The following is a 142254-nucleotide window of genomic DNA, read 5'->3' as shown; positions in this document are numbered from 1 at the left end:
CCAATACGTAGGTTGTAGGTCCTGCTCTGCGTCTGCGATGCCTGCTGGGTATTCTGGGCGATCATACTTTTGATCATCCTGTTGGCTCGTTCCGTCAGGTTTTGTTGTGGGGTGTAAGGCGCCGTATACTCCACTTCCGCTTGCATAACTTTCGGAAGGAATTGTGAATTGGGTCCCGTTGTCGCATACGAACTTCCGTGGGATTCCGAAGTGGCTCAGGATCCGTTCCCGGAAAGCTGTCTCCAGTAGTGCGGTGGTGGCCCTGCGGAGTGGGACCAAACTTCACCCACTTGGCGTCGAAGAACACCAGCAACATAGTGTTGCTGTGCTTGGAGCGTGGCAATGGTGCTTCGTAGTCGGCGCATACGATGTCCAGTGGTTCTTGGGCATGGCGGGTGTGCATCTTCCCTCCTGGTTTAGTTTGACTCACCTTGTACTGCCAGCATTTTGTACACTGCCGGATATTTCGGGCGACATCTCGGTGCAGTCCGAGCCAGTAGCACCTCTGGGCTATCCGTGTTCCTGTCTTCCTGATCCCGAGGTGTCCTGCTGTTGGATGGTCCTGGTTCTGCTGCTGGCTCGCTTGTATATCTAATCGCTCTCAATGATGATACTCCGGATGCCGTTCCGGCTGTCCCTGGATCCGCCTGCGGAGTCTCTGCAGGCAGAGACAGGGGCTCCGGTCTTCATCCACTCGCTGAAGGGTCTCTACTGGTTGTCGTGAGAGGGCGTCTGCCACACCGTCTTGGTTTCCTCGTCGGTGGTGTATGTCACCCATATTGGTGGAGCTCCAAGGCCCAGCGGTCGATGCGTCACGTATGATATTCGATGGAGTTTATCCACTTCAACGTGAGGTGTTCCATGATTACATCGAAGAGGTTGCCTTCCAGAAAACATCGGAGCTGTCGGATTGCCCAGACAAGGCAAGGCACTCTTTTTCTGTGGCCGAGAAGTTTTCTTCTGTCTTGAGTAGTTGACGGCTTGCAAAAGCGATGACTCTTTCTGCTCCTTCGATCTGTTGTGTCTACACTGCTCCGCGTCCATACGAACTGGCGTCCGTTTGGGGTACGAATCGCTCGCCGAAGTCGGGGCATGCCAGGACTGGTGCTTGCGTGAGTCTCTGCTTGAGCGTGTTGAATGCCTGTTGTTATTCGTCTGTCCCCTCCCACTTTTGATACATTTTGAGCAGGTTGGTCACGGGTTGGACCATCTTGTCGATACCACGATGCCATCCCGATGCAGCGTCGCAGCTGCTTCAGAGTGGTGGGTGCCGATAGTTTCTGTACTGCGCTGATCTTGTCTGAATCCGTGTGGATGCCTCGTTCGCTGATGAAATGGCCGAGATAGACTAAACTCTCCCTGAAGAAACTCTGTTTAGTCGGAGGTTCGCCTCTCGCAGCCTCCTGAAAACTTCTCTAAGGTTGCTGACGTGATCTTCTAGCGTGGCTCCGATGAAGATGATGTCGTCGCGATACGCGAACGCGTACGGCTTTATAGTAGGTGCGATGACGATGATGTCGTCGAAATACGCGAACGTGTACGGCTCCATGGCGGGTCCGATGACAATGTCCAGATATACAGCGCGCTGTAGCTCCGATGTCTCTCAAGGATTTGATTAATCCGTGGTAGCGGATAGGCGTCAAGTAGCTAACGGTCATTCAGCTGGCGATAGTCTACGCACATTCGCATCTCCCCGGTCTTCTTTCCTACCAAAACGATCAGAGCATTTTGGCGACCTATAGATGATTCGATCCTTCCATCCCGTAGCAGCTCGTCTACCTGTGCGTTGATGATTTTCTGCATGATCGGGTTCTTGGGGAAATTGCTCTGCTTCACGGGCCTGTAGTCCGGCATCATTACCGTGTGTTCGACGATGTCGGAGCATGCCCGTCGAAATTCGACAATTCCTCTTCTAGAAATTGGGATGGTTCGGGGTCTGGGTCTGGCCGCCACGGCGATATGTCCTCCAGTTCCAAGGTGGTATCGACGGATATCACATATGTAGGAAGTCGAGTTCCAAGATGAAGTCGACTAATACCGTGGGTAGTATAAGAAGAGATACCTATGTGTCCTCAGTTGGGCGGAGACCCGACCTGTTTCCCGGGTTTCCGGCAGCAGTTGATGGTGCGGACGGATCCTCAGCGGCCACATTCCCAGCAGAACTGCTTCTGTCGGTTGGTGCACGCTGGCAGGCTCGGTGTACATCGGTCGCCTGATCTTCCACCTGGCCGTTCCCCCCGTTGGCGGTCTCGGTTCCCCGGATGCCACGTGTGCGGTGCCTCGTTCCGTGGTTGTTCCATTGCCTGTGTATGTTGAGATGAGATCAGCTGGGTCAATTCCTTGAGTGAACGAAAATCCTTCCTGCTTTGTGCGTCTGATACTTCGGGCGGAGATTTTCGTAGATCCGCTCAAGTTCCTATTCCCCAGTATACCGGGATAGCTGCATCATCAGCCGTAGCTCGATCCCGAAAAGATTCTTTGGGCCGCTGCTCCCGACTTCGTATGGTGTCGTCCAGGCGCTGGAAGTAATCAGTATATATTATAGCTGTGATAGAAACCATCAGTCAAATATCGTATTTTATTTACCCGATACGCAAAAAGAGTACACGGTATTATAGAGTATTAGATTTATAGGGAAAATGCATGTGTGTAACGCTCAGAAGTAGGCGCTTTCGACCGCATTAAGTATATATATTATTGATCAGTATACGCCCTCACAAAGAACATAAATATGTGGCATCCACAATTTTGAAGACACAAAAAATACAGACTGCCGAATTTGGATCAGATCGGACCATTATTATAGCCAGATGGAACAAATTAATTTTGCAGTGGTTCGAGAGATCTTTGAGATCAAGTCTGCACCGCTAAGCGTGGTCAAATCGGGCTAAACCTTTCTTTTTATTTTTGTATAACAAAAGGTAAATTTTTAGTCCCTGAGACCCACCGTTCGCCTTGAATTTTCATAAACTAAATTGATTGCGGTTGATGAGTGGATGAAGTTGAATTTGTACTACTACTAACTAGTTACTACTGACATTTAAATTTTAGTACGCTGAGAAAATTTAAATTTAAAATGCCTATCATTTAGAATTTCTAATATAGAATTAAAAATACTTTAGTCTATTTTTAATAAATATTTTACTATATTTATATAATAACTATTATTTATTGCTTTAGAAATGAAAAGTTTTACACTTGCTGCGATGAACCTTACCTGGACATAACATTCAATATAACAATGAGAAGAAAAACTCTTTTTTACACTGTTAACATAATAATACCTTGTATGGGGATTTCATTTTTGACTGTGCTCACCTTCTACTTGCCATCTGATAGCGGAGAAAAGGTTTGTAAAATATGTCAACATTTTTATAGTATTATATATTGGAATTTATATTTCTAGGTTACGTTATCAATTTCCATTTTGATTAGTCTTCATGTGTTCTTTCTTCTGGTTGTCGAAATCATACCTCCGACATCGCTGGTTGTACCTTTGCTGGGAAAATACCTAATATTTGCTATGATACTCGTTTCAATAAGGTAATGTTGTATTTATTAAATAAATTCATGCATTTAATTCTGTTTCATCTACTTAAAGTATCTGCGTTACTGTCGTCGTTCTTAACGTTCATTTCCGTTCTCCGCAAACTCATAGAATGGCTCCATGGGTAAAACGCGTTTTTATTGATTTTCTGCCAAAATTTCTGTTTATAAAGAGACCAACGTATAATTTTGAAACAAGGTAAGAAAAAGAATGGTTAATTTAGTAAGTTTTGTTAGTGGCTGTTGTGCAATGCTTAGATTAATAAATAACATTTCGTCTTTTTTAACGCCTAGGATGAGAGAATATACATATATTGCATATAGCAACGAAATTTTGTATTCAGACTCCTGTGATATCAAAATTTTGCCAAGCCCTTTTCCGCCCCCACAAAGGACGAAAATCTGTGGCATCCACAATTTTAAAAACACTAGAAAACTAAAAATCGTAAAATCGTAGAGAATGACCATATCAAGCAGACTGCCAAGGTCCTAAATAATTTCCGTCTTATTTTTGGATAAGCAACTGAACATGCTCACATTATGCAGATACATTATTAATTAATTCTAGCTTTTTTATGAATTCTTGGGGACAAGCATAATCATAAAAACCTTTCATTTCGAGTGCACGTTTTATGAAGATCAATGAAAAGCTAAGTAGAAGATCATTGTGTCGAAAACTGGTAAAATGCGATAACAAACGAGATAACATATGAAACGGAACTTTTTTAACGCAGATTCGCCAATCTGGAATATTTGGTGATTGCGTTTTTGATTTTCTCGTAGATTCGGCAAAGTACTGACAACTTTTTGCCGTCGACATGTATAAGCTAATATTGTTGAATTAACTATTCTGCCAACGACCTATATACATATATACATACATTCCCCGTCATATGCATGAACATGCGCAAGATGCATTGACATATGTTCGTCATTACGGTCGGCCAGATCTCCTTATTACATCCAGAAATCTGGATACAAAATGTCGTTGTTCTAGCTTTTATAGTCTCTGAGCACTAGGCGCTCATAGGGACGGACAAGCGAACGGACGGACAGATGGTTAGACGGAATGGGGTCGAAAAAGCTTCCTTCAGGACGGTACACACATCCATTATCACCACAAATCTACCACTCTCGTCACTCTTGTATATATTGTATAAATAGCATTATAGATATTTTTTTACCATAAATATAATAATCTCTTTAAAAATATTCATTTTATCTTACGAATTTCAAAAATATTTATTTTTCATACTAATTAACATTTTTGTACCTCTTTCAGTAAACTGCTCCTAAAGGAAACACATGCATGCTTTTACCCATACTACTCGTCGACCAATATAGATCGTCTTGTATCCTCACGATACACCCATACACAATCTAAGGAAGAGTTGTCGCAGAGGAAAGTATTGAATCCATCACTAATATTTACGTGTTAATCATATATATCATAATGCTTTACTTGATATTTGCACAAGTATGTGATATCGAAGAGACTGACGCCTTCGTATTGACTTTGAAACTTTTCATACAGTTTCAAATCGGACAGTGTTATATTAAGTTCGTATAAATCTTCGTAACAGACAGAAGATAGCGTTTCCGACCTAATAAAGTATATACAAATATATATTCTTGATTAGCATCAATAGCATAGACCATATAGCGATGTTTGTCCGTCCGTCCATCTTGTTAAGCGCCAAGATCTGAGAGAACTTAAGCAACTGAATATTCTGTTTAGAGCACTATGAAGTCACACTATATGATGTATGTATCGTATGTTTGGCCTTCCACTAAAATCGCGAGATCCATTGTGTGTGTTTAGTTTAACATGCCCCAACATGCGATTTTGTGACTTTGTGTACTTTCATAATTTTTACTCGGCATCTGCATCAAGGAAATCCGAAAAAATGAATGAATTCAAATGGTATACCCTTTCACAGGATTTTCTATTCTATTTAAAAAAAAGATGAAGTTTTATACCATTTTAAATGTTTTTTTAACGTTAAAATATAATTTTAAAAAATGTAAATTGTATGGTTCAAAATAATAAATGTTCAAAAGATGTTAAAGGTCCACATAGTAAATCAATCAGATTTTAAATTACAATAAATACTTGTTTACTTTAAATGTAATTCCAAATCGTGTAAAAGGTCGCACAATTCTCTTTCCAATTCATTAATTTCATTATTCAATTTATTTAACACGATATTCAACTGGAACTATCTTGTCATCTCAAATAAGAATACAATATAGAATAATTGTGTGGTATTTATTAAAAATATTTTCCATTTTGAAATTATAGCTTAACTGCCAATGGCCCATTTGGGGGAAGTTGTCAAGTTCATGGCCCACTACCAACACTTACTAATTGTAGCTCTGACGATTTGTCAGCTGTTCCCGACTTGGATATTGGTTCTTCCGGGATAAAAAGTCCAATATTAAACAACCCAGCATTTTCACACTCTAAGTGTCCACCAAGAATCCACAAAAGCTGTTTCTGTGTCCGTTTTATAGCGGAGCATACCAAAATGCAAGAGGACTCAACAAAAGTAATCTAAAATAAAATGTTTAAAATAAAATTTTAACTTTTTTTTTTATTCAAAAAGGTAAAGGAAGACTGGAAGTACGTCGCAATGGTTTTGGATAGACTTTTTTTGTGGATATTTACGTTAGCAGTTCTTGTCGGGACAGCTGGGATCATATTGCAGGCACCAACATTGTACGACGACCGGATTCCTATCATAGAGCAGAAAGACTTGGACTTTTCTGGAACATCAGCTGGACGCTGTAGACCTCCACAATAACATTTAAAAAAAAAACGAGTGTTTACAAACTAAAAATGTTTCAGATAATTGAATCTGTTAATATTTATAGTTTCATTATTTTCATGCATACATATATTTTTGTGAGAACACAATATATATTCGCATTAATACTCTTTGGATACTTTAATACTATTTTGGATGTTATATGTGCTGCTTTATTTATCGGGGATTCTATGCTCTATGCGATTCGATATCACAATGTCCATCTGTCCGTGTGTCGGAGTCCACGAATCACTGATACTATAGGATTAAAGACTACCCGATTAGAAATTTTTTGGTATGCTCTTTACTTTTTGACGATATAAAGTATGCACATAATTACAGATAGAACCCTTGTGTAAAAGCATAATCCTTGAGAATTTAAGTTATTTGGCCAAATCATTGACAATTTATTTTTATGTACGTACTACATTTAAACAATCTGGTGGGCTAGTTTCGGACACTGCAGATCAATCGTTTTTCTATAATCATAGGATATTTTCATACAATTTCAATTATTTATAGCTGATGTTATATAACATGCTGCATTATTGTTTTGCTACTAAATTGCTTATCTACATATAAGACAGACTTTTCAAGTTTTTGGATAAATTATCTTCAGGAAAAAATAGCTTTTTTAACAATCAACCGGTCGTTTCTATCGCAGGTACGTCATCTTTTGAATACATAAAACTTCGAAAAAAACGATCTCTGTTCATTTTGCAGAAATAGATCTCTAGATCTTTAGATCGTTAATTCTTTAATGTACGTTGGATCTTACAAATATTCATTTAAAAACTATAAATACAGTGCCACTCAACTGAATAGGTTCAGGAGTTTAAAATTTCAAAAAGCACACCTTTGAATGTTTTTAACATACAAAAGTAATCATGAGGTATAAGTTAGTATATGGTAGTCCCACCTTGGCTTGATATTACTTCATATATTCGATCTTTTAAGGACATGTAATAATTTTCTAGAACATTGATCGATATAGTTGCCAATGCTGACTTAATGGCGTCAATTAGGTTGTCAGTGTATTGAAATTGTCTATCGCCCTCATATACTTTTCGAGACATTTTATGAGGTCGAATAATATTATTTTTCCATTTTAATTGAGAAAAATTCAATTTGGTTTTGCCATTTTCTTTATTTTAGATTTTTCTTTCTAGTGTCATACATACAAACTTACACCCATTTTTTTTAATTAAATGAATTATAGCTCAAACGCTATGAATCAGAAATTTATTGCAAATTTTCTACGATAATACTACAAAAGCTGATAACGAAATTAGGATAGCTACTGAAATGAGCCAAATCTACATTTTTTACTCGGACTTACTTTCGGACTATCCGAAACTGAACATTTTTGTGCTTGCAAAAGACAAGAGTAAAAAAAAAATGAAAAAACACCAACAACTGTTCAGTTATGTGCAATATTCTGTATACTGTTCGTATTTTTGCAGTCAAAACAAGACGGGGCTGTTCAAGTGAGCGGTTTGTTCAATGTATGTATGTATGCCAGTAGTATGGAAATAAAATGTCGAGTGCTAGAGCTATCTGAGCTTATAGTTATTAAATTTAAATACTAATGGAAATGACATTCTTAATGCTTGCGATATTTAATTCATACATATTTGCTGATGGTTTAAGTTTATATTAATTTATAGCTTTATTTTCGTATATTTGTTAAATTATTTCTCAAGTTTCTTTTTAGTACAATTTAAATTTGTAAGAGTAACTTTCCAATTGTACCCGTATCGGAAGTAACAGTGATAACTAAAACAACACCCCATTACCTATAAAAAAAAATAAACTACAACACAAGAAATTATTTTATTTCGACGAGTTTTAAAGTCAAAATTATAAAAAAATATACAGCAAACATGATCAATTTTAAATTTGAAAGCCTAATTTTTTCCGATTAATTAATTTTAAATTTGAATATTTTTTAAATCTGATGTTTGATTCAATGTTTATATTGAATGTAAGATACTCAAGTTAAGTAGAGATTAAAAAAACCTTTTTGGTTCACAGAGTCCATAAAAGTTGGCATTTTAACAGAGCTTCGTAAGGTGAACTAATTGTAAATCACGAGTCTCAACCAAAAACTTATTTTTTTCAAAATCATGTAACATCAATCCAGTAAAGCGGCGGATTAAAAAACTGGAAAGGAAGATTTTTATATTGAGGCAGGCACCGTTGTTCATTTACTTTTGCGGATTACGTTCTCAACCAAAACGTTTCGTTTTGTTTAAAGGTTCTCCAGTTTTCACATATTTTTCCTGTTTGCACCAAAACGAAAATTGTTGTTGCACTGACCAATTTTTTCCGATCCAAATTTGAGGTTGGGTTAAAATAAAATTATTTATAAAGAAAGCAAAAGTTAAATTATCCTGATATAGGTGTCAAGTTTATGTTAATGCATCAATAAGTCATCTATTTTTAAGGGGTCGCAATTAAGGGTCGCTTCATTGTATACTTTTCATTTTGTCAACGAAGATGTTTTCGTTTTGAAAACGAGTAAATCTTGTGGAATGTGAAAACGGGAGCCCCAATTTATATGTGTTCAAAAGTAATTCGGAAAAATTTTGCAAATGTGAAAAACGGAGCATTTAACAATACTGTACATTAGAAAAAAAACAAGATTATACAGGAAGCCGTAGAGTTCTAAATTTTTGTAGCTTAAGCACAAAGCCCACATTACTTATTTAAATGAGTATTTCTTCATTTCAGTAGGTTACTACTTAATGAAGCCGGTTCCGGTTTTCAATCAGTTTTGTGTGGTTACGTTTTCATCTAAAAAAACCGTATTCATTTTGGGGTGCTCCCGTTTTCGAAAATGTTTGTCATCTATATTTTTTCTTTTCTCTTGTACTTAAGCACACAATTCAGTGTGATCAGAGAACAACAATACGCACAAAAGTCTCTGTCATGTGTAACAGAGATTTTATTCCGATGTACCGATAACCAAATTGGGCTGCGACAGCTGTTAGCACGAAAAAAGTGTTATTATATTATACATAAAGTGTTATTGCCCAGACCAAATAAGTCAGGGCAAAGTTTGAGTTTGGGTAATAATAAAATTATTTATTAAAAGGCATAAGCTTAATTGCTCTAAGTCATTTAAGCCATGTAAGTCATAGGTCATCTATTTTTGTTAAAGTAAGATTCTTTTTTTTTATATGAAATGCCAAATGACATTCTTCCGGGATTGGGAAATTTAACTATGTATGTGTATTATAATTAAAATAGCTTCGGATAAAAAACACAAATTAAGATTTGAGTATATACACAAAAAAAAAGCTACATACATATATGTATGTGTCGTATGAGTACATATGCATTGAATAAGGGGCGAAATTGTGTGGATAGATGCAATATTGACAGCCGTGGTATGATGTTAGACTTTGCTAACTTTGCTGCAAAGACAGAGACAGAATGGAGACAAAGCGCAGAATAATAGGTTTATTTTTTTACGATCTGAAACTTATGTCCGCATGATATTGATTTTGCTAACTGATAGCCTTATGGGAATAGCTTACAGTGAAAGCTGAGAGTCAGTTGAGCTGTGACTAGTTGAATTTTTGGTTAATCTGGTTTCAACCCAGCGGCAGAAAGCTATACTTGTTGGTGAGCATAGTTTTGACAAAAATAGCGCCAGAACTTTTCAACTGATAGTACTGTGGAGAAGAATACCAACACTAGCAGATTTTATCGGACCTGAAGTATTATTCCCCCAGACTATAATATATTAACATATTTAAAGTTTTTGTTCAGGGTACATATGAAGACTATTAATTATTATTTTATTCTGCTTATTAGTCGAATTAGTTAATTTGTTTGTTTTGAAAATTTATAATTTAAAATTGTGTAGGCGTTGGATATTTAAAAAAAATATTGTTAGTCTCATGAAACGTCCGATTAAAAAGTATAAAATATAATAGGTAAACATGTGCCAAATATATATTGAGCAATAAAAAAAATTCATAAAAGAATAAAAGGAAGCCTACTCTCAAGATGTGTAAGCAAGAGGTATTTTCCCTTGTTGTTTACATCAAACGTCTTTGAATATTCTTTAAGGTAAAGCATAAAAAATAGCATGAAATTGTGAAATAGAAAGTTAACATTTTAGAAATTAGAAAATATTCTTAATAAAATGATGCATATATGTATAATATATGTATATACATATATACCTACGTATTTGTTAATAAATAAAGTTGAATTCAAAAGTTTGCAGCTTATTTTGAACACTGGAAACATCTAGTCAAAATCATTGTCAATATCTGTTTGTAGTGGAGCGGATCACCGGATCACGGGTATACAGCAACGAGTGGGAAAATATCCAAAAGAATAGACTTCAGGTCGTAGTTGTTCTAATAAGTTTCTATAATTTAGTTATTGTCGTATACAGATATGGAAATTGCAGGCGCGTGTATTTGCACGACGGAGCTTGTAGCGGGGTGGAATCGTAACTGATTCTAGCTTACACGCTAAGACAACGGTGAGCGATGTGCTTATCGTGAGAGTGCACAGAACCGAGAGAGCGAGAGCAACAGAGGGCGATGTAACTGGCTCTTAACTGAGTGCGGTACCCAGCAGCGATAACAGGCTGTTAGACTGGGGTGAAAAAAAGCATTTGAAGACGTTCCGTGATAAACGTTGTCTCGGACCCCTGGTAGATTAGAGGCAAATATTAATGATTGCCGTGCCCAGAAGCACAGCCCTTTGGCCGGCGGCGAAATAATTTTGAAGGCTGGGTGGCTCGTCGGAAGAACACAGATTTAGTACGACTGCCGAAGTGGATTCACTGGAAATTGGATTGCCACGGTGCAGCAGCGAAGCAGTTGAGACAAAGTGTTTAGCTGCGTGACGTCAGGATCAGCGAACAAGGCATGAGCATGAGGGCCATCATACAAGAATTGTGCTTGTTGGAAACTGCCGAGCTTTTTCAGCAACTCTGACTCCACATTTAAAAATTAAAAATTGCTGCGTTGTTAAGTTTACAATTTGGCGTTTACTTTTCGATATTGTTTGTTTGTTTTTGCTATAGGCCGTGGCAGTGGACTTCGATTTTAGGTGTTAGGCAGATGGAAGGGTCGAAGCAGTGGGTTATAAGAAGTTAGAACTTTACATAGGTGTGTGCGTGTATGCACTGAGAGCGTACATAGGATGAGCGCGATAACAGAAAACTTAAGAGAGACTTAACCTTAGAGCTATTAACGGCTGCTGCTCCGAACAGCGTGGTGTTAGAACATCCAGATTGGCAGGGTTCTGTAAAATTGAAACTAAAGGTCTTGAATTAATTACTGCAGTGATGTGGCATAACAGCGTCCGCACCTCGACAAATCCAACAACCGTGGACAACAACAATTTTATTAAGGTACAAAATCGTATGATTAGACCTAGACAAATGGGTAGCCAATTTCTAAGCTACATAAATAAATATGTATATGATAATAATAATGACCCAAATAATAAATAAATACATATGTAATCTGCATCGCTGACCTAAATAAATATGCATCGGACAGCTGGGTGCATTTGTAGATCGGGTCTGTTTGGTTCCAAAAAGATCGCCGGCGTGAGGTCTTAAGATCTTAAGGTCGTCGACCCACACGATTCTGTACCCACCGTGACATGATTTCACATTGTGAGAATGTTCTCGAAATCACCATAACTCTCACCCTACCCCATTACGTCACCATGTCACTAGGAAATTATAAGTCTATTCCATATTCATTGCTAAAATAACTTCACATAATTTGGAAAAAGAACGATATTTTACAACCCTTGATTTACTCATTTTACTCATTTTGAGTATCGGGTATAAAAATCGGACCATCCAAATTCAAGTCGAGCATCAATGTGCTGAGTCATTCCAGATGGCTTCCCGTCGTCAACGATTCAGCGACTCGACGCTGACCGAGGCATTGACGAAGCTGAGTAGCATTTCGGAGGCAAAGGTAGCGTAAAAGAGAATTTAAGTACTAGCCCCGCGCGCCCGTACCATGAAGCGTCAAACGAAAATTGAAAAAGCAGATGTTTGCAACATCTTGGTATTGTATAGTCTTTGATAATACGTAACCGACGGAATTGGTTTCACAGACGACAGCATGCTCTCTCGATTTCTTTTTGGTAGCGCTGTTCGCAAAAGTAAAATATAGAACCATGCTAGTTATGGTGTAATGATACGACATGCTCTTGCAATTTGTCTATCCCTGTTCCCCATGCCAGCCCCATGTAAACAAATAAAAGTTTTTCATTTTACATGGAAAAATATGCACCGGGAAAAAATCAAACTGTCACAACATATTTTTATTCTTCTTGAAGAAGATCTTAGCACCATACAGAACTTCCTTACATGAATGAATGGCATGAAAGTACATACATATTTACATACCTTTATTCGTTCAGAATTTGTGGTTTTTGCAGGCTGGAAAGAATTCAACTGTGCCTAGCGATAATGTATAATTCCTGCGGGGTGGTCATATTAAGTTCTTCAATCAACTGACAGCTAGCACTGGCGAGAGGTGACTAGCGATCGCGCTAGCTCAGAATTATTTCTGCATTTCCACAAAGGCGAAATTTACATATATTTGTATATAAATACATACTATATGTGTTCAATGCTTATACGTGTAGTTTTTATTAAAAGTTTTTTTGAACGGATCACGGTTTTTAAAATTTCATTCGGATAATCCATATACATATTTTTAAATTCCCTTTATAAATCAAGAAAGTTTCAAAAATGTAACCGGAATATTTTGAAACTATAAAGTTGAATCTGAAGTCAGCACATTTGCCTTCCATTGTCATAGAGCATTTGAACTAAATTTATTTATACACATATTTATGTATTTACATAAATAAATATGCTACAAAAGTCTGCCAATGTTACGGATAATTTTAAAATAAGCACATGCATGTAAGTGCATATGTATGTACATTACAAGAAGCATCGAGATAGAAATGGATTGATTTCTGAATAGCATACAAAAGCTTGTGCAGAAAGACTCCAAATAAAAATAAGTGACAAAAACGCTTTTAGTTAGCACACCGTTGATAAAGCACCCCAATGATAGCAGTTTATACCACCTTTCTGTGGTCTAGATACTAATTTCTCTTAAAATAATTAAATTAAAATTATTTTAGTAGTTTTAGTGTTATGTATCAATCCATATGTACATACATATGTACATATGCGCTCGCGTACTTTTCTAAAGTGGTTTTAACAAATAATTTTGTACCTACATACATATGTATGTAAAATTGTACATATTATATGGAAAAATGTAAATTACTGCTTTCATATTTTACTTAAATCTTGAAAGTTAATTTCTTTTATGTTTATAATCATTAATCATATAATCAATCAGACCAGGCCAATAACAGTCAACATTTTCAGGGTGTTTGAAAACAAACTTTAATTGCGAAAAGTCTGTCAAATCTAATTTTCCTCAAATCGGTCTTCGCTCAAGAAAAGCACGAATTTTACAGTTCTCTTTTGTGCCTGCTTTTCACTGAACACTTTGTCGCGAAAGAAAGTATCTTTTGCATATGTATGCATGCTTGTGAGCGTGGTGCCTATGGCAACGATTACTTGCATTTTGTTTGAGATGCCAAGCTTTTTTGGCACCTATGTGTTTCAAAAATGAAAAGAGAATTTGGTTTAATCTTTATAATTCGTATTTAATTTTGGTGGCTTAGCGGAAACCGATTGTTTGCTATGGCCAAAAAGAATTTAGGCGAGATCGATATGCAACCAATGCGCAGAGGGGTTAGCATAGAACTAAAATAGACGACGGCGCCAGATCGAAGTGATTGCCGAAGTGGCGGCGGCAGATCAAGGTAATTGCCGAAGTGGTGGCGGCAGATCAAGGTAATTGCCGAAGTGGCGGCGGCAGAGAGCCCATTTAGCGGGAGAGCGCAGCAGCTCTGCAGAAAGTCAACGTTTTACAACATAGGCGGCTCTCTCTGCTCATACAATAATAATGCTTAAAGTTACGGTTATTATTTGGCGGCTGGCCCGAACATACTCCCCCCGTTGCGAGCTAGTCTCTCAACAGATTCCTTAAGGGGCAGCAAGCATAGCCGAGTGACGGCCCTCCTGATGTTTCCTGAGGATGTCTTCAGATCAGCGACGTGACACACTCCGTCCTTGCCCATAACGACATCGACCACTCTAGCCAGTGGCCAACGCATTGGAGGAAGATTTTCGTCCTTCACCAGAACGAGATCGTTCTTGCAGATGTTTTGCGCGGAGGTACGCCACTTCGCGCGCTCTTGCAAAAGAGTTAGATACTCTTCGCGCCAACGGGTCCAAAATATTTGTTGTAGTTGGGTGACCCGCTGCCAGCCATCCAGACGATTGTAGTTCAGCTTCGTTAGGTCAGCCTCGAGCATTTGCTCATGGGGGCCGCCTAGAAGCAGATGAGCAGGAGTCAAAACGTCTAAATCATCAGGATTTTCTGAAAGCGAGAGCAAAGGGCGAGAGTTAACAATTGCAGTGATCTGAGAGATCAGAGTGCGCAGCTCGTCGAAGCTAAGCACAGATGGTCAAACTGAGCGTTACAGGTGATATTTTGCGGTCTTCACGGCCGCTTCCCACAACCCGCCAAAATGCGGAGAGCGAGGTGGGATGAAACGCTAGTCGATCGAGTCAGCCAAGCAGGATTAATATTCAAGATGCTCAGACAAAGCTTCTTTAGTTCCAAAAGCTCGTTATCGACTCCAACGAAATTTGTGGCATTGTCCGTGTCTGCATTGGGGCGGATCGCAACTCGATTATCCAACGATTAGAAGGAAAGGCCGATGGGTTTCGTTGTATATAAGTATGTGTATTTGTTTGGATGTTCGCGCGGTAGGTCGGCCGTTTGAAACGGGGGTGAAAACGTAACTAACTTTATGATTTATGCTTTACTCTGCGGTGAGCTACGTGTGGATCGTGGATTGTGGATCGTGAAGATCTTCCGAGCACCCCTCCGAGCGCGCGAGTGCCAGTTGGGACCGTAGCGCACGGAGTTGGCACACTGCGCGGCAATCATTTGCTGCTGGCCTCAACAGTCCGAACAAATTTGGCGGTGGTCATGCCCTTTACGAGCTACATGTTTATTGTCTTAGAGGTGAATGAGATGAATACACTAATGTAGCACTTGATCGGAGTCCTCGTGCGAATTTCTGATCGGTAGAAAGGAAGTAAATAGTAAACCACTCCACGAAGTTGAAAGGCTCGAGATCCATGATCCAAGCGGTGAATCCATATACAATTCTATGCAGGTAATAGCGCGCTTCGAGTGCTTGTTTAAAACGAGCACCGCCTGGTTAGTCGGCCCTTTGCTACCCTCCAGCCAGAGGTCGGTTTGTTCGGATTGCACCTCTGCAACATCTTAAGGATGCGCTCTGGCTCATTAAAGCTCTTTCTCGCTCTAGTCGAGTGCGACGAGTTTCGCTTTGTATAGCTTCATGGAGCACTTCCACTGACTCCTTGGTATCATCCCCTCTGCGCTGGCTCGACGGCAAGTCATCCCCCCCTTCACTTTACCAGAAGGTCGGGCAGCCGTAGTATTTCTTAGCTGCCTCTGTGGGCTTTGGGAGTTGTCTTGCCACCCACTCCGGATTCGGGATGGGGCTCCCTCGGGTTCGCACAGGCACCTTCCACCTTGCAAGTATTCCCTGCTGTAGAGCCAGTAGGGCCAGGCCTTTGGGCCTCTGCCTTTCTGTGCTTGGGATTGCCCCCAGTTGGCATCTGGGGAGTGCCGCACTCATTTGTGAGATCCAGAGATCCACGTTGCCCGGGTAAGGCATCATTAAAACTGGGGGCTGCCGAGTCCCTGAGCCCTCCGTTAGCGACTGGGCTAGTTTTTAGTATGTATATATCTTTCATATAGGTACGTATTTTAAATTAGAATATTCTTTCATATCAGTATATATGTATATGTATATTGTATATAAAACGGTTATACACCGTTTTTAACCGTTGTTTTAAATCTCGCCAAAAAGGTGGTTTGTTAACCCAAGCCGCGGTACACAGCACTTACAGACATACATACACACATACAAGCAGCGGTGCAATCTTTTCGTTTTTCTTTCGCTTTCGCCTCGCCGCGTTGTAGTCGTCGAAAGGATATTTTTCGGTGCCGGGCTTGATCGTAACGTAACGCCAAGTAACGCGCAACCCTGAATTTCACGGCCGCTTGCAACCGACCCTATATACACCTCGTGCCTTAATATTATTGTTCATCCTCATTTTTCTTTGTTGGTTGAACATTTCTTTATTGATCTTAGTATTTATATGTATATTTTCCGGTCACGGTCTACGATTTCCATAATATAAATACTCGCAATAAATTCCACCAAAACCACATACCCACGGATCGTAGTTCACAACTTCCACTCTGATACGCGTTGAGAAGAAATCTCACAAGATGTTTAAGCGGGTAAGTTCGCTGTGTTTGACCCATCCACCGAGCTCCAACGGCTTAGTCAATACGCCCACAACTTCCCGTCCGGACCCAACTGAGTGAGGTCCGACCATGCTAGCACACCAACCCCCTCGCTCTCCCAATTCCTGAAAAACTCGGAATCTTCCTACTCAACGATCTTGCAGAAAGTCGTTCCCCCAGTCGCCAATTTGCTTAACATTTGTTAAGTTATATATTATATTATATAAGTTATCCACCGACACTGGACGTGTGCTGACCTGACCTAGCATATTAGCGAGGTCCACGACCAGAGTCACAACTGCGGCGGATTTGTGACGACAATGTTGGCAGCTGCTGTTGCAAGCCAACACCACCGACAAGGCGCAAGTCAGCAGTTCCCACGGCTGCCGAACAGCTGCCAGCGACGTTGGAGTTCTTGGAACGGTGGCGCCTGTTCTGCGGTGGTGGCAGCGCCGCGGCAGCACTGGCCGCGAAGCTGGCTGCTATCATAGCTTTTAATTTCATAAATGATCAGTCTTATGTTCGAATCTAAATAAAGCGCAGCGTATCGCTTGCCGTTGAACAATCACTTAGCTATGAATGAACGCGTTGTGTTTTGTGTAATTAATACACTTATATTTATATTATGGAAATCCTACAATCCAAACAAATACAACGCAAGCAACATTTGGAGAAGCGAAAACGAAAAGAATTCCCCTCTGCTGCTGATTGTATATATGTAGGTATGGCTGTACGTGCTATATACCGCGGCTTGGGTTAAGGTACCACTTTATTGGCGAGTTTCACACAATGGGTAGAAGGGGGGCGACAGTGATTGCAGAAAACGGTATATTGCATCCAAAATAAAGTTTATGTTAGATATATGTATGTCAATAAGTACGTTGGTTGTGTGGTTGGATATGCATATGCCAATTTAAATATTCAGGGCGTGTACGTCGGCATATGTACTTGCAATAGACATACATACAAATGTGGCGGAGGGTCTAATTGGGTCTGGATTTTTGGCAAATAATTTATCTTTAGTCTGTTTTTAAAGTCTGTTTTAGAGTCCTTACGAAGATTTTTGGAATGACTTTCTAAATTCACTGACATAACATGCTGATGCTGATCAAGAATATATAGACTTTATGGGGTCGGAAACGCTTCCTTCTGGACGTTACACACATTCATTTTCACCAAAAATCTAATATACCCGTATACCTATATCATTTTGAGTATCAGGTATAAACACACAACGGTTGTGGTTTTATTTAAATATAATGTTTCGTAAACTGAACACATTTTAAAACTGGTAAGCTGGTCATTTTGTTCGTCTGCTAGATGCTGGATGTCTGCTACCCACAGTAGGAACCATCCTAACGTCCAATTATTCCTCGACGCTGACATTTCTAATTGTATCATGAAAACCCCAACCCCAAAATTTGTTGTGCCATCATATCTAGGAGTAGCGAATTTCAGTGTAGCTTAGCATCGATATAACCTTTTGTTGTTGGTCGACTTAACCCTTAATCAGCTAACCTTGATCTTCGAACTTCAACATGACTTGTTGGCCACCGCCGGCTGGTTTCTCTACTATCGGCCTGTAGCCTTGCACAATGAGAGACTTGTTCTCTCCTTAACAGCACTCAACTGGAGCTGCAGTTCGGCTTTCAAAACGCTCGTCGATAATCTCCTGCCCTTCTACCGCCTTTGGCGGCAACTTAATTTAGCATCAATTCTCGCTTTTCGACTGTTATCACTATACAAATTTGATACTTTTGTTTCGTCTTGACCATCGCTCAAAATCATCTTTTCATAGACGAACAGAATTTATTGTCTGTATATGTTTTCGTGACAAATCGTTGTCGTTACTTGATAGCTTATTTTGAATTATGTTAATAGCTTTGAATTCAAAAAGCAGATCAGTTTGGCCCATTGCTAAAATGCTATAGATTTGGATCCCTGTCTTTATACATTTCGGTGGTAGTCCTATATAAGTGATAGTGTTACCACACATTAATTTCTTAGCTCTTCAAGGCTACAAAGCAGGTTTGTATTTTGTGCAAATGCACTGCGAATTTCGGCACTGCTTGCGCCATCTTCTTCCACTGTCTTAACCCAAGTAATCCGGAAAAAGATTTAGCTGGTCAAACCGCAAATCTGATATTTTATGCTTCGATTTTTCTCCTAGTTTAAGCCCTAGTTGTTAAGGACTGAGAGGATAGTGATTGTACTGTCCACCCTGACTGAGAGGTTGGAGACTGGATTATCACTCCTTGTTAAGATCGATTGTTTTAATTGATCGCTATCATATCAGAGCTAAAACTCAATATGCCACGACGCGAGTTTTGCAGCAACAAACGCATATATTTTATACTGCATTGGTACTAACTTAGTAAATTATTGTTAAAGCCCCTTTAGAAATAACTCTAAATACCAAATCATACTGAAACTCGTCAAATTTATTACAATTGTAAAATACTATACAAAATTGATTAATTTAGCTTGCATATTAAGATTTACATTGCACAATCATTACCACCGGTGTATATTTTTTTTAAATACAACGTATATTGAAAAATTCGTGCAAGTCTGAAAAGAGTTCAATCATATTCAGGATGAGTAAGTATTTTAAGAAATTTTATTTTATACGTTATTCCGATACGTTTTAGTATACGTTTTTTTTTACTTTTGAGCTCCGAAGTACAGGTTTGTCTATGAGTAATGAACCAAAACAAAAAAACACTGGTCATTTTATTATTATTAAGAAATATTAAACCAATTCGGAGCATATAATAATTTAAAGAGATGTGTGCTACCCACAGTAGGAGCCATTTTAGACTGCAGAAAGGACTCGAATATATAATCATTATCAGATGACAAGCTTATAGCTGTAGCACTTGATTCTGATGATCGTCAATATGACAATCTTATGCTAAAATAAGGTGTATGCCGCCGGTTCATGTATCAGTAAGAAAATGTCGCCGCCATCGGTACTTGAACAAATTGGGCTTCGGAGAATTTTTCTTTCGTACTGATGTTATTAGAAAATATGTGAAGCTAATATAGTTTCTAGGGGTTACAATTGTTAAGTTCCCATCCTAGGCTGTTCATTTGTTTCTAGGTATAATATTGATACTGTTAAAATTAGCCGCTTCCCTTTATTTAAATATTCATTTATATCAGAAATTGGTCTATTCATATGCTCAGTATTATATTGTTCCGCATAAGCACCTATTATATACGTATAGGCGAATATTATGTATTTCTACGAGAAATTATGACGAATTTATATTTATATATATTTTTTTTTCTAATTTATAGGCCTTGACTTTCTGGAAGACTTTGCGAGTGACTATGAAAACGCATTACTTCAAACTGGATTCGGAAATTTTCAATTTCTTTTGATTACAATATGTGGTTTAATTTACATGAATACGGCCATGGGTGTGACAATTATATCTTTCGTCTTGCCGTCTGCTACATGCGATTTCACCATGACATCCACAGACAAAGGCTGGCTATCTGCTTCACCTATGCTAGGAATGTTAATTGGATCATATTTTTGGGGATGCCTTGCTGATACGAAAGGTCGACGTGTTGTTTTAATTACAACTTTATTAGCAGATGGCATATTCGGAATATTATCTTCGTTTGCACCGATTTATATAATTTTTATGTTATTCCGATTAGTAAATGGATTCAAGTAAGTAGTAGTAACTTTTTAACCTTTTTTAATAGTTTCTTAATTTAATGTATTTTAATTTTCACAACAAAATTTTTAAGCCCCCACTAAGTCTATCATAGTTTATCCTCCGGAGCATCGGCTTTTATATTGAACATTTACCTAATGACCAACAAATATTTTTTGCATGTTAATTCAGGAAAAATCGCGGTCCATCGAGCTATTTTTTTTTTGCTTTCAGATTTGTGAAGTCGTTTTGGATCGACAAAATGATTTTTGAGAGAGTTCAACAGAGAGTTACCAAAAAGTTAGCAAACTCACAACGTTCCCCCTCGTTTTTTTTGTGGGGGTTTGTTATTAATATTGACATTACAATTATTCCGATAATCAAAGCCGGAGGTCTATGTACATGATGGATCTTAACCCCCTTTACATCATCATGACTGTTTGTTGGAGGGCGGATCGAGTCGCTGATATCCGGCGACGAATGTGCAAAAGAATCACTGGCGAAGACGTTCCAATAAAAATGTTCCAGTGTATTTTCGAATATGCACACGACGGGGGTCGAATCGCGTCTAACTTAGCTTAAGCGTTACGCCTCTGTGATCGCAGTGTGGATCATGGATCTTTCGATCACCCCCCAAGCGAGTTGGACTCCTCGACAGACCCAGCAACGGTACGAGCTAGTCCCTCCAGCACGACGGCTCTCCGTGATGCGGTTGGCGTGGGGACGTGGGGCCATGTCTGTATGCAAAAACTAGGATGGAATAATATAGAAAGATGGAATAGCCGAAAAAGTATTAGTAAGGAGCTTAGAACTGGTTAAAGGCACATTTAGAACATTGGAAATTGCCACACGGTTACATGGTCTGATGAGGCCATGTTGGTCTAAGGACGGATTTACATTCAAGTTTCGTCTTGAATTTTGCACGGAGCGTTGATCTTTCATCCAGTTATTATTTTGGTCAAGCGTTGGAGACCTTTCGAGAAATTTTGCAGAGGAAGCTGGAAAACAATAACTTTCGTAGTAGGACCCAGAGTCTTCTACCACTTGATAGGTAGTCTGGAAATTCTACTTGAAAAGGATACAATTTTATTTGCCACACTAGGCACTGGGCCTTTGAGTACCCAACCCCATTTGTTGGTCTGCATGCCGCTTAGCAAGACGGATGGTAGCTCCAATAGCTCCTTCAGCACCAATCAGGACATCGATTGGAGAGCTCTTGTAGTGGCGCCTGTCCAACAAAAATATCGCGCAACCGTCCCACGGTTTCCCCTTTCCTTACACATGCAGCGTCAATTGTCAATGTGTGGTGAAAAAAGCAATAAGAGACCCAAAAGCTCAAGCGAATGGAGAGTGGCGTAGGTCGGTCTTTTTAATTGTACTCGTGATCCCAGATGGACGTCTGTAAAAACAAAAGAAATTCAGTGCAGTGAAAAGAAAGAACAATTCTAACCTCGACCGTGAATACCGCGTGTCCAGCGCGTCAAAGATGTATTAAACAGATGAGCCGACCATTTCTACCATTCCTAATCGAAGACCGAACCCATCGGGTCAGTTAAAGTGTACTCCCGGAATTATTCCCAATGGTAGAGAGCAAGCGATATCGGCCTACATTTATTGCAAAATTTGCGAACGAACATTTTAGTTTTGCTTTTCACGATTAATTTTAAGCTCCAATAGTCAAACCGCATACAATTCACAATGGCAAGTGATCGTTGCCATAGACACCTGACGTACAAAAACAGGAACAAAAGAGAAGTGAAAAAATCGGTCTTTGCGAAGAGCGAATTGAGCAAAAAAAGATTTTATCGGGTCTTTTCTGTCCCTTTTCTCCATGCGTAAGTAGATGAGAGGTTTTTACCAGACCCGCCAAAAGTGTTAACCGTTATTCGCGAGGTGTGGTAACCCCTAGTACTGTTCAATTTTTCGATCGCATATATTTCCAGAGCCGTTTTTACTAAAGATCCTTCAAAACAGAATATTTGAAATGAAAATTTTTTTCTTAGTGTTGCAGGAACTATGAGTATAATATTCCCTTATTTGGGTGAATTTCAAACTACACAGCATAGAGAAAAAATTTTATGTTGGATGGAACTTTACTGGACTTTTGGAATAATATTGCTGCCGGGTAAGTTTCACTTTTGAATCTAAAATTTTTGGTTTGGTAGTAACTTAAGTAACTTTAGTATCTGACATCTGGCTGTATTGAACTTTCTTAAGCTTAAGCTCATCGTCCAAAAAGTATTAAGATTTTAAAGCATGAACATTTTTGGTGGTATTTTTAAACGAAATTTTGACTTTGAAAGCTCGAGAAACGTCGAAACAAATGTATTCCTTGCAGTTTTGTATTTTTTTGATAATGGCACATTAATTAGGCGTCGTTTAAGGTATGTAATTCATATCTCTAGAGGTGAGAGATGGATATTAGAGAAGATGTCCGAGAAGACCCACACTGAGCGTGTTCAAACATGAACATATTATCGTCGAAACCACGCTACTTTCGGCCCCTTGCAGAATGCTCCAAACATAAACATATTATTGTACACATTCACTCATGTATCCAAAAAAATGGATATCTAAAGAAATCACATAAAGGAGATAAGTAATGAGTAAGGAGATAAGTTCGGTTGTATAGAATACAAAATTGTACCTCCTACCTCATTGTTAAATCACATATAAGGCTCTGATCTCAACTCGCAAATGTCTAAACTTTTCTTTTAAGGTCTTAACATTTTGGTCCTTCGAGCCTCTCCGTTGATTCCCTTCAAATCGTGTTTTGCTGAGAGCGAGGCTGCAGAGCGAGAGAGAGTCGTCTCGGCCGAGTGTGGCCTGGTGTTGTTGTATTTGAATTATGCCGTTTCGATAGCTCATTTTCTCTTCGAACCTCTTTACGTTTTTAAACGCTTTACATAGAAACATAGGTACAAAACAGTTATTGATACTGCTAAGTCCTATATGTCATATGTATTTTCTAGTGCAATAACAAGCACAATCGACGGGTCTGATTCAACAAAAGGAAAGAAACTTTGGTTTTTGGTTGACGTGTGTAGCTATAATACGTCAGAAAGGTTTTGGCTCTTCTCATATGCTCAGTTATTATTGGACATATATATTATATACTACCACTACTTTAGCGCTCAGCAAGTCCGCCCTTAACCAGATTGATCATTAGACAAAAACAGGAACAGTTTTGCGGTGGTAATTATGTTAAGGACAGTTTAATCTGATGTCACTCAATTTTTCCACATACTCTTCATACATTTTGAGATTTAATTTTGTATACATTTTAGGAATTGCGTGGAGTTTAATTCCTTTGAAAATCAATATTGGATCTGGAATAATTTCTTATCATAGTTGGAATCTTTTTGTTGCGCTTTGTGCCGTTCCCAGGTAAAAAAAAATGATTTTGTTTATCTATATTGCTGTCTATTTTGCTATCCACTTACATATACCACACAAAAAAAATCAATCGTATTCCTTACTCTGAAATGTTCGAAATAATTATAAAAAAACGGGTAAACTCGAAGGAACAGCCAAAACCGCAAATAAATCAGTCACGCCCATATGACATTAGACTTTGCTAAATGACTAACTACAAAAAATAATGTGAGAGCGAGCTCTGCTGGAAGCTGCGGCAGAGATCGATCGATAGTTACAATTTTGTAGTATACAATGAACTGGTTTTCGGAACAGATAGAAACTAGTCTGGAGGAGAACATAAGCGATGGCCTCGGCTTTTGTCTCTGGTTGGAGAGCTGTGGGTAACTAAGTGCCAGAATAGGGAGAGTTGAGAAACAATAGAAATGGCCTTCTTGCTACGACCTCCGCCTAGAATCCACTGCAATGGTCCGGGAGCCTGAAGCAGTAACTGATAGTGAGCATTACAGTAGACTCCACCACCCACGCGGCCGTCTAGCTTTCAGCCATCAGTGTAAAAGTGGACGCCAGGTGCAGGTCCCGGTTCTCCCATCTCCCAGTCCTCCCTAATTGGGAGTTGCGGGAGTCTCGGCAAGATTCCCGAGTGTCCAAATGTTTTGTCTGACTTCTCTCATTCTGATGCGGAAAGTGGAGGTCCGGAATTTGTACTTCCTAGTGAAGAGCTCTTGGTTTATTCCCAAGAACGGACGGGACACAACTCTACTCTAACAATCATACCATAGATACAGTAACGTTTATTAAAATTTCACGTGCAAGAGAAGTACCGGACACAAATATAAACATGAGCACACCTAACCACAATTACGGACAGGTACACAGATACAATTCGGGACACGGTGTGTTCGTGACGACAAATGCCCACACTACCATGATCACCGCTCCCGGCTCATCCGGTGATCCCTTAACGAAGGGGTTTACAACCTATACAACACCAATACCCTGCTTTGCCCAGCATGGTCCCCGCATACAAGAACTCTAGCACGAGTTCATGTTAACCACTGTATTTAGTATTAAAAAAAAAATAGAACAGCGCATCGCAATAGAAATTATTTCATAGAAAATTCAATAAGGCAAATATAATATTAACTCTTAAGATTAAAATTTGGTTAACTACTGTATATATATAACTTTTATGATAGGTAAATAGAGAAAAAAGAAAGGCTAACTAGCGAATGTCAAACTATGCGCAGCGATCGTTACGGCAGGTTAGTTGTGCTATTGCAGTAGCACAAGCAAACGCTCCCAAGTAGCTGGAAAAGAAGAAAGAGAGTCAGAGCGAACAGTCTTGCATCTTCCCTTTTACGCCTTGTTCTCGAGAGAGCTGTTTCTTATATGCGCAATATGCGCTAATGGGTGCCAGAAGGGCATAAGGGAGAGCGCACAGACCCTCTTAAGCGTAGAAGCTCTTGACTACGTGAGGTTTTCTTTCGGGCTATGCAATCGATCGTTGCTAATAGAAGAAACAAAAAAATACAATATTATCTTCGGATCGCGTACGACATTTCTTTGATTTATTTTACTGATCTCGTTGAAACAGCGAAGAAAGCGCTTCCATGGACTGCGGAAACGTTCCTATAAGAACGAGGGGGAACGTTGTGAGTTGCTGCTGATACCACAACTCTACATTTATACCCGATACTTAGACAGCATGGCTCTCCTCCTGCAGACGACGCTAATATTAATATATATTAATATTAATATTATTAATATGTATGATTCTGCGTTTTTAGTTTTCTCGTATCCTCAATATTGTGGGTGCAACAGATTTTTGTCCTTTGTGGGGGCGGAATAGGCTGGGGCGAAATTTTGAGATATTCGTTTTATAATGGATATCAAATTTGGTTACTCTATCGTGTATAGTCTCTGAGATTTGTGAATATCCCCAGATTTTCGTCCTTTGCGGGGGTGGAAGGGGGTGTGGCGAAATTTTGAAACAAACTCGTTACACACACACACATTAACATTTGACATTAACACAATCTTTCAAATCATTTTCTTTCCTTCATTTGCTGACTCATTGACTCAAGGCATAATTGTTGAGTGACTCCTGTCATTTCGTATGACTCGCACTTGCACTGCTACGAAAAACGTTGTGACAGAGAGAGAGTGCTCAGTATGTTGTGCATTGTTTTGCTCACTGCAGTGTGGAATGTGCGAGTCGATCGAATCGAAAGAAAAGAAAACGTCAAAAAGCTAACGAGAAGGACATTTTCATTTAATTTTCTGTCGGTGATTGTACTGTTTGCTAAGTACTGAAAATTATAAATTTGGTTGTGGTTCTTTTGAATATGTAAGTTTAGTAGAAAAATGTATGCGTGTGTTTCTATTCGAATATTATATGAACATTTGATTCACAGTCCTTGTCATCATCTGGCGTCGAATTACCAGCCGATATAAAAGCAAAAATAATGGGTGGCCAACACAACAAATCAATTGAGACAAGTGGATAGAACCCTCATGTGTAAGGATATGATGCTATCGTTTCTCACTGATGACAAGGAGAACATAGACCTGTCGGCAACTTTTTCAACTCAATTCGAAGAGTTTCTAGCTGATTTTATCGAACCGCTTTCAGAACAGTCAGAAGAAGAAGTCTTGGCAAGAGAAATAGTAGCTTACTCCACTAAACGAGTACCTATGAAAGCCGAATTCCATGCTTTGCATTAAACATAACACCTCACGACACAGCACTATAGCTGGTTCAATGAAAATCGCTACTGCAGCGAATTCGGCGGACAATGCGATCGTTTTGCATAGGGCAAAAACACTGGTACAATTGCTGACCATAAGAATTGCCCAATTAAACAACAGACAATAAAAGCAGATTAAGTCCATACCAACGACACATTAACTCATATTCCACTTACTCCATTCTTACGGTTTAGGTACCGTATGCAACCCAGTTTTTTTAAATTTATAATTTTTAGAAAATTTAATGTACATACATATAATTTTTTTTATTACGTACATTTTTATAATTATATAATTATAATTATTTGTATTTTAACTTGTTCTTATTTTAGTATTTTATTGGGTCTTTGGCTATTTGCGTTCCCTGAAAGTCCCAAATTTCTTCTGGAACACGGAGAATCGGAAAAGGCCTTAGAAGTTTTAGCACTTATTTATGTAAAGAATACTGGACAAAGCCGCAGCAACTATCCCGTAAGAATTAATGACTGAAAAATATATCTTCGCATTTCCTGAACAGATAAACCAAGAAATCTGAATTTAAGACCGTAGATCGTTTGCGGATGTGGAAGCGTAAATAAAATTGGAGCTACCGAATATTGAAGAACACGATATCTATCGAAGCCGCATACAAAATTTAATTAGCACGAGCACATATTTATTTCCACTGGCACTGAATGGGAATGGACCCGCTACATGTTATACTTTGACCCTATATATTATTGCGAGGTCCTCATCATCTTGCTGAACTTTACGGCCTTTGTCATCCGCCTTTTTATTCTCAAGGAAAAAATTCATAAGTTTAATGTCAATTATATTTTCCTTAACTTCAACATTGCCTTCTTTCAGAATCACAAGGACGACATGATAGTGCGGTATTTCGTATAATCGCCTTTTTCTGGGCTCAATAAGAAAGCCATTGCTTTGCAACCGCTCTATCAATCCAGCGAGCTGTCCTTCTGAAACCTTGAACTATAGAAGCCATCTAAGCGCTGCGTGATCAGTTCACAGATTAAATGGTTTCCCGTACTAATACTTCTGGAAGCGCTTGAAGCTCTCCAAGATTGCCAAAAGCTCTTCTCGTGACAGAGTAGTTTAATTCTGGCTTTGACAAAACCTTGCTATGATAGGGAATCACTCTTTCTTGCCCGTCAATCACTTTAGACAACACTCCTTCAATTCCTGTGTCACTTGCATCTGTATCCAATACGAACTTCTCTCCTTGTACCGGATAAGCCAGGATCGGCGCTGAACATAGGAGAATTTTTTTTGAAAAGTTTTTTCTAAGCTTGTGTATGTTTTATGGAAGAGGCCAATTTCGAACTGCTGCTAGTTACTTGATGACCCAAATATTTAGCTTTAGATTATATAATTTTTAAAAGATTAAGCAGTACTAATGGAGAGGAAAAAAAGCACAAGTAGCAACAGCTTATGTAGATCGTTGCCGCTGCAGCTGAATGTCGGGCTCGCTCTGCTGTCTGCTCTCCTATTTTACCTGCACTCTCACTCTTTACTTTTATTATTCGTGCACAGTGATTCTACTGCTGTCAGTAATGGCAATTGTTTTCAGTGCAAAGAAATGTGAATTCGGTGGTGTAATCATTGGTGATTTATTCCTTAGCTGCTGACTGTGCGACAATTTTGCCCACATAAAATGTGCTGTTGGCGGAAATTTTGGCCGGCTAAATGATCTGATCTCGAAACGCATGGGCCTGTCTTGGTCATGTCTGGCTGGTCGGGAGATTTCTGATTGCAGTGCAATCTGTTTTCTCATCTGAGTTAGTCCCATTCAATAACATCCATGGAATTGAATTTGTAATCCTTTTGACCCCATAAAGTATATATATTCTTGATCAGCATCAATAGCCGAGTCGATTGAGCCATGTTTGTCTGTCCGTCCGTCTGTCCGTCCCTATTAGCGCCTAGTGCTCAAAGACTATAAGAGCTAGAGCAACAACATTTTGGATCCAGACTTCTGTGATGTGTCACTGCTACAAGAATATTTCAAAACTTCGCACCGCCCACTTCCGCCCCCACAAAGAGCGAAAATCTGTGGCATCCACAATTTCGACGATACGAGAACACTAAAAACGTAGAAATCTTTTAGACTGCAGAATCTGAATGGGATCGTATTATTATTATAGCCAGCATCAAGAAAACAATTTCATTTTTTCTCGCCCTGTCTCTCTCTAACACACACAGCCGGATTTGCTTAGCGCCTAGATCTCAGAGACTATAAAAGCTAGAGCAACCAAATTTGGTATCCACACTCCTGTGATATCGGACCGAGATCAGTTTGTTTCAAAATTTCGACACACCCCCTTCCGCCCCCGCAAAGGACGAAAATCTGGGGATATTCACAAATCTCAGAGACTATTAACGCTAGAGTAACCAAATTTGGTATCCGCACTCCTGTTAGATCTCACTATAAAACGTATATTTCAAAATTTCGTCCTAACCCCTTCTGCCCCCACAAAGAACGAAAATCTGTTGCATCCACAATATTGAGGTTACGATAGAACTAAAAACGCAGAATCATACATTATTATGTATGATTAAGTGCAAGCTCAGTAAAAGTGCGGCCGTGTGAGATTCCGTTATTTTAAGCATTGAATCTCTCATTCTATGCACAGCTGCAGCCGCTCTTAGCTTTTCGTATCTTTTATTCTCGATCTCGCATTCTCGCTGAAGCGGTATTTTTAACAGGCTGAGTCCTTATAAGGTCGATTTCACAGGCTTGGTGAATCCTTCGCGGGCAATAAAATCGACAAACTGACCGCCGCGGAAATTGGGGTTCAATAAGGCCATTAATGAATTGGAAGCGCTCGATTAAGGCGAGATTGAGAGTGAACTGTGCGAAAACTTCGATACGCTGTTCATATCATTGAAAGCCGAGTTTCTGGCTACTCTCGAATTAAGCCACTCACATGCCGCTCTACCAACACAATCTGGAAATAACACCATCATCATGGCTCACAAACAACGACTGCCCGAGCTAATAGTAGTCGAATATGCGGACTTTATGACAATGTTCAAATCGATGTTCAATCGTTGGAGCTCTCCAGTGCCGATTATCATGCGGCTCTGGATTTATAAGATTCATCATCTGCTAAATGGCTTCCTGGGATTTCTGATGCTGTCATATTACATATGCGTGCGTTGCAGACATTGGGAACTGCTGAGGATATCTCAGGCAGTAGTTGGATACTACAACGCAAAACAAGTGGGACTTCGGATGCTATATCTACAGCTGAGGAGTTTTAAGAATTCTTGCAATGTTGGCAGAGGATGGAGAGGTTCGAATACGCTACAGCGACACTCGCTAGTAGCGATCATGTGGGAAAAAAATTATGAAAATCCGTCACAGTTGCTGCGCCACAAATAAGTGAAGAAGCTTTCCCCATATTTCAATTGTCTAAAAACGGGGCATCAGACTCGTGCATGCAATAGTGGAAAATGTCGAGTGTGCGGCGGTATGCATTCGATACTATCCAATCCACAACACAAAGCTATCCAGGTGTTACTGCTCCCGATCTAGGCCTTCAACCAGAAGCTTTTTCTGTTGCTCAAAATTCTGTTAGCAGCTTACCTTTACATTCGTCTACCTCTCTTGCTGCCCAAGGTCTTCACTGTGATGTTGTGCTCCTGGCTATAGCCGTGGTTCTCGTAGAGAACGTTTTTTGTTCCCTTTTAGTTCCTTGTCGTGCCATCTTAGATTCAGGATCGCAGCTGCATCTCGTCACATCCAGGTTCGCACAGCAGCTTCAGCTTAGGAAACCTCAATCGTCTGCACTTGTGTCTGGGCTGGGCGATACCTGCGTTTCTACTGAGGGATGCACCATAAGCATTTGTATGCATTCTCGCACCTCTGTTAACACAACTTCGTTTACTGCTCTCATCGCCCCCACGTTTACCGATTGTCAACCAAGTATGGCAGTAAATGTATCCGATTGGAGTATTCCATCTAACATTCAGCTTGCCGATCCTGCATTTTTTATCCTCAACGGGTTGCTCTCCTCATTGGTGCGAGCTTTTTTTATAATCTCCTCTGCGTAGGGCAAATCAAACTCACCGATGGCCTGCCTCTTCTGCAGAAGACCCGGCTTGTGTGGATCGTATCTGGCGGTGGACAGAAGGTATCAAGCTCGGCGCTTTTGGTCACGCACAATTGTCCAGATTCGATTGCTGAGATGGAAGCAAGGTTGGATAAAACTCTTCGTATGTTTTGGGAAGTCGAGAATTGTGTGGAGGCTGGGTTGAATACCAAAGAAGAAGACGATTGTGAATCCCATTTCGTAAGCCACCTTTCACGGTTGCCATCCGGGGAGTATGCAGTATACTGATCGTTTAGGAGAATCTTATGCTCAGGCTTATCGACGGTTCATCAGTCTGGAGCGAAAACTGGAGCGGAATCCTACACTCAAGGAGCCTTTATGAGGGAGTACATTGATTTGCATCATATGCACCAGGTCAACCCAGATTCCCGTAGCCTCTGCAAATATTTCTTGTCTCATCACTGTGTCCTAAAAGAGGACAGTAAGGATTTGTGGATGGACATAAGGGAGATTCGGCGCAATGGTCAAGTCATGAAATCCAGTTCTATTAGTTCGCTCAACCCGTTCATCGATCATTCTGGACTACTTAGAGTTGGAGGTCGTCTTGGCAACTCATCGCTAAGCTTTGACGCTCAGCACACGCTCATTCTGCCAAAAGGACATTCCATTACCTTTGCGCTGATATGATATTATCACGAAAGAAATTTCCATGCCGGACCTCGCACCTTGCTATCCAAAATTCGGCTGGAATATTGGCCAATTGGAGGTATTAAAGCAGTGTGAAGGGTCGTCAGCAAGTGTGTGATACGTTTCAGGACTAGGCCGCGCATGATCGAACACACGAGGCCTCCGATCAACTGCTACATTAGCGTATTCATCTGCTTCACTTCTAAGGGTATAGCCTTAGATAGAGCTCGTTAAGGATTTGACCACCTCATCGTTTCTAGGCGGACTAAAGCGCTTTACATCCACTCGAGGAAGTCCAAGTCAAATTTAGTCGGAAAATGCGACAAATTTCGTTAGGGCCAAGAACGAGCTTTTGGAGATTAAGAATCTTTGTCTGAGCGAACCGCATATGAAGGAGGTCCATGAATCCTGGTAGGCTGACTCGATCGACTGGCGTTTCATCATACCACGCTCTCCGCATTTTGGCGGGCTGTGGGAAGCGGCCGTGAAGACCGCAAAATATCACCTGTACCGCTCAGTTGGACCATCTGTGCTTAGCTTCGACAAGCTGCGCACTCTGATCTGTCAGATCACTGCAATTGTTAACTCTCGCCCTTTGCTCTCGCTTTCAGAAAATCCTGATTATTTAGACGTTTTGACTCCTGCTCATCTGCTTCTAGGCGGCCCCCATGAGCAAATCCTCTAGCCTGACCTAACGAAGCTGAACTACAATCGTCTGGATAGCTGGCAGCGGGTCACCCAACTACAACAAATATTTTGTACCCGTTGGCGCGAAGAGTATCTCACTCTTTTGCAAGAGCGCGCGAAGTGGCGTACCTCCGCGCAAAACATCTGCAAGAACGATCTCGTTCTGGTGAAGGACAAAAATCTTCCTCCAATGCGTTGGCCACTGGCTAGAGTGGTCGATGTCGTTATGGGCAAGGACGGAGTGAAGACATCCTCAGGAAACATCAGGAGGGAAGTCACTCGGCTATGCTAGCTGCCCCTTAAGGAATCTGTTGAGAGACTAGCTCGAAACGGGGGGAGTATGTTCGGGCCAGCCGCCAAATAATAACCGTAACTTTAAGCATTATTATTGTATGAGCAGAGAGAGCCGCCTATGTTGTAAAACGTTGACTTTCTGCAGAGCTGCTGCGCTCTCCCGCTAAATGGGCTCTCTGCCGCCGCCACTTCGGCAATTACCTTGATCTGCACCCACCACTTCGGCAATCACTTCGATCTGGCGCCGTCGTCTATTTTAGTTCTATGCTAACCCCTCTGCGCATTGGTTGCATATCGATCTCGCCTAAATTCTTTTTGGCCATAGCAAACAATCGGTTTCCGCTAAGCCACCAGAATTAAATACGAATTATAAAGATTAAACCAAATTCTCTTTTCATGTTTGAAACACATAGGTGCCAAAAAAGCTTGGCATCTCAAACAATAAATTATAGTAAGATTTCTATATTAACTGATTTAAAAAGTTTGACACCAGCAGCTAGCTTCACTTAGTTGTTTCTAAATCATTACATATTACTTTTTTTCAATCAGTGCACTACTCTGAGGGAGTCAATTCGACCACTTCAGAGAGATGGAGAGACGAATATTCAGAATCAACGAATAGGTAACTTTACTGAACTCAAAAATTTATCTGTGGAGATTTGGGATCAAACAAAAACTCTATACAAGCATCCGTACTTGAAGAACTCCGTTATAACATGTGCTATTCAATTCTGTCTTACCACGAGGTGAGTCAAAATAATATCATATTAATATGATAATAATAAAAATTAATATAAATTTGTTTAACAATTATTTTAATCAATGACAGCTATTATACATTGATGGTTTGGTTCCCAGAAATATTTCAAAGATATGATGATTATGAGAAAGTCCATCCTGGAATACCCGCATCTGTTTGTGATATTTCATCAATCGTTACATCAAATACGTAAGAAAATTTATAGAAGGTACAAACCCTAAATTTTTCCCCTGGTATAATTATGAAACTTATGAAAGTTATGGAACTTATTCTTATGAAATATAAGAATCTTCGTAATAAGTACTTTAAGCGATTTGGTAAGACCCGGGACCCTGTAGATTGGGCGAGGTATGTGCCACATAAGAGGGAGTTTGCCTAAAGTCAATCCCAGGTCTTTTTGGCATTTTCTAAAGTCCAAAAGCTCAACGAGCTCTCTTCCTTCCGTTATGAACCTGTTCTTAATTTTTATTAACGTCATATGTCTCAGCATTCAAGCTTCTGAGCATCTGCTTTATGCTGATGATCTTAAAATCTTCCGATCTGTCAAAACCTTAGGCGACAGTATCCTTCTGCAGCGCGACCTGGGTAGAGTTGCTCGTTGGTGCAGACTTAATTCGGTCCCACTCAACATTAGTAAATGTTACTTTGTTTCTTTCAGCAAGTGTGTCTTCAATGTGCTGGCCTCATATTCAATAGATGGCCATCCTCTCTTAAAGCAGACGGAGATACTTGACCTCGGGGTCTTATTTGATTCTAGATTTCTTTTTGCAGGGCATATGAAGGCATCCACTGTAAGTGATATTAAGAATCAGATTTCAAATATAAGACCGTTTGTACATAAAGTCAACGAAGAAAAATCCATTAGTGTTAATTTTGAATTTTCTTACTATGATTGATGAAAAAGTTCTTAACGAACTTACTAATACTAAATCGACCTTGAAATGCGAATTTTGCAAAAAAACACAGAAGGAATATCCAAATTTGGATGAATCCAAATTTTGAAGAGGAAAATTTAGAATATGCAAGAATTAGATGTATGGAGTTTATTCTAAAGCTTGCATATACCATTCCGCGAGAGGGAGAATCTTTTGACAACAGCACGCCAGCCAGCGAAATACAAAAGACTAGGAACAAAATTATTCAAGAAAAATTCTTAGACAAACTATCACTGAAGGTGGACTGCCCCAAACAAGGATTTGGAAACACAAACGATGGAAACTCATCGCGGACATTCTTCGAGAAAAACGAAACTACTGCAGAAATAACTGGGGGTGGATATTGACATTATCAAAAGATTGGGTGTCATTTTAAATATTTTAAACTGCAAAGAAAAAAGAAATACCCGCAAGTTTGGTGAATATGCCTCGAAGACTGCAGAGCTGTTACTGGAAAAATATCCTGAAAAGAAGCTAAGGTCAAATTTTAATTGAACATCAGAGCAGACCAATTAGAGAGATGTCAGAGGAAGCCCAGGAAACGAGAAACAAACATTACAAAAAATACAAGAACATGAATACGTGCCAGTCATCCCAAATTAAGCAAAACCAAGACCTTTTCAACATGTTGGCAGGCTCTTCAGATCCATATATTTCATCCATTAGATGTGTGAGATCACAAATTAAATCGGAAAGTAGTTATTCTTCAGAAATGATAAGTTTATTAGATATTCCTCCCACTAAACAGGAAGTGGAGGATTATTTTACAGAAACAAAAAAATTCAACCAACTGTCAGATTAAAAAATGTTGCTTAAGTAAACCTTAGGATCAGACCTGGGAGGAATGTAGGATCAGGTTAAATAGAAAAATGCCGACACAATACAAACTTTGACTGCAACAAATTCAATTCCATGGATCTTATTGAATGGGCAAAAATCAGATGAGAAATCAGATATGATTGCAATCAGAACCCCGTCAGCAAAAGATGGGCGGTCCATTCTATAAATAGTGTAATTGTCTATGAAAATTTCATAATCATTGAAAGAGGAGTTAAGCTAGGTTTCGATAAAAGGTTATAAGGTTATGAGGTTAAAAAAAAAACCTGACGTAATGGAGCAATTCTAACCTTTTATTCGGTTTTGGTTGACAGAGGTACAAATTTTGTTGCCTCTTGTAGTTTGGGACTATTTCGTTACATTAAAAATTGCGGTCGAGTTCTATTTCATTACAAAGGCAGGCAACATTTTCTTCAGTCAAATATTTAATTACTTTAAATTTAATAACTTTAAAATAACCTTATTAATGATTATAATCATTTCCAGACTGTGATTCTCAATTAATTAATTAAATTTATCTTCAGAACTTTTGTAGACTGCGAGTCGGAAATCGATCATACAGTGTTCTTTCACACATTTATAATTGGTTTGGCTTGCATACCAACAAGTTTCTGGCTACCACTATGTGTTCACAAATTGGGAATCAAATTCTTTTTGGGTACGTAATAAAAATACTAGAAGTTTATTATTGTAAATATAATATGAACAAACGAAATATTATTTCTTTAGTTTTCAGTTTGACGGCAGCCGGATTTGTAACTTTGGGTTTTTATTTCGCTCGAAGTTCTTTTGAAAACTTAATTTTGTCATGCATTTTTGAAGCACTGACTTCGCTTAGCATCAGTACTTTATATTGTGTCTTGGTGGATTTATTCCCAACAAATTTGAGGTAAGTTCTTGACTACACTATGCAACACAAAACCGACTTTTTAGACAGATTTGGACAAATATATATATAAAAAATAGACTATATTTTGCCGTCAGGTTGGATTTTGTAATGAATTTTTGTTTTCGTTCATATACAATCTGTGCTCCTACTACTAAGACTTTTTAATAGATATTGAGTTAGTTTTAAATAATAAGTCAAACGACTCACATTATGCAAGTAATATTCTAGAGCAATCGTGTTTTTGAATATAATTGAACTGAAGGAATAAAAGGATTACAGATGTTAAACGAATAATAAATGAACGCAAGGCTAGTACTGCACTGCACTGCCACACGGCGAATCAATAAAGTACTTTATTGCCGGCCACGAAGTTCGTCCCTGTTCAGCATGAATGCACATTCACACGCACGGAGGCAACAAACACCGGTGACCTTCCAATGACATTGCGAACACAGTTTTTCCAACTACATGGCGCTCAAGCCTGCAGGCCAAGGCAGCTGATATGATTATGCATCTGCGACCGGCACTGGACAACAGACCGGAGGGTGGAGCTTATCAGCCGCACACATAAAGCCGTCGCCAAACTTGGATTACATGACCGACAGCCGACAGCCGGCAGCGGGCGGACTTACTTACCGTCGTCGAATCTCACGCTCGAAAGGCCTCAAGTAGCCATCCGTTGAAAATAGTGTCTCGATGTCCTTAACCTTCACATTCATGGCGTCGCCCATGTAGGAAGGCGAAATCAGAAGATGAAAACGAAGAACAGAGCACAGAGAAAGTAGTTTCCACGACCGACGGCGACGAACTGTGCTGCATTATCAGCCTGCAACCCCACACAAAAGCTTTGCTTCTTTCTCGCTCGGCGAGCTTTTGTAGCGTCCAAATCAGCTGTTATTCCAAGTTTTCTTTTTCTTTTGATTCGCGCATATAAACAACAAAGCAATGCTGCACATTGCATTTTTTTCCGCCCGGCATTTTCTTACAAACGAGTATACGAGAAGTATGTTTGATAGTCAAAGGGCTTAAGCAATCGACTCAACTTTAATAAAGAAAACAAGGTCTATTCTATGCACCACCAACAAATATCTCCTTCCAGAGCCATTTAAACGTAAGTCATTATTAAATTTGGAGAAAAGCCATTCAAATGTATTGCAATGCTAGTCGAAGCTGAAAAATTAAGCAAGTGGAAGGTGTTCATCATAGTTGAACTACAAAATTCCATACTGATCATAAAGTTTTCAATTTTACTCGAAACACACAAACGCTTTGTGTGTGGCGTCCGATGCAGACTGGCATTCGCTGGTCGCGACAGCCGCGCCATTTAAGGGGAGCCTCTGCCAATTCCTATTCGTCCTTCACCTCCTCGCAATGTTTCACGTATCGGGCCGCGTCTCTGTAGAGTCCTGGACAGTAATATCGTTGGCTTACCCGAGTGGCGGTCTTCCGTATTCCTAGGTGTCCGGCGGTCGGGTGATCGTTGCATTCTTACAACATTCGGCTATGATGGTCACTGGCTTCTACTGGTGAGATTCTTCCTCGATTGGTCGGTATCCAGGCTGCCGGTAGATCTGTCCTTTCTCGATTAGGAATTCTCTACATTCCTCAGGTCGTGACTGGATACGCTTGAACAACCTTTGTATCCAGGGGGCAGGTGGGTAGGTCTACTGGAGTTCGCTGTATGGTGTCGATAGGTTGCCGGGAAAGGGCGGAGTTCCTGAGCCCAACGAGCGATGAAGCCTGCCGGATTGTTGATCGAATTTAACCACTGCAGGGCGAGATGGTGGGTGATGAAGTTGAAGTGGTAGCCCTTCAGGTAACATGGTAACTTCTTGATGGCCCAGACGATGGCTAAGCACTCCCTTTCCGTGGCCGAGTAGTTTTCTTCTGCTTTCAGGAGCCTTCGACTGACGTAGGCTATGACCCTCTCCCCTCCGTTGATCTGCTTCGTCAGGACTGCTCCTAGGCCGTAGTCGCTTGCATCAGTTTGTAGAGCAAATTTCTCCGTAACATCCGTGGGTCTCTCCTTCAGCTCCTCGAAAGCGGATTGCTGTTCGGCGCTCTAGTTCCACCTTTTCTCCTTCTTCAGGAGGCTAGTCATTGGTTGTACAATCGTCGCAAGGTTCGGGACAAACCTTCGGTACCACTATGCCATCCCTAGGCAGCGTCGAAGCTCCTTTATTGAACTTGGTGGGGCCAACTTCCGGACGTCGACGATCTTATCTGGGTCGGTGTGTATACCCTGCTCTCTTATGACGTGCCCCAGGTATACGATGGTTTTCGGGAAGAAGCTGCATTTCCTTTGGTTCAATCTTAGATTCGCTTCCCGTAGTCTTCGGAACACCTCTCGCCGATGGTCGACGTGTTCTGCCAACGTCGCTCCGATGACCATGATATCATCGAGGTAAGCGAAAGCGTTGGGTTCCATTTGTGGTCCGATGACGCTGTCCAAGGCTAAAAATGGAATACGCTTGTAAGAAACAGATCACCCAGGATCAGCCGAATGTCCCTGCTGGCTCTACGACAGCGAAGTGCACGCAAAATGCGCTGGATTTTCTGGCCTCGTGAGTGATGCTATAGCCAAACGTAATGGGTTGCATTACAGTTGCGAGGCATGCCGTGCGGTTGAGACTGACATAGTCATATTTATGAGGCAGACGCGGAAGGGCTTTAAGGAGCTGAACGTTGGCCTTAAAAATCAGTACGATCGGCTTCTAGCCATGGTCTCCTAGTCTTAATTTGGCAGTCTGCAACTGCTGAATGAGTCTCCGAGACGTAAAAGGGTCATTCCTCGGGATCTGCAAGTGCCACTCCAAGGGCAACGACAGCTGCTGGCGATGCAGATTCGGTATCCGAATTCATCGCTCCGTGTCCGTGGTGTCCGTGGTGTCCGCAAGCTCGCTAGCTGTCCCGTCTATTCCGATCCCACCACTGATCGGAAGGTCCGGACCTCCAGATATTGCCACCACAGCTATTAGGCCTGTGGTGTCTAAACCACTGGTGGGAGTCCCACCAGGACGACAAGTTTTTGTTTCACGGCTGGCCCCTGACCTCACATATAATGATGTAATTGCTTTTATTCAAAGCTAAATAAAAGCCGTGGGCTTAAAGGTGGAGAAATTTAATTTAATTTAATGATAGCCTCGTTTAAGATCTCCCCAATTCAATTTGACACCGTTTGCTCCGCCAAATTTTGGCGGAACATTTGGTGGTGAAGAAGTTTAACGCTAACAAGAAAAATAGGCCCCCCATAACTCTTACAATTCATTCAATTGTGCTACCCTCAACCTCAACTTCTCAACTCAACTCAATTTTTAAAGTACGGTCTAGGAGCGGGCTTCACTAATTACATTTTCCCTGGTCATTATACTATACAGACGAAAGAATCATTCTTACTTAATTAAATGAAACATAAATAAATCAACGAAAAATATCCAATATAGGGTAATGGCAGCGGCAATGTCCATGACTTTTGGACGCGGAGGAGCCTTATTGGGAAACCTTATATTCGGATTGCTCATTGATTTAAACTGCATAATACCAATAATCATTTTTTCGGGTATGCTGTTCGGTAAGTATTTAATTATGCCACTACCTAGCTTAAATTGACATATTAAAATGAAATCTTGTAAAAAATTACAGCAAGTGCCTTTTTATGTTGGATTTTACCCACAACTGGAGCGGATGCCTTAAACTAAGACTATCATACAGCTACTATTTGTTAATTTTATCTATTCACTTATAATATAAATGATACAAATATTATTGAATCATGTATTAAATTTCTCAAATATATGATAACATTTATTTTTGTTACAGTTAAGCAATTTTTGCGTTAGCAGCCCAATATTCGCCAATCCATATAGCATAGCCAGTTGTGCACCAGTAAAGTAAAATCCGATTATTGTTTTTTTATTTGCAATGATCACTGTACCACATTGTCATCCGGATATGTACTTATATTTATATTCTCTCTTGTCTTCATCATTATTTTTTTTTTTGTTCAATCGTGATAATTATTTAATTTTTTATTTATTCTATTATTATTTATTTATTATTATTTATTTATTTATTATTTAATTGTGGGTCGGACGGGTGTATGTCTGTGAAATGGGAGGTTGTGATGTGTTGTGAAATGAGGGTATACGTGCGTGCGTTGTGTGTGGATGAAGGTGGGTGATATGAATCGTGTGTGTGTGTGTATTTTTGTTTTGGAGTCCGGATTCCTTTCCCGGTGGGGTAGCGGCAAAGGTTTGCTCTCGGCTGTCGGTGCTCCGCTGCCTTCTCCTGTACTGGTGATTCTCTGGGGGTTCGCACCCCAGTTTTCCGGCCTGGCCAGTACCGGTCTGCTGCTGCCGACGTCCTCCGCTCCTGCTGAAGTTGATTCCTCCTATTACCGATGTCGTGGAGTGATTCTCAGCTCCACGATCACCAATTTTTCTTCCGTTTTTTTCTTTGATTTCTTTAATTTTCTACTGGAACTTTCTTCCTCCTCCTCCTCGTCACGTCTCCTTTCTTCGGGAGTACCACAGGGCAGCCATCTAGGCCCCTTACTCATTTCATTCTCGCTTGCAATCCGATCTCAATAACTGTGCAAACTTGGTAAACCTTAATGCCTCGAAATGCGAAGTAATGACATTTCATCGTTCTAGCCCCTTGTTGGCTACCTAGGTGGTGGTACCCTAGGTGGTGGTTCTCTTGAGAGAATTACCCTGGTGAATGATCTTGGTGTCTTAGTAGACGCAAAGTTAAAGTTTTCCAAACACATTTCTACCATGGTAGATAAGGCCATAGGCGTGCTGGTTTTATAAAGAGGTGGTCAAAGGAATTTGACGACCCCTATATAACAAAGACTCTCTATACCTCGCTTGTTCGTCCGATCTTAGAATACGGCTCATGTGTATGGTGCCCTAAGTACAAAGTACACCAGGACCGTATAAAATCAGTACAGAAAAACTTTTTACTCTTTGCTCGGCGGGGCCTTAACTGTTATGAATGTGTGAGATATCCATCTTACTCTAGTAGTCTGATATTAGTAAACCTCCGTAGGAAAATGCTTTGTGTGATTTTTATGCACAACTTGATCAGGGGTGACATAGACAGCCCTGATCTGTTGAGCCGCATAAACTTCACGATTCCTATTAGACTGACTAGAAATTTAATACCGTTGTTCCTTCCACTTTTTAGATCGAATTATTCCTTGCATGAACCGTTTAGGGTCTTATGCTCGGATTATAATTCCCTGTACTATATTATATTCACCACTAATTCTCTTCCTCTTATTAAATTACTGATCCTTACACACCTTTCTAGAAATTAGTAATTGTAGTGGTATTTTTATTTTGATTGCATGCTTAGTTTCTTACTAAGCTTAGTGCGATTGCAGATCGTATCTGTTCTGCTGACTGATTAATGTTCTCATATTTTGGTGCTGAACCACAGCCGAAATAATTGCTACATCGTCATCATCCATTAAAAGAAACAAAACAAAAATCTTCCGCGCAAATTTAATGTGTTTGTATGGTGATTGGTGGAGTGTGAATCGGAGTTTCACATCTGTAAAAAAATCCCACCATTCCCCCGGAATGGACTCAGTGTGCAGAGCAGTGCATGGTTCGAGTCTCTATGGATGTTACAACTTTTTACAATTTTTCAACCGGTTATTTACTTCTACTTTTTTTTAAAATTACTTACTTAAGTTCTCAAGGTAATACTAAAGAAAAACAAAATTATGAAACAAAAGAAAAAATATCGGAAACCCAACTCACCCTATACCCTTCATATTACACGTCACGTCGATTTAAAAAAAAAATTTCAATACATCGATGCTCCTCCCATCACTAAGGTGTATGTGTGTATATGTAGTAAATATTATGTACATATGCGGACTGAGATTGTTCAGAAGCGCTAATATTAAAAACATTAATTTAATTGAAACTGGTTATTCTGTTTAAATATTTTCTGATGCTATCCCCAATAAGAACTTTTTACAAACTCCGTTTTATGAATGGTTTGAGTTTTTGTGCGGGTCATCGTACATGCTCACTGATGCCTACAAAATTATGTTACAACTACTTAAATTCTGTTAATCAAAATTTAATTATGCTTAAAACTTGTCATATGTACCGAACTGAGAGATTTATGAGTATGAAAATAAGCATTCAACAAGATCAAGAACGTTTTTTTATTCATCTTCACGGAATGAAGGCTGAGTTGGGCTATTTTATTCGAGATGGAGTTATGCACATTGATCACACCAAAGTTCCTAAGGAACTTGGCGGTCATGGTATTGGCAAGCTGCTGGCTAAGGTTGGTCGATTTTTATATCAGTATATTGTTATTTTTTTGAGTAAATTAATCCTTTGAAGACGGTTTTTCTGAACTTGCACCATTTTGGTTGTGCCAGTTTGAGCCTAGTACTCGGATTCGAAAAATGTATACGCGAGCAGAATTTGTTGATACTTGTATGAAATAGATAAGAAATTTCTGCTAGCAAGCAGTGTTTGCAGGCGATAGTGGTAAAAACTTTCTAAGCCATAGCAGAATAAGGTAGTCTGTGATAGTATTCTGAGCAACAAGCTAAAATGGACAGCAACAAAGAAAAACCAAACCAGCAATGCGTCTCTACTGAGGGATGCACCATAAGCATTTGTATGCATTCTCGCACCTCTGATAACACAACTTCGTTTACTGCTCTCATCGTCCCCACGATTACCGATTGTCAACCAAGTATGGCAGTAAATGTATACGATTGGAGTATTCCATCTAACATTCAGCTTGCCGATACTGCATTTTTTATCCTCAACGGGTTGATCTCCTTATTGGTGCGAGCTTTTTTTATGATCTCTGCGTAGGGCAAATCAAACTCACCGATGGCCTGCCTCTTCTGCAGAAGACCCGGCTTGGGTGGATCGTATCTGGCGGTGGACAGAAGGTATCAAGCTCGGCGCTTTTGGTCACGCACAATTGTCCAGATTTGGTAGCTGAGATGGAAGCAAGGTTGGATAAAACTCTTCGTATGTTTTGGGAAGTCGAGAATTGGTTGGAGGCTGGTTTGAATACCAAAGAAGAAGACGATTGTGAAGCACACTTCGTAAGCCACCTTTCACGGTTGCCATCCGGGGAGTATACAGTTCGTCTGCCGCTAAAGAACAATAATGATCGCTTAGGATCAGGCTCAGGCTTATCGACGGTTCATCAGTCTGGAGCGTAAACTGGAGCGTAATGCTACACTCAAGGAGCGGTATTTCGCCTTTATGAGGGAGTACATTGATTTGCGTCATATGCACCAAGTCATGTGTTTACTGAAACCTGGTTAAAGCCGGACAAGCTTAGTTCCGAGGTCGGTACACAACTTTTAGAAAGGACCGTTCGTCTCGACGTGCAGGGGGGTTCTAATTGCAGTGGACTCTTACTTCCCAGTATAAGTTCAACTGGAATTCCTGTGTGTAAAACTGATTCTTCCCGCTTTCTTTCCGAGTCTATTATCCTAGTGCCCATGTCACGACATGACTTTGTTGACAGCTTGCTTGACCTTGGGCCGATTGCTTGATCTGTGCTTTGTATCGGATCCGACCATAGTATTGTTAACCCGAGCCCTTCCGCTCACCATTCTTGAAGACGCCTACCATCCTACTTTCGAGGTGTCACTAGATATAGGACCAACTGTAATGGATCCTGAACCTGAACGTGTAAAGCCGAGTTTGCGAAGCTTAATAACCTCATTAGGGATTTTGATTGGAACTATTGACAGTTAAACTGTGTAAAAATACGAATGTACAAATCGTAACATTATCTGCTACTGGAATGTTTGCTAACACAATAACACAAACCTTGTTTGAGTTAAACTCTCTATAATGATACAAAGTCCATCCGAACTATTTTTATTTTTCACAAGCCAAATAGGACTGTGTCGAATAATTTTAAATTTCATTAACTCACTTATCTTAGACCGAACTATTTCTGTTTCTTCAGGACTTAGTCTATATGGTCGCCACTGCACCGCTTTATTGTGGTCAATTAATCGTATTCTTATTTCGCCAATACTATCAAAAGCGATAGGGGTTTAATTTTGAAAGCTACAAAATGCCAGTAACCATACAGTATATAAATGTGCCAGTTCATACAACGACATGTCGCACATTGAACACAGAAAGCTGAATCCCAGGGTTAGGTACATACATAGGCCACACATAGGCCAATATGGCCCTTAGTTATGCGGATAGGGGGTATGAACCGTCGCGGTTGTATTTATGGGATATTAAAGTCCTCAAGAATCGAGGTGTTATTAGCATAGTTAAGTAGTTCCTGTGGTGTCCTCTTGGAGGCATCTTCCAGTGATGCCTGCAACCGGACAGTCGCTGATGAGATGTTTCCGGGTTTCGATTACCCCAGGTTCATCACATTTCCTACAGCTGTCTCGGTTGGTGATGGCTAGCTTTGCAGCGTGCGCTAAAACTAGACAGTGGCCTTTGAGTATTCCCACTAACAGTATGCAGTCCTTCCGTGGTAGTGAGCGAGTTTTCCAATACGTTCCTCGCTAATGGTTTTCGTGATTCTGCATGTGATGTTACTCCTTCATCTGCTTTCAGACTATCAAGCAGAGCGACCTCTGCTGCTTTCCTGATGGCAAACTCTTCCGCCTGGAATATGCTGCATTGGTCCGATAGATATGACAGTCTTATCTCAGGGTCTGTACAATATAGGCCCGCTTCTACTCCTCCGTCCATCTTGGAGTCGTCTGTGTATATATTGAGGTGCTCAGTTTGGCCCATTCCATTTTTCTAGTCTTCGGGTCCCAAAAATGAGGTTCCTCCGACGTCGAGGCAAGTTTGGGGGTCATGTAATCAGTGGATCTGGTCATGTCACTGCCAATTGAACTATGCCCATATTCTTGCGACGATATGCTTCCTGATGTGATGAGGCGCTGTGCTACCTATCCTGAAGTCAGACGAGCGTGGATGTCCAGAGGGTCGATTCCAAGTAAGGTTTCGAGTGCTTTTTTTGGCGTTGACCTTAGTGCCTCAGTAATACAGAGCAGAACCTGTCGCTGAGCCTTTTCCATAAGCTTGTGATACGTCTTCTTTTCAGTAGCTTGCCACCACACTAAGACTCAATATAGCAGCGTTGATTGCACCACCGAGATGTAAATCCAGTGCATTATAGCAGTTGACAGGTTCCTTGTGATGCTGAGCATCTTTTTGGATGCGTAAAGCGCAATGGTGGCATTCATCACCCCTTCCCCTTACATTGGGTTTCCATACCAATTTGCTGCACAGTACTGTGCCCAGGTATTTGACTTTTGTTTTTGGAGTTACCTTAGTTTCATAAGTTTTCGGTGTCCATATCAGTGCCTTGTACCTCTTGGTCCGTTTTGTCCGCGTTGATACTGAATCCTACTGCTTCCGCCCACTCACGTATATCCCTGAGTGTACGTTCCTTTAAGGGGCCTTGTTGGGTCCTTCCATTAAAAATATATTGGTCAGGTCGTCGACCACCAGATTCGACAGGAGGGGCAACAGGACTCCACCCTGAGGTGTGCCTCGTTTACATCCTAGGAGGTTCTGTATTTACAGATTGATTGCTGTTAGTTGTTGTTATGTTAGTCGCAATATTTTTTATTGCGTTCGTAGCCACGTTACTAAATGCTCCGGGTGCCTGTAGGGTATGTGCGTCCTTATCTTCGGGGTGGCGCTTTTTGAGGCGCAGGTAGACACTACCCAAGCCCCCCGCCATCTTCCCGAACCTTCTTCCCTGACCGCCGGGCACCTCTAGCCATATCCCATTACCCTTGCCTGGGGTAATGCATTGTCCATTGCCCAGACGGCACCTTCGTGGAGGGTTCAGCTAGAAGATTTTCGCCTGCCGGCCAAAGAACTTAGGTGTCACCGATAATATGTTCCGTTTTGTCGCCGGGAGACCCATAACTGAATTGTCAATTTTGAACTTAAAAGTATAGTCTTTAGGTAACCATGAGATTGCTAGCGCCTTTGTCCACTCTGAATCTGAGATTTTTATTTGTTTGGTTATGCTCTCAGATGCGGTGATCTCGGAAAAGTTTGAAAACCACTTAGTCAACTCAAACTCTGCGGTTTGAAGAACCGGAGACACTTGGCACTTAATTACCCTTAGCTCCTTTACGCATGCAGCAACAGTCAAGAAGTCACCGACGTAAAAGTCTGACCCAATAACTTTAGCAGCTTTGGTAGAAGGAATAGAATTGTCAGTAGAACCAAAGGAGAGAAACTTCTTCATGAATTCCAGTACATTTTCTTCAACTCAGGGTCATGATACAATATTTTTTTAAGCGACAAAAACCGCCGTTTAGTAACCTTAAAGGAGTTGCCTAAACAATTTGGATCTGATTCAAACGGCAGCCTTACTTCAAACAGACCTGACGAAAGTACTTGAGTCGTTTTCCGATAGTGGTCTTCACATACCTTGTGCTCAGGGGTGGCGATTTTCTTTGGAAATGGCATTTTTTCCAGTGACCAATACTTTTACAAGGCTCGATCGATAGAGACTCGCAGCTCTTAACTGCAACTCAAACATTTGTAATTTGGTGAGCAGAACTATTGGAAACATATTTTCCCAAAACAACCAAGCCAAGAAGGGTTTTCTGAAGAGTTGGAAAGTCGATGGTAAATCGTCCGCCGGCATTTTAGCAACAGGTAAAGCAGCCGCATGATTCCATAGCCGCTCGGGAGTCGATTTACCACCCACCCCGGATCCGGGTTGGGAACCCTTTGCGTTCTCGGTAGCGGCTTCCGCCGCGCAGGTTTTTTCTGCTGTGTTGCGGATTGGACAAGGCATTTTTCCCTGTTAGCATTTGGGAACTGCCAAACTCATTTATGTTTTTTGTTTGTTTGCAATCTTCCACACTGATCCACGAGCTCCAGAGAAAGGGTAAGGTCCGTCTGGCCAGAGATCCACAATGCCCGGATAAGGCATACTTATAACAGGGGGCTGCCAAGTCCCTGAGCTCTCCGTTAACCGTGCTAGTTTTATATACCGGTCCCCCAGCCAGGCTGACGGCAGGCGGCCCAACAAGCGCATCGTAAGTGTTGCTGCTTCACGAGCCCCTAGAGATGCCCGCTTACCTGACCTACCTATGGAGGTATGTTGCTCGCTCTCCGCAACATGCGACCCGTCCGTTGGACCACATTGAAGCCACCTCACCAGCTGGTCAGACCAGATTTCTCGTAGTAGGTTAGATTAAGTTGAGCCGGCTGCGGGGCTCGCTCGGAGCCCTTCATACTCAGGCCGGTTTCGGCCTGATTTGATACCGCTTAGGATCTCTCCCTTCCTGCGTTTTGAGACTTCCTGCCAGCAATTATCCCATCCAGATGCTCTTAGCGATCTTCCCGGGACATAGTATAGATATTTCCGAAATGTCATTTAGAAAAGCCGAGCCGAAGTGTTGTAGCATTCTTTTGCTGAGAGCTGGGCAGGAGCAGAACAGGTATTCCACTGTTTCCTCCTCCTCCTCGTCTCTACAGCTGCGGCAAAAATCATTATGTGGGGCCACCAGCCTGTTAGCGTGGGTGCCTTTCAGCAAGTGTCCTGTGAGGAATGTATGACCGAGCTGCACTTTTTCCTACATAGCTTGCAGAGCTCGGAGGTGCGCTTCTTGTCGATGGTCAGCCATGTTTGCCGGGTTATGGGACATCGTGGCACTGTTTGCCACATATCGTCTGTTAGTCGCTTGTATTCATTTTTTATAATAAGCTTACAGGTGGCCATTGGCATACAAATGCCATATTTTTAGCTGTTCAGAGTAGAATCCTCCTCCGACTCTGTCAGAATATACTTGAGTTCAAGCTTTGCCCAATGGCTTTTTTTCAAGTGTAGAGTGCAGTCGTTACCTTCTTCACTTTGTCTTTGTCATTCAGGTTCCAGTTAAGCTTTTTGTCAAGCTCCCCTCTATCGCTTGGGCGGGAGGTGGGCAGTGTTTTTCCTGGGATCCGCGCGTAACAGCCTTCTGCTGGTGTCACACGGGACACTTAATGGTGCAGTAATTGCATCGCCACTTGAAAGACACAGTCATTGCATATCAACGTCCAGGCCCGCTCCTCACAACGTTCTCCTTCTTTTGCGCTAGCATTAAAATTTTAACAAGGCAACCGTATGCATAATCAGCTATAGAATGCTTGTACGCAGTCAAATACCAGAAATAATTATTATTATTATTATACTCGAGTTTTGAATTCCTTAATAATATTTATTTTATTTTAGGCTGCTTTGGAATACGCACTGCGAAATGGACTGTTCATTATTATTCACTGTGATTTCGTTAAAAACTACGTTGAAAAATACGAGCCACACTATTCAAAGTACATTCTTAAATAATATGTGACGTAGCTATTTAAGTTAATAAATAAATCAGGTAAAAGTGATAAAATATGTTTATATCATTAGACAGAATCTGATAATAGATGATCGTTATGATGTTGGTACATTAATTTTCGCTTTTTAACCGGATTTGTGGTTTAATCGTAAATTGCACTAGGCAACAAAATTTAATTTTTTATTTACGCTTCGAAAAAAACCGGTTTTTTCTGATAGATTTGGGGCTTTAAAATTTTTTTTTAATGTTTGTTTAATGAATTATTGTTGTCGGGTTTCCCAACCCAATATTTATTTAATAAGCAGCGTAGCTAAATCATAGAGGTGCAGCCTAAGGTAAGTCCCTTTTATTGTTCGCTATGTACTGCCTACTGTAGTTGAATATTGTTAACCGCAAGTGCTTACGCACACTTCGCCAAGTTGAGCAAGAATCCAGCCTTATTCAATACATCCAGAACAATCATCAATCTTTCCAGACCCAACTCAACTCTGTATGACCAGCATATCATCCACGTAAACAGTAACGTATAAGTGAACCAGGTCACCAAGCGCATTCATAACAGTACGATGAAAAACAGATGGTGCATTTTTCTTGCCAAACGGCTTTCTTATACCCGATACTTCCAATGAGTATGTCTATGTTTAATGTTTAATGACCATCCACCATCAATTTCGGGGATGGTCCGCAATGTTGCGACGATCCGAAAATTTCCCAGTTATTCCATGTATCTGGAATGTTACTAGACCGCACGTTTTTATGCGATGGTTAGCCGATGGTTTTCAAGTTCAACTCTAGAAAATTGGCATTTACAACAATATATACAGGCAGGCTCCGTTTTTCATTTACTTTTGCGGATTACGTTTTCAGCCAAAATGTTTCGTTTTCGTTTTATGGTGCTCCAGTTTTCACAAATTTTTTTTTTCGATATGTTTCTTTTTTCATCGTTTCTGTCAATTTTCACAAAAAAAAAAACGACTACAGCACAAAACAGGCCACAAGAGCAGAAAGTTTTAAAATAAATATCAAATGCAAGGAGCAGAAAATTGCCGTTAGGAGTTTAATAAATATCTATGTTATTTATTGTTTTTGATTATTTATATTCAGATATATTCAATGCCAAAGAAGAGAAATTTAGGAAAAGCTCGTCCAGAACCTGTTTAGCACCCAAACCAAATTTCAAAATGATCTGTTGCAAGTGTTGAAAGATACAGATAAATAAGATTTTAATATACGGTCCACGCAATATTTTTCGAATGCAGATAGTATTTGTTCTGCTGACTGATTATAGTCTGCTTACTTGTTGCGCTTATTATTTATTATTATTATTATTTATTTCTAGCAACACTATCTGTTGGTGCACGAAAATATTTTGCTGATAAACGGCAGCCAAAACAATTGTTAAGTCTTCATCCATTTTGATAAACAAAAAAAATACTATGAACTTTTTATTGTGCATCAGCTTCTTTTAACCGATGGTGGATGGTGCCAGTGTGAAACGCAGTTTCACTTCTGTCAAAATTCCCCCGGAATGAGCTCAGTGTGTTTTCTATTGTTTGTTTAAAATGTGTTCTTATTCCACCGTTTCAGAATAGCCGAAAAGTAAATATCTATTTTTTCTCATTAGGGGAATTTTTAGGTTTTGATTATTGTGAGTTACTCTCAAAAACATTCTTATTATTAGGCTGCAGAAAACTGTATCTAATTAAATTAAAATTAAATTTTGAGTGTTGTTTTTAATGTAGTATATTTTTTGTAAATAATACATACATCTACATAATAACATATTCATAACGAAAAGTTAATAGCTTTAATGTCAAAGATTAATATTTCACTTGGTACGGCTCCAAAATTAACTTTTAATGAACATTCTTAATTCTTTAACTATTTGGTATTTCTAGCTAGACGTGTATCCATTGAGGCGTGCGTGCATCCGAGATTTGTGCTGTTAACGATTCTAAATCGAAGTGGTTTTGGAGTTTATTCAATTTAACGGGGATTTATTGATGATGTTTGGTAAAAGCTTTATCCTTCAATTGGATTTATTACTTCTCTATTAGCCATGATAGCCACCTACTGATTTTAAGGTAGAGAGAGTTCCCTTGAAGTACGAGGTTGTAACAGCTTTTACACAAACAATGTACATATGTAGTTACATTTCCTGAGACACTGCTTTTGTGGACTATTTTTCAAACTGTGGTAAGTATTAAACTAGCTATGTCATCCAGCTTTTTTGTCAGAGCGAAAGGCGAACTCAGATACGCTATCTATGTATTGTTCCCAAGTTTGTGTGTACATATGTAAATATGTACAGCTGCACCGAAAAAAAATCCACCAGTGGGCTAATGTATCTAAAATGATGGATTTTGTTTAAGCAATGGTTCTAATGAACGTTTTTAAGACTAATATATAAAATTTAAAGTAAAATGTTTCTTATACCAGAGCACCGGTATGATGTCAAAACTCAAAATAAAAATACTTGAATAGGATTTTATCAGAAATTTGAGCACCAAAAAAATAGCACCGATTTACATTTTGGCTTTCGCCGGAGCACAGGATGTTTCTTCGTTTTTCAAACGTGGAATTTTCCTCGGACTACGAGTATCCATTTTACGTTCTTGTAAACAAGATCTGCAACTTGACGATTTTTTAAAATCCTTGTTTTGGCTCTGTGGCCGACTTAAATGGGTCCTCCTTGCTCTAACGAACCAGTAGTTTTACCAGAAATGGGGATATCACGGCGTTTCTTCCACGTGTTTTCTGTTGGAAACATTTTAAAGCATTGCTAATCATTTCTTTTGAACAACCGACAATTTGCGCCTCCTTAGCATAGGTCTTGCCTTCTGAAATAAATGTTTTGATCCTTTGGTTTCTTTTCTTCACTATAGGGTTTCCACTTTTTTGTAATCAATTTTGAATTGAATCAAGGTTTACAAAAATTTTCGCAATTTGCTTCGGATCCCTGTCTTGTTAAAAAGTTATTTAAATTCGGGATAAATACATTTCTCCAAAAAATTAAGAAGATAAGCTTGCAGAAGTTTTAAATAGTCCTCTTGTCGTATAATACCATCAATTTTTTGTAAAGGACCAACGTGCTACCATATAAAGCATCTTCAATATTTCATATTATTATGGTTTGAAAGGGGACAAAAATTTGTTTGCTTGGCTTTATGCGTTTGGCTGTTATTTTTGTACACAAATTTGTATGTAAATGTAGGCATGCTACAAAACTAAACTATTTTTTTTAATAAGCTGTAAATAATCTTTTTATATGTACATTTTGGATTTATACATTTATAATTAATAAAGAATATATTTTTATATTAAAAGTTTTTTTATTTTGTGTTGCAGTGTAACTTGCTTGTTTGGGAAAAACAAATCATTATTTCATACTCACTAATGATGTACAGGCAGGCTCCTGTATTCACTTCAATACGATCCCCATTCTTTTTTAGGTTCTCCCGTTTTCACAAAACTTTAGTCATCTTTTTGTTGTTTATCGTTTCTGGCCAACAAAACAAGCTGACCTGGTTGTTTCTTGAATAACATATACAACGTGATAAAAATGGCTTATATTTTTTCAATTGCTTGTTTCAATTGTTTTGAAAGCAAGCAGAAATTGTGAGATTTAAGAAGATCCCTCCGCTGAAGTGGCCTCTAGCGAGAATCCCCGAGCTGATCCCAGGATCTGATGGCGTTTCTCGAGTCGCCTCGATCAGGATGGCTACAAGTGTTAGCAGAAGAGCTCTTGCAAAATTATGTCTGTTGCCTCTACGAGATGAGGTGAAAAGCATGGATCCTTTTTGTCTTCAAGCTATTAATTTGGCTCGAGATCAGCTCGCTTGCCTCAACCGAGTGTGTAATTCATCACTGTCATCTTCGGGCACCCTCAATTTACCAATTACCAACAAATAAAAATTATAACGTTTCCAAAAATCATTTAATTTTGTGAAATTATTCGAACAATTATAGTCAGCGAAAAAGCTCGTTGTCTCAACAACAGCATTACCTGTGTATTTGACACCTTTGTACCTCGGCGATTACAATGTTTCCGTTTTGAAAACGAAAAAATCTGAGTCGATACTAGAACCATCAGAAAACCAGTTACAACCTAGTGGGAAGTTCTGAAAAACTAGAAGAGTTTTTCTAACACGAAGAATTGAAAACTTTTGAGTGGCTGTAAATGTAAATATACAGTGCCGCTCAACTGAATAGGTTCAACAATTTTCAAAAGTCAAACCGCTATATATTTTAAACCAACTTACCGATTTATATGAAATAATTCTTTTTGCATAGATTGATTTATTGTTAATATAGCAAGAAAGTTTGTGGTTTCCAGAGCACGTTTTTAAAGGCTATTTATTTATTTTTTCAAAAACATTACAAACGAGGGGGAACGTTGTGAGTTGCTGCGGACACCGCAACTCTACGGTTATACCCGATACTAAGTCAGTATGGCTCTCCTCCGGCAGACGCCGCTAATATTAAACCACACGACAAAGAGTGCGTGCGAGAGAGACAGAAAATCAGTCTGAGCTACGCGCTGCGTAGCCACTGCAAATTGATTTGTTCCTTTTGGCTATAAAAATGATCTGATCTGATCCAGATTCACCAATCTGATAGATATGGTCATTATCTATGATTCTGCGTTTTTAGTTTTCTCAAATCTGCAATATTGTGGATGTAACAGATTTTCGTTCTTTGTGGGGGCGGATGGGGGTGGGGCGAAATTCTGAGATATACATTTTATAGTGACATCTTAAAGGAGTGTGTGTACCAAATTTGGTTACTCTAGCCTTAATAGTCTCTGAGATTTGTGGTTGCCTCAGATTTTCGTCCTTTGCGGGGGCGGAAGGGGGTGTGGCGAAATTTGGACAGGAAACGGTCAAGGTCCGATATCACAGGAGTGTGGATACCAAATTTGGTTGCTCTGGCTTTTATAGGTTCTGAGATCCTTGAACTCATATTTTGCAATTGGCAAAACCGACCATGAAACCTGTGTGTTAGAGTGAGACAGAGCGAGAAAGAGTGAAATTGTTTTCGTGATTCTGGCTGTAATAATTATACGATCTGGTTCAGATTTTGCACTCTAGAAGATATAGTCATCTTCTACGACTCTGCGTTTTTAGTTTTCTCGTATCGTCGAAATTGTGGATGCCACAGATTTTCGCCCTTTGTGGGGGCGGAAGTGGGCGGGGCAAAGTTTTGAAATATTTTTGGAGCAGTGACATATTACAGAAGTCTGGATCCAAAACATCGTTGCTCTAGCTCTTATAGTCTTTGAGCATTAGGCGCTGAAGGGGACGGACAGACGGACAGACGGACAGACGGACGGACGGACAGACAGACAGGGCTCAATCGGCTCGGCTATTGATGCTGATCAAGAATATATATACTTTATAGGGTCGGAAACGATTCCTTCTGGACGTTACACACATCCACTTTTACCACAAATCTAATATACCCCAATACTCATTTTGAGTATCGGGTATAAAAATGCATTACACTCTGCTTCTTACAAGTTTTTTTGGCGCAGACCACAGCGTATTTTTTTATTTATTTAAAAATTTGTAACAAAATTTCAAACAAATTGGTATCAGACCAATGCATTGGTCTGCGGTTATAGCGAGAGCTACTAAACAGAGAGCGCTATTGCTCAGAAAGTTTAAAGAGCGACAGACAAAGAACAGTTGTTTGAGTTTGGATAATAGGGAGAGAGTGATAGCTACAGCAAAGGCTACGGGATAAGAGCGGGCTAAACACAGCGTGAGCGTACTTACGGAAAGCAACACACAAACAAACGATTAACCAAACGCACAGAACTTATATCAAAAAAAAAATTAAGTTTTTATGAAAATAATAGGCATGCACTCGCGTTAAAGAACAGATTTTTAACTGTAGGTTAAGAGGGGATTTTATCAAGGTTTATTTTGAAAAACACCGGCTGTATTTGCAAAATAAATGGAAAAGAAGCGGAACGCAAAACAAAAACACGTCTGGTCACTACTGTGTATAGTCTTTGGGACTCGTATGGCTGCACTTTACTGCCTTTGGGAGGAAGACAACTCTCTAGGTTCTCCATTGGATAGGGATATAGCCTGTACTTAGACAAGCTGTGAATATTGCGGAAAACAATGGGGTAATTGCCTCTTTGGTCACCTACATCATGGCTGGTAATACCACGTCCAGTCCTGGTGTTGTGCCTGTAAAGGAGTCTATTGCCCAGTGGATTCGCTTGATGGTTATCAGATATGTTGGGGGAAGTTGTTCCTCGGTTGCTAGGTCCTGGTGCTCTTTGGCATCAGCGACCTCGGTGCAACCAGGGAAATGCTCCTCCATTAGTGCTGTTAGGGCTTCATCACGGCCCTCTATCCACTGTCCGTCATCTAGCTTTAATTGGCTTTGGCAGCCTACTATATGCTTAGAGGGCAGCTTCCGAAGCCGTGCGGTTTCTGGTACTTTCTCAATGTTGGAGCAGAAGGTCCTTCACGAGTTCCGTTGTGCTTTGCGTATTTCCTTCTTGTAGCTCCTAAAAAGGAGTCTGTATTCCTCGTAGACGATCCCTTCGTTCGCTTGTTTGGCGATCTTAAAGAATTCCCTGAGGTTGTTCCTTTGAAGAGAGAGATCCCGGATCCACCAGAGTGGCTTGGACCTCTTCTTCGTCCTCGAGGGTTTGCACGATGTGTGGTAGGCTCCAGTAAGGAGTAAGTTACTCCAGGCTCCAGGTCGAGTAACGCGTTGGATAGGGTCTCTAGAGACTTCTCTATGTCCTCCGCGGATTTCACTGATCCCGGAATCGCGAGCTTCGAAGTAACTGTCTTTTTTAACTTTTCCCAGACCTACGAAGGTGTGCTCCTCCCCAACGTTTGCTATGTATAGATAGATTATTTGCTAGTATAAAATCTAAGAGTGACTCACCCCTGTCATTGATGTCGGGGCTTCCCCACACATTGTGGTGGCGTCCGTCACGATGACGAGTTGATGGTTTTTGGTGCCGGCTTCTGTCACCAGACTCCTGAGTGGCGCGGGTCTGTCGTGAGCCATATAGCAGGAAGCCACCAGAAGGCGATTTTCCTCACTTCCCAGCATCACAACCGTCAGGTCATCCGTGCTGTAATGAGACATAAGGTAAGCATGGATTCCCTTTCGTACGAGTACGACGGTTCTGTTCCTGCTTACTGATGTTGAGTAGAACAAGTTGTGATTTGAGGACTTTAGTCCGACCACTGAGTTGCCTGTCGCAATCCAGGGCTCCTGGACTAGAGCTATGTCGGCTGCAGCACACTCAGCATCATGGTTGGCTGGCTCAGTTGCCCCTTGCGGGTTGACTACCAGCGTCAGGTCACCGTCCTCCCATTCTTCCTCTGCGTCTTCGAGCGCAAGACCCTGGGCAGCCTCCAAGATAGACTCAAGACCTAAATTCTTTTCCACCTCGCCTGCCTGTAGGGTGTGCGCGTCCTTATCTTCGGGGTGGCGCTTTTTGAGGCGCAGATAGACACTACGCCATCTTCCCGAAGAAGTCACCGACGTAAAAGATCAAATCTTTTTTTCAGCGACAAAAACCGCCGTTTAGCAACCTTAAAGGAGTTGCCTAAACAATTTGGACCTGACGACAGTACTTGAGTCGTCTTCCGATAGTGGTCTTCACATACCTTGTGCTCAGGTGTGGCGATTTTCTTTGGAAATGGCATTTCTTCCAGTGACCAATACTTTTGCAAGGTTCGATCGATAGAGACTCGCAGCCCTTCACTGCAACTCAAACTATTTGTAATTTGGTGAGCAGAACTCTTGGAAACATATTTTCCCAAAACAACCAAGCCAAGAAGGGTTTTCTGAAGAGTTGGAAAGTCAGGACCTTGCTTAATTTGACCAACGGCTAATAATTCAAAGAACGATTCTGCTCCTATCAGCATATCTATTCTTTGTGGATTCTAGAAATAAGAGTCTGCCAGTGGTAGGTTCTCTGGGATTCACTGACCGGTTAGGGTGATAACCTGAAATTGATTTCAGGATCAAAAAATCAATGGAGAACTCACTTTACTTGAGAATTAGATTCATCAATTCCAAGCAAGTTAATACAGGACTCCTCTCTACGGATCTGTAAGCGATGAGAGAAATTCTCGGTAGTAAAATTTTTGTGTGATTCAGAGTCGAGCAGAGCTTTGGCCTCACCGCTCTTATTTCAGACGCTTACGATCGATGTAGCAAGAATTACCCTGTCCAACGCTGTCGCCCAACCGTGTGGAAGGTTAATCCAGATTTGATGGAGGAGAAGTACTCTCTTAGGGTGGTGGCAACGCGAGATTAATGTATGATGTGAGCGGCTGCACACTCGACATTTATTGGCTTTGCATTTTACAACAGCGTGGCCTTTTCGCAGACAATTAATGCATAAGGATGCCGACTCGAACCCTTGCATCACCGAGAGACGCGAAATTGGAGGGCAATTTGACACTACATGGTCTCCTGAATTACAATAGCTATAAGTTTGCTGAGTTCTACTGTTGGTGGAAGTGGTAGAACAAGCATATGACCTGCGATTATGTTGTTTGCTTGGCATGACATTGTTCTGTGTTGGCTTCGTCGATTCTTCAGCAGACAGATGCTAAGTCGGACTAAAGAGGCAACTTCTCATAAACTTTTCATCCCACTTTTGTTTCATTACCGGGTCGACTGTGTTCAAAACGAGATGAATGAGCATTACATTCGAAATTTTTGTATAATCTTCGATCGACAGTAACGGTCCGTAAATCGAGGAAACAGTTTGTATTCGATTTCTAAGCCCGGGCATGCAAGACACTGCAAGCTTCGTATCGTTTGCTGCATCAAAGGCGGCGATAAGCGACTTTATCTTTCCCTTAGTAACGTACCGAGCATTATTTTTAGGCAGACTTTTTATACTTCGATTTTTACAAACGACAAAAGATACTTGAGAGATGTGAAAAGTAAAGGCCACGAAAAATAATACGGATTTATTCGAATCGTAAATATGGTGTTGCATAGTGTAATCGGCACTATCATATCAACCCATTCCTGAGCCTTGAGCAAGTTAGTTTTTTGAAAATATCTTAAAAACAAAAAACGTGTCCGCCTAAATATAAATATTTATACATCCGAAGACAACAAAAAAATAAATAAATATATATTAACTTTTAACCCCCTCATTTCGGCTTTACCCTGCGCTGTGTTTATGTAATCTCGTTTTTCTTGATGGGTTTGATGGAGTGAAAAAACAGAGACTAGTTTCCTAAACTAAACTGCCTAAAGTGCAGAATAAAAATTCATTAGACGATGACAATAGTTAATTTTACATATCACATGTAATTTTCTAAAGTTTTTAAGGTGAATAATAAAAGGATACAAAAATGTTACCGAAGCTATATGGAACTGCTTATTACTGTACGCTACGAATACTGCTGCTTTATGCTACAACTAATGTATGCATATGTGCTTCAAATGACCCCTACGCTGCTCTTGGAATTAATAGCCTAGCGACTACACAAGAAATAAGGAGAGCATACAAACAGATGGCAAAAGAGTGGTAAATAATGCTGACAGATTATAAAAAAGGAAATCATTTTTTACATAGTGTAATAAATATTTTCAGGCATCCAGACAAAAATCAGATTCCTGGAGCCGAAGAAAAGTTTGTTGAGATAAAAAAGTCCTATGAACTTTTGAGTGATTCTAATCGACGACGAATCTATGATCGACACGGAGTAATTGATGAAGACTCACATTATTTGCAACAAAAGCATGATTATAGTGGATATGATCGTTTCGCCTCCGATCAAGCGGAAGATATATTTGGAAAACATTTCATTTTTGATCAAGACATTGTTTTATACCATAAACTTTCAGTAACAGCAAATTATTTCGAGAAAACTATTTTGCTAAAAAGTGCAAAACAATTACATATTATTATGTTCTATAATGACTGGTGTTTCCAGTGCACGCGACTAGTTGGAGCATTTAAAAAGTTAATTGACGTTCTGGAACCTTTAGGTAAGCCTTTTATATACTAATCAAGACATGTTCTTTTTAAGGTATTAAAAACTTTTATTTTAGGTATTCATTTTTCAACTATAAATGCTGCACACGAACCGTCAGTTCTACGAAAAACTGGATCAAACGAAATTCCAAAAATGATTCTTGTTTTGGATGGTAAAATTTTTGTATATCGGGACTATTCGTATACGCCACAAAAAGTTGTCGGTAAGTTGATTACACTGAGATAGATACGATCGGTAGACCAGATTTGTGCAACGTTCCCTTGTCCAACGCTTTACCATATATTGTTGTGTTGTTCTTATCGCAAGCCGGACTTGAAACCAGAGCAAAGCTTTATGACAACACCAAAGATGTGCCGCTTCTTTATATGAAGTCTCTCTGTAACATATTGTTACTGTAATTTCTTATCAGTTTGATCTCTGGCGTTATTTTATGCTATTGATTTGCGCGTTTGCTTTACTTTTCTACAGTCTTTGAAGTGAAGTGTAGTAAAATGCCGAAAATCAACAGGTATAAAAGAAATTTGTTAGAAAAATGGTTTAACAGCCTTTCCGGAAAGTGTTTTAAAGTTGTTGGAAACGATGTAATTTGTGATACTTGTGACAAAAAGTTTAATTTTCAATACTCAGTCTTTTGCGTACGTTCTAACGCTTTTAATTTTTTAGCTTCCTTGCGAGCGATATGTCGCAAATTTGATTGTAGGATCATTAAGCGAAAAGGAATATTCATCTTCATTTTTATTGTCCTGTAAACAGTTGGAAGAAGTAAATAATGCAACTGTTTCTCGATTTGTGAACGACAGCATTCTTATATAGTGGCCTCACGGGAATGAGTTAAAAGTTTTGTTACTCTTAACTGATGCTGCGGCATATATGATAAAAGCTGGTAAAAATTTAAAAGTTTTGTATCCGAATCTCATACATTTAACTTGTTTAGCACATGGATTAAATTTAATAGCTGAAAAAGTAAGAACATCGTTTCGCTAACTCGTTTATATCCTATGTGAAAACAATTTTCATAAAAGCTCCGCTCAGAGTACAACGCTAGCAAAGTCAATGGACTTATACAAGGAAGCTGAAAATATTGTCTATAACATAATTGGTGATTTTGGAATGGATTTAAAAATGTGAAATTTTGAAGCAATTTTGAAAATAAATCCTGATTTTAAAATCATTTCAAAAATAAATAGTATATTAATATATATAGAACTATAACTACTATATTTACCAATTTGTAAATTTTTTTTATATATATACCCAGAATTCATACGAAAAAAATTGCCGTATAAAATAGTTCAGCACGTATATGATAACAACATAGATGACTTTCTTGGCGGATGGATGGACAACAGAGTTCGCGTATTAATTTTGGAACCCCGGAGTTTAATTCGGTTACGATATCTGGTAACCGCTTTTGCTTTTTATGATCGTGTTGCATTTGGGTAAGAGTATATGTATTTATTTGTTATCTGTCTGTTGTCTTAATACTTAATAACGCAATTATTAAATACTTGGTGTGGCATACTAAATCTGTATAGGATATTCCCTTCCTGCGTTGTGAGACTTCCTGTTAGCAATTATCCCATCCAGATGCTCTCACAAAGCTCGCTATCTTCCTGTGACAGACACAGGACACCTCCGAAATGTCGTTTAGAAAGGCTGAGCCCAAGTGTTGTAGCCTTCTTCTGCTGAGAGCTGGGCAGGAGCAGAACAGGTGTTCCACTGTCTCCTCCTCTTTCTCGTCTCTACAGCTACTGGTAATGACTTTTGAGCCTGTTGGCGTGGGTGCCTATTAGCCAGCGTCCCGTGAGGGAACGTATGACTACACTGCACCTTTTCCTGCCTTGCTTGCAGAGCTCGGAGGTGCGCTACCATGGACAAGGTCGGCCATGTTTGCCGAGTTAAGCGACATCGTGGCACTATTTGCCACATCTCGTTTGTTAGACGCTTGTATTGCTCTTTTATAATAATCTTATAGGTGGCCATTGCCATACAGATATCCTTCTTGTCTTGGAGGAGGCGAATTGTAGTGCCAGATCTGGCCAACTCGTCCGCTATACTGTTGTCCTCGTTGTCCCTGTGTCCCGGGACCCAAATAAATCTAACAGCAAATTACTGAGCCATCTCGTGGAGAGATTTGCGGCAGTCTGCCACGGTGGCCAAGTTCGAGGAAATCGCACTTAGCGATTTGATCGCAGCCTGGCTGTCGCTTTAAATGTTATCTTGGTTGCTGTAATAGCAACCGCTTGTAGGCAGTCTAGAGCCTCCTTGATTGCTATGACTTCCGCTTGAAAGACACTGCAGTGATCTGGGAGATTCCTCTTCCGACTCTGTCGCCCAGTTTCTGGGAGTCTCTCGAGCCATTCGTCTCTGTGAGGGATGATTGTCTTGAAGGGAGGAACTGTGTACTCTCTTGCAACATGGTAGTCCGTTTTTGATGGAGGGTATTGCTATTATTTTATATGGCTGAGTGACCTATGCACTGTTTCACCCATTGATTTTAGTCGCTCAGACGTATTGCTGCTGCTTCTGCCCGTTCCTTTCCTGCGAGGTCAAGGCTCTAAAGGCATAGGATGGAATTCTGCGCATCATTTGGGGTGGTGCGAAGAGCTCCGCTGATGCATAGGGGGGACTTTGCATAGGACTTTGCCCAGTCGCTTGGTGATCGCCCTTTTTGATAGGGCCGGCCACCACACCGTAACTCCGTAGAGTAGTATTGGTTTAACTATAGCTAGATATATACATTGGACTATGCTTGGGGACATACCCCATCTTAGCCCAATAGTGTTTTTGCATGTGTAAAGTGCAGTCGTTGCCTTCTTCTGTCTTTGACATTCAGCATCCAGTTAAGCTTTTTGTCAGTTACCAACCCTAAGTAACTGGCACTGTCGCTAAAGGAGAGCCTGCATCCATATAATATTGGTGGGTTGAGGGCCGGCACCTTGTATTTAGTTGTGAATAATACGTGTTCCGTTTTCGAGGGATTTACTCCCAGTCCGCGCCATTCCGACAGTTGCGCTAGCTTTGCGGTCATTAAATCGCACAGTGTTTGGGGGTATTTTCCCGAGAAGATTACCGCAACATCGTCCGCATAGTCCACGACCTTGCAGCCCCCCCTTCCAGGTCACATTGAATCATGTTGTCTGCTGTGTTACACAGAAGAGGAGACAGGACACCACCTTGCGGGGTGCCCCTGTTGAAAGACCTTGGCTGACGATCCCATCGATGATGTCACCGTCCTGCATATGAGCAATTGATCGATGAGCATCACCAAAAGACGGTCCACCCCCAGGTCAGTCAGGGCTTCTGTAATGGCGCCCGGTATGACGTTGTTGATGGCTCCCTCAATGTCGAGAAAGGCTGTAGTGAGTACGCTTTGAGATGCAGATATTTCTCTACCGCTGAGGTCACTTCATGAAGAGCCGTTTCCGTGGATTTTCCTTTCTGACAGCAACTGAGCGTGTATAGTTGTCCTAAGTTGCAGCCCGACGAGTCTCTCAAAGGTTTTGAGGAGGAAGGCTGATTAGTCTAAAGGCTTTTGCAGTTGAGTTCGAGGCTTCCCTGCTTTTTGGGAATGAAGACTATCTTTGCCTTAAGCCACGCTCGGGAGATTGTACCCACAACCAGTATCTTCCTGAAGATACCTTGTAGCCAGTTGATTGCCCTATCCCCGGCCCTCTGAAGTTGGTCCGGTATTACCTGGTCTGGGCCTGGCGATTTGAACGGGTTGAAGCTGTTTACTCCAGAGATTATGTTCCGTTTTTAAAAGATGTGATTGATCGAATTTACCGTTTGTGGTTTGGAAGTGTGTAGGCTGGATGGTTGTACGCCCGGGGAAATGCGTGTCGAGTAGAGTGTGTAGGGACTCCTCACTGGAGTTGGTCCACGTACCATCATTCCTTTTAAGACACCCTACCGAGGGGTTAGTTTTCGAGAGAATTTCCGAGCAAAATTTTTGCCAAGAGGCCCTTATTGCTTTCCTTGTTTCCTTTTTATTAGTGACAGACTGATTTTGTAGTCTGTCCAGTGGTTCATTCTTTGGACGTTGACATGCAATGACTGCATCTTTCAAGAGGCGATGCAGTTACTGCACCGTCAAGTGGCCCGTGTGAAACCAGCAGAAGGCTGTTACGCGCGAATCCCAGGCTAAACGCAGCCCTCCCTCCCTCGGAAATTTATTTCGAAAGTACGCTTGGGCTTGCACATATCATATACACTTTAAACTATTATATTTTTATTACACTATACCGTGGTTTTGAAAATCTTATAAGACCTAGTGTGGTTTGTAGTCTTCCTTGGTATGCTATTGCTACATATTTCGCTGTCTAAAGTTATTTAATATGTGCACTTTTTAATTTCAGATTTGTTGACCTGACTAAAAAGATCTCGGAGAATATCATCAATAGATTTCAAGTAAATGCAAGCTTGGACACGCTCCTTATATTCAATGAAGATTCTACAAGGTCTATAGCCAGGATTTCCCTGCCAGACATTTCAACTCAAATATTGATTAATATGATCACTCCAAATCAATTTTTATCTTTACCAAGGTTGTCATCGCAAGACATGCTAGAAAGTAAGTATTGTTTATATTGTATGCTTATTAGTTTTAAGAGTTTAACGTCGAGTGAACATTTTTTTTTGCGTAACTTTTTGGTTCTTAAAAGGTAATAAATGCTGGTAGCAATCAGCTTTGAAAACCTAAGGTTATAGATTAGACAACAATAGGCTTACAATAAAAAAAAAACATTATGAATATAAATTTTGAAATATATTTGCCATTTTTCATTACTATTTGGCTAATTAGGTTATTGGTTGAGCTTGCCTAGTTTTTCTGAGTTCTAGGGCCAATTTTATCTTACTTCTCGCTTAATACAATGATCTTCAATTTGGGTTTGGTCCGGCTGGACACTACAATATTTGCATGTGGACTGGATACATTGTTACGTTGTCTTCCTGGAAAATCCTCTTATTCCCGTATAAGTCTCCAAACTGAATACATTCATGCATTTGCTTTCGGTGGTAGGAATCTAATTGGAGACGTTCCAAACTCAGGCCGATGAAACCCTTCACGACGGGTTCGACTTCGCTTATGGCAAGACTGTCGTGGTTGACTTCTGTCGCGCCAATATTTTTGACAACAGTCAGTGCCGTCCAGATTACAATTTTTGGGTTAATGTTCGATGTATGGGCATATGCATATGATCATAGTTGTTTTAACGGGAGGCAGGTCGGCACAGAATTGTATGGTACATACCTTTTCAAGGAAGTCAAGAAATTAGTCAAAGCTATCGATTAACTCGGATAACTTTCTAAGTTTCATTACAAGAAAGTTTGCTAAGCCAACTAAATATTGGAAACTCAATATGTGGACGTTGATATGCATGACTGCACCATCAAGTGGTTATGCAATGACTGCACCGTCAAGTGGATCGTGTGACACCATCATACCCAGGCAAAAACGCAGCCCTTTTACCGCATGACGCGCGACGCGTTAACCGAAGAGCTAAATTATGAATTATCTCGACACAAAGAATTTTTCTACGGTTAAATATGGATGGGAGATTTACCAATAGCAATCTATTAAGATGGCATTGTCACACCTGCATCCCAGTTAGGGTACACAGTTTTTCTGGATTGATTCTATACAGTCCTGGTGTACTTTGTACTGAGGGCACCATATACAGAAGCCGTGTTCTAAGATCGGACGAACAAGCGAGGTATAGAGAGTTTTTAAATTCCTTTGACCACCTCTTTATAAAACAAAGCATGCCCAGGGTCATATTTCCCATGGTAGAAATGTGTACAGAAAACTGTAATTTGGGGTCTAAAAGAAAGCGCATTGTTTAAGGAGCCAACAAGGGGCTGGCACGATTAAATGTCATTATTTTATATTTCGAGGCATTAAGGCGTAACAAATTTGCACAACACCATTACTGAAAGTTGTTGAGTTTGGATTGCAAGCGAGAGTGAAATGAAATGTCCTTATACGAGTACTCGATAGTAAGTGAATAGAGCATTTGATTATTCAAATGCAAACCTATTGTCGGCAACTCTGACTCCACATTTAAAAATACGATTTTTCCGTTGTGACATTTTATTTAGGAGTTTATTGTTGGATTTTTTCAATGTCCAAAGTCAAATGGCGTGGGCATTAGCTAAGAAAAGGTGTCAAACTCTACAAGCACAAACGTGCTGGTCGCTCAACAGCAATTCCAACTGGCCTGTGATGCTCAGCGTTCGACGAGAATTTTGACTCAGAGCAAGAAAAGAGTGAAGCAATGCTATACAATCAGTAAGACTGTTACATGTCTGTGCGTGTATGTATTGAGAGCGTAAGCTGCTATTCCTAAGACTATGCGCTTATTAATCCTTTAATTTTTGTTACAAAATGCTGGCTTTTTTTTAAATATGTATTTAATTTCTTTCAAGGTGTATGCCCCGCTGAATGGAACCGACCTAGAAAACGCTTGTGCGTAATTCTGATCACTGAAAACACCGATGAACACAATGTGGCAAGGGGTGCAATGAGAGAAATTGCATTACACAGTAGATACAGTGTGGAGAGAGTTCGATTTGCATATATGTTTAAGGTAACGTATAAAATACAATCGCAATTTATTTTATCGGTGTAAATTCTTTATATAAGCCTAGTACCCATATAAAAACTGTTCAAAATATACCTTCCCTATCGACTCCATAAACGACATATAATTTTGTTCAGCATCTCGAGACTATATCATCAAGACCTAAAGATGTGGGAACATAGCCATTGAATGGGGCTGGCGTCAACTCCTGAATTGATACCACTCAATTTGACACTAAAACTTAAAATTTGGCTGGCCCATCCCTTATCCAAGATAATGTTGTTGATGAATCCGACCAGCAGTAAAACTGAACTGTAAAGATTCCTTTTCCCTTTTTTCTTTTTTGTTAAATATAGTTTTAGGGCAACATTCTCTTTTTCTTTTCGCATTTTCGCATCATGTGAGATTGAGGTTACCCTCTTTCGAGGGTTACAAAACACATAACGCACATTCAGTAAAATAAAAGTAGGTTTAAATTTGCGGTCAAGCCTGCATTCTCCCGCCTGAGGCTTGATTGGCTGGATTTACTTGGTCAGCTTTTCCATAGTTTTAAACAGTTTGTGCTCATTGGCGCTGCTGAAGCGGGCAAGGCGCGTCGTTCCCTATAGGAAGATAAAAGTGGGCATGCTCTTGATCTTGTATTGATCCACCAGATCTAAGAATTGGTCCACATTGATTTTGATGACCATCTTCTTTGTGGAGTACTTGATGGCCATCGACTTGACGCTCTTGTCCATGTCTTTGCAGGGCTCGCACCAGGTGGCGTAAAAGTCCAAGACCACCACCTTACCCATACCTTACCCTTACCCATTTTCTTATGAAAGTCGTCCATGCTACGGATGCAAGACATTTTTCGTTTTTTATGTGCACAGGATGAATTAACAAAAACTAAGTGTACAAAGAACTTTTCAGTCTCGAGGTTTTGCTGAAGCGGGGATGCATTGGCTCGACGGTCATTTTTTTGGGTCGTTAAAATGTGCATAATTTTCGCAAGCAAATGGGCTTCACTTAATTCCTGCTTAGGAAGCGCCATATGCTTCTATGCTGGCATCAAAAAATACGCAAACCTCTATAGCCATACTAGAACGATGACTCACGCGAGGAAATTAAATCTGAGAGATCTCAAACTGCGGGTAGTCTTTCATCCCAATACAAATGTTCTCTCCAATGCTTCTGAAGGAAGATCTGGGTACTTTTTTTATAATTTTTATAATAAAAATTGGACATACATTTTATGACTTAATTTTTATATCAAAATTTATATATACAAATTATTTTTTCTTTTTATCATTTAAATTAATTTTAATATATACAATTTTTTTTTTTAATAAATTCAACAAATAAATCTTATTTCTTAATATTTTCTATAAAAATTATAATCGAAATTAAGCATTGATATAAAAAGATTTAAAGAACCCAAACCTCATGCTACAAATAATTGGATGTGTTTAGGGTTGATATTATAAAAAAGTTATTTATATTTAGCGACGGCTTTTTCCATTCCGTATTAATACATTTAAATTCGCATACATAACAAACCAATAATATATCTGGACCTCTTCCAGGAAAGACAGCCAAATTTTATAAATGCTCTATCAAAAGGATCATTTGCCAAAGACCATCCACAAATCGTTATTATTTGGCGTCGGGATAATACGCGCATGAAATACGAATGGGTATTTGATGCAAAACAGGATGCTACACTGGTTTCTACTATTCCAACTGAAAGTATAATAAATAAAACAAAAGCTGGACTCACTCACAAAATACAAAAGCTATTAAAGGCATCTGAAGCATTAAGCTACGAAGCTTTTGTTCAGGTATTGTATTTTATTTCAATATTTTCCACATAAGCGATGCAAAATAATTAAATATTTTCAGAAATTGTTGGACGAGCATTCTCAAGGAATTTTTAGTAAATGGATAACGCACTTTCTTTATTTGGTTGATTATTTATCAGAAAATGTAGAAGACGAGCACCTTTTCGCTGCCTTTTCGCTATTAGGTACCATTGGATTTATGTTTGGTGTCGGATATATATTGATGTACTTCGTTAGGGCTGAAGAGGAACACCTAAAGGCACAGGGACATCTTGCCGATGTGACAAGTAAGTGAACTTTAGGTTAATTTAAATATCTTCCATTCTGGATGAAAATTACAGTTTCATTTCTTTACGTAAAGTGTAATTCATATTCTCAAATATTTCTAAAGTGGGCTGTCTTGGAGCCCGGTAACAAGACGGGGTAACACATTATTATAAATTACACCCAAGCATTATGGTAAAAAATGCCGATACTAGTAACCAATCACTATGTTCAACACCACCAAAAACTATAACGGCTATAACGATATCGATGCAATTACTGCACCAAATCGCAGCACTCCTCTCGCCCAACTGACCAAGTGGCGATGTCGCATGACGCGCGCCGCGTGGCCAAACCGAACCCGAACATGCAGGAAAGATAGCTGTTAGACTAATATGCAAGGAAAATTCGAACTTAACTTACTAGGAGAATAAAATTCTCATTCAAAATAAAAATACAAATAAAACCACTAATTACGGGAATGAAACGTGACTATTCGAAATTTAATAAGAGAAAGGGAATTAGTGGAGAATATAATATGGTAGAGGGAATTATAATACAAGCATACAACCCTAACGGTTCCGGCAAGGAATAATTCGATCTAAAACACGGAACGGACAATGGTATAGAGTTTCTACTATATCTAATAGGAATCGTGAAGTTTATGCGGCTCAACAGATCAGGGCTGTCTATGTCACCCCTGATCAAGTTGTGCATAAATATCACAGCAAGCATTTTCCTACCACTAACTTAGGATGGAATGCCAGTCTCACACTTGCATCCCATCTAAGGCCTCTGCGAGAAAAATGGAAAAAAGTTTTTCGGGACTGATTCTATACGAACTGATTCGGACGAACTAGTGACGTATACAGAATTTTTGCTATAAATGGATCCTTTACTTACTTTGCACTTTCGGGCATTTATGTGTAATAAACTTACACAGCAGTAAGTTATTGAGATCATATTGAAAGCGAGTGTGGCTTGATTTCACCTGCTCCAACTTGATGACCCAAAAATTTAATGGTCGACTGCAGATCTTCCACTTCATCTTTCGCCCGTATTCAGCTGCTGCATTAAAAACATTCTTTAGCTTTCCCAGTCATTCGTCGCCGGTATAACGGCGGTAGCGTGAATAACGATATCGTCCATGTACAGGTCAAGAATCTTTTCATTCTTTTCATATAAGGTTTTAAAATACAAAGCTTATAAAACAGATGAAAACTGCTGCCGAATAGCAAAAACCGAAAGGCGTACGGTTGAACTCAAAGAGGCCTTCCTTCGTTATGAACGCCGTATATTTTTGGCTGCTTTCCTCCACAAGAACGTGGAAAAACCTATTTTCTTAGTCCATGATGGTGAACACCTTCGCATTTTCCAGCACCTCTTCAACGATTGGAACGGGAAAGCAATCTTTCAAGACCATCTTGCTCAACTGACAATAGTCCACGCAGACCCGGCTGCCCTCATCCTTTTTCTTGACAATTACAGTACGACTGGTGAAATTTGATGATGTGCGTCGTATTATCACAGCGTTGGCCCATTAATCGATCTGCTGCTTGACAACTTCGGCTTCGCTGATGGCCACTCGACTTGGCGAATGTCGAATGATCGGGCACTCTGCAGTCTGCTTCTTTTCAGTAAAGTCCTGAATCATTGATTAGACGGCATCTCTGAACTGCGATGGAACGTGTATATCAGTATTTGCTTTGACCACATTGTAAATATTTATCTGTTTGGTGTCCACAGTTTCCTCCCCCGGCACGAAGGAAATATATTTTAATTAAAATACAAAACTGGGGAAAAACTAAAAGCCCTGGGCGAATCTTGGAAAACTGAAACAAAAAGATTCCTGGCGTTGGGGCGTCGTATGTCAGATCATGGGCAATCTTCCAGCATAACGAGTCACACCAGCACGACCATTTTTTAATGCAGGCGTCGACTACTGTGGCAAAATCCGATCCGAGGCAAAAGGCATACATACATCGCCGTTTTCTGATGCTTTTCTACAAAGGCAGTGCACCTGGAGCTGGTAAGCGACCTGACCCCAGGTGCATTCTTGGCCGCCCTGCGTCGATTCTTAAGCAGATGTGGGAAGTGCCAAACTATTCATTGCGACAATGCAATGCAACGATCGTTGTGGGTGGAAATAACTAGCCAAAAGATTTAGAAGAAGCTATGTTTAGCTCAAAAGCAAGTGCTCTGATCACTAATCATTGCAACAAACAACGAGTGGAATCTAAATTTATTCCACCCAGAGCTCCAACACAAGCCAAGCCAACACACACTCGCATTCACATAAACTCAATTCATTGTGTGCGTCTCACTCACTCAATTAAATTCCATTCGGAAGCATTCTATTGAACTTATGTTTAAAATGGAGCCATGCAGACATATAATACACATGTACACAATACTAATATGCCCCGATACTCTTTGAGTATATAACAAGAGTGATGACAAGAACACAAATCAAATACTTCCGAGCTAGACATCAGACTGACCTGGAGACCCAATGTAGTGAAATGGGCGAACAAGGCCACCATTGTACTAGCATCTTCTTGCTAGCTCAGCAGCACATGGGGCCTCTCACCTGCTCTAATGCCCTGGATCTCGGTTGTGCGACAAACTCTACTGTGTCGATTCTTATTTTGGTGGCAAGATAATGTAATAGACACTCTGGACATCCAAGCACACCTAAATGCAAAAAAGGCGGCACAACGCTTTTGCGCAACGGGAACATGTCATTGAAAAATGTCAAATGTCAAAGACATGGCTGTAGACATCGCAACAGCATCACTCATCACATCACATGTCTGGTGAGCTACTGAGCTCTTTATATAAAAGTTCTAAGATTGTTCATTTTATTACGAATTATTGTTGGGGAAGGTATATAATGCAATACAGAATAGAAGGGATAGCAGAAGTTCATGCTACGAGACGAGAGCAAGTCGAGTCTGTTTGATTAGCTCGATTCGAAACGGAGTCAGATTGAAAACACGGGGGGATCGGTTCAAGACGGTGTCGGATTGAGGAACTATTCACAATTCGCAGTGCAAGTAACAAACAATAGTAGGATTTTACTCTACTGGTGGACCTGGCTATGCTATATAGATTAAAGTTAATATCGATCTGCATATGTCAATACATGGTTTGGGTCGAAAATTTCATCACTAATACTTGGGGCTTCAAAGAATACCTTTTATATAAAAGGTATGAAACAATTAAAAAAAAAAGTTTAAATATACTGTTTCATCTTGGTCAAGTTGAAACACCTTTCGTATGAGTTCAAATTCGAGACTAGTTAATCTGGTTTCTAAACACATATCACACATCACTTTAAAGGAAATTTGAATAGCCTACATATATTAATTCTATTTTTTTTCCTCTAGCTCGAAAACCGAATCACCTAACCCCGGAACTGAAACTATATGAACTAAGAGCAGAAAAGTATAACGGAATGGTTCGATTGCTTAAGCCCGGTTGCCGAACTTTATTGCTAATAACAGATGTTCAAAGTCGGAAAAAGCTTCTACCCCATTTTCATAAAGCTGTATGGCCATATCGGAAAACGAAAACTTTATTATTTGGGCATATGCTTATTGAAAAGGGATTGCCTTGGTACACAGAACTTCTTCGTTTATCATTGAGTTCTAATGAAAAATTGCAAGTAAATCCAAGAAATTGTGTTGGAACTGTAATAGCTTTGAATGGACACCGTAAATATTTTTGCATGTATCACGCCAAGCATCCTGAGTCAGTTCGTGGGACAAAGGTATGTACTAGCTGCAAAAATATATTTATATTTTTCCAGACTTTTTTAATAGATTTAAATAAAATGTTATTTTGGCATACAGAATATCTGTTTTGTATGAATAAGTTGAAAATTAATGTCTTAAGTTTCAATCTGGCTTAAAGCTATAGTTTGGGAAATATTAATCTTTTAAACAACACACATGGTTATTTTATAAGGTACTCTTTAAAAATTTTGGAGCTTGCGAAGTTGTTGTCCTGCTGTGTAGGACTGTATGTTTGTATGTTTGTATCCTTCACACAGATAACCTCGTTTACTTGGATCGAGGGCTGTGGAGTTCGCCATTTGGCACGTTGTCGGACGAGAGTCAAGTACACCTCACTCAAACGCTTTCAATTGATCTGCTGGACATAGGTGACTCGTTGCCAGTGATCTGGTCGATTGAAGTTTAGAACCTTAATATCTACCTCGGAAAACTCCATCCGCGGACGACAAAATTAAAAATGGCGTAAGGACGCCAAGGTCAAGAGCCAAGAGGACAAGAGTTTATTGTAGCCTGATTTGGCAGCAGTTCGTCGATCCTACGAAGCGATAAAAACGCTGTTTGTCGGTGTTCACTGCTGGCTCCCATAAACCTCCAAAATGGGGCAAGTGAGGCGGTATGAATAGCCAATCGAAACAGTTGTTGATGCAATAATAATGAACGTCTGCACGATTTCTCACTTATAAATACCCGCCGAACGTCCACCAACTCATTCCTATTGCATTTAAAAAGCTGCAGTTGTTGGGTCCTTCACCAATTCTAAATAGACAGAGAACGCTGAATGTAGGTGACTTCTGCACGCGAGCATTCTGTGGGTCAGTCATATTTTGATCAGAAATGTAAGCGAATCGATAAAGGCTCGCGATGGTAGCGACCGGTGATTGTGTGCCGCGAATTCCATACACATTGGTACATAGAGACATAGTTTGTTTTCCAACTCCTCTTGTAAACAATACCATCTACCATTTCAAAATCTACTTCAATTCCATCCTCTAGCATTTTTCGAACCCTAACTACTTCCTTATCTCGCATCTGTTCTGTTTGACATATCAAATCAACATCTTCTGGCGTTGCACCTACTACCCCAACTATCAATGATTTCCAATCCGTGATAATTTTGAAGGACCTATGCTCCAAATATGCTCTAAAACGCCTCAATGCATAAATTATAGCCAATGTCTCTAGTTCGAAACTATGATAACGTGATTCTGTTTCTGTGGTTTTGCCGGAATAATAGGACACAGGGAGCATCTTCCCATCATCTTGTCTATGCATCAGTATTGCGCCATAACCGTATGAAGTTGCGTCTGTATGCAATTCCGTCTCTCTATTTGGGCTAAAAATGGCTAATACCGCAGGATTTGCCAACGCATTCTTAAGAGTTTAGATTTATCTCTAAATTTTTCTCGCTAAACCGAATGCATAGTCTTTCTAATATATCCATGTGTTCTGCAACTGTTTTGGTCGCTACTAATATATCATCCATGTACACTAAAATGCTTTTGTTCCTAATAAAGTCTTTCAAGCGCTCCGAAATAAATCTCTGATAAATAGCGGATCCATTTTTTAACCCAAAAGGCATTTCGCTGGCCATTTTGTCATTCCTTGAGTTTTCTTGTGTCTGATTTTTAAATGGACTAGAACGTTTGATTAGCTCGCTTCTTTCTGATTGATTACCATCTAACTTATCATATAGTCTTATGTTAATATTATTTTTACGTTTGGTGAATAAAGACGTGCAGGTTAAACTAATAGCTTTTTGCTTTAATGAACTTAATGGTGTGTGTTGCGTCGCATTGATATTCTGTCCACCATGTTTTCGGCAATAGACCAATTATGAGCCGCTGAAATTTCATTTATATACAACAGTCTGTATACAACATTTGGTTTCCATGTCCAAAAGCTTTAACGACTCTGAATTTTAAATCGTCATTGAGTCGCAAAGGTTAATAGCTAATACACATCGTTTTTTTTTATTATTCTTTTGAAACAAATCAATTTGATGGCATAAAATTATTAAACAATTTTTTTAATTTCAGAGACTGTTAAAAATGACCAAGCAGCTGCTTAACATAAATGAAGATCCAGAAGTCGGAACCTTTCTAGGAACAAGTTTTTCTGAAGAATCAGATGCAGAAATAAAAGTTCTCCTTGAAAATAATTTACTTGACAGCCTTGACAATTGGCTTGAACGGTTGTTTGATGGTACAACATATAAGTATTATATAAATTATTGGCCAGATTTTCCTACTAAATGATTATAATATTAATATAATATTTAAAAAAAAAATAAGTAATTAATTAATTTTTAATTTGGTGTGTACCAGGAGCTTTTGGAACGAACCTCCAGAAAATATTTATTTTTAACTTATTTCTGAGTTTCCAATAAACTAAATAAATAACTACGCTTTGTAATTTGTAGGGCACGAAAGGTATGTGAAGCCTTTTAACTTATCAATGAATTCGAATATTGAACAGTCAGAATGAAATTGAAGCTGCTATTCCACACCGATCTGGCCTTATTAGACTGAGATATAGCCTACCGAAGATTTGGATTTGCGTATCTTTAAAATACTGGTTTCTTCTGTATGCTATATCTCTGCGATACGGCAGCCGATCTGGGCGTGGCGTGTCATTTCGCGATCGGGCGAGTCCTGCCAATCGACTTCCACCGGAAAAAGGGACATCCATATTTTCACGATTTTCGCAAAAAATCATGATGGTTACATCATTAAAATTGCCAAAAATCGGCCTCATGTTCGTAGGTGGAGATTTTGATGACGTTTGACCCTCTGGATCCCCACGGTCCTGGGAGAGTGGGTCCTACACCGATCTGGCCTTATTAGACTGAGATATAGCCTACCGAAGATTTGGATTTGCGTATCTTTAAAATACTGGTTTCTTCTGTATGCTATATCTCTGCAATACGGCAGCCGATCGGAGAGCGGCATGTCTTTTCGTGATCGGGCGAGTCCTGCCAATCGACTTCCACCGGAAAAAGGGACATCCATATTTTCACGATTTTCGCAAAAAATCATGATGGTTACATCATTAAAATTGTCAAAAATCGGCCTCATTTTCGAAGTCGAGATTTTGATGACGTTTGACCCTCTAGATCCCCACGGTCCTGGGAAAGTAGTTCCCACACCGATCTGGCCCTTTCAGTCTGAGATATAGCCTACCGAAGATTTGGATTTGCGTATCTTTAAAATACTGGTTTCTTCTGTATGCTATATCTCTGCAATACGGCAGCCGATCGGAGAGCGGCATGTCTTTTCGTGATCGGGCGAGTCCTGCCAATCGACTTCCACCGGAAAAAGGGACATCCATATTTTCACGATTTTCGCAAAAAATCATGATGGTTACATCATTAAAATTGTCAAAAATCGGCCTCATTTTCGAAGTCGAGATTTTGATGACGTTTGACCCTCTAGATCCCCACGGTCCTGGGAAAGTAGTTCCCACACCGATCTGGCCCTTTCAGTCTGAGATATAGCCTACCGAAGATTTGGATTTGCGTATCTTTAAAATACTGGTTTCTTCTGTATGCTATATCTCTGCAATACGGCAGCCGATCGGAGAGCGGCATGTCTTTTCGTGATCGGGCGAGTCCTGCCAATCGACTGCCATTGCAAAAAGGGAAGTAGGTCCCACACCGATCTGGCCTTATTAGACTGAGATATAGCCTACCGAAGATTTGGATTTGCGTATCTTTAAAATACTGGTTTCTTCTGTATGCTATATCTCTGCGATACGGCAGCCGATCTGGGCGTGGCGTGTCATTTCGCGATCGGGCGAGTCCTGCCAATCGACTTCCACCGGAAAAAGGGACATCCATATTTTCACGATTTTCGCAAAAAATCATGATGGTTACATCATTAAAATTGCCAAAAATCGGCCTCATTTTCGAAGTCGAGATTTTGATGACGTTTGACCCTCTAGATCCCCACGGTCCTGGGAAAGTAGGTCCCACACCGATCTGGCCCTTTTAGTCTGAGATATAGCCTACCGAAGATTTGGATTTGCGTATCTTTAAAATACTGGTTTCTTCTGTATGCTATATCTCTGCGATACGGCAGCCGATCTGGGCGTGGCGTGTCTTTTCGCGATCGGGCGAGTCCTGCCAATCGACTTCCACCGGAAAAAGGGACATCCATATTTTCACGATTTTCGCAAAAAATCATGATGGTTACATCATTAAAATTGCCAAAAATCGGCCTCATTTTCGAAGTCGAGATTTTGATGACGTTTGACCCTCTAGATCCCCACGGTCCTGGGAGAGTGGGTCCTACACCGATCTGGCTTTATTAGACTGAGATAAAGCCTACCGAAGATTTGGATTTGCGTATCTTTAAAATACTGGTTTATTCTGTATGCTATATCTCTGCAATACGGCAGCCGATCGGAGAGCGGCATGTCTTTTCGTGATCGGGCGAGTCCTGCCAATCGACTGCCATTGCAAAAAGGGAAGTAGGTCCCACACCGATCTGGCCTTATTGGACTGAGATATAGCCTACCGAAGATTTGGATTTGCGTATCTTTAAAATACTGGTTTCTTCTGTATGCTATATCTCTGCAATACGGCAGCCGATCGGAGAGCGGCATGTCTTTTCGTGATCGGGCGAGTCCTGCCAATCGACTTCCACCGGAAAAAGGGACATCCATATTTTCACGATTTTCGCAAAAAATCATGATGGTTACATCATTAAAATTGCCAAAAATCGGCCTCATTTTCGAAGTCGAGATTTTGATGACGTTTGACCCTCTGGATCCCCACGGTCCTGGGAGAGTGGGTCCTACACCGATCTGGCCTTATTAGACTGAGATATAGCCTACCGAAGATTTGGATTTGCGTATCTTTAAAATACTGGTTTCTTCTGTATGCTATATCTCTGCAATACGGCAGCCGATCGGAGAGCGGCATGTCTTTTCGTGATCGGGCGAGTCCTGCCAATCGACTTCCACCGGAAAAAGGGACATCCCTATTTTCACGATTTTCGCAAAAAATCATGATGGTTACATCATTAAAATTGCCAAAAATCGGCCTCATTTTCGAAGTCGAGATTTTGATGACGTTTGACCCTCTAGATCCCCACGGTCCTGGGAAAGTAGGTCCCACACCGATCTGGCCCTTTTAGTCTGAGATATAGCCTACCGAAGATTTGGATTTGCGTATCTTTAAAATACTGGTTTCTTCTGTATGCAATATCTCTGCGATACGGCAGCCGATCTGGGCGTGGCGTGTCTTTTCGCGATCGGGCGAGTCCTGCCAATCGACTTCCACCGGAAAAAGGGACATCCATATTTTCACGATTTTCGCAAAAAATCATGATGGTTACATCATTAAAATTGCCAAAAATCGGCCTCATTTTCGAAGTCGAGATTTTGATGACGTTTGACCCTCTGGATCCCCACGGTCCTGGGAGAGTGGGTCCTACACCGATCTGGCCTTATTAGACTGAGATATAGCCTACCGAAGATTTGGATTTGCGTATCTTTAAAATACTGGTTTCTTCTGTATGCTATATCTCTGCAATACGGCAGCCGATCGGAGAGCGGCATGTCTTTTCGTGATCGGGCGAGTCCTGCCAATCGACTGCCATTGCAAAAAGGGAAGTAGGTCCCACACCGATCTGGCCTTATTAGACTGAGATATAGCCTACCGAAGATTCGGATTTGCGTATCTTTAAAATACTGGTTTCTTCTGTATGCTATATCTCTGCAATACGGCAGCCGATCGGAGAGCGGCATGTCTTTTCGTGATCGGGCGAGTCCTGCCAATCGACTTCCACCGGAAAAAGGGACATCCATATTTTCACGATTTTCGCAAAAAATCATGATGGTTACATCATTAAAATTGCCAAAAATCGGCCTCATTTTCGAAGTCGAGATTTTGATGACGTTTGACCCTCTAGATCCCCACGGTCCTGGGAAAGTAGGTCCCACACCGATCTGGCCTTATTAGACTGAGATATAGCCTACCGAAGATTCGGATTTGCGTATCTTTAAAATACTGGTTTCTTCTGTATGCTATATCTCTGCAATACGGCAGCCGATCGGAGAGCGGCATGTCTTTTCGTGATCGGGCGAGTCCTGCCAATCGACTGCCATTGCAAAAAGGGAAGTAGGTCCCACACCGATCTGGCCTTATTAGACTGAGATATAGCCTACCGAAGATTCGGATTTGCGTATCTTTAAAATACTGGTTTCTTCTGTATGCTATATCTCTGCAATACGGCAGCCGATCGGAGAGCGGCATGTCTTTTCGTGATCGGGCGAGTCCTGCCAATCGACTTCCACCGGAAAAAGGGACATCCATATTTTCACGATTTTCGCAAAAAATCATGATGGTTACATCATTAAAATTGCCAAAAATCGGCCTCATTTTCGAAGTCGAGATTTTGATGACGTTTGACCCTCTAGATCCCCACGGTCCTGGGAAAGTAGTTCCCACACCGATCTGGCCCTTTCAGTCTGAGATATAGCCTACCGAAGATTTGGATTTGCGTATCTTTAAAATACTGGTTTCTTCTGTATGCTATATCTCTGCAATACGGCAGCCGATCGGAGAGCGGCATGTCTTTTCGTGATCGGGCGAGTCCTGCCAATCGACTTCCACCGGAAAAAGGGACATCCATATTTTCACGATTTTCGCAAAAAATCATGATGGTTACATCATTAAAATTGCCAAAAATCGGCCTCATTTTCGAAGTCGAGGTTTTGATGCCGTTTGACCCTCTGGATCCCCACGGTCCTGGGAAAGTAGGTCCTACACCGATCTGGCTTTATTAGACTGAGATATAGCCTACCGAAGATTCGGATTTGCGTATCTTTAAAATACTGGTTTCTTCTGTATGCTATATCTCTGCAATACGGCAGCCGATCGGAGAGCGGCATGTCTTTTCGTGATCGGGAGAAGATTTGAATTGGCGTATCTGTAAAATACTGTTACTTTATTTTATTCTTCCTTTCATTTTAGCAGGTCGCTCCCTTCCGTACCTAGCTATATGGCGTTCCGTCCGCTGCAGTAGGGACCAATGATCGACGGCGGAATCATTGGATCCCGCCCACGAGAAATAATGTCAGCAACCCACCCATTCGAAAAGCGTAAGTGAATCATTATATAACTGTGGATGCATTTTAAAATATTTATTTTTTCATAGAGGACTTATGTACCCTACGCGTGAGGCCACAAAACGAGTCATATCCGATTTCGCCCCGCCAGACGGAGTCCTTTCCAAGCATTACCGAGGCGTACTCCAGACAGACTTCAGACTCCAGACCTAACCCAGCCAGACAGAATCTTATCACAGCAGGACAGAAGCGCACCCCTGCAAGATCCTAACCTAACAAGCCATCGTCATCCTTAGACCTGGCCATCGACAACAAGGACTTTGTCTAGGGCAATCCAGGGAGGGACTACTCCTGCTACTGGACTCCAGATAGAGATCGTTGCTGTTAGGTTTAAGGATATACGCGTATATGTATATATTTATATTGTAGATACAAATTTGATCCACTTATTTAGTTATTCTAAGCTAAGTTTTGATGAATAAAACTATTGAAAAATCAATCCTTGCTTTATTCCTTATGGGGGAAACTATTCCGACTGCAGGCGTGGCACGCCCAGATCTTTTCACAAATAGCGGAGAAAACTAATTATTGTTTATTGGGCAAAATGTCCTTGATCCTTGATGAGGACTCTATCAAATCAGGCACATTTTTTGGATCACAGGAAGCCATCGCACGCCCAGATCGGCCAACAAATAGCCGAGAAAACTAAATAGGTGTGGTTGGGCTTGTTCTAGTCCTTACTGAAGGATCAAGGACATTTTTCTGATAACGGAAGGCCCTGATCGGGCCACAAATAAGGTAGAAAACAAGATATATATGTCTGGAGAAAATATCCCTGATCCTTGGTCCTTCATAAGGGCTCCAACAAATCAAGAATATAATACCGATCACAGGAAGCCGTCGCACGTCCCGATCGGGCCACAAATAACGGAGAAAACAATAAAATAAATTGTTGTTGTTGTACAACAACCCTCAACTTGCGACCGCTCAAATGGCCAAAAACGAGGATTTTAGATCTAGAATACCAGGCGAACATAAATCAGCAGCAAGCAACTTTAGCTATTTAAAAAATCGTGGCATACTTTTGGGGGTTGCAAATTTAATTGAATACTTTTGGGGCTTACAGAACGGGGACAAAAAATCGAGCGACCTTCTGCTGATTTCTGTTCGCCTGGTATCCCAGATCTGAAAATCGAAAAATCTCGGTTTCGAGCGCCACCAAATTGGAAGTTGTTGTTGTTGTAATAACTGGATGTAGTTGTAATTTGTTGTTTATGGCATAAATTCATCATTGGTTATCCAATCGAGACGTGCGATGGCTTCTTATGTTCGGAATAGCATCCTTGACCTGATGAAGTCCTTATCAAGGATCAAGGATACTTTCTCCAGATGTATAAATCTGGGTTTCTCTCTTATTTCTCAGGGTATTACAGATCCGCCCCTCGTGATTAGAAAAATGTCCTTGATCCTTCAGTAAGGACTACAACAAGCCCAACCACACCTATTTAGTTTTCTCGGTTATTTGTTGGACGATCTGGGCGTGCGATGGCTTCCTGTGATCGAAAAAATGTGCCTGATTTTAAAGAGTCCTCATCAAGGATCAAGGACATTTTCCCCAATTAACAATATTTAGTTTTCTCCGCTATTTGTGAAAAGATCTGGGCGTGCCACGCCTGCAGTCGGAATAGTTTCCCCCATAAAGAATAAAGCAAGGATTGATTTTTCAATAGTTTTATTCATCAAAACTTAGCTTAGAATAACTAAATAAGTGGATCAAATTTGTATCTATAATATAAATATATACATATACGCGTATATCCTTAAACCTAACAGCAACGATCTCTATCTGGAGTCCAGTAGCAGGAGTAGTCCCTCCCTGGATTGACCTAGTCAAAGTCCTTGTTGTCGATGGCCAGGTCGAAGGATGAAGATGGCTTGTTAGGTTAGGATCTTGCAGGGGTGCGCTTCTGTCCTGCTGTGATATGATTCTGTCTGGCTGGGTTAGGACTGGAGTCTGTCTGGAGTACGCCTCGGTAATGCTTGGATAGGACTCCGTCTGGCGGGGCGAAATCGGATATGACTCGTTTTGTGGCCTCACGCGTAGGGTACATAAGTCCTCTATGAAAAAATAAATATTTTAAAATGCATCTACAGTTATATAATGATTCACTTACGCGTTTCGAATGGGTGGGTTGCTGACATTATTTCTCGTGGGCGGGATCCAATGATTCCGCCGTCGATCATTGGTCCCTATCGGACGGAACGCAGCGGACGGAACGCCATATTGTCGACTCAGCAGCGGCATCAGGACTATGGCGCACACCGGGACAGCCAATGCCACCAAACAGCGTGAAAAGCAAGAAAGAGGGCCTTGGCAGTGGCCGGACCCAAGGTCGGCCAGGCCAAAAGCCTCAGCATCGCGCGACAGGAACCGGCATTGGGCATCGTGGCCCCGTGCGCAGGATCCCCTGCGCCAGAAGACCAAAAGGGTGATGCCCCTGGGAAACAATGGTAGGCAAATCGGTGACCACGGGTACGCAGGAGGTATTTCTAGGTACGGAAGGGTGCGACCTGCTAAAATGAAAGGAAGAATAAAATAAAGTAACAGTATTTTACAGATACGCCAATTCAAATCTTCTCCCGATCGCGAAAAGACACGCCACGCCCAGATCGGCTGCCGCATCGCAGAGATATAGCATACAGAAGAAACCAGTATTTTAAAGATACGCAAATCCAAATTTTCGGTAGGCGATATCTCAGTCTAATTAGGCCACATCGGTGTGGGACCTACTTTCCCAGGACCGTGGGGATCCAGAGGGTCAAACGTCATCAAAATCTCGACTTCGAACATGAGGCCGATTTTTGGCAATTTTAATGATGTAACCATCATGATTTTTTGCGAAAATCGTGAAAATATGGATGTCCCTTTTTCCGGTGGAAGTCGATTGGCAGGACTCGCCCGATCACGAAAAGACATGCCGCTCTCCGATCGGCTGCCGTATTGCAGAGATATAGCATACAGAAGAAACCAGTATTTTAAAGATACGCAAATCCAAATTTTCGGTAGGCGATATCTCAGTCTAATTAGGCCAGATCGGTGTGGGACCTACTTCCCTTTTTGCAATGGCAGTCGATTGGCAGGACTCGCCCGATCACGAAAAGACATGCCGCTCTCCGATCGGCTGCCGTATCGCAGAGATATAGCATACAGAAGAAACCAGTATCTTAAAGATACGCAAATCCGAATCTTCGGTAGGCTATATCTCAGTCTAATTAGGCCACATCGGTGTGGGACCTACTTTCCCAGGACCGTGGGGATCCAGAGGGTCAAACGTCATCAAAATCTCGACTTCGAAAATGAGGCCGATTTTTGGCAATTTTAATGATGTAACCATCATGATTTTTTGCGAAAATCGTGAAAATAGTGATGTCCCTTTTTCCGATGGAAGTCGATTGGCAGGACTTGCCCGATCACGAAAAGACACGCCACGCCCAGATCGGCTGCCGTATCGCAGAGATATAGCATACAGAAGAAACCAGTATCTTAAAGATACGCAAATCCGAATCTTCGGTAGGCTATATCTCAGTCTAATTAGGCCAGATCGGTGTGGGACCTACTTTCCCAGGACCGTGGGGATCCAGAGGGTCAAACGTCATCAAAATCTCGACTTCGAAAATGAGGCCGATTTTTGGCAATTTTAATGATGTAACCATCATGATTTTTTGCGAAAATCGTGAAAATATGGATGTCCCTTTTTCAGGTGGAAGTCGATTGGCAGGACTCGCCCGGTCACGAAAAGACACGCCACGCCCAGATCGGCTGCCGTATCGCAGAGATATAGCCTACAGAAGAAACCAGTATTTTAAAGATACGCAAATCCAAATTTTCGGTAGGCGATATCTCAGTCTAATTAGGCCACATCGAAGTGGGACCTACTTTCCCTTTTTGCAATGGCAGTCGATTGGCAGGACTTGCCCGGTCACGAAAAGACACGCCACGCCCAGATCGGCTGCCGTATCGCAGAGATATAGCCTACAGAAGAAACCAGTATTTTAAAGATACGCAAATCCAAATTTTCGGTAGGCGATATCTCAGTCTAATTAGGCCACATCGGTGTGGGACCTACTTTCCCAGGACCGTGGGGATCCAGAGGGTCAAACGTCATCAAAATCTCGACTTCGAAAATGATGCCGATTTTTGGCAATTTTAATGATGTAACCATCATGATTTTTTGCGAAAATCGTGAAAATATGGATGTCCCTTTTTCCGGTGGAAGTCGATTGGCAGGACTCGCCCGATCACGAAAAGACATGCCGCTCTCCGATCGGCTGCCGTATTGCAGAGATATAGCATACAGAAGAAACCAGTATTTTAAAGATACGCAAATCCAAATTTTCGGTAGGCGATATCTCAGTCTAATTAGGCCACATCGGTGTGGGACCTACTTTCCCAGGACCGTGGGGATCCAGAGGGTCAAACGTCATCAAAATCTCGACTTCGAAAATGATGCCGATTTTTGGCAATTTTAATGATGTAACCATCATGATTTTTTGCGAAAATCGTGAAAATATGGATGTCCCTTTTTCCGGTGGAAGTCGATTGGCAGGACTCGCCCGGTCACGAAAAGACATGCCGCTCTCCGATCGGCTGCCGTATCGCAGATATATAGCATACAGAAGAAACCAGTATCTTAAAGATACGCAAATCCGAATCTTCGGTAGGCTATATCTCAGTCTAATAAGGCCACATCGGTGTGGGACCTACTTTCCCAGGACCGTGGGGATCCAGAGGGTCAAACGTCATCAAAATCTCGACTTCGAAAATGAGGCCGATTTTTGGCAATTTTAATGATGTAACCATCATGATTTTTTGCGAAAATCGTGAAAATATGGATGTCCCTTTTTCCGGTGGAAGTCGATTGGCAGGACTCGCCCGATCACGAAAAGACATGCCGCTCTCCGATCGGCTGCCGTATTGCAGAGATATAGCATACAGAAGAAACCAGTATTTTAAAGATACGCAAATCCAAATTTTCGGTAGGCGATATCTCAGTCTAATTAGGCCACATCGGTGTGGGACCTACTTTCCCAGGACCGTGGGGATCCAGAGGGTCAAACGTCATCAAAATCTCGACTTCGAAAATGAGGCCGATTTTTGGCAATTTTAATGATGTAACCATCATGATTTTTTGCGAAAATCGTGAAAATATGGATGTCCCTTTTTCAGGTGGAAGTCGATTGGCAGGACTCGCCCGGTCACGAAAAGACACGCCACGCCCAGATCGGCTGCCGTATCGCAGAGATATAGCATACAGAAGAAACCAGTATCTTAAAGATACGCAAATCCGAATCTTCGGTAGGCTATATCTCAGACTAAAAGGGCCAGATCGGTGTGGGACCTACTTCCCTTTTTGCAATGGCAGTCGATTGGCAGGACTCGCCCGATCACGAAAAGACATGCCGCTCTCCGATCGGCTGCCGTATCGCAGAGATATAGCATACAGAAGAAACCAGTATCTTAAAGATACGCAAATCCGAATCTTCGGTAGGCTATATCTCAGTCTAATTAGGCCACATCGGTGTGGGACCTACTTTCCCAGGACCGTGGGGATCCAGAGGGTCAAACGTCATCAAAATCTCGACTTCGAAAATGAGGCCGATTTTTGGCAATTTTAATGATGTAACCATCATGATTTTTTGCGAAAATCGTGAAAATAGTGATGTCCCTTTTTCCGATGGAAGTCGATTGGCAGGACTTGCCCGATCACGAAAAGACACGCCACGCCCAGATCGGCTGCCGTATCGCAGAGATATAGCATACAGAAGAAACCAGTATTTTAAAGATACGCCAATCCAAATCTCAGTCTAATAAGTTTGACCCTCTGGATCCCCACGATCCTGGGAGAGTGAAATATAGCCTTCCGAAGATTTGAACTTAGCATTTCGTTAGAATACTGGTTTTCCTGCACGCTATATCGTTGCTATCCGGCAGCCGATCGGAGTGCGGCATGTCTTTTCGTGATCGGGAGAATCCTGCCAATCGACTGCCCGGCCCGCTTCTGTTTATTTTATTTGTGAATGACCTTCCTCAATTTATAAAACATACTCTACTACACTAATTTATGCTGATGATGTTAAAATCTATCTGTCTTACTCTGATTGGTATTTGCACACACGCCTTCAACTGGATCTAAGTGAACTACTATTGTGGTGTTCAACTAATCTTCTTTTTCTGAACCTTTGCAAATGCAAGCTTATGACATTTTACCTTCGCGCTCCACATTTTGTCTCATATGTTCTAGGAAATCATGTTCTTGAGCGATTTTCGAGTTCAAATGACCTCGGAGTCCTTTTTGATCATAAGATGTGTTTTAACAGCCATATAGTTGCAACTGTAAATAAAGCTAAGGGTGTTTTAGCGTTCATCAAGCGTTGGTCCAAGGAGTTTGACGACGCGTACGTCACGAAACCACTGTACATCTCGTTAGTACTTCCTATATTGGAGTATTGTTCTTGTGTGTGGAGGCCGCAGTATAAAGAGCAGCAGGTTGTTATCAAATCCGTGCAAATGCAATTTTTAATTTTTGCCCTTCGTAACTTTAACTGGGACTCGGGTAGAATCGTGCCACCCTACCGGTCTAGGCTAAATCTAATTGACTGCCATCGTTGCACCATCGCAGAATACGCAATGGCGTAATGTTCGTGCACAAGGTCCTTCTCGGGATTGTTGACTCCCAAACTCTCTTGGGTCAGATTGACTTGGTCGTCCCATCTAGACCTACCCGTACTTTTAGGCCAATCCTTTTACCCATATGTAGGTCAAATTATGCCGAACATGAACCTTTTAGGGTTTTATGCTGCCATATCCTATCTTCTGAAGTGTCTCTTAAACTAATTGCATGCAATATTTATAATCACTTAAATTTAGATAACTTTTAACTTTTCTTTTTTCCGCCTTTTATAATTAAGTACCATTATTAACAGATAATTTGTTCATTTAATAAATAAAATAAAATAAAAAGGTCCTCATTGCGTTAGGAAACGGCTTCCTCGACTTATTAAACACAATATATTATTTTGTGATTCCGCGTAGCCTAATAGGCTAAAATTTGGTACATCTACAGAATTGCGATACACCCTTATACTCCACGAGTACTAGGTATCAGTAACAGAAAATTGATTGGTTTGTTATGCTATGCGGTTGGTGTTTCTCATTATTACTTGCTCTTAGTCAAGAGTAACACCTAAGTGTGAATTCGGGGCGTAGTCAAAAAAATCGTTTACATAATTATCAGGGAAACTCTTAACATTCTGTGCAAGTCTAACATTAATATATTTTGGCTTTAGTTAAGAGCGAAACAGATAAGACTTAAAACGATTTATTGTCAGTAGAGGAGTAAGAAATAGTGTACAAGTTTCTTTAGCTATAATGCTCCTGCTCTAAGTTACGATGTACCTTAATAGTCTATGAAAACAATCAAAATAGTTTCATTATGGGCCGATATTGCTTATTTAGTATAGACAATATTTTGAGTAATAAAAGTGCATTACAATCGAAGTCCCAATTAAATCCTTTGAGCGAAGATAACATAGCTGCAACTGAGAATGCTGCAAAAATTACAGCGAAAAGTATGTATATCCTTATTATATATATTTTTATACCCTTGCAGAGTGTAGATGTGGACAGAAGATTGTAACGCATAGAAGAAATCACCTCACTTCGTGAGCCTAAACTTCATGTTTGGTGGGAGGAATATCTAATAAACTTATCATTTCTGAAGAATAACTGCTTGCCGATTTATTATGTATTTTCACATATCTAATGGATGAAATGTATGGATCCGAAAAGGGTGCCAACATGTTGAAATGATCCTGGTTTTGCTTAATTCTTGATGTCTTGCACGTATTCATATTCATGTATTTTTTTGTAATCTTTGTTTCTCGTATCCTGGGCTTCCTCTGAAATCTCTCCAATTGGTAGGCTCTGATATTTAATTAAAATTTGTGTCAGAATTGTATGAAGCATATCTTCCTTTTAGGATATTTTTCCAGTTACAGCTCTGCAGTCTTCGTGGCATATTAACCAAACTTGGGGGGACTTATTTTTTCTTTGCAGTTTAAAATATTTAAAATAGCTCCCAATCTTTTGATACTGTAAATATCCACCACCCTTATTTATGCAATTTATTAAGCAATTTTTAAAATGAACTTCAAGAAAATGAACATCTAATTCTTGCATGCAAAACCTTGAAAAAAAGACACGAAAATGTATAAATAATAGCCTGTATATTCACTCATAACCAACAACATAACTGAAGTAGCGAGAAATGGAAAATTATTATAATATTGAGGGTTACTGAAATATATAAAAATATGTCAAAATATGATTTTGTATGGGACGTACGAGGTTTCGTACGAGGTTGTGACAGGTAAATCGGTATTGAAGCTCCGAAGCGCAGAATGCGCTTTTCGACTAAGGTAGCAAATAGTTCAAGGAACATATAAAAAAAATACTCGGGAAAATTTAAGGATATATTTTTTAAAAGTCCAGTCAAAGTGGAAAAACATCCTACATTTTAGATGGTTTGCAAAACAAGTTTTCCTAAAGATCTGCCTATGCAACAGGCCATATTTTTCTAAGAATTAATGCAACTAATAAAAGTTACCAATAAGAGATTCATAGTCCACTTTTATTCCACCTGAAAAATGCAGTATTTGAATAAAAATTAAAAACAATTTTGCACACTGAAACAATTTTCCCTTTGGGTGTTCATTATCCGATTATTTTCAAAATTTGATTTTTGAAAGATCTGGAAAATTCTCTATTAGATGCGTGTATTTATGTATATTATCCAAAGCACTAAAAAAATCTTCGACTTTTCCCACCTATTCTAGTCTAAATCGACTCTGTGCGGCGTTGCACCAGCATTGATTGGCCCAGCATTATAAAGATAACACTATGCAACATAACTTTTCCGCTGTGAACCAAAATTCTGATAGATTTAGGGCTTTAAAAATATTTAATACATTTTTTTATAACGGATGATCTTTTCCTTTTGCAATTAAGATTTGTTTTGTTGTATAAAAAGCGTGTTACTTTTCATTTCGTCGAGAAAAATATTTTCGTTTTGAAAACGAAGAAATCTTGCGGGATGTGAAAATGGAAGCACCAATTTTTGCGATTTCAAAAGTAAATCGAAAACTTTTGTGAAAGTGAAAGCTTAAATTTCAAAATTGATAATATTTTGCGGTATGTTTTTTCAATATATATACAATATATATAGTTTTGCGTCGTTTGTAACATCGATGAATAAACGGCTAAGGTGCAGCCCTTTGACCAACCCATCTAATGTAGCATTTTATCGTTCAATTCCGTTCCTTAAAATGTCATTTTACCCATAAAAAGTTTTACAAATATAAAATTGTATTGGTATTTTTTGTAAAAAAAATCAACACTTTAAAAAAGTATACCGCAAAAAATGATCCGTTTCAAAGGTTTCAAAAATGTTTATTATTGGTTCGATTTGTTCCCCTTTAGATAAGCTCCGTTGCGATAAAAATATTTGAATATTGAATATGATAAATATATTTAAATATATATATTTTCTTATTTCCATTTAATTGCAGGAGTAAATGATTCCTTGAACTTGATTACCCCAATAAAAAGTAAAGAGGTTAAAGCCTATGAAAACTTGTTTGGTGATTGTGGAAATCTCAACTTTCCGTTTACTTGCGACTCCATGAACTTATCGTATTTTCAGTATATACCCCAAACTGTTGTGCCTCCTAATTGGCGTAACGTAATAACTGTGCAAGGTAAATTATTGGCTATCATCCTATCCTATTTACTTACTTTACGTTTATTAAATTATCAGGTAAACCATTTAAAAAAAAATGTGTTGACAGAAAACCACGGCAAGCATATAGTGCAAAACAGTTAGACCGACTTGAGTACGAGTTTAAGCTTGATAAATACCTAAGCGTTAGCAAACGTATAGAGCTGTCTCAAAAATTATCGTTAACGGAGGTTCAAATAAAAACATGGTTTCAAAATCGTAGAACAAAGTGGAAGAAGCAGTTAACATCATGCCTAAAAACTTCACAAAGTCCAGGTTTATGCAATATTATCATTAATATCCCCAAAGATAGTACACTAGTACCTCATTCATCTTATGAACAAGCTAGTCGTTTATATACCGCACATAAATTATGTCTTATTCCAACTGAAATAAACTCCTACGGCAATGAAAAGAAATAAAATAATACAGAAAATATATGTACTTATCAGAGACAAGAATTTCTTACCTTTCGATCGACAAAGGAGTGAAAAAGTGAGAGTGAGCGACCGCGTCGAAAGCAAATTGTACACGGGAAATGGTTTTCTTCTTTCTGGCTATAATATAATCCGGTGGATTTGCTCATTCTCTATGATTCCGCGTTTTTAGTTTTCCATTTTTCCAAAATTCTGTATGCCACAGATTTTTTCTTAGTGGGGGTGATAGCATTTTGGAAGCAAACTTGATTCAGTGTGGTATCACAGGAGTCTGCATTGGTTACTATAGCTCCTATAGTCGCTGAAAACTTGGCCACAAACTAGACGGACGGATAGACAGACATAGCTCAGAAAGGTCAGTCGGAAATGCTTCCTTTTGGCTGTTAGATACATGTACTACATGTACCAACTGGCTGACTGTAGGCGCAGCGTTTGGCTACGAGGAACAGCAGCAAAAACACAACAATATCAACGGCAGAACAGAGAAGCACAGAATCAGCAGCAGAAGGAGAGCAACGGCAGAGAAGGAGCAACAGGACAGGAGAAAGTCGTCTGCAAAAGAGAAGTCTCAGAGTTAACAGCAAAAGCAGCCAGCAACATAACGTATCAGGAGAGATCAATCCATAGATTAATCCTTAGTAGTTAGTATGATTATTCCTAAAATTGTCCCGTTAGCCGCAATGTAATATATTATCAATAAAGGTCTAATTAAACAATATCTGACATATCACAGCAGAACTGGGATCTTAGAATCCTAAATTCACTGCGTGTGCATTACACCCAATTCTGCCTTTCCGAGGACAGAAACTTTAGGGTAGTGGCAAGAAATCTTGCAGCATCTACAACCAAGGAACGTCGAGTGGTCAACCTGTAAAATCCAGGATGTAACCAGTCCAGGACGAGCCCTTCCATCAGCGCTGGTTTATTAACCTCGCCCAGGCCCCTAACAACAAGGAAGCTCTCAAGATCGCTAGGGTCGGCAGACAACGGGTGTAAATGGCGCTGCCTCCGTTTGAGCTTCTGTTGCTTTGAATTCGACCACACGAATAACTATTGTTTAAAGCGACCAGTCCGTTGCAGATGAGCTGAGGACCACTGGACAGGTAGGCCATAATGTAACGCCATGACCGAGGACGACCTCACATGCTCAAACTGCAGCAGAAAGCATGAAGTCATGATGCTTAAAAATCGTCAATCTGCCGTGAACGTCTCTCAGCAAAACTACCAACTTGGTCCATCAACGCCCAAGGTTCTTATCCTGAACCGCAGATGGATACGAAGTCCATAGCTCAGGTTCTTATGGAGTTGCAGAGGTCAGCAGCGTGCCTCACAACGGCAGTAGCAGGTATCCTGCAATCCCTCGACCAACTGCGTAACGCAGGTTCAACGTTATCTTTGGTAATTACAATAGAGAACATTCATCTGATTTCCAACAAACTCTTGGTATACGACTGATCGTTTCCTTGGTTAATGGTAAATATTCATAAAACAAAATCAATAATCTTGACAGATAGTGTCTGTTCTTCGTTTATTGTTTCAAATTACGTTTTAACGTTTAACCATAAACTTCACGCTGAGCTTTTTCCCAAGCAGCCATTGGACCGTGCTCGGGTCGGTATTTGACATTGCAACCATCGGGAGCGAGACGATTATCATCGCGGAGCTCTTCATAGCGCTCTCGGTCGTACTTGGTGAATCCCCACTTCTTTGAAACATAAATCTAAAAATAAACAAATGACAAGCATAAGAATAATTTGATAATAGGAAGTTATTGATTTAAGAAAATTCAGGAACTCAAATATATATTTTAATTCAATAAAAGCTTAAAAGTCCAAGCTAGTGTCAGAACGTACTGATTTTGTTGTCTGTGGCTGAAGAGTGCCGAAATACAACTCACCATGCGATGGCTAAAGTTGATTATTATGAAACGAAAAAAAAGCCTTACATTTGGCACCCTGAAAACTATTTACCTCTTTATAGCCTTCGAAATATCGAGTTTAATAACTTTGAAATCATATTTCACCGCTCAGATTAAGTTGAGAAAAAGTTGTTCTTAAACTTTCTATTAATGAGATCAGGACAGTTTAGATATAAATAATGCATTATCACTTCTTAAAAACTGAGGGATTGTTTGCATATAAACAGACACATGCATGGACGGACATAGCTTTCTTGTCTTGAAGCGAACAAACCAGTATTCCATACCTGTACTTTAATATAATGTAACATTTAGTGTACTCTAATTAGCTTTTTCAGTAGTTTGGAAAATTTGAACACTATGACCAAATATTATTAATATCACATAAAATACCTTCTGACGACCGGGGAACTTAAACTTGGCACGTCGCAATGCTTCAATAACTTGGGCCTTGTATCGATCACTTGAACGAACAGACATAATCGGTTGCCCAATACGCACACGAGCAACGGTACCCTGCGGTTTACCAAAAGCGCCTCTCATTCCGGTTTGGAGCCTGCAGAAAAAAATCAATAAAAAATTTAACTTACAATTTAAAGCTTTAAGTATAGAAATCAAATTTCATAGCCCAGTGCTATTCTATTGTATAAATGTAAGTCGAATAAGACTATTACTTACCTATCGGCTCCAGCACACGACAACATTTTGTTGATACGAATAACGTGGAATGGGTGCAGACGCATTCGAATATGAAATTGATCCTTTCCACAGAACTTAACCAAGTATTTGTTGCAGCAAATACGTCCGGCTTCCAAGGCTTCGCTACTAAGTTGTTCATATTCATCAGATACCAAATGAACACAAAGAGGAAAGTCTTCAACCGTAGCTTTTTTCCTGCCCAAATCAAATATACGAATTTTCGGGTCTGGAACACCACGGCAAAACCGGGATTTGGGATACGGCTTATTTTTACAATAGCGGTAGCTTGAAAGTACAATTAAAAATAGTTATCCATATATACTTATGTACGAAGACTTCGATATTAGTACATACCATCTTGCTGGTCGACGACCCATGTTTAAACTGAAAATATACAAAATTAACAATGTTACAACTCAGATATATTTACTAGTTATAATCAATGAACGTATAATTTTCGAAAAATCAAATGCAAATAAAAAAATAACATATCGATTGACAAAGATATTTCAAGATGCATACCTCTTTCACGACGTCTAAACAAAAAAGGAAGACACATTAACCGACGGAAATAGAGCAGGTAGATGTACCATTTAATAATTGTACTCTTATGTATAGAACATTTCGATTTTGAAACGGTGGACTGGAACATTAAAAAAATGTCTATCCAGTACCCACTACGAACAGATACATATCCTAAGAAGATATTTTTAGCTTATTCCTCCATCATTTTGCAGGAGCGAAAAATATGTTAAAATTTCGCACCCAGTCGACCATCGGGCTGAGTTTTTTCTAAATCACACTTTTCTATACGATGTATGTACGCTAAAACACCCAACTGAAATTTTTAAGGGCCTAAAAGGAGTAACCTTGTAGATCTACATTTTAATGCAGAGGTTCAACATTGAAAGCTGGTAAATTACTTTTTTTCTTACACATTGAGACAATAGACGGAATAGAAGGAAGAATATATCAATGTTAAGCTAATGAGCAATTTGTCCATTTCTGTTCTGTTACTGTTTGTGAAAATATAGACCAAAACTTTGTAATTTAGTGTTCATCAGCTGCTTTTTGACGGATGGTGAATCGTGAATCCGGGTTTCACATCAGTGAAAAAATCCCACCGTTCCCCCGGAAGGTGCTTAGCGCTATTCACACTAACAACCATCCATTCGGGGGATGGTCCGTAAGGTTTTGTCACCAAACATCTGGGATGTTCCTTGGCCGCAATTGCAATAAAAAATCGAACGAAACTGGACATATTTTAGAACATACTTCGAATTTAACCCTTTAACACGTAAGAGTGCCTCGAGACACTTATATTAATATTCACATTAGCAAAAAAACTCGAAGCTTTTGCTCATTTTAATATTTTTTGGCTGTTACTAGGTTAGGTTAGGTTGAGGCGGCTGCCGGGCTCGCTCAGAGCACGTCACACTTAGGCCGGTTTCGGCCCGTATCATTCCTTCCCGCGTTGTGAGACTTCCTGTCAGCAATTATCCCATCCAGATGCTGTCTCAAAGTTCGATATCTTTCTGGGACATAGTTTGGAAATCTCTGTAATGTCGTTTAGAAAGGCTGAGCCCAAGTGCTTTAGCCTTCTTCTGCTAAGAGCTGGGCAGGAGCAGAACAGGTGTTCCACTGTCTCCTCCTCTTCCTCGTCTCTATGGCTGCGACAAAAATCGTTATATGGGGGCCCCAGCCTGTTAGCGTGCCTTTTAGCCAGTGTCCCGTGAGGGAGCGTATGACTACGCTGCACCTTTTCCTGCTTAGCTTGCAGAGCTCGGAGGTGCGCTTCTTGTCCATGGTCGGCCCTTTTCGCCGAGTTACGCGATATCGTGGCACTATTTGCCACATATCGTTTCTTAGTCGCTTGTATTACTCTTTTTTAATAAGCTTACAGGTGGCCATTGGCATACAGATATCCTCCTTGTCTTGGAGAAGGGGGATTGTAGTGCCAAATCAGGCCTGCTCGTCCGCTATACAGTTGCCCTCGATGTCCCGGTGGCCCGGGACCCAAATCAGGTTAATAGAAAATTGCTGAACCATCTCGTGGCCGAGTTCGAGGAAATCGCACTTAGCGATTTGATCGCAGCCTGGCTATCGCTATAAATGTTTAGCTTGGTAGCCGTAACGGCAACCGCTTGTAGGCAGTCCAGAGCCTCCCTGATCGCTATGACTTCCGCTTGAACTCTTGGAACTTGGTAGTCTGTTTTTGAGGGGACGGTATTGCTTTTATTTAATATGGTTGAGTGACCTATGCACTGAGTAACCCATTGAAATGAGTCTCTTGGAAGTATTGTTGCTGCTTCTGACCGTTCCTTTCCTGCGAAGTCAAGGCTCGGTGCGAAGAGCTCCGCTGATGTATAGGGCGGCAGTTCGCTGGACTTTGCCCAGTTGCTTGGTAATCGCCCTTTTTGATAGGGCCCGCCACCACACAGTAACTCCGTAGAGTAGAAATGGTCTAACTATAGCTTGGTATATCCATTGGACTATGCTTGGGATCATACCCCATCTTAGCCCAATAGCTTTTTTGCATGTGTAGAGTGCAGTCGTTGCCTTCTTCACTCTGTCTTTGACATTCAGGTTCCAGTTAAGCTTCTTGTCAATTATCAACCCTAAGTAACTGGCACTGTCGCTAAAGGAGAGCCTGCATCCATGTAGTATTAGTGGGTTGAGGGGCGGTACCTTGTATTTATTTGTGAATAATACGTGTTTTGTTTCTGAGGGATTTACTCCCAGGCCGCGCGATTCTGTCCATTCCGACAGTTGCGCTAGCTTTGCGGTTATTAAGTCGCACAGTGTTTGGGGGTATTTCCCTGAGAAGATAATCGCAACGTCGTCCGCATAGGCCACGACTTTAGAGCCCAGAGTTCCAGGTCACATATAATCTTGTTGACTGCTATATTCCACAGAAGAGGAGACAGGACATATCTTGACTGGGCGGACGATCCCATCGATGATGTCACCGTCCTGCATGTGAGCAATTGATCAATGATGTGTTGTGTTTTTTTGTGTTTATTGTGTGATTTTTCTTAAAAGAAATTGAAATATTAGAATAAATGACAAAGCGGGTTCGTTACAAGTTGTCCGACTTGACCGTCGGATGAGGAAGTGTCAAATGTATCAAGTGACGACGAGGACGACGACCTTAATGTGGCAGAAGCTCTGACCACTGACCATTATGACACTTACGGCATGTACTCTTGAATGCTACTTGGGTGAGTGAGCTCTCGCTGTGTGGTTACTATATACTAGTTGTAAGGTTAGAGCAGATAAGAAGATGCAGGGCAGATTGAAAACTCTTCCAGCTCCAGGAATTGGACTAAGATAAGACTCACAGTTGATCATTGGAAAATTTCGATCATCATTTTATGTCGCTGGACGCATCGATTTTGCGTGAAATCGCCAGTCGTTCCCTCTCCTGCCTACTTGTTTTACGGTTACTGCGAGTTATTATTTCTTCCACCTCACCATACCAGCTCCGTGTCCACGCTATATGGAAAAATAATGAGTTTTGTGAAAACCCGAGCACCAATTTTTGCGTTTTCAAAAGTAAATCGGAAAATTTGTATGAAGCCGGAGCCTGCCTGATAATAAAGAAACATGCCAGTTTTTAAAAAAATTTCTAAGGAACATGAGGTGTGAAGAAAAACACAGGTTAATTTGTAAAAGTAAGTTTACAGCTTTCGCTAATTTGAATTTGATCAAGGAATTCAGCCCAATTGATATATTTCCACCATTCTGAATTTAGCAAAATGACGTAGCGCGCTTTTTGGACGTTTCACTTAAACTGACTATATAAACTAAAACCATTAAAACTGTCACAAAAAAACACAAATAAACGAATAATCAGGCAGGCTCCGGTTTTCACTTACTTTTGCGGACTACGTTTTCAGCCAAAACGCATCGTTTTCTTTTTAGGTGCTCTCATTTCCACAAATTTTTGGAGTCGATATGTTTCATTTCTCAGCGATTCGGTGTAACAAAAACAGCTGAACTGGTTGCTTCGAAAATATACAGTTGATAAAATGACTTAATTTTTTCAATTGCTTTTTTTGAAGCAAAACGGAGGCAAAAAGTTCGCGTGTTAAGAACATCTTAGATACAATACCTGTATATTTTACATGTCTGCCGAAGTGCGAATAACCGCACATATACTTTAAATTAAATTGCTAATGGTCAACAAAACATTTGGTTTCCCCAACATTTAGAATTAAATGTGGCGGGAAACAGCTTTCCTTATACAGATGTTTTGTTACGCGCATGCTACGAGAACATTCGTGCAGTTATGCGCAAAAATTATTTCCAATTATTTCTGAGCCAAATTTGAGGTTGAGCTAAGAGAAAATTATTTGTAATGAAAGGCACAAGCTTAATTTTCCTGGTAAAAGTGTTAAAATAATGTTATTTCGTAAAAAAATCATCCACTTTTTTCATTTTGCAATTAAGATTTGTTTTGTTATACAAAAAGATGTTTTTTTTTTTAATTTCTTCAAGGAAAATGTTTTCGTTTTGAAAACGGGTGCACCCGTATTGCAACTTATATTTCTGTTTTATAGAAACTAAGTAAACATGCATGACTAGTTTTGAAAAATTAATAAAAACATCGAAATTTTTAATTCATTGAATGCATTTAATTTTCATATTGAATTTAATAACATGTTAAAGATATTATTCCTCATAGTTTGGAGCAGCACTCTTTGTTTTTGAGTAGTCCCTCACAGGAGAATAAAACTGAAAAGAGATGATATGTTGTTTGTATCCATAATTATATATATTATATTATGATTTCATGCATGTATGTATGTATATAGGATTTATGTTTTTTGTCCATATGTAAGTATGTAAATGTTTATGTACATCTACACATACATACGAAATGATCAGAATATAATGAAGTAACTGGTCGATCCGCTAACTGCATATTTGGAGTATATGTACGTACATATGTATACATATGTAAGTATATTATGTAGTTGAGAAGGTACCTTATATTGTTTGTCTTTGTACTCTTGCCATGGTTCTGGGTTTGTTGAGCGATTCCATGTCACGTCTGGATTTCTGGTAGCTAAACGACCCATATAATAGACGGCACCAATGGCTCCTGCCGCAACACAGACATATAGTGGGATCAGCTACAAAATGATTGATTATATAACTACAAAAAATCAATTTTAAAATGTAAATCTTACCGCAGGATTTTTCTTAAGACTTTGCAACCCAAGCCCTTGCATGTTGATACGATTCTAATGAAAAATTGATTAGTTGATTTACACAGTTAAATAAAAACCCAATTACCTAATTCTTCTTTTCTATGGGTAAAATATGTGTGACCAGAGTTATATGTAAATTAAATCTTTTCAGTATTTTTGTATTTTTTGTATTTTTGTTGACAGGCAAATACAATACAAATTAAATTTTAAAACTTCTTCTTGTTTTCGATAAAATAATAGTTACCGAGAATGTCATTGTAACTTTCAAAAATTATCATGTAAATATTATATACAAATATTATACCACTAACCATACAGTATATAGATGCGCAAGTTCAAACTACGAAACGTCACACGCTGGGTTACCAGTATGAGAACCCCAGAGACTTCAGCTCTGGCGTCATCACTTCGCTCGCCCGCCCTACCTGTGACCAAACACAACTGTCATTTTGGCCACCCTTGGCTGCTAAACCATGGCTCACGCCACGCGTCCTCCCTCTATTTTAATTTACTCCATCATGTTTCAATATATATCCAAACTTTAATAATTATAAGTTGACAATTTCACCTTTCTCATAAATAAATAGATATACGCAATATTATCACTAGCCAAAAAGAAACACCAAAACGTTCGACACAAAGGCAAACAAAGAAATAACTGCTGAAATTTTCGTTCAACCAACAGGGACACCCTCACCCATACGTAATGGAACATGTGTGGATGAGTGGATCCAGTTTTACGGCAGTTAATTTAACTCGGGACCCTACGGAGACCTCTTGACCTTAACCTCTTGCTAAGGGTCCCCGGGACATAAACAATGAGGAGATTTCCACAAATCGCTCGACCAAAGACGGTGGACTGACGGGACCCATGCGTCCCCCACTAAGGGTTAATCGTCTGGAACTGAACAGCTGATTGCAGATTTCGGTTCGTGAAAGGTGTTGGTGTTTTTACATATTAAGTTCAATGGCCAAGACGTTAATCTGTTTAAGCTAATAATAAATACTAAATACTAAATAAAGGACAACACAAGGAACAAAATAACATTTTATGTGGAAGATGTTTGGCGTGTAGATTATGTTTTTTTGTAAGTTCAAACGACGTGGGCGATCGCTGGCCGTGGCCGATCAGCCCTAAATTTATATAGGTCCGTATAGGTTTTTTGCTCACTTGTTCTTTGTTGTTCACTTGTTCATTTTTGTTCACTTGTTCTCTACTCACTTTTTGCGCAATTTTGCACCTCAAAGGGCATTTTGTGATCTGGCTGTTGCTCATATTTACGTTTGCTTCACACTTTTTGTATTACCGGCAAAGCTGTTTACTCTTTCAAAAATTCAGTATGTCGCTAATTCGAAAGTATAGTGAAATTTGGAACCATCTGTGCATGAATAGTGAACAACTGAGAGAGCAAGTCAGCAACTGAGCAAGTGAGCAACTGAGCAAGTGAGCAACTGAGCAAGTGAGTAAGTGGGCAATCTAAGAGAGCAAGTGAGAAATATGAGTGAGTTGACTCACTTACTAAAAAAGAACAAGAACAAGAACTACAAGAACAAGAACATGTTCACCAAAATGAGCAATGTTTACCCGTGTAAACGCGTGTGTGTGTGAATAGGGTTTCGGGGTATTGAATATCATGCCATCAACAATCTGGAGAGCAGGCAAGCGGTCTTGGTTCTCTGTGATTTCCTTCCTTAACTCCTGATATTCCCCAGATTCAAATTCCACCGTTTCAAAACTCAGGATACTACTCGGACCCACTTCCAGCTCTTCAATGCTGCGCGACAATTTATCTGCCACTACATTGTCCACTCCTTTCCGGTGTTCTATGCCGAAATCGAAGGCCTGCAGTTGAAGGGACCAACGAGCTAAGCCACTATCCAGGTTTTTCATGGTCATGAGCTATTTGAGACTGGCGTGGTCAGTAATGACTGTAAACGGTATAAGCTCTACGTATGGACGGAACTTTAGGATCGCCATGAGGGCTGCCAGACACTCCTTCTCTGTCACCGAGTAGTTTTTTTGGTGGCAATTTAGCTTGGCAGAAAAAAACGCTATGGGCTTCTCGTTCTGCTCGTCATCCCGTTGGAATGGGTAAGCGTCCTTGATGGTTCCTTTTTTGAGCTTTTGGGCATCGAGACAGAGGCGATTTTTGCCTGGCCTTCGCATCACGGTGGTACGGTTGCTCCACGGACTATCACTGTACTCGATGCCTCCTAAAGCCAACATTTTGTCCACCTCCCCACACACCACTTCCTGCATCGCTGGCGACAGCGGGTAATGTCGATCCTTTACAGGGTTGGCCTTCTCCACGAACTCAATTTTGTGAGTCTCTCTCGAAGTCCTCTCCAGGCCTACGTAAAACCACATTTTAAATACCGTTACAAATTCGTTCCGTCTGGAATAATAATCATCCGATCTGATTCAGATCTGCAGTCTGGATGATATGGTAATTTTCTTTGATTCTGCGGTTTTGGTTTCCTTGTATCTCTAAAATTGTGGATGCCACAGTGTGATATCACAGAAGTCTGGATACAAAATTTCGTTGATCTAGCTCTTATAGTCTTATTACACATCTATACACTTATATGTTATATGTATAGTTACACACATTCACTTTCACCACAAATCTAATATATCAGGCTTCATTGGCATCACATCCCGATGCCAATGCCAATATCTCCGACAATGCATCCCGGGTGGCCGGACCAGTTCGCCACTCGGTAGATCGCGGCCAATTCACGCACATCGTTGGCATCATTTCGCGATGTCAAAGCCAACACCAACTACAATGCATCCTGGGTGGCCGGACCAGCAGCCACTCGGATGCAGCCAATTCGCATTCACCATGGGCATCACACCTTGATGCCAACGCCAAATCCAGCCGACAATGCATCCTGAGTGGCCGGACCAACAGCCACTCGGGGGGTCGGACACTTTCACCACTAATCTAATATATCACTATGCTGTTTGAGTATTTGGTTTAAAAAATCAATTTTATAACGTTAAATCCTTCAAAAAGCAGCATAGATGTGAAACATAAAAAAAATTGTTGTATTTAAATTGAGGTTTTTTGGGAACAAGATTTTAATATAGCCTCTTCAAATGTATAAATGTCGGCCAAAATTTTAATTTTATTGTTGAAACATTCTATAGATGTGTACAAATTTTTTTATTTGCTAAAAGATGACAATATTTTACAATTCAATTTTACGGCACTTGCAGTAACAAAAAATGAAAAATCAAAATAACCATTTTTATTAAAAAATGTAATAATACTTCAGTTAAGCTCATTTACAAATGCGGATTCTAATTCGGCAATCAATTTATCGTCATCCATATTTTCACATTTTAAAGGTAAATTTACTATCGATTTTACACCCCCGCAATGAGATGAGCCAACCTCATCTTGATTATGTATTGGCATTTCACCAGACAAAGGTAATAACATTATTTTCTGTTCTTTGAATGTTATTGGGTTACTAATATTTTTTTCCTCGTGGCTTTCAGAATTATTTACTTTGATACCTAACTGTTGATTTGAGCTGGTCTGCTGCGTGCTGTCTTGCTCATTAACTATTTGGTGGGTGGAAGAATGTGAATTCGATTTTTCATCTCGGTCACTAACATAGTTCAATGGGAATTTAAAATCTATCGCTGATATGAAATAAGTACTATTATTTCTAGTTAAGTCTGTTTGCTCTGGACATCCTTGTTTAAAACTTTCTTGTTTAAAACATAAATCTTCCTTTTGGGGGTGCAGCGATGATTCCAGGGCTTCGAATAATGCTTGAGAATTTAAGCGTACTTCAAGGCTATTTTCAAATAAACGAGATTCATCTAAAAAGCACATTAAAATTTCAGATGGTGCAGGACAGCTGTAATTTCTCGACTTCAATAGTAAAATTAATATTTTATATATATCCAAGCGGCAATTCCAGAGTCTAGACGAATATTCCGATTTCATATGCTCTGCATGCATTTTAATACAAATTTCCAATAGAGCGTTGTGTACCTTCTGTTAAAAAAAATTTATAAATTAAAAATACAAAAAAAAAAATATACCGTACTTTCCTTTGTAACAGAGTTCCGTAATAAATGACCAGACGATGTTAAAATTATGTGAAGGCAAGAAAAGGCCTTTTTACGAAGCAATTTCTCATTTTCACTAAAAGAAAGGTAATTAAACCTGGAAAATGGAGTCTCCAGTGTTTTTCTCTCTATTGACTCTGTCGATAAAAGTGACTGTCGCTGTGTTACATCATCTAATATTTCGCTTATAAGGGTCTCCGAGATTATTTCGCAGTGACTTCCTTCTTTTAAGTTCGAGCACCATAGTGATATTGCTTTGTAAACCATTAATCGAAATTTTCTAAAAATACAAACATTTTTAACGAATAAAGATATTTTCATAAAATAAACTGTGTTTGAAAGACATATCTTCAAAGTTTGTACAAATAAACTATAATAAGATTTGATCACTTATTGTTTGTCCCTTACTTAAAAGATGAGATGCAACTACTTCTGAAGACTCTAACCTGATGTTCCCATTCATGCAGTACAATTTCGTTGACATATGCAATAGCATGGGTACGATTTTAGAACTTGTCTTTAATACCGATCACCGAATACTCTAGTCAATCGGATAACTTTTGGTGAAACCTCATGCTGGAGAAGTCAAAAATGCATCAAATTTCAGAAAGCGGCTGTGCGTACGCCGACGACTTTCACCTACTTATAAAACACAACAAATACAAAAATTTCCACAATTAGCATCCAAACAATCTTTAACCAAATAGATTGCCACACCACATTACTAATCCAAATCATTATCATCCATAATCAACCAAATTACAATTCTTTATTCCTATATGTATATGAATATGAAGCCAAATCACAGGCATAATAATGCCTTTATTTGTCAATTGCTTTGTTTTGAAGCAACACGACAGTGCGCCATTTAAGATCAATGATCAATGAGTATATTAATCATGGAACATTAAAATAGATGTAGATTTGATGTGCACGTAAAAAGTATACGATTCTTAACAAACAAAAATTCAAAGATAAGAAATATCAGCATAAGATTGTTTTCTAATTAAATGTCTTTTTAGACATTTGACTGCACCGCAAGAAAAGCTGACGTTACTTGCTAGTTATACAACAAAAATTATTACTTACACAAATTGGAGTTGGTTTCCTTCCTTTAAAAGCAATTTGGTCCTTTCAAGCGACTCCAGTAAAATGCTCAATATAATGCGAAAATGCATCCTGAGATGAGTGTGACATCTTGAATTGTATAAGATTAAAAGAATGATTATATGATATGCGGAATGTTAATTTTAGCGCTCCGCATTTTTTATTTGCGTATAACCTTTTTGCTAGACCCATATTATAAATTAAATGAATAGTGCTACTTAATAAAAGTTAGCTTAGAAAAAAAAAGCAGTTTGATATATTTGTCTGATTTTAACTTACATGTCAATCAATACTTCCAGAAGCTCCAACAACTTAATATGCATTCGCGGTAACAATGCTTTAAAGCAAACATAATCCATTTTTGGATTATTTTCATTATTTAATTTCACATGTAATCCACGTTGTATAAAACACAAAATTTGTTGCGTATAAATTATTTTTTTATCATGGAACGGTTTGCTACAAAAGAAATGTTTTTATAAAGAAATAAGTTGTAAATAAATTCTAAAATATCGGTTGTCCTCACCTCAAGGCAATCTTTAAAAAATCGATAAGATTGCAAAACCGCTGACAGACTTGTGCGGCTCGTTCTACTGGATCTTCTGTTAAATGCACTGTAAAATGCTCTAAGTGTTTTGCCTCAATTGGACAAACAAATATTTCCTCAGATATTGGACATGTCTTGTTTATAATAAAATAAAGACTACCCAATAATGTCATTTGGTAATCTCGCCATTGACTTTCATCATTATCAGCTCCATTACTGAGAGAACCGCGTACTTTTTGTAATAAGAGCCAGCACTCACCGGTTTGAAAGACAATATCGGGATTAGTGCTGTCTAATAATTTTATCAAGAACTTTTCAATTACAGCTTTTCCAGATTTAAGACTCCTTGGATAATATTTCAAACATTGTTCGACAGTGTGAAGGGCAGAAAGGGTGCACAAATCGTCTGCAAGTACCTCATTTAGTGAAACCTTCTCGATCACTTTAAGGATATGTACGGAGCCAAATGCTTTTGATAAATTAAAATCGCGTTGGATATTTTCGATGAGTAGTGCTGTAAAATCAATATGAATGAATATCATTTAATTTTCTTTCTATTAATGAATATATAAAACTAAAAATAAAATGATGGTTGCGTTTATAAGGCACGTTTAATTAACGACCGGGAAAGTAGTGAACTTCTTTAAAAGAAGATACAAAATGACAATTTCTGCAGATCCAATTTTGTTTGTTGTTATTCGTTTCAGAATCGGTAGTGAAGGGGAAATAGAAGGAACGTTGTGAACCGCGCCAAAGGCCGCGGTGGGTTGATGTAATATTCTTAGGGGAAAGCAAGTTTATCCTTTTTGCTGTGATGGTAAGACTATGGTTTGGCGGAAACCAAATACTGAGCTCCAGAAACATCACTTAAGACCAACAGTAAAGCACAGCGGGGGTAGTGTCATGATTTGGGGCTGCATTTCCACAATGCAGTGGGAAATCTTGTTTTCATTGATGGCATAACCATAATTTTAATATCGTCAACTTGGCTCTTAATGGAGCAAATATAAAATTTTGTGCCGATTGTACGTTGAGATAAAACACAATTAGACAAAATGATATCAAAACTTACCCAATGCTTCAAATATAATTTCCCCGTATAAACGGATTTCGAATTCATTTAAAGACTTAAATATAATTGTCAACCACACATTTGCAGATTTTTCCGATACTTCTAGGGAGTATTGATTGAGGTAACAAATAAGAAGCCGGTATCCGAGGGCACGCGTTTTTCTTTTCGTAACCAATTTAGTTATCAGTTGAGCCACAATAAGTTTCTAAGTCATAAGATGTATTGTTATTGAAATAGAGATCTGGAGATTCTTCGGTGAAAAAGCAACATACCTTGCTCCAAATGATATCATTTTCGTCAAGCATGTTCAAGTAAATTCTTTGAGTTTTCAAATTTGTATTTGTAATACATTCCAACAGATTCTCGATTTCATTCATCTTCTCAAAACATGTGCCAATTGGTTGTGAAGTCGGTGTGACCGTAGACTTATCGATGAAATATACCATCAGAAGTATACTGAAATATACCTTCTCATTTTTAATTATACCAAGTTTTCTTTTTTGAGATTATTATTTACTTTCTTGCTTATGGCCATATGACATAAAACTTTTCTAAGTGACTAAAGAGAGCAAAAGAGATATGAGCAGGGACCGTAACGATTATAATTTTTATAGAAAATATTAAGAACCAAGATTTATTTGTTGAATTAATTTAAAAAAAATTTGTTTATATAGTAAAATTAATTTAAAAAAATAAATAATTAATTCTCATATAATTATGGAAGGCTTCATTAAGCTCATCTGTTTATTTACTGCAAGTATTTGGCGCATCAATCATACCATCATATGATTACTTGATATTATTTGGTTCATAAAAAGTGCGGTATTAATTGGAAATCATAGCATAGAAAAATCTGACTGCTACATGTTTCCGTCTCGCTTCCACTTACGCTGCCAAGGCTCTTCCAAACCGAAAACTCTTGATATAGACTCCGATATGTTGGTGTCTCGTTTTCACTCACCAAAACGCTTAATTTCAATCAAGTAAAAGGTCGGGGAAAAACTAGAGTGAAATAGAAAAAAACGGCTGAAAAATGTGAGTAAAAGAAACGTATTTGCTGGCAACGAAAAACGGTCAACAGTTATTTGCGAGGTATGAATATCCGGTATAAATGTAGAGTCGCAGCCGTAGCCACTACCCCCCACCCTCCCAACATTTAAAAATAAAATTATCAAATCAAATTACATTTATTTTGTACTTAAAGCTAAAAGGAAGTCCAGCTTTAAAGCCGAAACTTTTAATAACGAACATCGATCGTTTTTATATAAGCTTTGTGAATATTAGTATTTTTGTCTAAGTTAGCAATTCATAAATAATCTTTAATTCGTTAATAATCATGATCTAAAAAATATTTAGCAAGAAAAATTGCACTAAGACCGTATAATGAAGACTTGCTCGCTACACAACCATTTATTTTTTTATTCATGAATAAAAATACCAGAAAATCTTGATTATTGGCGAACAAAAAAATTAACATTTGCAAAGAAATGGCTAAAGACAAATGTAGTAAAACCTTAGATTAAGTATTGTGCCGCCAATAGTACAATTTTGAAACTGTGATAAAAATGCAACATACTCCCAACAAAGATAGTGAGCAGCCTAACACTGCTATGATATCCAAAGCACGATCATCAATTTTCTTTGAGTACGACTCAATCTCCATATCAAACGTAAGGTTAACGCCTACAAGATAAGCAAATGGTGCCAAGTGTGTTAAAAAACATATCCCAATATCTTCGCTTATTTCAACATTTTTAGACATTTTTACCCCGTCGGTAGCCCAATTACCGTAGTTCCAGTAGTGGCAATACTGCTCTGAATCAGTATGATGATGATAAGTGTGCAATCTTCTTAGAATTAGCGGCAGTGCCTCAGGTAGATTAGTATTGTATCCAGGTATGGATATTGACACAATATGGCTCGAAACCGCTTTTGTTTGATTAGCCTGCTGAAAAAGCTTGTCGTTGGAGTATACTTTAATGACCACTATTGGAGGGATTCTAGTTATTTGATTAAATATGGTTGAAAAAGTTTTTAATCGATTCAAAAGTTGTTTTGGTACATAAGTTGCAAGTAGTAAATTTGATTCATGGATAAAGTCCTCAATGTCATGATTGGATTGCAGAAATCGGTAATCCTCATTGTAAAATTTGCCTTTTAACTTTTGTGGAGCTTTACCACTGATATTATTGTTAAATAATGCTATCCCAGATACATTTGCTACTAAAGGATTAATATAAAAGTATAGAAAATTTGGAGAAGATTGTACGGATACACCAATGTCTACATAGTCGATAACTTCCAAATCCAGTTTAGATCCAATATCTTCTTCAACGAAGCTATTTTGGTCAACATATTGTAAGAATGATAGAGTATCCATTGAATTTTCAAATGTTTCTAAGAATTTGTTGGTTGAATTTAGATCAGCTGACCTATTAATTACGTCTACATCTAAATCTGTTAGGATATTGTAGATTTCTATGATGTCATGGATTAGACTTTTCCACTTTGCAGGGTTTTGACCTAGCTCTGGAACTACTCCATTAGACCAGACTACATTTGGAATGGAAAGATTCCGAAGAGAGACTTGAATGATGTTAGAAATTAAGTATACATCGCCAGGACCAATTTTTTGTTTGTTATCTTTAATGAGGCTCTTAACTTCTTGTACAACCTTTTCTGGTGTTAGCTCAATCAAGCGCGTGTTCTCCAGGTTGTATAAAATTTGTGTAATATCTTGAGCATGTTCACACTTAATAGATTGTGTTAATAATTCCCAATATGCCCCATGTACAAAGTCTCCTTCGCAACGTCTCGTATATGGAATACCATTATTTTGGAGACATAAAATCTGTGCCGTACCTTTTTCTCCCCTACGAACCTGCATCCATTGACTATTCATTAAGTTATTTGACGAAAAAATGTCGGGGAAACAGTATTCTATACTACGTATTACAGTTATTAAGTCACTATTCATTTTCATTAGTTTTTTGTATACTCGAATGCTTGAAAACGTATTGTCACTAATTTTCGAAACATTTTCAAAGATATCTTTCGCACTTACCTCTTCATAACTCTTATTGGATATTTCTAGTTGTGCCATTATATGACACCAACAAACCATGGACAGTTTTGTAACGCTCTCAATATTCATAATACGGACGTTATGTATAACAAGATCACTAACACTATCTTTCGCTTTCTTCACAAAAAAATTGCGTATCATTTTACCAAATATTTTAGTGCTTTTGTTGATGTAAATACAAAAATTAACAATTTTTTCATTATTTTTGTAAATGCATGGGATATCTAACCGCGTAGCAAAAGTATGCCCGCGCATATTCTTAAAAGCTATTAATCGTTGTGTGGATACCCACTGAAAATTTAAAATTGTATGACCTTCGCACCAATACTCCCCAGGACCATCTCCAAATAAAGTTAGCTTAAAAATGGAACGTGTTTTTTTTTCATTTTGCCAAATAAGATTAACAGAAGTTTTTTTTAAAAGTTCATAGCCTGCATTAGTAAAACATTGAACACCAATGTCGTTATATTCATTAGTCCATAGATAATTGCGGTAATAAATCACTAGTATTAATTCGCGTAAGTTTTCATCGAATTTTAATTTCATTGAAAATGCTGATGGTGCTTCTATAATCTGCTTACTCAATACTGGAAACCATTTCGAGTTTTCATAGGAAACTTTTGTCTTTTCATATTTATTCATTATTACCATATATTTATCAGAAAATCTATCAACAAAGCTATCAATCTTAAAAAAATAATTCTCTTTTTCTTGGGGAATTATCCCTTGTAGTACAATTCTAATCGAATTCTGTTTTTCATAGTATTCACTGATGTGCACATGATTAAGCGATTTTTTCTTCCAATTAATACCGTAGCATTCATTTGGCCGATAGCTTAAAGCACCAAATCCTTCTGGACACCCTGAGTGAGATAAAAGACTACTTTTAAAAGCACAGACCATGTGTAAAAATTTCTTGCAATCTCTCAATTCAATTTTTAATCTGTCTAGGTTGTGTGTTAGGCAGTGAAGATCTGATTTCAAATGTTCTGGTAGTAGGTGTTCGTCAATGACTTTTTGCCATCTTTTTCCTGGCAAATTTATCATGAATGGCATGAAAGCATTGCTCCGTTTTATTGGCAACCAGTATTCATTAATTCTTTTTTGTTTTAAGAACAGTATAATTGTGGTCATTTCAGATGATGATAGATCCAATGGTATTATTTTATTTGAACCGTAGCAAAAGGTTTCATTATAAGCTTCCGGCTTAGTGGAAATTTTTAAACAAATTGGGTCGTCGTCATTTTGTTTAACTTCAAAAAGATCATCCGGACAAAATTTATTTTTATTTTGTTTTACATGACAGTTTACTGTTTTTGGAAGCCAATCACCAGAGATGTTATCGCACTCGCGAATATGCAGCTCACCACTCTTTGCCCAGCAAAGGAACTCCTTATATGATGTGTAACGTAAGCCCTTATATTTACAATTTTCCGTTCCGTCATTGGTTTCAGTGTTGTTATTGACACAGGTGTGCAACTATTCGTATAAGATGAGCGGGTTCATTTTCGACAGCAGTTTAATATTCTTTTTGTAAGCAGATCCTTACCGAGTTAATTGGAGTCAAATTACCAATTATGCACCATATGTTATAAAAGAAAAATGATCTTGCTAGAGTATTTACCATGATTCTTAACTAGCGAGTATGCAAAGCATTAAAGCAAACGATATATTTTGCCTTGATAACAATGAATGTGTCTTGCAAAAAAAAATCTTTTAATCTTTATCTTTAACAAGATAACTTTGTTATAATAACTTGTTATCTTTGCTTTTAAAAGTGAAATATTACGAACGCCGAAATGTAAATACTCTTCTAGTGCTTTATTTATTTATTTTTTTTTTTGCTTAAGCATTCTCATGGTTACAGTTTGTATACGCCGGACTTTGCGCTCAGTTTTAATGAAAATTATAAAATTCAACACATAGGGCTACAAAGGAAATGAACAGTAAACAATAAAATAAATAAAAATGTTAAACTTGTTAATGTTAAACTTAATGTTAACTAGGGTCTACTTAAATCACGGTACAGAAAAACAACGTGATCGCAGAGGGTAGGTTTGAGGCTATTTAGGTTTGTTAATAAGGTTTGTTAATAAGGTTTGTTAATAGGTTCCATTAATAAGGCTAGAGATTTGGTTAAATACACCGACAAACACGTGTAACTGAATTTGGAATCAAAAATTTGTAAAGTCTAGTGTAAGTTAGGCGAAGCAAAGCAGGAGCGCAAAAAAGCTTACCAGCGTAGGTAAGCTACGCTGAGAAGAAATTGTGAGAAATAAAAATTGCGGAATTTTTTTCCATAGTGCACTGGAATGATTTGTAAGAGTTATGCAAAACAATGCCAAACTAACGTAGTTTATACTGACCTTAGCAAAGCTTTCGACTCAGTTAATCACAATCTCCTCATCCACAAACTATCTCTACTAGGATTTCCGACCAACTTTTTCTCTGGACTAATGCGTACCTTTGTAATCGTTCTCAGCGTGTCCCCTTCCAATCTTCTCTTTCTAAACCACTTTTTGTCTCTTCGGTTGTGCCGCAAGGTAGCCATCTCGCGCCCTTATTATTTAACCTCTTTATCAATGTTCTTCCCCAAGTTTTAACTAATTCACGATTCTCAATGTATGCTGATGATGTCAAGCTATGTTTTTCCTATAGCGATCTGTGGTCCCCGTTGTTTCTTCAATCGGAAGGAACGCCGTATAAGGAAGGAACGGGTATAAAAAATGATTATTTAGATTTTGTAAGCTCTAAAATTGGTGTATCAAACGCGTATAATCACTTGACCCAAAGCGCTCATAAAATTCGCCACCTCTTTTCGGCCGATGTCCCACTGAGCGGTGTTACATATAAAAATAATAATCAGATATAATCCAGTTTCGGCCATCTGATCGTTTTCTATAATTCTGCGTAATTCTCGAATCTTCAAAATCTTCAAAAAACGATTCCCTCAAATAACTTAAAATGCGCTACATGCCTTGTAATTAGTAGAAAATAATAATGAAATGATTGTCACCTCCAGAGTATAAGCTGGCATACCTAAAAAATGCATATAAAAAAAATACTTGGGATACCATATAGAAATATAATTATATTATATTATAAGTATATAAAAATATAATTAAATAAAATGACTTCGTTTGCTTTAAAATAAGTACATTTTGTATCATGATATACAGTTAAACTGGCTTTATTGAAATAAAATTGTCTATTGTTGTTTAGTGTGCACACATCATACACACAAAATCTTCCATAATGTATGCAGTAATAAAATATAATTAGTAATGTTGATGCTTTCAAATTATCCGGAACCTGCTATTCATAGAGTACAGCCACATTTAATATACGTACTTCCATTCGCATAGTGCAGACCATATCTGTGTTCCCGTGTATTGAAATTTGTACTGAATAAAGAGTGTAAGTACTGCCTTTTTCTCATGTTTTTAGGGTTCATATTGTTTAGGTAGGTAAAATAGGTAACAGATAAGTATGATTAATTTAACCATCTTTGTTCAAGGGAGTGCAAAATGGAATGGGAAAATACACATTTGGAAGATATCTTTACGGCGAGGGGGAACATTGTGAGTAGCAGCTACGGCCGAGACTCTACATCTATCTCCGATACTCAGCCAGTATGGCTAGTCTCCGCCAAAGATTTTACGACCTGTGTGGGGGCGTAAGGAGGCCGCGCGCAACTTAATTGTGATATTACAGGAGTCTGGATACATAATTTAGTTTCTCTAGCTTTTATAGTCTCTGAGAACTTTGTATTTATACCGATACTCAAAATGAGTGGTGATTTGTGGTGAAAGTGGATGTATGCAAGGTCCAGAACGAAGCGTTTGCGACCCCATAAAGTATATATATTCTTCATCAGCATCAATAGCCCAATGGATTGAGCCATGTCTGTCTGTCCGTCTGTCAGTCCTAGTGCTCAGAGACTATAAGAGCTAGAGCAATTAAATTTGGAATCCACACTCCCGTTAATTCGAACCGGTACAAGTGTATTTCACTTCCCCCTGTGGTGCAGAACGCTACCTGCCACCCCGATAACCGGTTCATCCCTGGTGTCACCCTTCTTGGATAAGCCCGATTGGTTTTTCAGGCTCATTCTCGCAGCGGTTGCTGCCTGAAGACGGTAGACGTACTCAGTCTCCTTCCCCGTCTTTTTGGGACCTCTTTGTCTTTTTTTGTCTCATCCTTTCGGTACATTAGAAGAAGTACCGAGCCCCCTTGTGGTGTTCTTATTTTTGGCATAGTTGGTCTCATAGTAGGCTGGAAGGGGTTAGTCACCCGAGGCAAGTCTAGTTAAAACTGGAGGTCGGGAGGTATCCAGAGTCCGCATAGAGTCCAGAGTCCAAGCACCCGCTCGGCCATACATCCCAAAGCATATGACAGTGTAACTCAAATCCAGAGTAATTTCACTGAGACTTTTCTTCTATCCGCCCGACTACCATGTCTGACGGCCGAATATTACTCAAATATTAGTCTAACATCTTTTTTTCTGCATGCAAAAGATCGGTTCGGATATACGCGTCACGCGTGATTCGTCAGCGCCAACGCGTAAGAGGCTTCGGCTTGGGGTAGAATGGGCCACTTGATTGTGAAGTCTTTGCATCTCAACGTCCAAAAAATTAATTAATTTATTTATCGCCCTTTTTCTCAGTGTGGTTAACAGGTAGGCGTAACTTTTTCTGTCCGGAATGTGCTGAAACTAACTCATTCTCTTTATCCATCGCTAACTGCCTTTCTAGCACTCTTTATCATAACAGCAATAATGACTTAATACTTCTTTTCTTCCGTTTTACTTTAGCCTCTTTAGCCATGCATACCATCAAATTTGTTCACATAGGTGTGGTTTTACTACTCTGTGCATTTCAACTAGAGGTAAGATTTGTATTTGCATTACATTTTACTCTTCAAAAGGGTTCTTTGATCCAAATCTATTACATACCTATTATATAATAATACTAGGTAATTGGTAATTTGATCAAGAATCATATCTTCTTTGTCTAAAACACGTTTGGTGTTTGGCGCTCCAGACACCACATAAATATTTATTTTTCTAATTTGTGCGGAAATGGACAATGACGTGATTGACATTAATAACGCAGCAAGTAAATCTGCCAAAAAATAAGTATGCGAACTAATAGACAATTATATGTGTCGCCTATATTTTGGCGTCCGCGTAGAATGGCGTTTACGCGAACGCGTATCGTCGATGAACAGATTGAAGAGTGGCTTAAAAATTACATTATCAAAAAATCCACATCGGGACAAACGAGACAGAATTGTCGTGCTGTCGTTGTAAACCTAATTCGAACGTTTCGCTATGTCTTGGGCTCTGTATCGCATTATGAACCATCCCCCAAAATAAAAAGTATTAAGCCGAACAATCGACTTTTAATACATAGATATATTACAAACATACGCTGCTGAAAAGCTCAGTAGTTCGACACCTATTTTTTGTTTAGTTCGAAATGATTTGATTTTAAATAAACAACATCTTATATAAATATAATTTTAATTTCAGTAAATAAAATCAACAAAATATTTGTATATTCTTTTTAGGCAACTGTTAAAAGAGATATTGATCTATCTGCCCTTTACAAGGGGATATCAGAGGACCGCTTACCTAAGGAAATCATTCCACTAAGTTATGAAATAAAACTTGAACCCAACATAGAAGAACAAACATTTTGCGGCCTCGTTAAAATAAAATTGCGTTGGATTAACGATTTTAAAAAAATCTTTTTACATGCTCACTTTGACTTGATTTTAAAAGATGATAAAATAAAACTACAAAAAATTAAAAGAGATATCGGGTAAATAATTTACAATACTTATGTTTTTGTGCACAAAACTATATTTTAATTTTTAGAAACGGGACAACTTTTGAGAATATAATTATTTTACGAAGCGGAAGACTCCCACGAAAGACGATCTATGTTTTGCACTTAAAAGAGATAGTTCAAAAAGACTCTGAATGTGTTCTTGAAATACCATTCGAAGGAAATATTTGGGAAACTGCAGATGGACTTTTTAGAGGGTATTATACCAATTCTACCACTCTTAGCCAGGAAGTATATTTGGCTACCAATTTAAAACCAAACAATGCACGACGCTTGTTTCCCTGCTTTGATGAGCCTGGATTAAAGGTGAGATTTTTTGAAAAGTTGTTAATTAAAATGCAGTTTGATAGTAAAAAATGTATTCTGACATACATGCTGAATATATTCAAGCAGGTTCCGGTTTTAACTTTCGCAAAAATGTTCTGATGACTTACTTTCAAAAAACGCAACTTTTCTCCATTTTCAAAACGGAAACATTATTTCCGACGAAATTAAAAGTAAGACATACAGGACAAAGAAACTTAATTGCAAAAAAAAAAAATAGATAGCTCATTGATGCATTAACATTAATTTCACAGCATTATCAAGGCCAATTAGCTTGTGCCTTCTTTATTTTATTTTTTTTTAATCCCAAGCTCAAATTTGGGCCTAAAATAATGGTCAGGCGCGAACGTCAGACGTCAGGACGAACTGTATTGGATCGGTCGAGTAGACTACCTGAACGTGTTTGATGCTTTCATAAAGCTGAGTTTGCGAAGCTTAATAACCTGATTAGGGATTTTGATTGGTCCGCTATGTACTTGTGCACTGAAGTCATAAAAGGCACAAACATTTTTTACAATGCTCTTGGCACATTTTTTGATTCTTGTGTCCCGCTTTCTTGTCCGATTAGATATGAAAAACCCTCTTGGTTTATCAAAGAGTCAATCCAGTCTAAAAAACTTAAAATCAAGGCTTTATGAAAAATTTCAAGTTGGTTCTCCTACTACTCACTCTCGCTTTGTAATAGCTCGGTCAAACTTTTCAGTTCTTAATGCACAATACTATAAGAACTACCTATCTCGACGCAGGATACGATTTTCCTAGGACCCTAAACAGTTTTACTGCTTCGTAAACAGTAATCGTAGAATATCCACCCACCCATCTTCGCTATCATTTTGTAATACGTCGGCAAATAATGATCAGGCAATGGCCGATCTTTTTGCCCAATTTTTCCAAAGCACCTATTCTGCGGAAACCTACTCTGGTTACCGTACCAAAACGGTTTGCCGAGGTCGAACGGCACTTAAAGGCCCTTTTTAAATGAATGTTCCCTAATTCATGATCTTCGACCCGCCAACCGCGGAGTGAGCCCAGCTAACTCAAGCTGCCAAAAAGAAGGTTCGTTACAATGTGCATGTGATTTATTTAAAAATTGTGCATATGATAATTTGGCCCATAAAGTTTTATACACACATCTTATGCATATACAAAAATTTATTTAAATTTGAATTCAGGTTCCATTTACAGTATCAATCGCCAGACCTAAAAATTTCACAACTGTTTTCAATACACCGTTGCTTCGAACTATTCAACAGTAAGTATGGCAAGCTTCTATTACATAATAGGTTCTGCACACTGAGCCCATCTCGGGGGAATGGCGGTAGTTTTTGACAGTTATGAAACTCCGATTCACATAAGCTCGATGGACGAACAGACGCTGATGACGACAATTGGTCAAACCCTGCCTGCAATGCTTGTATCATTACTTCGGTCTGTCGAGCAGCGGCCTGTGCCAGCAATTCAGACTGACGGAAGGTTCAGGTTTTCACAACCAATAGTTCTTCACCACATGTGGTGAAGTAGTGAGAATAAATGGCTCATCATGCCTATAGCATCACTCTTGAGTCAAAAATTAAACGTTTACTCAAAATATATTTAAATAATAATAAAGACTTTAATAAAAATTATTTGACAGCCCTGTTTTAAGCCACTACATGTTGGATTATTTTGATAAAACACCGCCAATGTCTACATTTACATTTGGATTTGTAGTATCAAAGCTTAACCGGTGGAGTATTAATCCTATGAACGAAACATACAATCTATCGTCGCCGACTATAAATATTTGGAGTAACAAATTCAGCACAGAATTACAGGTGAGTTGTTCTAAGTCAATTAGACCAAAAACTTACAAGTATTATTGTGTTTTTTATTTATCCTTAGGAAGTTCACGAAAAATTATATTTGGTCTATGAAACTATCAACGATTATTTTAATTTAACAATTCCATTGCCTAAAATTGATGTGCTTGCCATTCCCGATCTACCAACCATAAACTCTAATGGAATTTGGGGCATACTGACCATAAGGTTGTTACCTTGTTTTTGTAAAAATCAATTTGATACAAATTTAGTCTTGTTATTTTAGAGAGACTGAACTTTTTAAGGAGGGCTATTTTGTGCTAGCGCGCGAGCTTGTAAATCAGTGGATTGGCTCGTGGATTACTCCCGAATGGTGGAGTGAGGCCAATGTGAACAAAGCTCTGACCAGTTTTTTAGCTGCTGAATTCGCTATGACGGTGAGTTAACATATTTACTGTACTTTACTTTAATTAAAAATCAATGACCGTAGATAGACGGCGGTGTGGAGTTTAACGGAAAATATCCTATGACAATTCTGTACTCATTGTACTATGAACTAAGCAAAAGATATCCTCATTCACGGATTACTGGAATGAAGCAAGAAACCGAATCATTCAAGACAGAACTTGTTATTCGAATGCTTAACTTTACATTGGGAAAGTCCACATTTCAAAATGGACTACGCAAATTTATTTTAAATCATAGATATAAAACTTTCATCGGGGACGACATTTGGATTGCACTATCCAATCAAGCAATTAAGGATGGAACACTTGACAGTGGCCTTAATATATCATACATTGCGGAATCGTGGATAAGTCAAAATCGCTTACCGCTTATAACTGTTAATAGAGATTATGACAAAGGAACTGCCAAAATAAACCAAAAAGTATATCTTAGGGAAAGGCCTCATGATGTTCCCGACAAGGAAAAAATGCTATGGTGGATTCCAATTATAATTAGTCGTCAAGACACTCTTAACTTGCCGAATTATACCTCTAAGGTGTGGATGAATAGGACTAAGGAAATAAATATAGCAAATCTTCCTGACAAAAGTCAATTTATTATCATAAATAAAGAAGAAGTTGGTCCTTTTCCAGTCAACTATGATGAAGAAAATTGGAACATGTTGTCAAATTTCTTACAAACTGCAAAGGGCAGGTCAGCAATACCAACATATACCAGGTAAGTACTTTATGTTCAAAAATAATATATACAGCCAGACTCCGTTTTTCATTTACTAAGGTTTTCCAGTTTTCACATATGTTTGCTGTTTTCACCAAAACGAAAATTGTTAGAAAAAGTTAAATTACCCTGATATAGGTATCAAGTTTACGTTAATGCTATGAATATGCTATGAACCATTGTGCCATGCTTACCATGACGATCGGTGTAGATGTCTTTTGCTATGCCGATAGGCCTTCCTCACAGGTCTCGCCAGCAGAAACAGAACGTCTGCTGAGGAAAGTTGGCCTGCTGCCAGCGATCAAGACGATTGAAGTTCAATCCTGCCGTACCCAAGAAATTCGCAGGTTTTAGCACGTCAATTCCTCACTGTTAATAGTCTGTGCTATACATTTTCCGATGGATTAGTTGTTAAGATCTTAAAAGAAAAATCTAGACATTTGCGAGCTGAGTAGCAATCTCAGCTTGTATGTGATTTGACAATGAGGCATGAGGTACAGTTTTGTTTTCTATAATTATCCTTAGACTTACGCAAAGGATACATTTTACTGCGGGTGTTCATTTGAGTGCATGCTTACATTAATGTTATTTTAGGACTGCATCGGTTGAGTGCTTTCTCAACTTGCAGATCTGTGTTACACCCGAGCAGTCATAACTTTCTACTTTATGTGATTTCTTTAGAAATCAGTTGTGTGAATATGTTTATGTTTGAACATTCTGCAAGGGGGCCGAAAGTGGCATGGTGTTGTATTTTGATTCTTATGAACCTTTCGGTGTACATTTTCTTTATACATAGCTATAATTACAAGAACAGATAATAATTTACAGTCAATTACAGTGGGTAGGGAAGTGCTATCGTTTGCAGTCTTCGTGCTACTTTAATTCTTCTTATGGCATAGATTATTAATATTATTATTATTATGATTCCGATAATCAAGGCCGCAAGTCCAGATACATGATGGAACTTAAGTCCTTTTAACTCCTTTTGACCTTCTTTTAACAATTTTAGTTCGTTTCTTACTTATCCATTTCTTCTGTGTGGTTAATTAATATTACTTCTAATGGACTCCAAACAATTTTTGGAATTTTTTTATATTACTTGTATAAAAGGATGAAATGGGCTCGTAGCTTTCTGTTTGAATACTGTGATGAGGTACTACGATTTTATCATCGGTTCGCACAGTGCAACCATGTTTCTTTTCTTTTTCTAATAATTAGACTACTAATATGTTACTTTCTGATCTTGGCAAACATCTAAATATTACTTATATTACTTATATTTTGCACACAAACTTCCCAATCTAAAATATATAAAAATACTTTTATAGGGCTAAATTACTGCACGATGCCTGGAATCTAGCTTATGCAGGCGACTTAAGTTTTGCTACGGCTTTTAATATGACTTTATTCATGAAGTATGAGCGCAATCATATTGTTTGGAGTCCTGTTTTTACTTTTATAGACCATTTCGGCCGATATATCGATATGTCCGAAGTTCACACAAAATTTGAGGTACGTGGTAAATAATAAATTTATATACATAACTAAACATTACATAGTGCACAATATTTTTAGCGATATACTATATACTTCTTAGCGCCTTTATATGAAGAGCTTGGGCCTGAGAGTGAAAATGAAAAACATTGCAAAACAGAGATGCGGAAATTGGCAAAGACTTTTCTGTGTCGTGCAGGATATCCACCATGTATTGCAGAAGCACAACAATCATTTGGAATGTGGATAAATGAGTCAAATACAGATTTTGATCGGTTGGTATAATTATTTAATTGTCGTCTATAGCTTTAAAATACTTTATTTCAGGATTCCTAAGGAATATATTTGTCCTGTTTTTAAATGGGGGTCGATGGAAGAATGGAAATTTGGATTGAAATATGTAAGCCAGTTCCCAAAGTCCCGTTTACGAAGTGAACGAACTTTTTTATTGAAAATGCTCGTTGGCTGTCCATCGGAGCATGAAAAGATTAATCATCTACTAGACTTGGCGCTATTAGGTCCTAATTCGAATTTTACCGAGAACGACATACTTTTAATATTTAATACTTTAACTGGCGGATCTGTTGGATATACATCGTTATTGAAATTTGTTGTTAAGAATTGGACTTTTATTCGACAAAGGTAAGTCATATGCATGAACTCATAACTATAATTCTATATCATATATAATTGAGTTGGTTCAAAAAACTCATTATCGACTGCAATTTTATTTCTGCATGTCTATGTAAATAAAGAAGAAATATTGACCAATTCGGAGTCTAAGAAAAATTTGAATTCAAAATTTTGTGGGAATACCGTACCCCATAACCATATTCTGGTGTTCCAAGCGATAGCCGTGAAACGAAATCTAATCGGCAACTCTGACTCCACATTTAAAATTAAAAATTGCTCTGTTGTTAAGGTTACAATTTGGAGTTTATTGTTCGATATTGTCTGTGTGTTTTTGTTAGAGACCGTGGCCGTGGACTTCGATTTTAGGTGTTAGGCGTTTTGGGCAACGAAGAGGACTGCTGACCGACTGCCTCGAAGAGGAACGACCGACTAGATAGATAGAAGGGTCGAAGCAGTGGTTTATAAGAAGTAAGAACTTTACATATGTAAGTGCGTATAGTGGAAGGGACCGCAGTAGTCAATTCCAGTGACGCTGAATGCTGACGAATGCTGTACTCGATCCTTCGGTAGGTCAGCCATGATGTATTCCACAAGACGATGTCTCGACCGGCAGCAGATGACGCATTTTCGCAAGGCGCGAGCCACAGTTTTTATGCCGCCGATGGGCCAGAACTGTAAGCGAATCGCTCAAGTAGCGACTGCGGACCAGCATGGTGATGATTCCCATGCAAGTGCGTAATGATGGCGAATGTCAATGAATGATGCTTGGGTAAAATGATTGACATGATTCTGCTGGAAGCCACTAAGCATATCCCTTTCCACAGAGCAAGGTACGCAGGACACAGGTGGGCCCGTTGAAAGATGCATATAGCAAGTGCGATTCTTTGCGAAGGTCCTCAGATGAGAGATCCGGTGACTTCGTCCTACTGATGAATTTCTCAAAGTAACCAAAAATGAGCATCATTCCTCCAAATGAGTTGATCTGATTAAACGAAAGTGTGCGAAAACGGATGAGTGTGTGAAATAGCTTGGCTTGAATAGTGGGACCAGACATAAGCGATCTCGGTGCAACCAGGGAAATGCTCCTCCATTAGTGCTGTTAGGGCTTCATCACGGCCCTCTGTCCACTGTCCGTCATCTAGCTTTAATTGGCTTTGTATGGTAGGCTGCTTAGAGAGCAGCTTCCATAGCCGTACGGTTTCTGGTACTTTCCCGATGTTGGAGCAGAAGGTCCTCCACGAGTTCTGTTGTGCTTTGCGTATTTCCTTCTTGTAGCTCCTAAGTAGGAGTCTGTATTCCTCATAGACGATGCCTTCGTTCGCTTGTTTGGCGATCTTAAAGAATTCCTTGAGGTTGTTCCTTTGGACCTCTTCTTCGTTCTCGAGGGTTTTCACGATGTGTGATAGGCGTCCAGTAACGTGTTGGATAGATCTCTAGAGACTTCTCTATGTCCTCCTCGGATTTCACTGAGTCCCGACTCGCGAGCTTCGAGGTAACTGTCTTTTTAAACTTTTCCCAGTTTGTATTCCGGGTGTTTCTATAGACTGTAACTTTCGAAGAATGTTTGAAGTCGCACTTAAACTGAATGTACTTATGATCTGAGAAGGACTCTCCAGCTAGATACCATAGTACTGTTTCCCGTTGCAAGTGTTAGGTCTAGCACGTTGGATGAGGTCGAACTTACGAAGGTGTGCTATACATAGATTAGTTGCTAGTATAAAGTCTAAGAGTGACTCACCTCTGTCATTGATATCGGTGCTTCCCCACACATTGTGGTGGGCGTTGGCGTCCGTCCCGATGACGAGTTGGTGGTTTTTGGTGCCGGCTTCTGTCACCAGACTCCTGAGTTCGTCGGGTGGTGCGGGTCTGTCATAAGCCATATAGCAGGAAGCTAAAAGAAGGCGCTTTTCCTCACTTTCCCGAAACCCAACAACCATCAGGTCACCCGTGCTATAATGAGACATAAGGTAATCATGGATCCCCTTTCGTTGGAGTACGACGGTTCTGATGTTGAGTAGAACAAATTGTGATTTGAGAACTTTAGTCTGGCCACTGAGTTGCATGTCGCAATCCAGGGCTCCTGGACTAGAGCTATATCGGCGAGCCCTTGCTCCATGGCAATGAGGAGGTCACAAATAAACAAAAATATACAGACTGCTTTCCTCTTATATCAGCACAAAAACTTAATTATTTGAGTATTTGAGGGAAATATTCTTCCAAATCAGTATATATCTAATCTTTGCTTTAAGATTCTTTTCATCAGTTATTTTCTGTAATAAATACGTCTTCATCTGTCATATGTTATATCTGATAATATATTATTTAGCTCATCCGGATATGGGAAATTTTTTTAGATAGGGACATTTGTACTATCTCTAGGAATGTTGGAAGATATTAAGATCTCGTAGGTGTCTTCTTTTAGCCATGTAGAATTTATGATATTTAGTATTTTCTCAGAATTAATATGTTTCAGGTAATCGTGTTTTAACAATTGTTAATTGCATTCCGAGTTCTATATCTTCGTTATTCTGTGAAATGTTGTAAGTTGAATATCAGAATTTCTATTTGTTTATTCCTATATTTTTCGTCGTTTAAATTGTTAATAATATCTATTCCTTTATTTACGGCATCTATTACCAGATTTAATTCATTCGTTTGAACACTGTGAATTTCGAGATTATCTATATACTTTTCTTTATCGTTTTTACCTTCCTCATCCAGTGTTCCGAATATATATTTATTGCTGTTCCTACTATATTTACCAGGCCTCTCTTATTTCGTTTGGCTATTTTTAGACCACTCATCTCTCTTTGTAGTTCTTACACCCGATACTCAAAATGAGTATTGGGCTATATTCGATTTGTGGTAAAAGTGGATAAAGTGGTAAAAGTGTGGATGTGTGTAACGTCCAGAACGAAGCGTTTCCGACCCCATAAGGTATATATATTCTTGATCAGCATCAATAGCCCAGTCGATTGAGCCATGTCTGTCTGTCAGTCCGTCCGTCCGTCCGTTTCAAAACTTTGCCCCGACCACTTCCGCCACCACAAAGGGCGAAAGGGCAAAGGTGGCATCCACAATTTCCCAGATACGAGAAAACAGAAAACGCAAAAGCGTAGACAATGACTATATCTTACAGACTGCAGAATCTGAATTGGATCGTATCATTATTATACAGTTAGGAATCCGTACAGGCCTATGAAAGACTTTATTTTTATAGTGGTCTTCGGAATTGGAAATTGGATTATGACAGAGATTTTGCCTGGACTTGGTATTATTCCTTCAATAGTGACTACATGACCTAGGAATTAAGTTTCCTTTTTCAAGAATTCACATTTATCCATTTGTGATTTCAAATTGACGTCTCCAAACTTTCCAAATACTCTTCTTAGTGACAACAGGTGTTCTTCTAAGGAAGTGGAGAATATAATGATGTCATCTATGTATACGAAGCAATCCTTGAAGATTAATTCTTCTAGCAGATTGTTCATACATCTTTGGAAGGTAGCGGGGGCAGTGGTTAGCCCAAAAGGCATACGAGTGAACTCGTAATGTCCATGCTTAGTGGAGAACGCAGTTTTGGGGATTGAGCTAGGTTCCATGGGTATTTGATGGAAACCTTTTGCTAAATCGATTGTCGTGAAATACTTACATTTACCTAGTTTGTCTAGGATTTCATCCATTCTTGGAGTTGGGAACTTGTCCTTAATTGTTATTTCGTTTAGATTTCTATAGTCTACTACCATTCGGTATTTTTGCTTTCCTGAAGCGTCTATCTTTTTCGGAATCATAGATATGGGCGAGCAGTAAGGATAATTTGACTTTCGAATTATTCCCTGCCTGATCATGTCTTTGATTTTCTGATTTACCTCCTGATCATATATCTGGGCATTTTGTATGGTCGTCTGTAGACCGCGTCTTCATGTTGAGTTTTGATTTCGTGCTTGATTGTACTTGTGAAAGTCAAATTGTCACCTTCTCTGTACTGCACATCTTTAAACTCATATAAGACCCTTTTCAATGCCTCCCTTTCTTCGTCCTTTAAATGATCTAATCTTAATTGATTACATTCCCTTAATTCACTGTCTAGAGCGGAAGCGAAGTATTGATCTCCCTCTGGAGATCGGTCAAGACACTTATGTGCGATCTTCTCTTCTTTTGTAGATGGATCATTGCACTTCTGTGCGGTCTTGCCGGCTTCTATAGCTTCTCCACTCTGAATGATTGGGTACGACCTAGCTCCTAATGTTACAGTTTCATTTCTGTAATGGATGAAGTATTCTCTTCCTAATAAAATATCATAATTTTCGGAAAAGTTGTTTAGAACTTTTATTTAGTTTAGTGGACTCTAGCTGGAGTGTGGGAAGAATCAGTTATTGATTCTTGGGTGGTGTCCTGTTACTTTTGTGGATGGGGTGGGTGAATTGGACATCAACATAATGTGTATGTGAAGTGGAGAGTTATGGATATGTCACTATATATATTGGAATGACTTAGGTTGCCATGTATTTTCGTATTTGCATGGGTCTTATGCTCGGATTATAGTTCCATATATACAATTCTCCCCTTCTTAAAGTACAAATTCTAACATTCTTTTCTGGAATTAGTGTTTGTATATGAAATTTGACATTTGAATTTAAGTAACAACTAATGTAAACTACACTATATGATCACATATACAAAACTCTGGAAAAAATGATAAATCAAAAGCATGTCATTAATATTTCTTTTAAGGTTTCAAACCAAAACTAATCTGTGGGATAAATTAATAAGCTCAGCGACTGGAATGTTTGCAACTCAAAAGGGATATAATATGGTTAAGGATTTCTATGATCAACATTTGGGACAATTCGGAAGTGCTCAGCATATAATTGAAAAATCCCTTCGAAATATCAAAGAGGAAGCGCAATGGAGCGATCAAAATCTGCCAGTGATTGAAAAGTGGCTAGAAACCTTCTTATCAAATACTATCAGCAAAAAATAAATATATGTAAAAATATATAGTAATTTTATTAATTAAGGATTTAATATATGGGCATTTAACACAACAAGTAAACCAAAGTTAAAAAATTAAAAGTCAATAAAAACATACTTCCATTAAATTTTGCCCCGATGTTTCCCCTAAGTTAATTTTATTGGTATTTTTATAGTCATGTTTTACTTTACTATTTTTTGTAAGAAAGAGACGATTCTTGACAAACTTTTAGTTGCCCAAAATCAACCTTAGCACCAATTCTATGCAACTCCATATTTACGCTTCGAACCAACCCGACTTTTTCGTAAAGATTTGGAGTTTTACAACTTTTAAATTATAGTTTTTTTTTGTCTATGGTGACCGGTATATCCGACAGTGTACCAAGTGCCAGCGGTACAAGATGAGTCAAACTAAACCAGGAGGGAAGATGCACACCCGCCATGCCCAAGAACCACTGGAACTCGTCTGCGCCGACTTCTTCGGACCCCTGCCACGATCCAAGCACGGCAATACTATGTTGCTGGTGTTCTTCGAGGCCTTTACCAAGTGGGTGGAGCCAACATCACCCGCCCATCACTTTGCCGCAAAACTGGCTCCCAAATATGAGGGGCCCTACAAAGTAGTTTAATTTATTTCTGTCACTATAGCACGACTCCAGAAGCATCCTGGAAGACAGCGACGAACGGCCGGCCTAGCCGACCTCAAGGCCTACAGCAGCAACGAAAACACCCTCCCACCTCCTCCTTTTACATTTCTAATTTTCACATACCTTTCTCGTAATTGCAGCTAGTGCCGCGACTCTACATTTATACTCAATACTCACTCAGTATGACACCCCTCCGCCAGTAGTTCCTTCCCTAAAAACACACCACAATAAACACCTTTACATTGGTGAACAATTATTAAATTAATACTAAATACAAACTACGCTGCTGAGAAAATAGCTCAACAATTGATTTGTAAAACTGTGGTGTTTTCCGTTTTGTCATCAAAATATTAATTATCTATTTTCATAACGCAATAAAAAGAAGGGTATACATTTTCGGAAAATCGAGCATGAATGGAATTTGGTGATAAGAGTTTTGCAAGGCCCCGATGAAAGATTCAGAAATTTGTCCTTCTTCGCTAAAATTTATTTACCTTATTAGTCTCTATAAACTGTACAAGAAAGATTATATAAATTCTAAAAATATAATTAAATTTTATTATTTTGGTGATTGTAAGTCACAGGGTTTCAGGAGCTAAATACCCTTGCTCTACAATCTTCTTAGAACTAGAAATAATTTATTATTTTAAATTAGTGTTAACGTAATTTACTTTTAATTTTAATAATCTAAAACAGTTGTTCTCTAAACGGAATTCGGAAATATACAAAAAAAAATTCAGTTATCATTTCCGAACCCGAACCTTACAGTTTTGAGATGAAAATGCATTTAAGTATGTATATTTAACTTGATCGATTATCCACAATGGCGTTACTCTCATATATTTTGGGTAAGTAATCTTCCATATTTATATGGCTATTATCAGTTACGACCGTATCAATACTTGTAAAACGTGTTGAAGTTTTACTTAAAGCATCAATTCCACAAAACGGTAGACTGCTTAATTGGTTGATATCAGTTTCGGAACTGCCGGTATGATTTGACAAACTCTGAGGGCAGTTATCGCAGTGATTTTTGTCAGTAGACAAGCCATTGCCAGATTGGCACGAACTAGGCGAAGACGACGGCTCATATTTCCGGGGTCGTCCTCGCGATAAGTGTCGCCTCTTAACAAACTCGTTATCGTCGACCATCCAAAAAGAGCCGAAGTCATCTTCATATCGCACAAAACATTTGTGTAGCGATAGATTGGTACGTATCGCATTCTTCGTTATGCATAGCAGTTTTTTATAGTAATGTTATTTATAAAATAATCGAGAGTCGTCAAGAGTCGAAAGCAGGAACATGCATTGTAATAGAATGGAGAAAAGGCATATTGAGAAGTCAATTTTATACTCAACATCCCAAAAAACTAAAAATCACACTCAATCACACTAGCTACAACCGTTAGTTTTTTGAATTGCAAAGTTCTTTAAAACTAGCTGTAGTATACTCCAGCTATATTGAAAAATGCAAGTTTTTGGTTTTGCTATCTGTTCTGGACTTCTATATGGGTTCAGTAAAGGCCGTATTATATTAGACTTTGCCTACTAACTTTGCTAAAAGACAGAGATAGCATGGGGAAAACGATAAAATAGTTTTGTTAATAGTCTCCAGCCACGGCAATGCATTGCAATCTTTTCTAAATGATCCGTTATTATTATTTAAAGCCTGGCTAGTAAAAATACATTAATATTTTTTATTTTATTGCAGATCTGAAAGGTTTGAGACCCTTCAAAGCCTGCTGTCCGATCAGCTACGAGTTGGTGTTGTAAATGTAAATTTAAGGGAATGTAAATAATGGATCAGAAGCCCCGGCTCATCTGTAGAAATCTACATAAAAAGATTTCGTACATATTTATATTAACGATTCGAACCATAGCGACATTTTCTGATAGTTGATAAAATTGTAATGATTTAATTAAATTCAAATTTCAGTTTACATCTGGCTCTATTAAACTTTTCAATACTGAAAAGCTGATAAGTGCTTTCAATAGGACCAATATAATTTGGAGCTCTAGCTTACGATCAGGAAAATATTATGCTTTCAAATTCGAAATTCTTTTTTGTGTTATTTTTTTTCTCTAAATGTAGACATTAGAAACTAAGAAAACGTCGGAAGGGTTTGATAGCCACAGTAATTAGACTTTGTTTAAAATATCCTTTTAAATGTACGGACGTTATGCAGTCACTGCCAATTGATTTGTGTCTTCTCTCTACAATAATAATCCGATCTAATCCAGATTCGGCAGATATGGTCATTCTCTATGATTCTGCTTTTTTGTTTTTCTCGTAAAGAAAGACGAACGGACAGAGAGACATGGCTATATCGACTCGGCTGTTGATGCTGATCTAGAATACATATATGTATATACACTTGGGCTTGGAAACGCTTTCTTCTTGCGTTACACACATCCACTTTACCCACAAATTTAATACACCCCCTATACTCATTTTGAGTATCGGGTATAAAAATCGGTTTGGTTCGAAGCGTAATATGGTGTTGCATGCCGGTGTATTGTGCCCAACAACTTCTTTCATGCCCGCTTTTGCCACATGCTAACTAAATGAATTTAGAAAAAGCTTAATAACTAATATAGAATATACAATTATTTGCCACTGTTTGCGACCGTCATAACTTTGAGATCATTTCATTTTATAATAATATTAATATTTGGATTAATAGAAATCATTTCACCGTTTCGAGATGGATAACTGATACATATTTATATTTAACTGGAGCACGGAAAAAAACGTTGAAAAAAGTTTAAAACGAGGGGGAACGTGTATACTACTTTATACCCGGTACTCAGTCAGTATATACGTGAGCTTATGATCTAAACACATTAAATTGGTACCCAGGGAACACCGCGGGGAGGTCATCATAATGCAATGGGGTCACTCTAGTCAAAATATAATCTTGGGGACCTACGAGTCGACTTGAGCTGCTTTTAAAAGCATTGTAAAAAAAGATCGACGCTGCAGTTCACACCGAAACTACATCCAAATTCCGGGCTCTTCAGCTCCCTCGTCCTTTCATGAAGGAAGGTGCCCTTCAGGGTTAAGAAGGAAGGAGAATCTTCTTTCACGCAGAACGAACTTCAGACGTCAACGAACGAACAACGAACAGTTAAAAGTAAAGAGAAGCTGATGGAAGCATTTATTTACGACGTCAACGGAAAAGTTTTCAAAAACTTTTACGCCTTGCGCTATCAACGAAAACGGTCCGTTGCCATTACTGCGTTTTCGCTCATTTTTTTTTTATCGATATGTTTAATTTTCTGATGTCCGTTAAGCACAAATTTTGTTGTGTTACGCGCACAAAAGCTTCTGTTTCCTACGTTCATATAACCAACGCGGTCTATTGACAGCTGTGACGCACTTAAACGCAAGGTTTTTTTGGCCACTCCAATTCTTTCAAATTTAAATTTGAGGTTAATTGCTCTAGTAACTGTGTCAAATAAACGTTATAAATGTATTTATATTAAATATTTTTGTTCACGGGTAGTTTGGTAACTTAAATCCCAAAAAAAAAAAAAAAAAAAATATTTTTGTTTCATTTTCAATTAAGATTTGTTTTGTTGTATAAAATGCCCTTTACTTTTCATTTTGGTGAGAAAAATGTTTTTTTTGTTGAAAACGGAAGCAATTTTTGCGTGTTCAAATGTAAATTTTAAAGTTTTATCAAAAGTATAAACCGGCGCCAAGCTATTTTTTGTTAAGTTAGCTTCATAAATAAGGTTGTTTAGAATCAGATGGACAGACAAACAAAAACCGCTATATCTACTCAGTGATTCTGATCCAGGATAAAGGTGCACATGTGGTTGAAGATTAAACCTTCAGTGCGTTTCAAACTTCTGACCAATGTCCGCTTCAAGGGTCTAAAAATTAACTAAGTGCAAATGGGTAAAATTAAAAAAATTGACTACTTCACCTATAATACTATAACTTAAACCTATTTCATCCTTTTAAAGGTTTAATTATTTATTACAATTAATCTAAAACGGACTAAAACACTCCACACCAAAGCATTTTTTACGGTACCTACGATTTTACAATTATTTATTTCGTATTCATCATGCAATTTAGTTATAAATTTTACACAATAAATTTCGAGAACAAAATGCAGGAGCAAAGGATGAATAAACAGTTAGAAAAAAAACCCACGTACCCAAAATTCAGAGCTACGAAATAGTTTGCATCAGGCAAATTTGTAGCTCCTTGTAAGTTGTTACCAATGCTAGTTGTACGCTGTGGTCGTCGTTTGTAAAACTCGATTTCATCAACCGTCCAAACTGCTCCTTTTACATTCTCAACACGCATAAAGCATTTATGAAGCGACAGATTATGCCGAACTGCATTCTACATAGTACGTTTATTTGATTAGCTTATATTACAAGATTGATCTGGTTATGCATTTATTCATACAAATTCACTAATTAAGAATGAATATCTAGATTCGGGGGCCCGTGCTGTTGATACCCTTGCCGAACATTCGTTACTACCTTGGTAGTAATATAATATAATCATAATATGGTCATTCGACTTTGATCAAATGAATAATATATCTAAATAGACGGAAACAGCTTATCGTATTCTAGCTCGTCATGAACAAAAGTATGGGCTTATTGATGTCAAAGATGCTTTACTCTATGTATTGAAAGCATCTAGAATAATTATTTATTCACCTATAGGTCTTACTAGTCTTAAAATACTAGTTGTTCGATCGATCGTGAAATAGTAATCCTCGGGAATATACATACATATAAGGAGAATTTTTATATTAATCTAATATACTGATTTTACTATATTTACTGTTATGGGTTTTTATAGGGGCCAAAATAACCATTTCCGAAAGCAAAATATTTTCTGCACATAAATTCTGGATAAATCGCGGTCTTTGGAGCTTAAGCCTATACAATGAACAATTAGCATTTCTAGCTTTATGTAACTTATACAATCAGCCATGCTCTGGTTTTTACTTTTACAAAAGTTTTAGAAATCATATAAATTGGTGCTCCCGTTTTCACAATCCGCAAGATTTCTCCGTTTTCAAAATAAAAACACTTTTCGTTTTCGTGCAAACAGCTGACGCCATCTGATTTTGTTATGCGAACGTTTGCAAGAAATAAATTTTAGCGTAAAACAGCATAAATATGCGCGCAACAGCACAGGCAGTTCTCGTAACATACGCGACACAGAACATCTAGGTAAAGACAGCTGTTTCCCGACACACTTAACTAAAAATGTTTTTGCAACAAACTAATTTATTGACCATAAGCAACCTAATTTTCAATATGCATTCTGTTAATCACAGCTCGTCAGACATGTTATATAAACAGAATCAATGAAAAATTGAAACATATCGATACAACAAATTTGTGAAAACGGGAGCACCTAAAAACGAAAATGAAACGTTTTGGCTCAAAACGTAATACCGAAAAGTAACTGAAAACCGGGCTTGTTCGACACGTTGAATATTTTCAGTAATAACATAGTCCCACAAAAAACGAGGAGGAACTTTGTCAGTTGCTGCGGCGACCGTAACTTTATATTAATACCCGATACCCAATCGACAATGTGTGCGTTCGGGAGAGACAGAAATCGACCACAGATTTTCGTTCTTTGTGGGGGCGGATGAAGGTGGGGCGAAGTTTTGAAATATTCTTGTTGCAGTGACATATCACAAAAGTCCGGATATAAAACGTCGTTGCTCTAGCTCTTATAGTCTTTGAGCACTAGGCGCTGATATGGACGGACAGACGGACGGACGGACGGACGGACAGACGGACGGGCGGACAGACGGACGGACAGACGGACGGACAGACGGACAGACAGACAGGGCTCAATCGACTCGGCTATTGATGCTGATCAAGAATATATATACTTTATGGGGTCGGAAACGATTCCTTCTGGACGTTACACACATCCATTTTCACCACAAATGTAATATACCCCAATACTCATTCTGAGTAATCAGTTAACAAAGTTTTTCATAACTATTTTTGAAGTTTACCTACTGTTTTGATCAGCCTGACCTTAGCTTTGAAGTACAAATGGATCTCTTTTCTTGTATAACATTATCCTATAAATTAGGGGGAACGTTGTGAGTTGCTCCTGCGACCGCAACTCTACATATATACCCGATACCCGAACTTTGAAATAAACTTGTAACAGTGAGATCTAACAGAAGTTTGGATACAAAATTTGGTTGCTCTTTGTGTGGTCGGAAGGGGGTGGGGCGAAATATAGCTCTAAAGAGTTTTACATAGGAGTTAAAACATACGTAGACCTATTGTACATATACTTCTTTATGATTAGCCGTGGTCCTTGAGATCAAGCGGCTCATTAACACGGATGGTATATGTAACTTTTGCATAATAATAATTAGAAGATTATTTCATTATAAAAAGATCTAAATTACATCTTAATCCATTCAAAACGTCCGTATCCAAACTACATACAAATACATACATACATATGAATGTATTTTTATTAAATAGTTTATCTTTAATATACTTTGACTGAAAGAACGTTACAAAAATAGTTACCTTCCAAGTAGCAGCGTTACGACGAAAGTAACAAAAAGTATTTTGAAACCAATTATATATTTCATTCAGTGTTAGCTGTTTGTCTGGAGAATCAATGATGGCCTGTAAAAAATAAAATAAAAAAAACGAGGTGCCGTTGATTACGGGTACATGTCATAACGCCCGTGGGCGTGGGACACTAATTTTTGTGACATTATGACATTTTGCGACACGCTTTTAAAAGTGCGCCCACTCCCAAAATGTGTAAAAGTGTCGAAAAAAATTCGAAGTTGCTGCTTCTAACAACCCGGCAACAATTGTTGCAGTGTAATAAGGCCATGTAGTAATAATATATTTTTAACTAATATTTATATTGGTAACTGCCATATAACATACCTGTCTTATGAGAGACGCATAAGTAAAAGGAGGTCGTACATCAGCATTCTTGTAGAATTCCCTATTTCGTTGTATTTCTGTAAGTGATATTACATAATATTAAAATAAATAAATTTTAAAGTTTAATTTTTGCCCATATAAAATGTAAACATTATCACAAATGCTTTCAAAAATGAGGGTAAACGTTGTGAGTTGCTGCTGCGACCGCAACTCTAAATTTATACCCTATACATAGTCTGTAAGACAGAAAATCTGGCACAACGTGTCGTCGGGCACTGCGTAGCCACATAATGGTTGTAATAAAAATGAATTTTCTTCTATATGTTCAAAATTGTGGATGCCACATTTCGTATTTTTTGGGGGCGGAAGGGGGTTGGTCGAAATTTTTAAATATATTTTGGATTTCGGATTTTGCAACGCCGGTAGCCTGGTACGTACCACTAATGATCTGGCTCTATTTTTGCAACGTCATAACATTGAAATCATCTTAGTAGCTAAAACAAACGAGTGATACAGAGCCGACCACCCTTTCAACAGGGCCAGAGGAGGAGCAGCTGTACTCTTTCGGAAGGATATTTCCCACTACCACCAACACGCTGTGCAATTGGGGCCGATTCATCTTGCGGCGGTCATGGTTTCAACGATACGCGGAGAGATCCTCATTGCTGCAGCCTATTGGCCCCCCTAGATTGCCTGGTCTAGCACTGATTTCGACAATCTTCTGTCCCAACTGGGTAACAAATTTATCACTAGAGGAAACTTTAATGCGAAGCACTGAATTTGGGGCAATAACAAAGGAGACCGCATAGGATTGGCGCTGCATAACGCCCATAACCAATGGGTCGACTTAAATTCTGGCGACAGGATGCACCAACTACTACCCACCGTTTCGGAGATCCATGCCCTCCTGCGTAGACTCATGCCTCTCTCCCCTATGCAAGGAAATTCTGGGTAGCTCGATAGACCTACACACATATTTAGGGACCGCTCAAGATGTAAATGCTGCAGTCCACACTCTTGTGACCAAAGTCTGTGACGCTTCTGCAGCTGCTACCACCTGCGGCCCTCAAGGCAGTCGAACTTCACAGACTGGAAACCATAGAAGCGGCACTTCAAGTGATATCGAAGGGCTTCTTCTGCTCAAGAAACGACTCAGGCGCGAGTACACGAGCACACACCAATAATCCGCAGGTTGACAGAGTCTTCAGTAGAAGAAATTGATGAAACAGAAGATCGAGGCCACGGATAGACTGCTTTTGGAGGCCACAGCAGATGTACACTCAAACTACGTAGTTTGGAAGCTGACAGGACGCTACAATCGGCAACATAAACCTCGCATTCCGGTAAGGCTCATGGGCAAGAACAGCATTGGACAGTTTGGAGGCTTTTGCAACGAACCTGAAAGAAAGAGTCCCACCATTCCGGACGACATCAAGTAGAAGAGCAATAATGGTCACTGAGAAGCTGAATGAGACCCACCAGATGGTGCTCCCTTCAAGATATCTCGGAGGACATAAAGAAACTCATGTATATAAAGAAACTAAAGAAGGCCTCTGGCGACGACAATGACAATGTTGTGTCAAAAGTGCTACCAAACAAAGCGATTCTATATCTTTTGCTAATGTTTAACGCGTCACTAGGATTAGCATACCTCCAGAAGTCGGAGATGTGCCCACATAATAATGTTGCCAAAGCCAGGAAAACCACCGGAAGACCTCAACAACCATAGACATTTAGTCTCTTGTAGACTTTTGGCAAAATATTTGAGCGCTGCATCCTACGAAGGGTACTGGAGTCGCCGCTGGTCAAAACAGCCATGCCAGACTACCAATTCGGGTTCAGACTTCAGAACGTCACATCCCAACAACTGCACAGGGTAGTGAACACATACTAGTGGCTGCTTTTCTGAATATTTCGCAGGATTTCAACAGGGTGTGGCACCAGGAACTACTCGCCAAGATCAAAATGCTGCTCAACCCTCAGCTGTATGTACCAAAAGCTTTCTGATGGAGAGGACCTGACGTGTTGTCCAGGATGGTTCAGCTTCTTTGACCAAGACCATCAAGGCAGGACGACATACCAAATCCCACTACTGTCCGAAGGCAACCAGGGAAGATCGTCAAGGTGGCAACATTTGCTGACGACACAACAGTACTCTCGAGGGCTAGCTATGTCTATGATGCCACAAGCATTCTACAGCAATGCCTCAAGCTGTTTGAAAGCTTGGCCTGCCGATGGAACATCTCCATAAACCCTTATAAATGTGCATTGGTGACGCACACTTTAAGAACGAGCTCTAGCGCTGGTTTCTTCCTGCTTGGGCAACTCGTGGAGCAGCGTAGGAATCACACATTCCTCAGAGTTACACTGGATGCACGTGTAATTTTCGACAGTCACATCCTTGTAGTGAGGAGCATGTTGGTGGGTAAGGCCCAGAAAGTGTTTCCTCAAGTCGCGCCCGTTATCACCGCTTTCGTCAGACCTACATGACTATGCCACTCTCACGGCGGGGCATCTCTTGGTTGGCGAATCATTGCGATCACTACCTCAGATGTCCCTCGAGAATATCAAGCTGTCAAGTATGGACCGCTACGATACGATTACGATTACCGTTGCTTGACGGTTTTGTAAGTAATGGTCTGCTGACTACGTCAACAAATTGCGATCGCGCACGAAGTTGACAGCACCCTCAACGAACCTCACCGAGGGTACGTTGGTCATCATCTATGAGGAAAACCTGTCACCGCTACGCTGGTGTATACTTTGTAAGTGAGTCCGGTATTGGAGCATTGTTCTAGTGTGTGGAGCCCGTGGTATATAGGGCAGCAGGTTAATTCAATAAATAAATACAAAAATATCATATAAATTCATAAAAACTGACGTTTTTGAACCGTTTCTGTACTGATATACGGCCTTAATTCCCAGAGCACTGCTCTTTTCCGATTCAGGCTGGACACATCCTACACTCACCTTGTTGTACATCAAGCCCAGCTCTCTCTAGCATATATGGCAAGCCTAAAAATAAAGTACAAAATTAGTATAAATCCGATCCTGAGGTCGTTTCTTTCTATTTGCTACTCAGTTTTTATATAAAAATGCAATATTATGATTTATGTGACTGCACTTTGTCTATGTTTTTTGTTTTGCGCTACTTTTTTCATTTTATTTTGCATAAGTGTTTTGACAATATAATGTTTTATTTAACTCTCCAACCAGTCTACAATCTTAAAGCCCATACTTACCACGAGTGCATGCCATTCAATTTGTGTAAAAAATTAGACATGTGTTGGTTTTCTTGGCAGCGGTCAACTACCACAAATTTATTTCAGTTCACCTCTTTCATTACTAAAGTCTTTCAAGGAAACTAACACACGCCTGTTATTTTCAATAAAGCATCTGACTCTGAACACCACTGCCTTCTAGCACAAAAACCTGACCTTACCTTTGTTCCAGGTCCCAAAGAGTCCTCTTCAAACACCCTTTTTCCTCACCAGTGAAGGTTACTTCTGCAGTACCAATAGGCAGCCATCTAGGCCCCTTACTTTTCACACTCTTTATGAATGACTTGCCTTCGATTTTAACATACTTTCGAGTACTCATGCATGCGGATAATTTTAAGCTCTGTGTCCAATATAATGACATTTCACTTCAATCTCGCTTGCAATCCGATCTCAATAACTTTCAGTCATGATGCACTTTTGTTACACCTTAATACCTCGATATGTAAAGTAATGATCTTCATCGTTTCAGTCGCTCGTTGGCTCCTTACACCCTATGTGGTACTTCTGTTGAGAGAAATACTCTGTTCGATAATATTAGATATTTGATACTAGCACATTTCTACCGTAGTAAATATGGTGGTCAAAGGAATCCAACGACCTCTGTTCGGAGCAGCAGCCGTTAATAGCTCTTAAGTCACGTCTCTCTTAAGTTTTCTTTTATCGCACTCATCTCACACCTATGTAACGTTCTTACTTTTTAAAAGGCACTGCTTCGACCCTTCCATCTGTCTAGTCGGTCGTTCCTCTTCGAGGCAGTCGGTCGGTAATCCTCTTCGTCGCCCAAAACGCCTAGCATCTAAGTTCGAAATCCTCGGCCACGGCCTCTAACAACAACATACAAACAATGAACGCCCAATTGTAACCTTAACAAAGGAGCATTTTTTAATTGGTAAATGTGGAGTCGGAGTTGCCGAAAAAGCTCGGCAGCTTCCAACATTTTGGTGACCCCGACGTGATCGCCGTTGACTTGTCGTGTGTTAGTGGTGTTACGTACAGTTCGTTAAATCCAATTCGAAGGTTTAACGTGACATTTGCTGAAAACTAGCGAACCAAAGATCCAGGATACTGGCGCACGAAACCCGTTCATTGCCAAGCAGATCGGGTACAAGGCCGAAACTCTAGAAGCGGATATGGTCGGGGGCATGTTCGAGGACTACGCGACCAATGGGACTCAACTGGCCACACATACCCTTTGATGTGATGCCGCCATGGTAAGGAAAAGGCCACACCTTGGCAATCGCAGGCCAACTTACTGGTGGAACGCTGCTATAGGTAGCGCCAGGCGGGAATGCCAACGCAAAAGACGACTATACCAGCGTTCGAGACGTTCCCCGGAATTCGAGAGGCTCCAAGGAGAATATAAAGAAAGCAGACGCTGCTTGAAGAGGCAGATCAAGGACAGCAAGCACAAGTTCTTCGAAAATCTCTGCGATGACGCAGTTGCGAACCATTGGGGCTACGCATACAGGCTGGTAATGAAGAGACTGCGAGTATTCAGTTCACCGCCGCCAATGTGTTCAGACCTGCTGGTTAACATTGTCAAAACCCTATTTCCAGAGCAAGTGGCATCCCAGAGGGTGATGGAAAGAATTCCGCCACTTGAATTAGAAGCCAGCACAGAAGCAGAAATACTCGAACGGATTAAGAACGGCAAGCACCAGGACCTCATGGGGTTGCGAAAGCCGTCCGGCTAATAAGACCAATCCAAAAATTTATTCAATGCGCGCATGTCGGAAAGGACCTTCCCCAGACCCAGGAAGCGACAGCGGCTAGTCCTCTTACTTAAAGGGCACAAGCCGACCGACACTTTGCATGCTCGACACAGTGGGTAAGATAATCGAGCGCATAATCCACACGAAGCTGGATAAGGCAGTAACGCGTCAGCTCTCACCGAGACTGAACGGGTTTCGCAAAGGCAGGTGGACCACGGTGGACGCAATCGGTGAGGTATGTGAGATAGCCAAGTGGCTATTGATGGAACCCGATGGATGTACGGGACCAAGGAGTATTGCATAGTGGCAACACTCGACGTCCAAAACGTCGGTCTACCTTAGAGAACGAGTGCTCATATATGAGACGGATAGAGGGACTCGTGAGCACCAAATCCCTGGAGGAGTTCTCCAAGAATCGACCCTCGACCCGCTGCTGTGGGCGGGAATCCTTAAGGGTCAACATAGCAGTAGACGTAGTAGGAAAGCAAAAAGTAGATGCAGAAGAACTCGCGGTATAGCGAGCCAGAACATGGCTAGCCGGGAGGGGACTATCATTGGCCACACATAAAGCGGAGGCGGTGCTCATACGAAGCAGGAAGGTAGTGGAGACGGCCACGATACGAGTAGGTGACTGCACCATTAGCTGCAGTCTAAGCCTGAAGTACCTGATTGAACACAGACTTAGCTTCAAGTACCACCTGGCATATGTCAGCAGCGAAGCAGGAAAGACGGCAGTTGCCCTATCCCGCATCAGAAGAGTTGGCTGAACCGTCGCCATGGACAAGTGGAGTATCACCTGACGCAACTGATGACAGGACACGGCTGCTTTAATGCCTACCTCCATAGCTTTAAGCATGAGGACGACGCATTCTGTGTGCTCTGCACAGGGACATCGTAGACACAGAGCACTGCAAGATGAATGCCAGCGGTGGAAAGTTTGACAGAATGCCCGTTGGAGTCTGAACAAAATTGGGCTGCGATCAGAAACATGGCTACTAAACTGCGTCGCAAAGAAAGAGCACGCAATGAAAGGAGATAAAGGATAAACGAGATTATTAAGATTAGAGCCCTATGGGCATCTTCCTCCGGCGATGTATTATCTCGCGACAGTATCGCCGGGATCCGGGATAGGTGTGGATGGTTGTAGAGTTTTAGTCCCTCACTTCAGCTTTGGCTGAGTCGGCATGAATCTTTCCTGTAGTCACACAACACAAAACAACAAAAAAAAAACAAAAAATACCCACGCCACACAGCCAGAGCCGCCGCCACGGAAGGAGCCGAGGCCGAAAATGAAGAGGAAGATAGAGAGATGATCGCTCTCACACCGAAAGAGCCGAAAGAGGTTTGGCACGTGCTAACGAAAGCAAGGCATGGGAGTTACTCTCTGACCGGGCACTCGGATGGACGCGCCGCGGAAGAAACCCAAGACCCCACGAGTGAAGTGAAAAAGACCAAAAAAGTACGCAGCAGGAGCCACGAGAACTACGCATCTCCACGGCGAGGTTCCGCTCCGTCTCGTGATCGCGTCCCACGCCCCGCCCAACCTCCGTCGGTTCCTCACCTACAAATTTATCTGTAGGAAGGACCGGGCCCCGGGTAGACTGAGAAGCTGCACCCCGGCCCGTGAACTTCCTTAAAACTATAAACAAAGCTGCGCACTCCAAATTTTGATACAGTTTTGGACTTTTATAATTTTTAAAAAATGTTCAAATTGAATTCACTCTTTTCACTCACTCAACTTTGTAAATTCGAGTAATAAACGGAGCAGAACCCAGCCGATTAGGTGCCAATAGCACCTAATTCTTGGCCCTCAGCCGCTTATTTTGTTTGCTACTTATGTCTATATCACTCATTTGTTTGTTAAAGCTTTGCGCGTGCTTGCCCTGCTAAACGCTCTCTGCCAGCTCGCTCTTCGCTAGCATAATGATATAACCAGTTTACAAATATACAATTTTCAATTTAGTACATACCACCATTTATTGAAAACGCTGTTTTATCCATACTTCTTTTCTTGATTGTGCACAAGTTTGTTGAATTAACCATGGGTAGATTAATAGAGCTCGGAGAATTTGATTGTCGAATTGTGCGTCCTAAACTATTCATTGTAAGTGGACTGGTCATTCTGCAATAATTTCCATCTTTTCCGGATATATCCTAAAATTACAATTTCAAAATTCTTATCAACAGATTCAACTAAAAATTTTAAAAAAGTTTGTCGCAAAGCGAGACTAGAATAATATAGAATTGGTCTGAACTTTAAAAAATCTAGTTTTCGAAATCTTATCAAACTCGCTTAAAACTCGTTACTCGGGATTTTTTGTGGTCGCTGAGCACGCCCATGACCTTATTGACTACGGTAACAATATGTTCCGATAACTTTAGCTTGGCGTCTAATATAATACCAAAATCATCCACCAGAATAATCCTCTTAAGAGAACCACCATATAGGGTATAGGGAGCCAACAAAGGGCATTAAGGTGTAACAAGTTTGCGCAACACCATGACTGAAAGTTATTGAGATCGGATTGCAAGCGAGAATGAAATGAGATGTCCTTGTACTGGACACAGACACATCCGCATACATAAGTACTCGAGAGTATGTTAATACCGAAGGCAAGTGGCTGATCTGTGATACTCCCGAAGAAACCTTTACTGGTGAAGAGAGGGAGTTTTTGAAGAGGACTCTTTGAGACCTGGAACAAAGAAAGCTAGAAATCCATCTCAGGAGGTTGGGCGGAAACCCTAAAAGGTCAATTTTATGTGCTAGAAGGGAATGGTTTGCAGAGTCGAATGCTTTACTGAAGTCGGTGTAAATAACATCCGTCTGTAAGTTACCTTGAAAGCATTTGATAGTGAAGTTTTATAACCGCCTTATAAATCCATGCTGAGTTGGAGATATAAGTGACTTGCAGAGATTTTGCATGTGCGGAGTTAAAACCTTCTCAAACATTTTAGGAATAGCGGATAACTTTGCTATACCTCTATAATTTTTTGCATCAGACTTGCTACCTTTTTTATGGAGAGGATTCCTTCCAGATCGGGGGGAAGCAAGAAGAATCAATGGACAGGTTGAATAGTTTAAGAAAAGGTCCACACAGAGCCTCGGCGCAGTACCTGAGTACACAACCTGGAACCACGTCTGGACCCCGTGAAAACACCGGCTTAACTAGTCGAAGATCATGAAGTAGGGAACATTCATTTAACAAGGGACTGAAAACCGACCTCGACCTCGGTAAACCGTATGGGTACGGATGACCAGAGTAGCTTTCCTCAGAATAGGTGGTTTGGAAAAATTGGGCAAAAAGATCGGCAATTGCCTGATCATCATTTGCCGACGTATTACAAAATGATAGCGAGGATGGGTGTGCGGACGTTCTACGCTTACAGTTTACGAAGCAGTAAAACTGTTTTAGCCTGCATTCTTCTTCTTTTTGGACTATTCTTTCGGTGTCTCTGCTTTAGTGAGTTCACTATTCGTTCCCTGCACTTCGGAGGATCGTGTGCTCTGGAGTATTGCCGCTGCTGCTGATTGTCGGGCTCGCTCTGCTGCCTGGTCTCCCATATTAGTTGAGTTTTTTCCAATAGTGAAACTACCATACTGATAAGAACATATACTCGCTTACTGAAGACCAAATAGTAGCGGGAAAATTAAAGCCTTTCCGCGTCTGAATCATAAATATGAACATGTCATTCTATTCCGCATTACATAGCTCACAACTGCAATGCAGATTACAATTCGAGATAGCATCTCCAAAGAGGCCCGACAACCTATCGCAGAGCCAGGAGGGGATACTTGGTTGATTATGGGTGATCACCTTCTTGCTTTTTTTTTCACAGACCACAGGAAATACTATTGCGAACGCTTCTTAAAAAATAAATACCACATTTCAAAACAAATACCTATTAGACCAATGTGACTGAAAAACGCTTGAAGCGGAATCAGTAAAAACAAAGGAGAGTGGTTCGCCCTGCTAAACGTTCTCTCGAAGATCGGTCTTCGTTATCTACGAAGGTCTTCAGCTTATCTATGTATGCCGAGCGAAGCTGCGCTTAGCGATCGGAGCGACAACGTAAAGGGCAAGCAAGCTACACTTGCAATTTGGATGTCGCGCGATAAACTAAAAGTGGCAATTTTATATATGCGCCGGGGTTTATTTAATCGATATAATTAGTCAAGATGGTCAGACATAGTGACAACAGTTTATATATAGCCAAATATATTAGGCTTCTTCTACTGAGAGCTGGACAGGAGCCGAACATATACAGGTTTCAAATACGAATACAAGTAAGTTATCTATAATAAATATGTGATAATTCACGATGCTCAAACGAATAGAAAAATACTGAATTATAAAATAATTGTGATCTCAGACAGTACCTTTCGATCCGCCTTTGTTGGCGATAAAAGTTGCTTAGACAGATACAAGTGGTGCATCATAGCTTGCAACCGATCTCTTTCTTTTTGTAGGTGAGATTCCAATTGAGAAACAACTTGCATTTGTACACGAGCTTGAGCAGTTGACCGATCATCCAATCCATGTTCCGAATTAAGATGCCTAGAAAAATTTAGAGAATTTTAGATTTAAAATTTAATAAATTTTTACATAATCATAATCAATCACAATCGCCACAAGGATACGGGCATAGTTCAATCGGCAGGGAAATGACCAGATCAACTGACTACATGACCCCCCAAACTTGCCTTGACGTCAAAACAACCACATCTCTGGGACCTGAAGACTGGAAGATTGGAAGGGACCAAACTGAGCACCTCAATATATACACAGACGGCTCCAAGATGGACGGAGGAGTAGGAGCGGGCCTATACTGCACAGACCCCGTGATAAGGCTGTCGTATAAGCTACCCGACCCATGCAGCATATTCCAGGCAGAAGTTTTTGCCATCGGGAAAGCAGCGGAGGTCGCTCTCCGCACAGAACGAACACACGATGCGGTCAACCTATTCGTCGACAGCCAAGCGGCGATAAGATCCATGCAGTCGTCCGTGGTCAGTTCCAGAAGTGTCTTGGCGAGCAGGGAGGCATTAGACATCCTAAGCACGACAAAGACAGTGCGGATCTATTGGGTTCCCAGCCACCAGGGCATCGAAGGAAACGAAGCGGCGGACGTACTAGCTAAGGAAGGCGTCGGGCTGGAGAATAGGAGAACCGAGAACGTGCCTGTCTCCCTCAGAACGCTGCAAGGCGATCTAGAGAAGCAGGCTAGAGCACAGACTGATAGCAGGTGGAGGAGTACCACCACCTGCAGAACCTCGAAGATAATGTGCAAGGAGCGCAACGAGAAACTTAGCCACTACCTACTGCACCTACCACGAAAGGACTGCAGACTGATGGTGGGAATACTAACAGGTCACTGTCTGGCTGCTGCACATGCAGCAAAGCTAGGCATCACCAACAGAGACAGTTGCAGGAAATGTGAGGAACCTGGGGCTATCGAAACCCTGGAACATCTCATCTGCAACTGTCCGGCTCTCTCAAGGGCAAGGAGGAGATACCTGGGCGCCCCAGTGTTGGCATCACTGGAAGATGCCTCCAAAAGGACGCCTCAGGAACTGCTGGCCTATGCTAAAAACACCTCGATTCTCGGGGACTTTTTAAAACCACATTAACACTCCCGCGACGGTTCATACACCCCCCCATCCGGATAACTAAGGGCCATATTGGCCTATGCGCGGCCCCGCTGAGGGCCGTCCGGGTTAACCTAACCTAACCTACATAATCATTTTTTTAAGATGAAGTCAAAAAGACATTTCGATTTACTTTGATAAATAAACTTAATATCCACAGATATTCAGATATTGCACCTCCTAAAATGAATATGTGTCTGATATTTACAGTGGGAACTGGAAATCACAACCAACAAAAAAATGCATTTCCTTTGGGCCGCACCACGGCAATAATTTACAATATTTAAGCTGCTTGACCCGACAGTATACTTTCATAAAATTCTGACAACCCAAGAACTGATTTACATTATACTTACACCTGCTAAATTGCAAAGAACAAACAATTTCTTATGTACTCGAACTCAAACGCTTTTCTCGAATAGGCAGTTCATTAATGCTATCCGTTTATGGAAAAATATTCCCCAAAGCATTAAATCCATTAATAGCGCAACAGAATTTCAATAAAATATTAAATGTTCACATATAATAATTTACAACTTGGGGGAACGTTGTGAGTTGCTGCTAAGACCGCAACTCTACATATATACCCGATACATATTCATTATGTCTTTCCTTCGGCAGACGGCGATAACATTGAACGACAACGAGAGAGTCCGACAAAGACAAAAACAGGCAGAACGTGTCCTCTGGCTCTGCGTAGCCAGTGCAAATTAACGTTCATTTTGGCTATAATATTGATCAGATCTGATTCAGATTCAGCAGTCTGGTAGATATGGGCACTCTCTATGATTGTGCGCATCGTACCTTCAAAATTGTGCATGCCATAGATTTTTGTCCTTTATGGGGGCAAAAGGGGGTGGGGCGAAATTGTTAATTACACTTGCATCAGTGAGATCTAACAGGAGTATGGATACCCAATTTGGTTCGTCTAGCGTAAATAGTCTGGATGCCAGAAATTTTCGTCCTTTGTGGCTCCGGAAAAGGGCGTGGTGAAGTTTTGAAATACACTTGTAACAGCGACATATCACAAAAATCTGGATACAAAATGTCGTTGCTCTGAGAAATTAGAATAATAAAAAAAAGAGCGCGAGGTCAGTTTTCGATCGAGCGAGGAAAATCAAACGTACCGTGCCTAAATTCCAAACCACAATACTAATATATAAAGAAAATACAAACACGCAAAGATTTAAAACATGATAACTGGATAACTATAGTCTCGCCCGAAAGTAAAAGTTAGTGAAGTTGGTTTAATATATATATATTCATTACTTACTTTACAAATGATGTTATATCTTCTAGGTCCATTTCACAACCAGGCCACCGGCAAACTCCGTGTGCAAAGAGAGGGTGATAGTATTTCCGCATGGTAAATTCATCATGCACATAGTCATTCTCATTACTGCATACATCTTTATTTTTTGACCTTAAGAACCGCTCCGAATCTGAAAAAATATGCTTTTCTTGCTCCGAAATATATTCAGGCACATTGTAAAAGCTATGTTCCGAAATAGGGTTTATTGTGTGTTGACCTTGGGATATATGCATTCGTGAATGTGTTCCGAGTGGACCAGTAGATATTGATTCATCAAAGCTCGAAATTGGAGAGCTACACTTTACGATATGAGAAGCAAATGATATTGTATTGTTTAAAAATCCAGATTGTTGAAAGCTAGTATTTTTAAGGTTGTCAGTGCAAATATCCGTGAGAGAAATATGGTATCTTCTCTCTTTATCTTCTTGCTCCTCTTGTTGAACTACTCCCTCATGACCAGAATCTTTAATGTCTTTAGAAAAATCCTCATCAAGTATCCGGAGCATATTTGATAATCTGTAATACGCACTAAATTAATATTTAATTAAAAATTAAAACAAAATGAGTGGGGCTAGAATTGTGAACGAAACCTTTAAACTCCTCGCAGATAAAAGCCAAGATCTACATCTATTGTTTAGTTAATTTACATTCCAACTTTTTTATACCCGATACTTTAGTATTGGCGTATATTAGATTTGTGGTGAAAATGGATGTGTGTAACGACCAGAAGGAATCGTTTCGACCCCATAAAGTATATATATTCTTGATCAGCCTCAATAGCCGAGCCCTGTCTGTCTGTCCGTCCCTATCTGCGCCTAGTGCTCAAAGACTATAA

At 39.6% G+C, this 142254-nt stretch overlaps 11 protein-coding genes and 2 long non-coding RNA genes across 25 annotated transcripts in view; 7 read left to right on the top strand and 6 right to left on the bottom strand.

The window, feature by feature from the left end:
- nAChRalpha4 (nicotinic acetylcholine receptor alpha4) overlaps nucleotides 1-20218 on the top strand; it is a 57656-nt gene extending 37438 nt beyond the window's left edge. For 5 of the 6 annotated variants that reach the window (XM_033377093.1, XM_033377092.1, XM_033377094.1 and 2 more), the window contains 6 exons: nucleotides 3181-3349; nucleotides 3407-3543; nucleotides 3602-3745; nucleotides 4829-4948; nucleotides 5849-6095; nucleotides 6153-7835. In XM_033377093.1, coding sequence (XP_033232984.1) covers nucleotides 3181-3349; nucleotides 3407-3543; nucleotides 3602-3745; nucleotides 4829-4948; nucleotides 5849-6095; nucleotides 6153-6350 — 1015 coding nt within the window. In that variant the 3' untranslated portion in view covers nucleotides 6351-7835. Of the gene's footprint in view, nucleotides 1-3180; nucleotides 3350-3406; nucleotides 3544-3601; nucleotides 3746-4828; nucleotides 4949-5848; nucleotides 6096-6152; nucleotides 7836-20101 lie in introns of those variants that run through there. The other variant, XM_033377095.1, reaches the window with a different exon arrangement.
- Nucleotides 20219-20347: 129 nt separating this feature from the next.
- On the top strand, nucleotides 20348-39559 carry LOC26533762 (synaptic vesicle glycoprotein 2B-like). Its single transcript, XM_033377101.1, has 9 exons — nucleotides 20348-20483; nucleotides 22473-22594; nucleotides 26928-27066; nucleotides 32865-33061; nucleotides 33145-33264; nucleotides 35372-35505; nucleotides 35577-35736; nucleotides 39180-39307; nucleotides 39379-39559. The coding sequence occupies exons 2-9, from the start codon at nucleotides 22548-22550 to the stop codon at nucleotides 39432-39434; spliced, it is 981 nt and encodes a 326-aa protein (XP_033232992.1). The 5' UTR covers nucleotides 20348-20483; nucleotides 22473-22547; the 3' UTR covers nucleotides 39435-39559.
- Nucleotides 39560-41562: 2003 nt separating this feature from the next.
- Nucleotides 41563-48134, top strand: LOC4811791 (protein NATD1). The gene is made up of 2 exons (XM_001352323.4): nucleotides 41563-42045; nucleotides 47971-48134. Exons 1-2 carry the CDS (start codon nucleotides 41701-41703, stop codon nucleotides 48082-48084), a joined length of 459 nt encoding a protein of 152 aa, XP_001352359.4. The 5' UTR covers nucleotides 41563-41700; the 3' UTR covers nucleotides 48085-48134.
- Nucleotides 48135-49696: 1562 nt separating this feature from the next.
- On the top strand, nucleotides 49697-72855 carry l(3)80Fg (dnaJ homolog subfamily C member 16 l(3)80Fg). 3 transcript variants are annotated; one of them, XM_015188898.2, is made up of 13 exons: nucleotides 49697-49917; nucleotides 49981-50095; nucleotides 50167-50278; nucleotides 57414-57620; nucleotides 57687-58084; nucleotides 58148-58294; nucleotides 59351-59531; nucleotides 62451-62665; nucleotides 64522-64682; nucleotides 66242-66496; nucleotides 66558-66783; nucleotides 70150-70532; nucleotides 72594-72812. In XM_015188898.2, the coding sequence occupies exons 4-13, from the start codon at nucleotides 57445-57447 to the stop codon at nucleotides 72810-72812; spliced, it is 2361 nt and encodes a 786-aa protein (XP_015044384.2). In that variant the 5' UTR covers nucleotides 49697-49917; nucleotides 49981-50095; nucleotides 50167-50278; nucleotides 57414-57444. The 3 variants fall into 3 exon arrangements, with proteins under 3 accessions (XP_015044384.2, XP_015044383.2, XP_033238666.1); XM_015188897.2 differs by having other exon boundaries at nucleotides 49981-50278; nucleotides 72594-72855; XM_033382775.1 differs by having other exon boundaries at nucleotides 49713-49730; nucleotides 49981-50278.
- Nucleotides 72856-78916: 6061 nt separating this feature from the next.
- Nucleotides 78917-79900, bottom strand: LOC117184172 (uncharacterized). Its single transcript, XM_033380691.1, has 3 exons — nucleotides 79803-79900; nucleotides 79439-79746; nucleotides 78917-78976 (listed from the first exon to the last, which is right to left on the bottom strand). The coding sequence occupies exons 1-3, from the start codon at nucleotides 79870-79872 to the stop codon at nucleotides 78917-78919; spliced, it is 438 nt and encodes a 145-aa protein (XP_033236582.1). The 5' UTR covers nucleotides 79873-79900.
- A 5303-nt stretch (nucleotides 79901-85203) lies between these two features.
- Nucleotides 85204-87531, top strand: LOC26533067 (uncharacterized). The gene is made up of 4 exons (XR_004470597.1): nucleotides 85204-85257; nucleotides 87256-87294; nucleotides 87390-87444; nucleotides 87504-87531. It is a non-coding gene; the product is annotated as an uncharacterized lncRNA (long non-coding RNA).
- A 1122-nt stretch (nucleotides 87532-88653) lies between these two features.
- On the top strand, nucleotides 88654-89610 carry LOC117185088 (uncharacterized). Its single transcript, XR_004470590.1, has 2 exons — nucleotides 88654-89004; nucleotides 89060-89610. It is a non-coding gene; the product is annotated as an uncharacterized lncRNA (long non-coding RNA).
- RpL10 (ribosomal protein L10) lies at nucleotides 89400-91143 on the bottom strand. Its single transcript, XM_001352321.4, has 5 exons — nucleotides 91041-91143; nucleotides 90873-90902; nucleotides 90498-90803; nucleotides 90213-90375; nucleotides 89400-89621 (listed from the first exon to the last, which is right to left on the bottom strand). Exons 2-5 carry the CDS (start codon nucleotides 90893-90895, stop codon nucleotides 89457-89459), a joined length of 657 nt encoding a protein of 218 aa, XP_001352357.2. The 5' UTR covers nucleotides 90896-90902; nucleotides 91041-91143; the 3' UTR covers nucleotides 89400-89456.
- Nucleotides 91144-95133: 3990 nt separating this feature from the next.
- ND-MLRQ (NADH dehydrogenase (ubiquinone) MLRQ subunit) lies at nucleotides 95134-95923 on the bottom strand. Its single transcript, XM_001352322.4, has 4 exons — nucleotides 95820-95923; nucleotides 95714-95767; nucleotides 95510-95656; nucleotides 95134-95255 (listed from the first exon to the last, which is right to left on the bottom strand). Exons 2-4 carry the CDS (start codon nucleotides 95753-95755, stop codon nucleotides 95193-95195), a joined length of 252 nt encoding a protein of 83 aa, XP_001352358.1. The 5' UTR covers nucleotides 95756-95767; nucleotides 95820-95923; the 3' UTR covers nucleotides 95134-95192.
- A 3051-nt stretch (nucleotides 95924-98974) lies between these two features.
- Nucleotides 98975-102989, bottom strand: LOC26532404 (proline-, glutamic acid- and leucine-rich protein 1). Its single transcript, XM_033383030.1, has 7 exons — nucleotides 102823-102989; nucleotides 102551-102755; nucleotides 101458-101992; nucleotides 101211-101390; nucleotides 100914-101021; nucleotides 99807-100104; nucleotides 98975-99750 (listed from the first exon to the last, which is right to left on the bottom strand). Exons 1-7 carry the CDS (start codon nucleotides 102925-102927, stop codon nucleotides 99013-99015), a joined length of 2169 nt encoding a protein of 722 aa, XP_033238921.1. The 5' UTR covers nucleotides 102928-102989; the 3' UTR covers nucleotides 98975-99012.
- A 1028-nt stretch (nucleotides 102990-104017) lies between these two features.
- On the bottom strand, nucleotides 104018-107296 carry LOC117184614 (uncharacterized). The gene is made up of 2 exons (XM_033383025.1): nucleotides 107185-107296; nucleotides 104018-107114 (listed from the first exon to the last, which is right to left on the bottom strand). Exons 1-2 carry the CDS (start codon nucleotides 107260-107262, stop codon nucleotides 104070-104072), a joined length of 3123 nt encoding a protein of 1040 aa, XP_033238916.1. The 5' UTR covers nucleotides 107263-107296; the 3' UTR covers nucleotides 104018-104069.
- A 1554-nt stretch (nucleotides 107297-108850) lies between these two features.
- LOC13036301 (glutamyl aminopeptidase) lies at nucleotides 108851-121921 on the top strand. 4 transcript variants are annotated; one of them, XM_033385712.1, is made up of 13 exons: nucleotides 108859-109052; nucleotides 110449-110522; nucleotides 111207-111460; nucleotides 111517-111793; nucleotides 112984-113063; nucleotides 113445-113625; nucleotides 113693-113838; nucleotides 113897-114047; nucleotides 114101-114795; nucleotides 116124-116307; nucleotides 116371-116564; nucleotides 116617-116931; nucleotides 121657-121921. In XM_033385712.1, exons 2-13 carry the CDS (start codon nucleotides 110460-110462, stop codon nucleotides 121904-121906), a joined length of 2790 nt encoding a protein of 929 aa, XP_033241603.1. In that variant the 5' UTR covers nucleotides 108859-109052; nucleotides 110449-110459; the 3' UTR covers nucleotides 121907-121921. The 4 variants fall into 4 exon arrangements, with proteins under 4 accessions (XP_033241605.1, XP_033241606.1, XP_033241603.1 ...); XM_033385713.1 differs by lacking the exon at nucleotides 108859-109052 and adding an exon at nucleotides 110125-110313; XM_033385714.1 differs by lacking the exons at nucleotides 116617-116931; nucleotides 121657-121921 and having other exon boundaries at nucleotides 108851-109052; nucleotides 116355-116544.
- Nucleotides 118808-141941, bottom strand: FoxP (forkhead box P). 3 transcript variants are annotated; one of them, XM_033385718.1, is made up of 7 exons: nucleotides 141381-141925; nucleotides 138839-139016; nucleotides 136431-136614; nucleotides 132438-132482; nucleotides 129468-129544; nucleotides 129093-129194; nucleotides 118808-119450 (listed from the first exon to the last, which is right to left on the bottom strand). In XM_033385718.1, exons 1-7 carry the CDS (start codon nucleotides 141923-141925, stop codon nucleotides 119382-119384), a joined length of 1200 nt encoding a protein of 399 aa, XP_033241609.1. In that variant the 3' UTR covers nucleotides 118808-119381. The 3 variants fall into 3 exon arrangements, with proteins under 3 accessions (XP_033241609.1, XP_033241607.1, XP_033241608.1); XM_033385716.1 differs by lacking the exon at nucleotides 118808-119450 and adding an exon at nucleotides 123195-123767 and having other exon boundaries at nucleotides 141381-141941; XM_033385717.1 differs by lacking the exon at nucleotides 118808-119450 and adding an exon at nucleotides 126546-126903.
- Between the last annotated feature and the right edge of the window lie 313 nt (nucleotides 141942-142254).

This window comes from Drosophila pseudoobscura, chromosome 2 (genome assembly GCF_009870125.1).
Source record: "Drosophila pseudoobscura strain MV-25-SWS-2005 chromosome 2, UCI_Dpse_MV25, whole genome shotgun sequence".
NCBI classification, from domain to species: domain Eukaryota; kingdom Metazoa; phylum Arthropoda; class Insecta; order Diptera; family Drosophilidae; genus Drosophila; species Drosophila pseudoobscura.
This window is presented reverse-complemented; position numbering and strand designations above follow the sequence as displayed.

Excerpts from the sequence above, each read along its gene's own strand:
- LOC26533762 (XM_033377101.1), top strand. The coding sequence starts at position 22,548 with ATGTTGGATGGAACTTTACTGGACTTTTGGAATAATATTGCTGCCGG. Across the intron at positions 22,595-26,927 it reads TGGAATAATATTGCTGCCGG|TATTTTATTGGGTCTTTGGC; the intron begins GTAAGTTTCACT and ends TTCTTATTTTAG. Across the intron at positions 33,062-33,144 it reads CAATTCTGTCTTACCACGAG|CTATTATACATTGATGGTTT; the intron begins GTGAGTCAAAAT and ends AATCAATGACAG.
- LOC4811791 (XM_001352323.4), top strand. The coding sequence starts at position 41,701 with ATGCTATCCCCAATAAGAACTTTTTACAAACTCCGTTTTATGAATGGT. Across the intron at positions 42,046-47,970 it reads TTGGCAAGCTGCTGGCTAAG|GCTGCTTTGGAATACGCACT; the intron begins GTTGGTCGATTT and ends ATTTTATTTTAG.
- LOC117184172 (XM_033380691.1), bottom strand. The coding sequence starts at position 79,872 with ATGATCGACGGCGGAATCATTGGATCCCGCCCACGAGAAATAATGTCA. Across the intron at positions 79,747-79,802 it reads AACCCACCCATTCGAAACGC|AGGACTTATGTACCCTACGC; the intron begins GTAAGTGAATCA and ends ATTTTTTCATAG. Across the intron at positions 78,977-79,438 it reads TTAGGTTTAAGGATATACGC|GTCAAGGATGCTATTCCGAA; the intron begins GTATATGTATAT and ends GGACTTCATCAG.
- RpL10 (XM_001352321.4), bottom strand. The coding sequence starts at position 90,895 with ATGGGTCGTCGACCAGCAAGATG. Across the intron at positions 90,804-90,872 it reads GGTCGTCGACCAGCAAGATG|CTACCGCTATTGTAAAAATA; the intron begins GTATGTACTAAT and ends TGTACTTTCAAG. Across the intron at positions 89,622-90,212 it reads AGTTCCCCGGTCGTCAGAAG|ATTTATGTTTCAAAGAAGTG; the intron begins GTATTTTATGTG and ends GTTTATTTTTAG.
- ND-MLRQ (XM_001352322.4), bottom strand. The coding sequence starts at position 95,755 with ATGCAAGGGCTTGGGTTGCAAAGTCTTAAGAAAAATCCTGCG. Across the intron at positions 95,657-95,713 it reads GTCTTAAGAAAAATCCTGCG|CTGATCCCACTATATGTCTG; the intron begins GTAAGATTTACA and ends ATCATTTTGTAG. Across the intron at positions 95,256-95,509 it reads ACAAAGACAAACAATATAAG|TTTTATTCTCCTGTGAGGGA; the intron begins GTACCTTCTCAA and ends ATCTCTTTTCAG.
- LOC26532404 (XM_033383030.1), bottom strand. The coding sequence starts at position 102,927 with ATGAATGAAATCGAGAATCTGTTGGAATGTATTACAAATACAAATTTG. Across the intron at positions 101,022-101,210 it reads CTGGAAGTATTGATTGACAT|ATGTCACACTCATCTCAGGA; the intron begins GTAAGTTAAAAT and ends ATACAATTCAAG. Across the intron at positions 99,751-99,806 it reads TACGGAACTCTGTTACAAAG|AAGGTACACAACGCTCTATT; the intron begins GAAAGTACGGTA and ends TTTTTTTAACAG.
- LOC117184614 (XM_033383025.1), bottom strand. The coding sequence starts at position 107,262 with ATGGTAAATACTCTAGCAAGATCATTTTTCTTTTATAACATATGGTGC. Across the intron at positions 107,115-107,184 it reads ATTTGACTCCAATTAACTCG|TTGCACACCTGTGTCAATAA; the intron begins GTAAGGATCTGC and ends TTATACGAATAG.
- LOC13036301 (XM_033385712.1), top strand. The coding sequence starts at position 110,460 with ATGCATACCATCAAATTTGTTCACATAGGTGTGGTTTTACTACTCTGT. Across the intron at positions 114,796-116,123 it reads GCAATACCAACATATACCAG|GGCTAAATTACTGCACGATG; the intron begins GTAAGTACTTTA and ends ATACTTTTATAG. Across the intron at positions 116,565-116,616 it reads TCAAATACAGATTTTGATCG|GATTCCTAAGGAATATATTT; the intron begins GTTGGTATAATT and ends ACTTTATTTCAG.
- FoxP (XM_033385716.1), bottom strand. The coding sequence starts at position 141,925 with ATGCTCCGGATACTTGATGAGGATTTTTCTAAAGACATTAAAGATTCT. Across the intron at positions 132,483-136,430 it reads AGCGTTTTCAATAAATGGTG|GCTTGCCATATATGCTAGAG; the intron begins GTATGTACTAAA and ends CTTTATTTTTAG. Across the intron at positions 129,545-132,437 it reads TGGGCTTGATGTACAACAAG|AAATACAACGAAATAGGGAA; the intron begins GTGAGTGTAGGA and ends TATCACTTACAG.